Source organism: Papaver somniferum, unplaced genomic scaffold (assembly GCF_003573695.1).
Source record: "Papaver somniferum cultivar HN1 unplaced genomic scaffold, ASM357369v1 unplaced-scaffold_6, whole genome shotgun sequence".
Lineage (NCBI taxonomy): Eukaryota > Viridiplantae > Streptophyta > Magnoliopsida > Ranunculales > Papaveraceae > Papaver > Papaver somniferum.
The window spans coordinates 1,008,468-1,152,646 of NW_020648748.1; the positions used below are offsets into that span (position 1 = coordinate 1,008,468).

A 144,179-nucleotide genomic window follows, 5' to 3' on the forward strand; every position below is an offset into this window, starting at 1 on the left:
CATGCCTAGTTCAACAAGAATGCAGTTGCCTTGTCTAGGTTCGCGACGCCTGACAATGCCTACCTACGTAGCAAGTATCACCCGAACACATAAGAACTACCAACCTCACTATTCCCCAGTGCTGGATTAACTACGTATTAACTTATTAAGATCAATTAGTCTCTAAACTTTTATCGTAACTGGCGTAATTCTATTAAATTTACTTCGTAAAATTTATAACTAGTTCACCTCATTTTAAGCAATTTAATCATCAAAATTTATTTTATTTCTATTTATCATTATTATTGTTTATTTTAATGAAATTGAATTTTAATTCCAAATGAAACTATATTATTATAGCTAAATAGTTTTTAAATTCAAGTATTATTTAAGAATAACTGAATGTTATAATTATTATCCAAATGTTACTATATAATGTTGCATCTATCTGTTTATTGTATTCTGTGGCTTGATACGAGTAAATATCCGCTAACAAATTTCATAGTTGTTAGATATTAATATTTTATTATTATACTACATTTATTTCTTATTTCTTAGACTGATAAAGTTAATCGTAATTAATCATAATGCCAAGTTTAGTTTTTGTATTAATTAATACTAGATTAGATCTGATTTAACTTTATTTCCATAAATTTATATTACTGCTAGGTAAACCTTAAATTATGCTATTAATAAAAATTACATTTTGCTATTACTCTCTTATAATTATTATCCAAATGGTATTCACAATAACTCAAAATTTTATAATAATTGGTATTGTATAGTGTTATTATTTCCCAATATTATCATGAATTGTTGTCTTAATTATATTATCATTTTCATTTTTCTCAAGTTAGTTAATCCAGTTGATACACTAAGCATTAATCTTTTAAATATAACTCTACATTTACGTAAAAATTGATATAATAGATTTTATTTGTTCAGATCAAATATGTATACTAACTCTTGTTAAATGTTGGCATTGATAATTTAATATGTTTTAAATTCAAATATGTATAAAATTTTAATATGTCTTTAGATTTTGGTATTAATAATAAGTATATCTTATTCATACACAAATTTATTCTCTTTTAAGTCTAATTTGGTACTAAGCGTTCAAGTTATAAATATCACTTCATGTGCCAAATTTAGTGATTTAGTGAATCATTTATTGGACTAAAGATAATCTGAGTATAAGATCGTTAATAAGTTTGGTCTTTATTTTATGCATTATATGACCTCATGTCTTTAATCTTATCGAATAAGTCTTGTATTAACTATCTGGTTTAAATACAAAACATATAATCCTAATTTGTTATTTGTTAACTTTTCAAAACTTAACCGTAGATAATCACTTAAATATTTAATCATAATCATTATTTTATCGCTATATATTTGTTAATGAGGTTTTAATTGAATTTATGCTCAATATAATACGAATTTAAATTCTAACATTTTAAGTCCGCCATACTAATTTTCCCTTTCTAAAGATGATTAAACCTATTTATCAAGAAGGTTCCTAACAATATACTAATTTTACTACAAGAAAGATGTTGTATTGCAACATCTCATCCATGTGGCAAGAACCCATGTTTCGTGTGGCAAAATCCTTTTGCCACACCATGTGGAAACAACCTGTGTGACAAGAAGTTATTGCCACACCTTCAATGTACTGCAGCAAAAGGTGGGTATTTTGCCACACCAAACTGTGAGGCAATACCATTAGGCAAAAAGGTATTTTTTATTTTTATTTTTTATAATTTTATTTTATTTGTAAAGTCTTTTTCCACACCAACTGGTGAAGCAATAACGTGAAGCAAAAATATTTTTATTATTTTATATTCTATTTAATTTTCTTTAGATACTCTTTTGCCACAACACTTACTGCCGCTGAAAGGATAATAAATTTTGCAGCAACTGTTGGCAGTAAAATTTTGAAAAATCATGATATAATCCAACCCAACCACCATATGATAATTTTCAAAAATCAAGCATTCCACATACACAGAAAAACATTCAAAACAAAGAATTCATATTTCATTTAAAAAAAAAAATGTGTTACAAGCATAGTGAATCCGGCTTTAACATGGAATTTTTTTTAAACAATATCAGAACTTAATAGTTAATATTAACCCGACCCTGAAGTGGAGAAACTGTATACTTCAATACTTCAAACTAGACTTATTATGTGCTTAATCCACCCCCGCAGTCCATTCCTAAGTTGAGTTCCTCGTAAACAAACACCATCAAGCAAAAAACATCAGGATATGGAAGAGAGTCAACATCCCTAATTATGAAAGCTTGAACTGGAAATGAAGTATCATACTAATACGCAGTTCAAGCATAAACATTGAATACCCAATCCCTTCTTTTTTAAGTTAAATCTCAATTTCCTTTCAAGCTTGTAGATAAAGAAAAAATGGACACCTATTAGTTTTGTTCACAGAATTGTAATAGGATGAAGAAATAAATACTTATGTTTCAAGCGTAGTCCAGCATCACAAGAACTTTAGAGAACAAGAAACATGGTGTAGGATTATCCATTGCCTACTATCATATGGTATTCCTATTTTTGACCAGGTATTGCACGTTTCCACACAGACAAATATGAGATAAATCTCAACCATACACAATCAAATCAAAGACCAAATAATGAATCTTGAATAACTTTGAAGTTGCATAATGAAAAGAGATTGTAAATACCAACCTATGTATGCACATACAAATTCAGGTTTGCGCCGAGGTAGCTTTTCCTTCTAATTTGTTGATTTTCTGTATAAAACAACAAAGTTACCTCTATAAGCTGAATGACGACTCGAAATAATACTAATTACTTTAGGCTTTAGTATCTTATGTTTTATAAACAAGATAATGCAACAAATAGAAAAGAAAATAACCATTAAAACTATGCTCTTGTAAAGATATCATGTTCATGAATCTTACAACTCTTTTTTGTACTTCTAACTTAAACATCAAAACCGTTACAAATCCATGTATTCACTGATATGCGCAATAAGTTAATGTCATTCATTGTGTTTGTTTGGATATTTACATGCACCAATCATCATTAACTACAACAAATTCTGGTTTCCTAAGTTTTTTCAATTGTTGATTAAGTACTGGTTAGGCCTCATCAACCTTTCTCGTTGATCTAGTTTCAACTTTTGCGAAGAACAATATGTATAAATTTATATTCTCGTTTTCTTAAGAAGCCTAAGTTGTACTTTTGTATTAAATTAAATGATTCCACATATATGCTCAAGACTTATATATTGCTTTATTTTTGAATTGTGTTTTTGTATACTACAAACCTCAGCCTTCTGACCATACTATTCAATCTCCTTCTCTAACGAGAGATACTTGAAAAACCTCATATTCATACACAAAACAGAAAATAAAGTATTTGAAGGAGCCAGGGGACTAGAGATAGACACAAAACAGGATGAATACGCATAACTCGATTATCTGCAATTTATATATTCAAATGAGAGAAATGAGTATAATTTTCATAAAGTAATAGAACACAAAAGAAAACCAATTCTCATAAATATTTACAAGGAATCAACAAAACAATAATTTATCAAGAGCTACCTGCTCAACCAATCACTTGTCTCTTGAAGGCATTCAGATATGAAATAAGCAGCTTTCTTGAAGACTAATAGATATCTTCTGCAATTTAAATTATGAAAGTTCAAATGACAAATAGAAGGATGAATAATAAAATTTACCAAAACATGGAGGAACATTAAACAACTTCCAAAAATCGAGTACACTAGAAAATGAAAAAAATCAAAGTGATTGAAAACCAACCTATGGACTATTGTAAGAGATTGAGTTACCTAATTTCCCCTGTTACGACTCAAGTTTACATCCAATTCTTCAATCATGTTTGATTGGCCTTGAGGAAAAAATCAAAGGCAAATCCCTATCTCATATCCCATACCTAATTTATCACAAAAATAAAAAATAGGGGAAAATCTAAAATAATGTTAAAAACATAAACGCCAAAACCCTAATTTCTTAACAAGGTTAACAATGTTCTTAAGCTCAAAATGAATCATGTACAGATAAAACCAAAACAAAAATTACCTTGATTACAACCACTAACATCAGGGGTATAAGTTGTTGAGAAAATCAAATCAGAAATACCATAAACCGAGAGAAAAAGATCTGAGTCTGTTTGTTAGGGGTTTCAAGACAGAAAATTCTAGGGTTTTGAAAACGACGATTTTCTTTCAAGAAGATTATAGGATTAGGAGTTCGTTTTCTAAGGTTTCGATAAAGATGGAGTTGCAGGATCTGATTGATGGAGAAAAAATGAAATGGTTGGGTGCTGGTCATGAAGAAAAAAAAACTAAGTTCTGGTTCACGTTGCAGATTTTGAAAAAAAGAGGAGGTAATGGGGTCTTGGTTGTCGAGTGTTAAGGATATAGTGGACTTGGGTTTTTCCGCTAGGGAGGCACGTCATCCACGTAAACTAACATCTTTTCGTTTCTTTTCTAATTTAATTACCAAAAATCAAAATAAATAATTAAGAGTAATTTAATAAATATATATTTTCACGCTTATAAAATCTTTATTATTGTATTTTTAATACTTTTTGCCACATTTATGTGGAAATACCTATATTTATTGCATCACCACTAATTCATGTGAGGCAAGAACTGAACTTTTGCTTCAACTTTTCACGGATGTGGAAAAAGGTCTTATTTAATACCACACCAGTTTTGCAATGAGGCTAAAAGCCACCTATTTCCGCATCATATATAGACGTGTGGCAAAGAAGTGAGGCAACATACTCATTTTTTTGTAGTGTTTATTTTCTTTTAATGCTAATATTACACTAAGCATCTGAATACTATTTCCTATATATTTGTTTCATTTTAAAAGATTTACTGGATCGTTTGTGAGCCTAAAGATAATTTTGGTACAAGATTTCTAACAAGTTGTTTATTTTATACATTATGTCCTCGTTTTATTAAATCTAACGCCTAGTAAATAATTAACTATCTTGTTTAAACGCAAAACATTTATGTCTAATGTGTAATTAGTTTAATTTACAAACTTTAATATTTAATCATAATTATTATTACATAGTTATTATTTTTATCGATGTATATCTTTATCGAAATTTAGTTAGGTTAAGTTCGATATGATACTAATTGAGAAATGCTAACACTACTTTACTAAAATTATTATTACTTTTATTATCATCTATAATTATTATTATTATAATATTATTATTATTATTATCATTGATGGTTGAACAATTATTCTAACTACTCTTACAAAAATTATTGAATCCCAAAAATATTATTAAATTGTTGACTCTACGTATAATTCAAGGTGTTCAAAAAGTTTCTATGTGACTTTCAAGATTTATCAATAATACTAATCTTACTATTTTTCTAGTATTGAATTGTGTACGTTTTCATACTTTTTGAACCAATTACTCTCTAATCTTTACTAGCTATAGTTATTGGTATGCCATACAGTTTTTACTTCATTACATATACAAACAACCAAACAAAGAAAACAATCAATCAAATAAATCTTTTAATTATTGATAGTTTTTAGTGATTAAGATTTATCTCACAACCCAACCCAGTTCTAGCCTAATCTAGTTCACTAACTGGCAATGGCTATTTATATCTTTTCCCATGTAAGATCTAATAGCTGCTCTGCTACCAACAATGTAGCGCCCCCTAAGCTAGCAGCTAACTAGTCCAAGAGATTAACTAAATAAAGAGGCACTAAGAATCTAAAATATGTACTTAAGCATTCAATTAAGAAATGCGATACAAAACTTAACCGAAAATTAACCTGCTTTGAAACATACATATACAAGTAGTCCTCTCAAATGATACATATACAATAGTCATTTGGTTTACAGATACAATATGTAATACAATAAACATAATAGAAGTTAACCAACTAACGAAAACAACCCTTGAAGCTTTCGCTACGCAACTCTGATCTGTCTGAAACTGAAAGTGGGAATGGGTGAGCACATCATCCCTAAAAGGGGTGCCCAGCAGGAATAACATTTAACTTTCAAGTAATCATGGCAAGATTTCTAAAACAGTAATGTTTTCCCAAACATTAAAAAGTGACCAAGTCACTGAGAATAAACAAAAACGTATATAGACAAACTCCTTCGTCAAACAATGTATAATATTTAGTGTCAACCAGTTACACACCTAATAGCTATTGATGTCACCCCTGTTGACCCATAATAGGCAATAAAAGCTGTAGATATAAAAGTGAAGGAGCGTATCTTATATACCACACGTGGAAATTCTCATTTCCCATAAAAATTCATATTCACAACAAAACATTACAAGTCCTTTCCAAACCATGGAAAGATTAACATAATCAAAACAATTATCATAATGCAATTTAAATAAAGCATGGAATGCACAACTAGACAATGCATGAATTTGATAAACATAAATCTTGTAAAAGAAAACATCAATGGTTACAAGAGAGTCAAATGTATTCCCACCTCTTTTGATGACAAGCCACGCCTACCTCGAGATCAACGATCCACTGGTTCATCCTTTGTATCGATCGTCGTTAATATAGACTAACTGTTAATCACACAGGAAGTCTAAGAATCTATCCAAAAGGCTCACACAAGGCTCATAACATAATGTCATATAACTCTCTTGTTATAAGCTAAGTGAATTATCTAATGGTTCTAAGCCCATTTATGGTTCTACACCTTTTTATTATCTATTTTTAGTACATCTAAGGTTTACTAATTCAATTAGGTTGGTTCTATAGTCCAATATCCAAGTCTTATGAATATCTACAACATTGTAGAAGGAACCGAAAGCTAATTCGGACCATAAGTGGTCCAATTCAACAAATTAGGATAACTAGCTCTAGGCCCAAGTCCACTAAACAAGCCCATTACACAAGGTCTGGTCTAACTGATCAACTAACGGTCAACGTTTGGTCAGAGGAGTCAACTAACAGTCAACATCTAAGTTCAGGTCAAAGTCCGGTCAAGTTCATGGTCAACTGGTCAACTAAGTTAAACTGATTCAACTCAGTCAGATAGTCTGAGTCAGGCAAGTCAGCTAGACTGACTGGGACGACTAACAGGTCTAAACTGTATTGTAGCTTCAGTACACATCAAAACTCTAACCTCAGTTCAACTTAATCATTTCAATAGCAATTCAACTTGACCTCAAATACAAAACATCAATGAATCTCATTTACAAAAAACAACTAAATTACCTGCAAATGCAGCTTTCAGCTTTCCACAGCAACCACTAACTATAATTCTAAAACTAACATCTCAGTTACACCTTCTCTACCTGTAACTCTCAAACATACAAACAACACCATTAAGGATGCAGGTCTACTCCAACTACAAACCAACTTATGACATTACATCAACCTGCAACTTCAGTTTCATTCTCTGTACAACACCATCACAAGTATCTCTGTCTTAGCAACCAATACCAGATTACTTCATCAGCTGCCCTGTCAAACAATTTCATAACCTCCATTGCAATTGAAACTATAATTCAATCCTTTTCCCAGACTCGACCCGACTTCAACCTCAATTTCTTTGATTTAAGACACACAATATCTTTATCATATCCACTACATCAAACCCATTTCATATCCCTTGAACTTCAAAAACACTGCCATTTTAGCTTCAACTGCAACACTCTTAAATTGAACAACATCAATAATTCTGAAATACCCGTCCACCAAAATATCCTAAACATTCATCTAAACCAAATCTCAGTCTCAACCCACTGCGACTCTAATTCACTTCTCATTTCAACACCAACTCCACCAGCCCATGATAAAACTGTCATCTTCTCCCTACAATTCACACAACCTAAACTACAATCCCATTGCAAATACGCATAACCATTTCAATCCTTCTTAGTTGTACCTTCAAACTCTTACATTATTAGCACCATCCTTATGAACTGCAACACTGCATCACATCAGTAGCAATTCATCTCATACACCTCCAGTTTGCTTCCAAAATCCATACCCTCATCAACTTCAGTTGAATACAAAATTACACAAACTATGAAACCAAAACAATTCAACACAAACTGCTACAATTAAGAAAAAACGGAGACATACCCAAGTATTATCATCTTCTGAGTTTGCTATCACATCAATTACTGCTACTGAATCTCTAGAGTAATCTTCTCTAACCCTATGATCAGTCATCACCCCGAGCTTCATCGATTAAGACTTAACTTCACTTGTAGATCCACTCCAACCATTCGATTACTCAAAACCCATGTTTAATCGTCCTCATAGTTCATCAATTCCATCTTCCAACTGTTCTCTGAATTTTGAACGAAACCATAATTCTTCAATTCATTTCCAAAACATCTTCAAAACTTTAATTAAGAACAAGCCCACCTTTAATTCAATCCCCTAAACCATTAACTTCATCTTCTAATTCTTCCTTGAACTTCTTATGAAAACCCAAGCTCACTGATTTCACAAATCAGTTTCTTTTCCAAACTTGATTAGCCTCAACACCGAAATACATCTCTGAGTCTTTGATTAAATCATGTCTCTCAGCTCATAGCTTCAATCATCATCACTGAATTCATCTCAGATTCAAATTCCGAAACCCTAATTCAAATCACAGAAGAAAACCGTAACTCTGATTCATATTTTCTTCTTCATCAACGGCAACCTCGACTCCTCCACCATCTTTACAACTCATTACCTGATCTTCATCAATCAATTATCACTCGAACATCGCAAAAATCTCAAAGAATCGCCAGAAACGAAGAACGGAAGGAGAGAAAGGAAAGAAGAAGAAGAATGAGGAGAAAGAAAAGAGATAGAATGGTTTTCTTCGATCTGGTTAGATAAGACCAAGGAGAATATTACTGGGACACTAGGAAACACGCTAAGGCAGCCATACAATACCCATAGAAAAAGATGCTTTTACCCTTCATGTTGATCCAATGATATCTTCTTCATCTGGTACCCGATTGACACATTCGAGTAGTCCATTCCGCGTAACTTTTCGAGATCTATCTAACGATACTAGTTTCGTAACTACATCGCTGTTAGATTAATTCATATTAATTAACGTTCGTGTTAAACTGATCGAGTAATTATCGACCAAGACATCTCTTGACTAGTCTAATAGCGTTGACGAACTTGAGGATCTTTACACATATGAAAGACTGATTTTGATTTGTTACGTTATCAGACATACAAATTTTCTTAAAAGAGGAGTTCTAAGTGATGCGTTTATATCTATTAAAATTTCCAGCTCGGTAGATTCTTTTCATGTACAACATAACTTGATGACTTGAAGATGCATATCAATGGGCCATGGACCAGGAACAAATTCAGATCAGTGGAGGATGCTATCATTATTCTTTAATCATTGGTTTGGTCATGTTCCACTGTCTTTCTATCTTTTTGTAAAGAGACCCTTGAACTTACTAAATCTGATCTTGCTTCAACTCAAACAAAATCATTTTCCATGGACCATTCACACCATGCGGGGATCAAACATCTAAGCCACTAAGTTGTTGCAAACTCCAAGCATTGCACCCGCGAAAACACAAGCACACCTTCATTTTATGTTTTCCCCAGTAATCAAATTCTTTCATTTAGTCATCCACATTGGGAGTAAAGAGGAAGGTCTCTACGCCCGGTGCATAGCACGGGCAGAAATCTAGTCTAAAGACTTAAAGACTAGACAAATTAAAAAATAAAATAATAGTCTATATGTTTGTTTAATAGTTGGATTTCTTGGGATTTTCTTTTAAAGGGCAATGAGCTACGTTTTGATGCTCAAAATACTTACAAGGTGGTGAGCTGCATTCTCATATGGCCTGATCATTCCATCTGCTAGATATTTAGCTACATATGGTGTCACTTAATTCAAAAGGAACCAAATTGCAAAGGTAATCGAATGTAAACCAAACCAAGGGCTGATATTTTGGATTTTATCAGTGCTGCTTTGTCATTGTTGGTTAATACGAAACAGTGGGACCTGAATTCGAGGTTGTTAAAAGCTTTGACTGAACTGTTCATCGGAGATTAAGGTATGAAGTATTTCTTTTGATTTTGCTACGTCTCTCATGGGAACAATGTTATGAAAGAAGCGTCCCCGGTTTGAGTTTGTAGAAATTGACGTTTAGTCCAAAAGTTTGTGGGCTTTGGACGCTCTAATCCTGTCCCTTTGAGCCCAGTACTCTCTAGTCCAAAATTCACCCGCCACCGACAGTCTAGTCCAGATTTGAACGAGCTAATCCGAACTCTCACCGATTCATAATTTTCTGAATTTTTCCACTACCAAAATTACCCTTAGAGTTATAAACGCTTCGAAGTGATTACAGATCTCAGATTTCAGGAGAGATTCAGAGAGAGAACGAGAGCGATAGAGATCGAGATAGATTTTGGAAGAGATTTGTTGGATTAAACGTTTTGAATAAGGTTTCTTCTCAGCTGCAAACCTTAAGTCTCTCGACGAGTCTCTCCGCTGGGATTCATTTTTCAATTTCATTGATGAGCTCGAAAATGCTTATGATATTTCCAATACCGAAATTCCTTCCTCTCAGGTACGAGTAAACTTTATTTTCCTTAAATTTTAGTATTTCTTAACTAAAGTGTAATCACTGATTGAAGTTCAACTTTTATTTCTGTGTTTAGGTAAATAAATCCAAGAGAAATCATGTATGGTTCTTTTATACAATTTCTCTTTTATCGAGGGTTTTGTTTTATGTTGCAGTGATGTTATGCAACGATGTTTGCATGCATAGCGTTTTCATGTCCTAATTTACAATCGATGGAGATTTGTACAACGGATAAGGCGATTAGTCGAATTACTGGGTAAATATCAACTGTATATAATCAATTTTCCTTTTCATTTAGAAACATGTTTAGGTATATTGAATTTTTGTATGCTTAAAAAAATGAATTTTTGTTGAGAATTGGTTGGTTTTGTTTGTTGATCGTCTACAATTCATGCATATATACATATTTGATGAGGACCGGAAGCAGCTGCAAGTGGGAGTTCAATTTTATACAGATTTGAGGTTTTGTTGAAATCTGGAATTGGGGTTTTCATCTCAAGGGATTATTAATGTATTGATTTGGGCATTTGTCACAAAATCTGTAATTGGGAGTTCAATTTTATTGATGATGCTGCTGGTGAAAGTAAAATTGTTGATGATTATAGAGCATTAAATATGCAAATTGGTGATTGATTCTTCATTTTTTGGAAGCTTCAGAGTTTAGGTAATCTTCTAATTCACTTTTAATTACCTTCTTCAAGCTCTTGATGTTTATGTCATTTGTGCTTGATGTCTTTTATTAGCTACCTATATTCTTTCCTAATTCACTTTTAATTAAATAAGCAATGATGTCGTTAGAATATTTTATAGTTCTTATATGTAAATAGGGCACAGAGAAGCAAGTATGTTTACAAGAAACGTAATGGTCTTTTGAATAGATTTAGCACACATTGCACAATACCATATGTAGGAGTCAGTAGGACTTTTCAGATAGAAACTCTGCTATCCTAAGTAGTGCATAAGTCTAGGATTAGATACACAGCACGCCGGCCGTGTCGATAAATGATTTTCCCATACACTATATAGACCACACAGGTGTAGACGAAGGATAAATACTAGGTATCAGTAATGCTGGACCGGAGGCGGAGTGCATAATTATCAGTATCTGGTAGAAATAGGAAAACACTGCCACATTTATATTTTAATGTGTGGAAATTGGAAAGATTAGCAGCTGGTGATGCAATTTATTTATGGGCATGTATGAAGTTGTCAATTATTCATCGTCTGATTCTCAAACTGATTGTTAAATTGTCAGATATGAAGTTGACTTTGAAATTTTTTAGTAAGAGAATGATAAATGGTGAAAAAAATGAAAGCAATTAGTTGATGATGATCTGGTAGCGAAGAATATACTTTAATTAATGTTCATTTTCATATGCTGGTGGTTTTATTGGTCATAAATACCGCTAGTGGAGTTGGAGGTATATATACATTTTGCGTTATTTTGTTCTTTATTATTTTTCATAACTTTGTTACATATGAAATTATGTGTAATCTATGATGAAATGCTTCCAAGGTTAGTCCCCATGTTTAGGTCCTTGAGAACCATGGTTTTGAGAGTAACGCGCAATGCTTAGATTGAATTAATATTTTGAGTTCAAAATGCAGTTGAGACTAGTTGTACTGGATATTAGTAAAAATGTACTGAAAACGTTAATTGAAAATACAGTTGAGACTAGTCCTACTCCTGGACACGTTTATGTCTTGCTGTACAGAGGGGTTGGTTGCTTAATTTATGACTCATTTTTTTTTTTAGGATCGTGTTTTTTTCTTTTGGGATAAATACTAGAAATTTGAAATGAAACTTAAAGGTCAGTGGATTTTGTCTATCCATATTTGGTTTTGTAAAGTATCCATATCCTAATAGTTGATAATAAGGTTTACTAACTTTAGAACATGCTTTGCTAAGCTATCTACAAATATTTTTGAATTCTAGACACTTATTTGTAAAACATGGTAAAGTAATCTCTTGCTATGTGAAATTGGATAAGAAGTAGGTTATAATTTTTGAATATATGTTGGTTTTTCTTTTGTTCGCTTTTTTTCAGGCCCTCATTGCTTCTCAGGTACGAAAGATGTAATTGTGAGACAAAGGAAGTTAGTGCGTGGTTGTACTGTAAGCCAGGTCCTTTCAGTGTTTAGCTTGGTCATTATAAAGAAGGTAAAGAAGGGTGAGAAAGACTTGACTATCTTTGTATGAATCAATGCTCGGTTTTATTATTTGTTTGTAGATGAGTACATATTTGTACACTAAAATTGCTTTGTGATTAATATGTGGTTGTTTTTAGTAGATATGCTACGGGAATCCAGAATGGTTATAGAAAGAGGTCAATCATCTTCTCCAACTACTACTTCAGAATGACTTTTATATCAAGAATTGATTTCACGGAGGATGTGAATGAAAAGTAAGATATCCCAGTAAATTATTTCATTTGATTTCTTTGTTAATGGTATTTTATAATTTTGATAGGTTGGATTTTCACCTGTTGATTTTCAATGTGCACAAAGTTGTACACCTGTTATAAGTGTGCACATAAGTCTACACCTATTTATTGTTGATATGTACATAATTGTATCGTGCAAATCCATATGGTGCATCCATGCTTGCACCAAAAGTTGCACTTGTACCCACATTTGATCCCATTGTGCAGTCTCCTTGGTTCCTTTTCAGACATGTTGATGGCCGCATACTAGATTGCAAGTTCCAAGACCTTGTTTTTAGCCGATTCATATGTACAAGAAGCTTTTGCGCCTATGTTCCTCCTACCATGAACGGTTCCTAGGTTGAAGTCCTTATCCGGTAAATGCATGAACGCATATCCTCATTTAGTATTTTTTGAAATAATTTACTGTATATGACATGTGACAGAAATTATATTTATACATATGTACATATTGGTACATCTATAATATAAGTGTACATTGTTGTACACATGTTACAAAAATTACATTTCTACATAATAATCCCACTCTAGGACTCTTAATCAAATTTTAGTGAACCATCACTTTTTATTTCTTGGATGTATATGAGTCACTGACTGTTGGTTACGACAGAAATTACATGTGTACATATTAGTACACCTATAATATAAGTGTATATAGTTGTACACATGTGACAGAAATTACATGTGTACATATTAGTACACCTATAATACAAGTGTACATTGTTGTACAAATGTGACAGAAATTACTTGTGTATATAATAGCCCACATTAGGACTCTTAATCAAATTTTAGTGAACAATCATTTTTCTTTTCTGGGTATGGACTTTTGGTCTTTGTGATTTTGTATAAATGAGTTATTCTCTAAAATGAGTAGTGGATAAATTCTCATCTTACAGATGGATGCAGTTATTGGAATGTCAAAGCGGTCTTACATGGAGGTGGTAATGAACGGTTTAAACTCCAACGACTCAGTTGATGTTGGTCCAATCTCTGCATTAGTGTTTCAATTTCAGGTATGTAAGAGTGTTTGTATATTCAGTTTCTTTTGTTTGGTTAGGATCTACTGACATTGGAAATAAGAGATGTGAGAGTAGTTGATATTGATCTTTCTGGCAATCTTCCTATTGGGGTGGTACTTTCTCATCCCGAAGATCTTCAAGTAGTTAGTAAACTGAAAAATTAAAGTTTTTTTAGTTTTTCTTGGTTTATATTATTTTTCTTGGATTTTGTTAGGTTTTTGTGGATGCGCACGTACTTGTACTCAAGTGTGTTATGCCATGGATGAAAGTTGATCTAGCCTGTTTTGTGTGAGGATGGACGTTAAACTTGTTAGATTTTGTAGATGTGTACATTAATTAGACTCTGATGCATCATGTCATGGACATATGACATGTTTTGTAGTTTTCAACGTTGGATTTGTGCCATTTCTGTAGGTGTGTACATACTTGTACATTGATGTATTATGTCATACTTGTATACATGTATATGTGAACATGTTGTTTAATGTGTACATAGTTATAATGATACTTAATGTTACATAATTGTACACTCGTTGATTCTTAATGTTCACATGATTAAAACAATGTCTTGATTCTTCGTAAGCTTTCTATAGGAGCATGATATTCAATAACTTGTGTTTAATTACAACTTTTTCATTTCATCTTCGTGTATGCTTGAGCTTACCTGATAACAAAATGTTGCGGAACCTTTGGCATACTTATAGCTTTATATGTTCTCAGTTCTTGTTAGTTGTCGTTCTTGCGTCGAAAAGTATTAACTCTTTATCCAACATGTGTAGATAGTTTTACATATGTTTATTGTTAATGTGTGCATAGTTGTTTTGAAGCTGACCATAGTTTTTGAATTATGAAGCCCTTGACCCGACTTTTATGATTAAGGTTGAAAATTGGACTTCAATCTCACACATTGGGGGTGACATATGGAATGACATAACCTGAATCTTGTTTTATATATGTTTCTTTTCGATGGAACTTACAAAGAACATCTTGACGACATGTATGTAACTGTTGTTTTTCGTTTACTATCTGTTCTTTTGTTTAATATTCGTATTTATCTGCAGACGCCCTGGTGCTCATAAAATCTACAATATTTTCAACAATCAACCTCCTACAGCTTTGAAAATTGAAATTTTATAAGCAGCTCGCGATGGAGAACGTATAATTACTGGAGCAGATGGTTACCAATCACATCTTATCGCCCCTGAACAAGGATATCACTGTCTCATATTCGTTAATTATCATTAGAGTTCATGCAGAGGTATCAGTTGATGCAGTAGGCATTACTTTAACTTACTGCCTACATTCCTGTCAAATATAGTTGTACACACTAGTGTAAATTAACATTTTTAAAAAATGAAAATTATTAGTCATTTGGGTACTCTCTTTGTAGATCTCGGAAAGAGATTTCCGAATATATAAAGTTTGTAAATTTTGGATGAGCCGTTTAAAAGATAAATTGGTTTTTAATTATTTTTATATTATTTAAACTTGCTGACATCATCATGATTCATGTTTGACGAAGCTATAAATATTTGGACTAAATTGTAAATCAGAAAGGTTATTTGTGTATTTTCCATATTTTAAATAACTTTTGGACTAATTTGTACCTAGTTGACTCGGTATGGACTAAACTATATTATTTGACGTGTTTTTGGACTAAACCGTATTTTTCCCTTTGAGTTTATGGTAAAGCTACAACTTAAATGCAAAGAAACTGAGTAAAAAATCTTTAATACCATAACTTTCAAACAAAAGGAACCTTGCATATACTGCTTTGTAAAGTTAAATCCACTGCTTTGCGTGTTTTTTTTCCACATGCTGGACCTGAAATAAATGAACAAAAGTGGTCATTTTTCGTAGATGTAAAATGTACAAAATCAACATAATTGATAATATCTAAAGACTCGAAGGCCGAGATAATTATAAAGTTCCCACGTTGAACGGTGAGTAAACCTTCGTTTTTTATTGGCCGAAATAAGTTATTTTTTGAATTCTGTAAAACGAGCTTTTTGGTGAGGACATTTGACAATGTATGATTGATTTAAAAATTACAAACTCAAAAAAAAAACTTACCTTACCGTGTTTGAAATTTTATGGAAGTCCAAATTTAATTTGAAAGTGAGTAACTACCTTATTGGGACTCTTTTTCTAACTTATACCTAAAGGAAAAATAAATAAAATTCGCACATATTTCCTATCTTTTTTCCATCTATTAATGCATCGAGACGAGACAGGTGACATCAAATAAAAAACACATCTCCAAGGGGTAGGGCGAAGCCCTGCTCACACCAAATTGTAAAAGAAAAAAATGTCCGATGCGTAGACCAAGAAAATGTAGCATTACTTTAAAGCACAGACCCTTTAAGGTAATGTATTTGCGCGCCACACTGAAACAAAAATATATGCCACGGGGCGGGGAAAATCCCCACGCACACCAGATAAAAAATGTATTGCCACGGGGCCACACCAAAACAAAAATACATCACCACGGGATGGTGGGCAGGGAAGCCCGGTGCACAACAAAACCAAAATACATTGTCACGGGGCGGCGAAGTCCCGTACACACCAGGTTAAAAGAAAAAATATGTCGGATGCGTATCACCGACAAAAATCTAGTAGAGTTTTAAACGTAAAACAAAATTGACCATTATTTGGGAGTTTGAGGGAGAGATAATACTATTAATCTAAATTTAAATGGAGGAAAAATCAGTAACTTTTGCATCGAGTACAAGTGATCTAGAAAAATGACATATCAAATGAGAATGTTTTCTTATTTTTTCTTCTAGAAAAAAGAAAAGAAAAGAGAATGTTGCTTGGTGCTTGCTTTTTTGAGCCTTCAAACACATTCCAAAATATTGTCAAATGTTTTTTGTAATTACTTCCGACCCAATCTGGTACATAATGACCCTTAAGTGTGACCGTGTTTCTCCATCCAGATACGAAAGCTTAAATCTTTATAAGCCAAGCAGAGCAATTGCTATGTTGCCTATTACGACTCAAACTTAATACTTAAAAATTGATGTAGAAAGCGTCATAAGAACGCAGTTCGCATACTAATTAGGTCATTCGTCTATTATGAACTGTTTTTATTCATAATTATGTAAAAATCAAAACGATAAAAAAAGCGTCACTATGTGTATCGTAATAACATCCATGAAACATGGGGTAATACCGCAACACTAATAAGTTTTTGGTAAAACCTTAGGTAATCAGAAGAACAAATTTTCTCATTTTGAAATGATAGAATGCAAACCACCCGACATTTATTGTAATGTATATATTTACAATATTACAGGATGATATATTAGTCACTTTTCCTAATTAGTCGTATTCAAATTGATTATTTTTGCACAAATTTGGTTACAAAGACCAAAATTAACAATTCCTGGATGAAAAAGATATGTAAAATTTGATACTGTTTAAATGGACGAGAATGTAAAAAATAGCTAGGATGTAAACAGTTTTATCTTATCAAATTTGAAATACTTTTTCTTATTTTCAATTTACATCAGGATGCATCCAGTTTCGTCCTCGCTCTTTTTTAAGTTTAAGCTAGAATGAATCCAGTTTCATTGTTACTATTTTTTTGATGTCCACTTCACCCATACTAATTTTTACTCATCCATTAAAACCATGTTTTAAAAATATTTAGGCAAATGACCCATTTTCCGTTTTTTATTTGTGAAAAGCCAATTAAAATGTCCATGGCTTACCTCTCATCACGAATCCAGAACTATCCCACCAAAACCACCTTGATACAGTTAAAATGTTCACCTTTAGGGTTTTCCTTTTATTGTTTCATTATTTCCGTATCAACAAAAAACGACTCAAATTAGTGATTAGACAAATTAATTATGCTAATCTTAGTCAGAACATAATCCGTGGGCGCAAAAAGCGACCATATTAGTCGGATCCACGGTGTAAAGATGATAAAATATCCCCAATCAAGCAATTATTATCACTCCACGTGTTACCACCCAACTGGCTACCGCACAAACCGTGTTTCCCCGGAATGGTCAACCTTTTATATATAGCCAAAGAAATTAGCTTTCCCGACACAATCGAAAACCCCCAATTTTCTCCCCCCAAATTTCTCATCTCCATCTCCATCTCCAAATCTCAAAAATTAGGTTTACCAGAATCAAGTTTCCCATCTTGCCGTTCTCGTAAATTTCAGGAGCAGATCTGATATTTTTGTTGTGAATCGGTGTTTGTAATGGGCTGACTTGAGCGGCAGAAAAGCGGTGGTGGTATTGCTGAATCTCTCAATTCCGATCTATTAGATCGGGTGTTGAAAAAACAAAATCATCTTATTCAAATCTGATTGAAATCATTATGTCTTGCTGCGGCGGAGGGGGATTGATGGAATTTGGAAGAATCGGTAGTGAAACTAGAATGACAAAGATGAATAAACCTTCTTTAGATAAACCGCCTTCAAATAATTCATGTTCTCATCTTCTTAAACATAATCGTCGTGGTAATCTTAGTTAACATTCGGCCTCTTTTAATCTCAGCTCTCAAAATAGTATTTCGTTTTCGTTTATTATTCGTTCGCTCTTTTGTCTTTCGGATTCTCTGTGTTTGAATTGCGTTTGTCGAGGAATTCAAGCTTGAGATCTAGCTAAAAGGAGGAGGAATTACACGGTTTTCTTCTCTCTTTGGTTTTCTATTGGATTTATTTTTCTTAGTTGTTTCGTTTATTCGCCTGGGTGGATCTTTGCTTCTGGTTATTGAGGATTATTAAGTTATATTTGAGGTAATATTTCTATTCATTTGTATTTATATTGAATTAGTATGTGGATATTGTGATGTTTTTCTGATTTAGGTTAATTTGTTGAATCTGTTTATACTCTCCAATTTCATGATTTTGATATGAATTAATGAATTGAGCTATCAGCATAGATAAAATTCCAATTATTGATGTGAATTAAGGTGTCAGAATAGACAAAATTCACTTGTGTTCAGATGTCCCTCCTAAGTAGAATCCTTAAATTACTACCTCTGTTTCAAAATAATAGGAAGGTTTGTGTGTGAATTTATTGTTCCATTCATTGTTCTGCATTCAAATTGTTTTTGGTTGGTAGAAAATATTATAAAGGTTTGTTTGAGTGAGTATGAGGTATTGAGGAAAATAAACCTTGGTTGGTTTCTAGGGAAGATATGGAGAGGATGTTGGCACCATCTCAATCAGGGGAGACCTAGTGAACATTTAAATTTTGAGCTACTTAGTAAGAAATGAAAATTTGGGTTCACTTAGATGTCTGGTGGTAAACAGAGTCAAGGAAATATAGTCTGACTCTACTTTGATGAGTAGCTGGCTTTATATATGAAATATTGATAGGGTTCTGCCAAGTCTTTTTGAGATGCCATTTTCCATTTGTGGTAATTGTTTCAGCTCCCATCTTCTAACTGATTGTTTGCTGCAGCTACATAATGTGCATGAGATTGGGTATTTTAGATGACTGAAATATGTGCGATTGGGAAACTGTTATTTTGAATCTTCTTGAGCTAGCTGCTTTAGGTGTCTTTTCACAGAATAGGGTTTCCTTCGACATCAGCTGCTTTTTGATGTTGAGTATTAATATCGTTCTGCTACATAATAGTCATAGTTGGGTGTTTTAGATGGCCAAACTGGAAATATAAACATTGCTATTATTCGTCTCGTAAAACTGATTGCGAACCTGAGTTCACTTGAACTAGCTGCTTTAGGTGTCATTTCTGAACATTGTCATGTTGCGTAAATTTGGGATGTGTTTTTTCTAATGACTTATTTAGTTATTTGCAGATTTGTGTAGTGGAAGCTTTGTTTTTATCAACTATGGGAGATTCTTCTCCTAGTGAGGACTCGGATTCAGAATATGTAAATAGCCTTCATGACTTGGACCAATTACATGAAGATTACAGTACGCAATGCACTTTTACTGAAAATAGTACTTTTGAAGACTACATGTTAGGAGATCTAATACCTGGACTCTCTAATGAACTGCATTTGCAAGACACTGGTGAAGTAATATCAGATACTGATACAAGCTCGGATGATATCAGTGAAGTATGTGCCTTGACCAGGTCGGCAACATTTCCAGGCTCCACAAAAGAGATGCCCGATGACGGATCTCGTGAAGCTAGTGAAAATCCACCTTACAATCGCTCAATGTCTTTGCCTGTGAGTTTCCTAATTCTGATTACAGAACTTCTAAAAGTTGATCTGAAAGGTTTTTGCATCTAGAAAAATTGGTTTAACCAATAAGACCTTCTTACTGTTAGTTGTGCCATTGATGTTTGTGGACACCCCAATGGACAGCTTATGTCTGTTTCTCACATGCCTGTGTGAACTGTACTCTTGGTTCATATTCGTTATATCTAACGTGAAAACCTAGTCAGAATCTTAAAATTTTATCTACATCATGTGATAAAGATATTGGGTGGCAGGTTTTACGCAATTAAAACGTTACTTCTGTTAAAGAGTTTATGTTCTGTAACGTTACCTTATGTTGTCTTTTTTTATTTCTCTTTGTAGGTTCCGTTAAAATCAGCCTTGAAAGGTGGTCGCGAGAAATATGGAATGCCTCAGAAGAAACTGACAGTGACTTGGGCTGATGATGTATATGACCCACCTGTTACGCTAGTGTCGCATTCAGTGAAGGGTGGCCACAGCCATCACCGATCTTCTAGATCTAGCAGGAAGAGCAGCAGCAGTAGCAGCAATAGCAGCAAGCACAAACACAAGGGAGGAAAATCTTCGTCACGAAGCAGCAGTAGCAGCGATACCCACAAAAAGCATCACCACCACCGTAAGCATAGCGGCAGCCACTCTGAACCACGTGCAAGGCCAGTTGAATGCAGAGATAGGTTGACTCCTCTCTTGAATGCTATGAATCATAGCGGAGGCCACTCTGAATCACGTGCAAGGCCCGTTGAATGCAGAGATAGGTTGACTCCTCTCTTGAATGCTATGAATCGTCGATCAACTGCTGAACTTGCAGACTTTTCTCTTAGTGCTCGCACTCGTTCTTTGCCGGATAACACCAAGTGTGGGACAAGTTATTTCATGAAGTCTTTGACGGAATTGCATTTACCAGTTGCTGAGGCCACATAAACATTATATATGAGTTATGACATGTATATGTTACTTTGAGTCTCCGTCTCAGTTTTCTTTCTCTCCTGCGGCTTTTATCTGATCATGCACGTCTTTTTCTTATGTTTGGGTCGGTGGCAAACTTACTCATTTTATTACGTACATACTGTAACTGAATACGTGAAAATGGCTACTGATTATGGTTTTTAATAATGGTAATAAACAAGTTTTGAAATGTTGTAATGTGAAATTTGGTTATGGATTGTGTGTCATTCTGAATAGTTTGTGTTTCATGATTTAACCCCCTTGCTGGTGATTCAGGGTAGTGCAGTGTTTATATATGATTCTTGCAAGTCAGAATCCATTGGAAACGACTCTTTAAGCTTTACACCACTGGATGTTTTCAGAAACTGGAGATTTATCACCACCTAAAGATGCCTTCAAGTTATTTTTGGACCAGGGCAACAAGGCGATCCTCTTCGACCCCCTATTGGCCAACACATTTTTATCGTAGTAAAAATTAAGCAACTTCAAGCCCAATTCTAATACCTGGGCTTAAACCTAGAGGCTCAGAATACTAAGAACATTATTGGGTTAGATAGCAGTTAGTTTTTTTGTTTTTTTCTTAAGAGGAAGGTTAAAATTTATCCAAAAAGGGCAAGGAAAAGGAGAAATAGAAAAGAGCGCCTAAGCAAGTCCTAAGGTGAGGTCAACGCGAGCACCAAAACACATAAAACAAAACGAAGGAGATTAAGCAAAGCTGGCTAAATATCAAACGAAACAAATTATTTGTGCTTCCTCCTAGCAGTCGATCGTTGACCTTTCCCCGTATTTTCATTGCTTTTCTTGTTAAGAATACTAGCTTGTCACCGGTGCTATGCACCACTGGTTCTTGTTTATGGACTCTTGGTGTTCTAAATTTAACTTCACCAAATAATTGTAATTCCCGAAAAACCAAACAAATTTACCCATAAGAAAAAACAACCTATGCACAACCAAAGAATAAAAGAAAACCGCTAAATATGTACCCCAAAGGCACCAATAGGCCTCCGAATAATACGGTCTATAAACATGGAATCCTTAGAAATGCGTTGACGCACAACGGTTTTGGTATACCCATCTGGTAGGTCAGTTTTTATTTTCGATGATAGTAATTTAGTTTTGATGGTCTATGCGATATATTTGAAATTCCAATATACATCAGACCAAGTATATCATATCGAAAATGATATATGGCACGCAGATATCGTGCACCCAATGCACCCAACACTAGGCGACATTGACAGAACCCAAATATAAACTAACTAAATCTTCCCTATTAAGTTATTTTTCTTCTGCTATTATGTTATTGTTCTTACGTTTATTATTATCAGTTTCATATATATATACAGATCAACAACGAATCTATCTCGTCGTTTTTCATTTTTAAAATGATTAATCCGATCACTATGAGGTAAACTAATAATTATTAACCGAGAAAAACTTAATCACTTATCTCATTTTTCTTAAATTTAGTTCTCATTTTTAACCATTTAAACTCAAAGAAAAAAGAAAAAAAAAATTAAACTTAAAATAAATCCATCTCTTACATCCGAAAAGAAACGGCAAAGTGTTGATTCTTCATATGATTATGTATGACCGAGCCCAAAAAGAAAAAAACAACCCTGCATTCAATTTTCTTTACAATACCCCAATCAATAAGGAGTCTTCCATTGGATTTGAAAGAACAACTTTTAAAGGGTTTGATCTATTATTAAAAATCAAATCTGATCATATGTTGATGCTTTGGTTTTCATGTCATAATGAAAAGATACCTAAAATTTATTTGATTTTCGTTTTAGGTTTTTGATAATAAGAAAAAAACAATGGGTAAGTGTAGGGGTGATGAGTTGGATGCAAACGTGGATGATCCCTAATGTTGGGTGCACTGGGTGCACGAAATATGGGTACCATAAATCACAGTTGATATCATATATAGTGATTCCTTAATCAGAACACCTGACTAAAGATTAACAAAGAGCATGCGGAGTGGTGTTCCAAAATAGGAATAAACATAAATATTTGTTTTCTTGAAATAGGAATAAACGTTGCATCCCGATGATGGGAGTTTCATTTCATACTCATTTAAGCATGTACGTACCGTAAGTAAAGTTTAACCCACATCCTCAAATCATAACGCAGACAACAGATGTTATCAAGAAAAGAACGTGACCAAAGATTTGGCACAATCAACTCAGAGTTTATTTTTCTTAATCATTGTAAGTAATTTTTCGTAAGTAAAATTTTTCTATGACAGAAAAAATAATCATTGTATATTAAACGACATCAAGCCTTACCGCAAACTTAATCTAGTACCTCTTTTATTGGTTTCTGTTGTCTTCCTTCAATATTGATAGAAATATTGGCAAGTAGTATCTGCGTCTACTAATTAAACAATATTATTAACTTCTCATCTAAACATGATACCTACAAAGACGTACAACAAAAATTCTGGCATGTATAAATAACATAATTACCTTTTAGCATGGCCTCAATTTCTGGTACGTCCAAGTTTACAAATATTTCGTTGTTTACGTAGAGAATAGACAGTATAAATATGCATTTTATAAATGGCAGTTCTATCCCCCGCGACACTGCAGGACGAGTTTATAAGCTAGCGAACTCTTACCCGTTAGATTATTAGCTTATACCATCTCTCACGTACAGCTGTAAATACCAAATTAATTTCCTAAAACTCTTATCATCTTAGAAGAAAAAGAAATCTTTTCTCTGGATCTCTGTTCTCATGGGCTACTTTTCCCATTTTCCTTCTGACAAAAAGAAAGAGAAAATCGTTTCCATATTTTTCTTGGAAACAACTTGAATTAAATCTAGAAAGGTTTAACTTTGAAGGTGAATCTTGATTTGGTTTGATTTTCCTTTAAAACTTTGTTATGTTTTTCTTTTTTCTTTTCTTGATTACTCTATTTTTCGATTGAAGGTGTAGTTGATGACGATGGTGCAAACGGAGGGAGAATGTATTCCTAATGTGGTGATTATGTAATGCATTCCTCTATTGTTGCCTGAAAAGTGAATATTTCGTCAAGTTGGTATCGAAATCAATATTTTTCCATGTACACTATGATTTATCAAAAAGCTTAGTTAAATCCGACAAAATCTTAAGTATGTATTACGGTATCACAGGCTCCCCCTGTGGTATGAAAGGTTTTCGAAATGCACATGTACTTATAATCATATGATCAATCCTCGGACTTGCAAGTAAAGAAGAATATCAACAGAAAACAAACGGGAAAGTATACAATATATCTTGATCATCAAATGATGGAGATCGCTCTTGCTTAAGTATTTAAAACTAAAGTTGATGGAGCTACCGTTTTACATTGATCTTGATTTTTCATAGTTGCTAGAGACAAATAATGGTGTATCTTGGATTTTGTTACTGGTGACAGTAACCTTTTTAATGCAATCTACAACTAATGCCAAGGTTTTTCGGATTCGAGATCTCTCAGTTACATACTGTTATTCTTAGGTCTTTTTTTTCTTCTTTTTTTTCTTCTCAGGTCTGCCTCCAACCTCCTTGGAGGATCAATTAAATAGTTGAATGAGAATAAAATACAGGGTGTCCTTATATCCTTACTCGAGTATCAATTAAATAGTTGAATGGGAAAAAAAGAACCAAGACAAAACACCTTACCAAAAGATTACCTTAAACAAAAAGATTTACCATAAACATCCAGATTTATCCAATAAATTTACCCCAAAATTGATAAACAGATGGAACCAAGTAACATGAAATCCTAAAATACAGGGGTAATATACTCTTCGCCACCATTTTATGCTCCTGGACAAGCAATGCCTACTAAATTGACTTTCCCTAGCAGTATGGATCTCTGAGAAGAAACCAACTGCATTGCTGGCCCTACAAAAAATACGAAATAAAATTTTCGTTAGTATCTAGCCAGTCAACTAACCCGATTCAACAATATGTCGACTTTCATCGAAATGGGGACTTCCACAAGAGTTCAGAATTTCATATGAACAACATTGGTTGTATGATTTTTCTCATGTTTATGTTTAATATACAAACTATAGTAAAAATATGAAATAGCTAAATCAAGAGCAATGAGCATCACCTTGCAAATGGTACCCCGTGCATTAGAACCAAGACATATGAGGTGCAAAGCCAAATTGAATAAACACAAGTAACACCAATGTGACAAAAACAAAAATCCATAGAAATGAAAATGAATCCAAGTTTACCTTGCGGTTGGTGGCTTGAGTAGTAGAAGCAACTTCAATTGACATATTTGATTAGTTAATTACTGTCTTTTTTATTGTTGGTGTTGTTGGTAGTCAAAAGTGAGATTGAAGATCAAAGAAGACGAAAATATTTATGTTGCTTATGTACAGGGACCTGCAATTTAAAAGTGAATATAAGGAATTTATTTGATATTTATATAATAGTTCTCACTTTTAAGTTAAAACTCAATCTCGAGGAAAATAACTCAATCTAATGGTGCAAAACATGCTAGCTTACAAATGGTTTTTAAACTAGTAAGTAGTTAAGTTATACCCGATATTTTCATAACTATGGTGATGAAAATCAAGAACCTAGAGTTGATTATGAAGAACCTTGCAATCCCGTAAAATCAACTACTTCTCATCTTCATTGCGAGGAGGTATCAGCAATATCTATAGAACAGAATCAACAAAAAAATTAAAAAAAATAAGAATACCATAAAAAACTTACACAATATATTCTCGCTACCTCTTCACTGCGGGGAGGTATCAGCAACATCTACAAAAAAGAATCAATACAAAACAAAAATTAACTCAAAAAAAAAATTAGAATACCACAAAAAACTTACGAAATATATAGTCGCTAATCTCAATAAAAAATTAGAGTTTCACAAAAATCTTTTACCCCGACTTTCAAAGGGAAGTATATTCACCAACATCTTCAATAAAAAATCAAAAAAAAAAAAACCCAAAAACATTAAAAAAAAGAAAAGAAAAAAGGATTTCACGATCTTATACCTTACACGAGTTTATTATTTTTGCCTCAAAGGCCTAAAATAACCAATATCAATACTCGTGAGCTCCCACTGCCGCAACCATTAATCGTACTGTCAAGATTCATGCAAAACATTAGAATATATTAGACGATAACAAAACCCTGAATCGAATAAAAATAAAATGACAAAATCAACCAAAGCCTAGCAAAAGAAAAAATCAACATATAAACGACGGGGTTATCTGGTGTAGGATCGAGTGATTTATATAGAGAAGACTAAGCTTAGAAATTCCAAAAAAAAAACAAAAACCAAATTTTGGAAATAAAATTAATTAATATCTCAAAATATTTTTGATAGTAATAACTCTCAAAAGTATTTGTGTCCAAAAAATCTTGCGTATCTTTCACAATCCCATAAAATAAAATATTTTTATTAATTTCAATTTAATTTTGGAAATAAAATTAATTAATATCTCAAAATATGTTTGATAGCCATTACTCTCAAAAAACCGGTTAAGTTAACAAAATCTCATACAAAATAGGCGCAATTAATTAGTAACCATGAAATAAAGATTATATAAGTGTATTAATTATTAATTATTAAATATTAAATAATATTTTTAAATAAGGAAAATAATATTTTCAAGATTTTATTTACATTTTCTTTGTATTTTTAATTAATTATCAACTACTAACCATGAAATAATAATATTTTAATAAGGAAAATAATCTGTAAGGATTTTGTTTACATTTTTTTATGTTTTTTTAATTATAGAAAAAAACAAATTAAGAAAAATAATTTTTGGAAATCATAGTTTCTTGAGTGCTTGTTTATTTTGTATTAGCACAATTTTTTGTTTTGTATTAGCTTTATTCAAATCATAATTTATGTTCCAAATCATTCATACAGATTACTAAAAAAATCTAACTGATGTGCAGGACCACCAACAAAGATTTGTAGAAAAGAGATTCATGACCGGGCCAATCAAGTTTTGCAGATTGGGACTTATGACCGAGCTAATCAGGTTTTTTTTTGAAATTTTATTTTTTATCGATTTAATTGATAGTTTGGGGATGTAATTAGGAAAATAACATTATTTTGTGTATGTAAACGGACAATGGACACTGGACACTTGATGATCATTTGATCCATTTTTCATCACATGATGATCGTTCAATTTATTTTCTCATCATGTGATGATCATTCGATTTATTTTTTTGATTATCGTGATGGAATCGTGATTTGATATATTATTGGCATATTATTGGCATGTTAAGAGAATTTCAAGATTTTTTTATGCGAGGAAAGAAAAAGATTTTTCAAGATTTAAATATTTTATTGTTAGAAAAACATTATTCTATTAGTTAAAATTCAATATTCTATTACTAAAAAAAAGTAAATGGTAGGGTCAAAATGAATCAGAAGCTAGAATCAACCAGAAGAGAGAATTCAAAATTAACGTGGAGCTCCGGTGAATGAGAACGTTCCAAAAAACTCTATTATTATGTAGAGAATTGCCGTTCCATTTGAGCCTGGAAAGCTCTTTCTCAGTCTTCTTGCCAACTTTGTTTTCACAAGCCATGTAGTGAGCATTTTTATGAGACTCTACATCTGATAACTCTTCGCTATCCTCTTTACACTCTTCAATAATAACTGTATCATTACTCAGCAAATTGAAAGAGTTATTGGTACTTACTTTGACAGAATTTTCACTGCTCCTAGCAACATTGGTCTTGTTTTTACCTTCTATTTCAGAATTCTTGGAGTTATCATCTCTAACTACCTTATCTCCAGCCAAATCCTTCTATCTATCTGTTAGAAATCGGCTTTGAGATCCATATGGAAATTCACTGAGCATCAGAAATAGATTGTGCTTTACCTCTTTTTCTACAATCTGCGCCATCGGCTCAGTGATTGAAAACTTACTAGAGACTTTCTCTGGTACGTTTGTTGCCATAACTGAAGCTGAATTATTCACCTTTTCCACTGATGGGTCATCCATGTAAACTTTCTCTGGTAGTAAGCTAAAGTCTGTAGCGGCTAGAGAAAGTTACTTTGTAGTAGGCTAAACCCTTTTTGTTCTTCTCTTGGTCCAAAGTTACTTTATAATAGACTAAAGTCTGTAGCGGCTAGAGAAAGTTCTATTTAAAATAGACTGCAAAGTGGTGGTAGATGCTATTAATAAGGATGTTTATACCATAGATTAGTGACTTATGAACATGGTTAAGGATATTAAGTCAATCTTTAAAGATGGTATCTCATGACAATGTTCTTATGTGCCAAAGGAGAAAAACAACGTACCTGATTCTCTGTCAAAATTAACTAGAGTAGATAAAATAAATCACATTTGGTTTGACACTGCTCCTCCTGTGATTATATCTCTAATACAGGATGATGCAAAACATGTATTTTTTATATGATTTGATTCAATAAAAGTATCTTTTCCTCCAAAAGAAAATAAAAATTAATGCAATTCTTTTCAATAAAAATATAAAAGAAAACAATTGATATGTATTGGCTTATAGTATTAACTCATCACAAAAGGAAAGAAACATGGCTAGTTTGAGGCCTATGGATTTTAACTGAGTCCTATCATTTTCTTCCCCCAACCAAGAGAATGTGATATGGGATGTCTAAAGTGTGATAGAATACCAAATTAACCTTTATACTAACTTTAATATTTTGAATTATCTAAAAAAAAAATACAAAAACGAAATCATTATTACTAACAGTCTAAACCTAAAAAAATATTAATTTTCATGATAATCAAAAACTGAAACATAATCACAAGAAAATTCAGTTCTCCATTTTTTTTGAGTTTCAAATAATATTTCGGCGACAAACAATTCGAGTGATTGAGGTAAATCTCTTTAATTCGTTCATTTTAAGAGGGATTCATCAATGATTTAACTATGAATCTCTGAAATTTCTCATCAAATTTTTCTAAAACTCAGTTAGAATCTGTTGATATAGATTGTTGTTGATGTAAAGCAGAATCGGTAGATATGATACACCTACATAAACATATTTTTGGCTTGATATGTTGAACATCAACAATAATCTGTACATGCTAATGCATATATCAACTATTAGCAACCGATTCATTATTCATGTTTGAATTTTTGCACCAAACCTGAAATTTTTATCCTCGTGTTATCGAGAATGAACATACGAGTTGAACGCAAAAACAATGAAGTCATTCCGACATCGGACGAAGAAGTTATGACAAAAACAGTCGAAAAAAAAGCCCAGATTTACAATCAGTTGACATGGGCATTTATGTAAACGGATTCTAGAAAGTTTTTTTTTTACAGAATAACTCTTGAATTTTACAATTGGTCTATGTTCTAAGTCTTATACGCCTATTCCTAAAATCGATTTACGAATGCATGAACATATACCGATTCTGGGTTGAGATTTTTCAAAAAAATTCAAAACTTTTATATGTTTTGATGATGAATTAAGATTAAATAATCAGCTGAATTAGCTCTAATTAATCAGGATTAAACTACATATTAAAGTTTATGAGATTACCAGGCTAAGAGCCTCAAATAAAAGACATAGGCCTCCAACTAGGAAGGGAAAGAAAGGCTAGAGTTCAACTCCAACTAGGCTTTTATTGTCAAAGTTTTATGTTTCAGTCGCTTGCGAATCTATGATACAGAATGTTCATGTGCTAAGATGCACGGGGATAAAATTCACCGTTTTGGTAATGTTCTCCAGAAATTTCCCTAAGCAATAAATCATTTTCTCCTCATTTCCCCAAAGCAGTGTCACAATTTGATTCCCTTCCGTAATATCGGGTCTATAAAAGATTAATCGTTTGTGTCTTGAAATTTTGACAAAAGAACGTGAAAATGTAAATTAAGCAAAAGATTGATAGTATTATATATTAATTACGTGTTCAAAATGCAAGAAATTGATATGCACTGAGATTTTCTTCAAAAATAAAATAAGGAGTATTAGAACAATGAGTTTAAGCAGTTACAACTGAGAAGATGCACTTAAACTAATCAATTGTCAAGGGCGAGCTACGAAACATAAAGGCAATCATGAGCTTACTTTTTCTGCATGGATGATTAACACTTTTTCAATTTCTTAGCATCTCTTGATCCGGCCTGTTTTTTCTCTTCTTCATATTTAACGTTCATTGTTTCGTCTGTAGCTATTGTTGTACCATCATTTCTGTCGAAACCTTTGGACGTAACATTGGTTTCTCCATATTTTCCAAAGAAGTAATATTAGTCTCTCCCAAATCTTTTAAAGAAACAATGCTCTGCGTGTGAGGAATTGCCTGATCAATATATTCAATATCATCCCAAAGTTTGTTTAAGGTTGAAGTTTTAGGATCATAACAATAGAGTCTCTTCTTTCCCATAGGATTGTTGCACCACATTAATACTTCGTTGCTCCTTGTAATTGCGAATGTATTTATATAAATAAATAGCTGGCCCGGCTGTAATCGTATACAAACCTCCTTAGTCCATATTCGCTAGGGATGGTCATGGGACGGGGATCTTGTATCCCAGTCACTGCCCCGTTCAAAAAAAAATCCACACCCTCCCCATTACCCGCTTGATCTGGAACGGGGTGGGTATGGGAAATACCCGTACGAGGCGGGTTTTTTACGGGTTACCCATAACATTAAGCTCAAATATGATGAGTTAATTTAATAATCAATACCTAAGTTCAACCAATAATAATAATAATAATTTAAAATTTCAAACTCATAAATTCATCGTAAAACAAGCAAAGAAAAACAAATTGGTCTACAAACGAACATCACTCATTTTAGTTCTTAATTATTTCTTATCAAGTATTCAGACTGTTCGGATTCACCATGGTCATCATCCATTGGAGAACTTGGAATTGTCTCGACATGATGTTCAGACTGTTCGGATTCACCTCGTGTGGATATAGTTGTCATTTTGGGATCACTGTGTAATATACACATAAAGTAATATAATAAAGAAAGCTTAAATAATATAATATAATCAATACAATAATAATATAATATAATATAATATAATTTCTTAGTTTAAATATAATATAAATAATTAATGATATCTTATACTTTTACGTTTTCCTTTATAATATAATATAATATAATTTCTTAGTTTAAATATAATATAAATAATTAATGATATCTTATACTTTTATCTTTTCTTTTATAATATAATATAATATAATTTTTTAGTTTAAATATAATATAAATAATTAATGATATTTTATACTTTTACCTTTTTCTTTTATAATATAATATAATATCTTAGTTTAAATATAATATAAATAATTAATAAAAATATAAAATCCTAAAATGGGAACGTACGGGACGGGTATGAGGCGGGGACCTAGAATTCCATCCCCGCTTCACTAATTTCGGGTATTACCCATACCCAACCCAACCCCAACCCCGTTTGTACGGGTAAAATCCTACCCAATAGGGGTGGGTATCCACGGGGATGGATTTGAGTGGGGCAAATGGCCATCCCTAATATTCGCTGCTGGTCCAGTTGTATACTTAACTCCGTGGTCGGACATGATGGACTTTTGCACTCTTTCATGGCGTAACTCGTCTCTATGTTCCTTTTCTTTCCCTTGTATACCCATATGTCAATTGGGGGACTTGTATGAACCAAATACAAATTATTATTCCCTCCAAACAACTTGAGATAAGACCTGTACTTCAAATGTATAGGACTTGGCAATGTGATGTAATGGAACTCCTCACGTTCCAAATCAAAAGCCACAATCTCATGATTTAATTTTTTTTGCAGCCAATAAAGTGATCCATTTGCATAGATGCCTCGTGAAGAACCAAAACTGTGGCGGATATATCCAATGTATCTCCACTCACCGCCGACAGTATATACTTGAACATGTCCCTTATTTTCCCCATTAAAGTAAAATGTTGTAACAACCTTGTAATCATTAGTTGAAGGATAGTAGCCAAACCCACTTGTTAAACGACCATAAGGAATCAGACTTGTGCTTGGTTTTTTTATTTAACCTTAGGAAGTTCAGAATAACTATATCCCGGAAGAAAAACAAATTCTCCTGTTAAGGGGTTCCAGATTAGAAATAAAGGAAAAAAAATATTTTTCAGTTAAGGGGTCGCAGATTAGAAATAAAGGATCCGCACCTGGTAAATCTTCATTGGATTTGTCAAAACAAACCAAACCATTGCAGGAACCAACCATGATTTTTGTCGAGATGCATTTCTTAATAAGTATGTCGTGCTCTATCTTCGCAAGTGTATTGCGAGAGTGGTGATAGTTCATATTTGCGTGATCATAATGATTATACTCATCTTCATAGAAAAATTCTAGTTTATAACCATGACCGTGATAGTTCATCTTTGCGTGAGCAAAGAGGAAACCTGTCTTTTGATCAGTTTTGTAGTGAAGGATTGCTCTCCAAGTTTCGGATACTTCTTTGGCATGTAAAGCTACCTCAATAGGTATTCGAGAAAATATGTTTTCTAAGATATCACCGTGAAGATTCTCCATGTTCGTGTGGTTTCTAGACTTTTGTCGTTGCTATGGAGAGACAAGAAAAAAAACCCTAAAACTTCTTAGAAAATGGATGGACGTAAGAAGATATAGGCATATTTATACGGCCCGTTGTGAGGCCCTTTACAAGTGCGTTGTTATTTGGAGCTTCTCGCAAGAAACTATACTTGAGTAACGCTCTCTTTCTCTCTATCCTTGTTGGCGCACAAAAATATGAGGACAAATTAAAAAAAAAATACTACTAGCGTGATGGTGTCATTTCTTTCTAAAAATCGATTAAAACGCCTGAAAACTTGAAATGGCCTGGGTCTGCGTCAAAGACTGAAATCGTATGTTCGCCTGGCATTTATCGTTATCATAATTGGGATGAATATTATAAATTTTTTTTTTTGACCCCTAGACATCATTTTTTAATAGGAGTGGAAATCCATTCAACCATTACTAAGGCTACACATATATCTGTACAGTCCGGATTTCTCATGAACCCGATACCTGTATTTGGAATTAACCGATACCTAACTTTGAGAACCTGTACCTGGAATTGTACCCGTACCGGTAAAACCGGTCCAGTAAAAGACCAGTACCCGATTTGTACCTGATTCAAACCATCTCTATGTTCGTTCCCTGTAACGTAGCTAAATCATGGGTACCTAAAATGTGAAATTACAAATTTGTGTTTTATTCCAAAGGAATCATCAAGGGAGACAAGGTCCAAAAGGAGAACACTCAAAAGTATCGTTACTGCCTCCTGGGGTTTCTTTGAAATTCCATAGTGAATGTGTTCTTACTCCTGTTCCAATACTGCAAAAAAAAATATTGATAACAAATCCAGATCAAACAAGAACAAGGAAGCTAATTTTTAATTAATCATAAATCTAGAATTGAACCTATGAGTGGTTGCTTCCTGTGTATAGAATGAAGAAACATCAACGATTAAGAAAAGGGCTTGAAGAAAAAGGATCAATGGTGAGATTGGTGATGGAATTATGGAACCATAATCCATTAGACAACCCTCTCATGATAAATAGTAGTATTATGGCTAGTAGTTGGTAGCAATACGAATAAGATTTGAGAGGCCGATTGGAGGAGGAAGGCTGTGATATCTGTTTTCTTTTCTCCGTTAGAAAGAAGAAGAAGTAAGAAAAGAGAAGAAGTAAGTGAGGGTCGAGTGCTGGATATAGTTTTAGGCTTATTATCTGACCTAAAATCAATAGCCAGGATTTAATCATCTGTGATTCTGTATTCTATCAATGATTTACATAAATCGGTTCTTTGGTCCGGGACATGTACATGAATGTACTAGAACCGGTACTTGTATCCCTATACCACCCGTTCTTAACTTCCATTCCCATTCCCTATCCTGCCTTCACCGCTAACGGTTCAGTTCCGGATTTTTTTTTTTTCCGATTCAATTACGGTACACTGGTTCCGGGCCGGTTCCTGTGCAGCCTTAACCATTACCGAGTAATTAATACAGAGTTTTTTTTTGAATGAGGGACCCAAACCAAGTTGGGACATTATCTTCCCATAAAATAGAACGGACAATAGTACTAACATTTTTAACTAGTTCATGTGTTACACTATTTGTTTCTCTTGGAACATGAGAAATAGATCAACAACTACACCATCCAAAAGTTGAGATCTAATCTGGCTAAGGCTCAGAAAGAACACAAGAAACTTTTTGTGACACTTTCCTCTTCCTGAGATAGCGCGAATAGGAGGTTCTTGTATCTTAAGAGATTGATGGAGTTTTACGTAGAGAATACTAAGAAGAGTATCGCACTGGAAGTCCACATCAAAGCTCAATCTCTTGCGGATCGAGTTTGCCTCACCAATTCATTCCCTTTGTTAGATGTGGAACCTCTTGATGTGGCTGATGACGAGAAACTTCCTAAACCTGACAGTGATTATGATTATGAGAATTGTGATGATGAAGAGGTTCTTCCTCAAGAGTTCCGACTCAAGGACAGTGATGCTGGTAATGATCTTCTTCAATATCCAAATCTTGGTGTTGGTGGTGACCGGTCCTACAATGTCCAAGCCCCAATTTGCAAATGGCCACACACTTGTTGATGAGTTTAGCTCCACTCCAGGTGCATGTATCCTTTTCCATGTCGCTGGCATTCTTCACATCGTCTTGATACTTATTTTGCGTTCTCGTGCATGTAGGGCCAGTAATATCCTTGCATCTTTGTTCTGTAAGCTAACGATCTTCCCCCACTATGATTCCCTGCGTCTCCATAGTGTACTGACTTTAAAATTTTCATTCCTTCTTTTCGCGTCAGACATCTAAGTGATGGTCCAAGGAAGGATTTTCGGTAGAGTACGCCGTCTCTTAATTCGTAATTTGTCGCCCGACTTTTTAAATTGTACGCCTCTAATATGCCTCTTGGAACTTCTCCCCTTTCTAGATATAAATGAAGTTGGTGAGAGACATGCCATCACCGGCAATAATTAAAGACGTACAAAAATTGAATGGATTACTATCTTCATTGGGGATGTTCATTTCACGCTCCTCAGATAAATGCAAACACTTTTTCAGCATCTTGAAAAAGGGAGACAAATTCGAACGGACAAATGAATGCGAAAAAGCACTCCAAAGTATCAAGGATTATTTAATGAATTTATCTATTTTACAGAAACCCGATCCAGGAGAAGAGTTGTTAATCTACCTTGCATGGACACAACATGCATTGAGTGTTGTACTACTTCTTCTATAAGGAGGGTAGAAAAGCCAATATATTATATATGCAAAACTTACATCTCCGCAAAAAGAAATTATACAAAAATTGAAAAGCTCATTCTTGCACTGGTCTATGCAACAAAAAAGCTTCGCACTTACTTTCAAGCTCACAAGATAAGAGTGCTAACTAAGATCCCAATCGAATCTGTAATGAAAAGCTCAAACAGAGTAGGAAGAGTGGAAATATGAAACACACATATAGAGAAATATGGGGTCAAATATGAAGTGTTATCATCACCAAAATCACAGGCCATTGCAGACTTCTTGGCAGAACTTCCATTAGATGAAGATGATGATGAAGAAGAGCTGATGGAATTAGATGAAGAGTAAGGAAATCCAAAAGACCTATTAACGGAGCGTAACTTAAAAAGATGGGAAATATTCGTAGACGGATCAGTGAATGGAGAAGGAAAAGGCATATGGATATTGATAATTTCACCACAAGGAGAAAAAATGGTGCACGCATTCAGAATGGAGTTCGCATCAATTAATAATGAGACAGAATATGAGGGAGTGGTACATGCGTTAAGGCTCGCAGTGGAAATGGAGTTAGATGACATCAGGATAACTAGTGACTCACAGTTGGTAATACGCCAATTAAAAGGGTTGTATAATACAAATGAGCCATATTTACAAAAATACAAGCAACTTGTCACAGAACTCTCAGCAAAAATAAAACATGTAGACTGGAGACATATATGCATAATAGATAATAGATTCGCAGACGCATTGGCATTCATCTCACCTATGTTAGTAGATCCAACCGCACGGTATATAAAAATAGGGACGCCCTCTTTTCCATCGATTAAGAAAGAAGAAGACGACGCAGATGTTATGGTAGTGGAAAATGTAGAAGAAGATCAAGCAGACAAGGAGACGGATTGGAGAAAACTACTTGTATTCCTTCCTTTGATACAATGTAGCCCAAGGATTTTCCTGATGCGACTCCGAAGATGCATTTTGCTGGGTTTATCTTCATTTTAAACAGTCGCATCTGTTCAAATATTTCTCTCAAGTTGTTAACATGATCTTCAGCCTTCTTGCTTTTCACCAACATGTCATCAACATAGACCTCCAGTGTTGTATGGACCCACTTTGCGAATATTTTTTCCACCATCCTCTGGTACGTTGCACCTACGTTTGTTTAAGACAAACGACATCCTTGTATAACAGTATAATTCCCTTGGTGAAAAAAATGTCGTATGCTCCTGATCCTATAACGCTAGTGGAATTTGGTTATAGCATGAGTACCCGTCCATTGATGATAATCTTTTGTTTCCCGCCGCTTTCTCCATCACTTGTGGTATATCTGGGAGCGGAAAGCTGTCCTTTGGGCATGCCTTATTTAGATCACTGAAGTCGATGCATATTCGTATCCCATTGTTGTTTTTCAATACCACCACCATGTTTGCTATCCACACCGGGTATTTTGATGGTATGATTATTCCTGCATCTAGCATCTTTTGCAACTCTGCCTTTATCTGTGGATGGTATGTCGTTGCTATCTTTCTTATCCTTTGCATGAAGGGTTTTACGTTCTCCTTGATATCCAACCTATGACATGCAATTGAAGGATCTATACCTGGCATTTGATCCATGCTCCATGACAAGACGTCTTTATATTCCCGTAACAGGTTTATCATCTTTTCTTCTTCTTCTTCTTTATCCATCTTCGTTGAAATTTTCAGCATCTTTGGCTCTTCTTTAGTTCCTACATTGATGTTTTTTTCAGCTCTGATGAGGAAAAGTTCGCATTTGCCTCTCCTAATGGTGATGGTTACTTTATTTTACGCGCTGGTTCTCCTTCCTTTTCTGGGATCTCGCTTGGTGTTCCCTTTCCTTCTTGTTCTCTTATCATGTATATTATGAATTCTTCTTCCTCTTTTAATTCCTTCTCCTTCCTCCATCGATCTTTTCTCTTCTTTGCTCGTCCTTCATAATTATTTACGTCTATTAAACTGCAAATTTTCGCACTCCCTGTATCACATTTGATTTCGCCTATTCCGCTTGGCATTGGGAAGCGTATGCGTTGATGGAGAGTTGATGCTACACCTTTTATGATGTGCACCCATGGTCTTCCTGGAATCATGTTGTATGGTGAATCCACATCCACTACGCACAATGTTACCTGCGTTTCTATTTCTCCTAAAGGTATGCTTATCATTACCGCACCTTTTGGTTTTTTTTATCGCCTTATTAAAACCATGGATGTTGTATGTAGGCGGCATCAAGTATGCGTCACTATATCCCATACTTCTGAACGCGCGGTAAAATAAGATGTCAACTGAGCTTCATGTGTCTATCAAAGTTTTGTCTACCGCCCACTCTTCTGATGCTTTCGCGCTTTCATCTTTTGCATTCCTCCTGGCAGGTATAGTGACAACTAATGGATCTGTTCGCCTTAAACTTTCTTATGGTATTTCATCCGCCGTAAACATTATCTTCTTCCTTTTCCATTCTTTCAAGGGTAATTCTTTATCAACAGTCAGGATTTTCCTTCCTTCATGGCCGCGCTTGTATATTTGCCCTGTAATTCCTGCGTGAAAATATGCAACACTCAAAATCCACTTTGTTATTGAGTTGCACTGTATACGTCTGTTTCCTTCTGCTGCTCCAATAATCCTTACTTCCTTTTTTGGGTCTTTTTCATTTTCCTGTCTTTGTTTTCCTTTGGATATTTTCTTTTCCATTTGTTGATTCTCTGCTTCCTTTGTTCCACGTCCTTATGATTTTCCTATAGTGAAAGCGAGATCCGAAAGTTGCAGCAGAGTTCTGAGGTCATATTTGAAAAACAGTGACAAAGATCTAGTTGGTTGAAAATATCAGAAAATCTTTTCTTAGGTTTATTAAAACGTTTGGAAAACTATAAAAATCAACAAATTCTTTCTTGAAAATTCTTATGGACAGGTTTTATCATCCAAGCTGTTTTCTAGAGCCAAAATTCAGTTGCAGGAAATCCTACAACTATACCTTAATGATAATCTATGAAATAATCTAAGAAACCATGATGAAATACTCTCAAACTTTTATTAAATCGTAGAACAATTACAAGAATATGAGAAAACCCTAACTTGGAAAACAAATAACTTTCTCTCTCCTAAATATCTTATCTCAACTCACCAAAAAGATCTCTCCATATTACAATGGTGGTTGGTTCCTTTTATAGGAGTTTACATAGTGGGGGACAACTATCAAAGCCCCTATTTTCGGATCTGGAGTGCGTCAATGTCGCATAGACTTCACCGTTGCCACACGGTTTCTTCACTGCCGAGTTGATCTTCACACTTTCATCATGAGTAAGTGACGTCATCTGGTTCATCACCTTGAATATGTTGTACGCGTTGGTGTTCGCTTGGTACTAAAGAAGCCATTTCGTGCAATTAACGATTGTGCGGTATTCTGTACCCACAAATATTTTTTTTATTATAGCTTTCATTTTTAGCGTCGAAGCCTTATGTAATTATTTTAGATTGCCATTTTAGAATGAAATTGCTTGATCTCCCTGGATCTTTTTGTAGTTGCAGGAAATCCTACAACCACACCCTTAGAGTAATCTATAGAACAATCTAAGTAATCATCATAAGAATCACAAGAACATTCATTAAGATCTTCAAATTGAATACAAATTAATGAGAAAACCCTAACTTTCTCTCCAAATAATCTTTCTCTCTCCTAAATTTCTTGTCTAAGCTCTTAAAAAGATCTCTCTCGATACAAGGTCGCTTGAACCTTTATATAGGGGTTTACATAGTGGATGACAGCTAATAAAGCCTTTATTTTCGTATCTGGCGTGCGTTAATTTACATTCACTCTTCTCGCACGTACTCTTAACACCGCATAGCTCTTCACACTTTACTCGTGACTAAGATGACGTCATATGATGTGTCACTTCGGATATGCTGTATGCGGTCGCCTTCGCTCAGTCTTGATGATCATTATTTCGCATATCTGATAGGTGTGCGGTATTTTAATACTACATTTTTCCTTTTTTTATGTCATTCTTTTGACGAGGAGATCAATGTGAGAAACTCTTAATTCGTTCTGCCGCACACGTTCACCGTTTCGTATTCTTATATGCCGACATATTTCCGTAATTTAGGCATGTCAACTTACACGTGTCCTCTCAACCATTCGTTATCTGACATGTCTCTTATAACCGCCTCTTCCTATCCGTTCACTTTCAACCATCGCATGAATGGAGTAAGTATCTTGGGAATCGAGAGTAAATCTCTTATTTACTCTTAATTATCTTCTTCTTTCCTCTTTACTCTCTTCTTTTTCTCTTCGATTCTTATTTTCTTCTGCTGTTGCTCTACTGGTTTGATTGAATTTTCGAGTTGATTATCACCTTTTCTTGTTTCATCATTCTCACCACTCCTTCCTTTCTTCGTCTTCGCATTTTATTTCTTACTTCTCTTGTTTTGATCACCCTGATTTTGATTTATTTGATCATGTTTGATTATTTTTTCACTATCCCTCATTCCCATTTTAAAGATGCCCCCAGCTGGTTGGAAGAAAGAAACAAAATTCAAAAGATTGAAAAAAGAATTTGGTGAAAGAGGCTTCTCACTATCCGATCCTCTTGGATCAAAACTTTCATCTACGCTCAGACCTGAATGGTTTTCTCTCGAATAATGGAATGACCAGAAGATTATAATTTCAGTAGGACAGCTTCTCGCTGGTCTTCCTATTCCCCTTTATAATCCTCAGATTCCTCTGTTTTATGAAATTCTATCTGATGCGAGGTTCTCGCGGGGCCTTTATCAACTAAGTGGTGATTGCATTAGAATAACCATGGAATATGCTCGTCGCGCGTTAGGACTAGAATATCTTTACCCAGTAGAAGTACGAAAGCCAGAGCATGCCCATAAGGAAATCAATCCTGCGGATTACACCCTTGAGAATGTTTTCAAGAACTATGATATTGTTATCATGAAGAATAAGTCATCTAAGTGGGGTATTCGCTTGTCAAGAAATGATGGTCTCTCGGAGAATGAAAGAATCATGCAGGATGTTAACTTCCATGACTTTACTAATTGCACCGCTCGTAAGTCAAATGATACTCGATGGTTGGATTATCCCATCCTTTTAGTGGTCCCCTACATTACTGACATAAGTGGAGATGGATCAACTCTTCCCCTTCCTGTGGGATTACCTGCTTATGACCCTTTGGTATTCAGATGGCCTGAAGAAGATGATGTGGTATGTTATCTTCAACTCTCCCTTTTTATTTTCTTTTAATTCTTTTATCTTTCTCTTACCACTTTCTTTGGTACCAGATTTCCAAACAGTCAAAGAAGGCTAAAAATTTGCCTCATGCGTCACCTTCGCATGATAATGAAGTAAGAAATATTGTTTTTTTAATTTTAACAATATTGTTGTCTCTGTTTCCTATCTCTCATTATTCGCATAGGTTGAAGCTGTGGGTGTTAAAGGAAAGGGTAAGGGTAAAATTAGATATAATAAAACCGCTTCTAAATCCTCTTCCGAGAGTCTGTCTAAGAAGCAGAAGGCATTTTATCCTTCTTCTTCAAGTTCTCACTCTAGCGATGATGATATTCTTCTCACTGAAGACTCCTCAATCACGTCTTTCTGGGGAAACTATCTAGTATCTTCTCTGATTCCATGTCAGCAGTTAGTAATGAAGAACTGACTCGCACTTTTGGAACGGTTTCAAAGATATGTGATGCAAAATTTGAATTGTCTCCTTATCTTTGTTTCAAAAATTGATATCCTAGAGGCGAACTTATCCGCTCGTGACTCTAAATACCGTAGACCCAAGAAAAAGCTGATTGTCACTGTTCCAATAATAGCAAGGATGCTATTCGTATTTGTGATGCGACAATTAATAAAGTCTGTGTCGATAATGGCATTCGTCTATCAAACTATAATCTTTCTAAAGTTTCTCCTAATGAAGAAGACTCTGGTATCTCTGATAGCGAAGGAGAATATGAGGAGTATGAGGAAATTGAAGAAGAAGTTGGTGGTTTTGAAGCTGCGGAAGATAATGAAGATGATATGAGTGGAAATTAGTTTTTTTTTTCCTGAAGACATTTTCTTCCTTTTCGCACCTGTAAATTCTTTGCCAGTTCTTTGTACATCGAATGTTTCCTTATATTGAGACCTTTTCTTCAATATGAAATCTTAGGCATTTGATGCTCATTTAATGTAAATGCTCCTTGAATTGCATCTTCATTTGTAAAAGGCAGTAACTTTTGCTTTTGGATTGATTTCTAGCTTTACCACTAATGGGATCTCGTGCGATTCTCCTCCTCCTGGTACTTCCTCTGCGTTAAATGAAATAGGTTGCGCCTGCCAAGCTTTCAATGGAGATATCTTCGCAAGGTTGAGTATCTCTCTTCCATCACTATCTCTTGCATAAACTCGACTTAGGACATTATCATGAAAATCTTCTATGCTTTTTAATGAGTGTATTATCGAATTACAATATAAAGTCTTCGCCTTCGCTCCTACTTCGATCAAATATATATTCCTTCATGTCTCCATACCTTGTGCATGTCCTTCTAGTGGTGGTGGTGGTAGATTCTGTGCTTGCTGCACTAGTAAATGGTTGAGGTTTCCCTGATCAATCATTCTTAGTAAGATTTTCTTCACATTTCTACAATTGTTTGTTGTGTGACCGTGGAAACGGTGATAGGCACAGAATTCTCTACTTCTCCTCCCTGGTGGTGGTTCATTTCCCACATTTGGTGGATCAAGAATGTCTTCCATTAAAATTACAGCTTCCCAGATTTTGTCTATCTCGGTGTTTGGATGCGGCATCTTTAGCTGCTCCCAAACCACTCTGTTACCTCCTTGGCCTTGGTTGTAATGTTTTTTTTTCCCCTCCATAACCTTCTGGTTGGTTATCAAGCCTTTGAATCTTATTATTTCCTCCACGGTTGTTGAACTTCTTTTCTTTGTATTCTCTTTCAAACTGTTCCTGATCTCTACTACCCATGGCTACTAACTTTTTACCTTCATCCATTACTTTCTTTCCTTGAATACCTTGGGATGTACTTGGAACAATATTTTTTGTCCTTGGAAGTAAGCTTGCATTCCCCTCATTTGCGTTGTTATCGCAACTGGGTAAGACTTCATTTCTCTTTGTTTTTCTTCAAGATCTATGTATTCTTCTTGGAACTCGCGTAAATTCGCCATGGTTATTGTATCTTTTGTCCTGAATATCTGTGTATACAATAAATATGTAGGAAAAAGTGCATTGATGAAATCTAGTATAAGGTTTCGGTCATCTACTCGTCCATCCATTTTACTATACATGCTCCTTCAACGCGTTGTTAAACTGTGCAAGTCTCATTGATCCTTTTGCGTAAGCTGAACACCTTTTCAATCCCTGGGCATAACATGTTATTGCTGATGTACTGTCCTAGGAAGATGTTTTGTAAATGATGAAATGATCTAATGGTTCCCACTGGCAGTCCTTCAAACCATTGCAAAGCTTCTCCTGTTAGACTCGCCGGGAAATACTTACATAATACCGCATCGTTTTCCTCCCACTGTAATAAGGATCGACTATATGCCCTTATATGATCTATTGCGCATGTGCTTCCATCAAATATGTTAGTGAATACAGGTAGGTTAAATTTAGGTGGTAGGGTACTGTTGCGAGTTGTATCCGTCTTGCGAATGGCGTTTTCCCCGCTTCTTCTATTGCTTCATCCAACTGTCGCCTACCACCATCTCTTCGTGTCGTCATCATTTCTCTCACCTCAGCCAACTCTCCAAGGATTTCTTCACTCATGGTTTGGTCTATGTCTTTCCGCATGGGTCTTTTAAATATTGCTTTCCTAATTCTGTTTTCATGGTTATTTTGACGCACAACCTCTTGTATCTCTCTTTCTTCAGCCTCCTCTCTTCTTCTCCCGCGTCTTTCTCTTTCATCCCTTGCACGCTCCAGTGCGGAATTATTCCTTTCAGCTTCCTCTTCGTGTTCATACTAATTCTCAACATTTCTCCACCTTGCAATATAATTCTTCCTTGTTCTTCATCCTCTTCACTATCTTGATCATGATGTGTGCGATGGCATTCACCTGTGTCTTCACGTCTATTGCCTCTTTGACCTTCCTGTATGCGATAATGTTTGCGCTGATGTACGTATCGGTCATCTGCTGGTTCATTCTCTATGTGTCGCTCATCGCGTTGATCATGTAAGTTGTCATCTATATGAAAGTTTTCAGTAATGTTGTCTAGAGGTTGTTCTCGCCTGGTATCTCTTCGACTGGATTGGCTACGTCTTGACGAGCTCCTACTTGTACTTAACCTTGAGCTTGCACGTGTGGTGCTTTTTGATCTCCGGTCTTGTAATCTTACATTTTCTTCTCTCAATTCATTATTCTGATGCATCAAATTCGCACGTTCTTCATCTTCTCGCCTTCTTTCTGCAACCAATCTTTGTCGAAGTTCCTCGATTGTCACGTTTTTTTCATTTCCTTCTATTAGTCATGCATCTCCAGTTCTTTGCTCATCTTCTTCTGTTGAATCTGTATGTGCGGTATGAACACTTACTCTATCGTAATCGATAGTGTTATTCTGCTGTGGTTCGCGCTGAGGCTGAGTTTGGACTTGGTTTCCTTGATTGTTTCTTTCTCCCATCCTTGATGATTCAGCAATTTCACTTCTTCTTCTTCCAGCGATTCTTCTGCTCCTCCTGATTGTTGGTGCTTGTTCTGCTATAGATTCTTGTCTCTCCATCTTTACTTTCTTGTAACAATAAAGGAGGAATTGTAAACTCAAACGATGAAGATAATTTTTCTGAGATTTTAACTTTTTATTGAAATTTTTAAATCTAAACTTCTAATGACGAAAGACTATGAACAATTTGAAGCTTGTTTTTCAAGTAGATTCACCAACATGGTATATCATTCTGATCTGTATTCTAGCGCCAAAATGTAGTTGTAGGAAATCCTACAACCACATCCTTAGAGTAATCTATAGAACAATCTAAGTAATCATCATAAGAATCACAAGAACATTCATTAAGATCTTCAAATTGAATACAAAGTAATGAGAAAACCCTAACTTGCTCTCCAAATAATCTTTCTCTCTCCTAAATTTCTTGTCTAAGCTCTCAAAACGATCTCTCTCAACACAAGGTCGCTCGATCCCTTATATAGGGGTTTAAATAGTGGATGACAGCTAATAAAGCCCTTATTTTCGGATCTGCGCGTGCGTTATTAACACATGCTCATATTGACTCTTCTCGCGCGTACTCTTAACACCGCATAGCTCTTCACACTGTACTCGTGACTAAGCTGACATCATATGATTCGTCATTTCGGATATGCTGTATGCGGTCGCCTTCGCTCAGTCTTGATGATCATTATTTCACATATCTGATAGGTGTGCGGTATTTTACTCCTACACTTTTAATAGCTCAGAGTCTCTATCACATTTTAAACTTTGAGTTATTGAGCTTGACCACCTCAATATTTTTCTTGTCTATATATTCTAACAGCATCCACCTTGTAAATAACATCAAGTAGCATTCGAGTCAACATAATGGGATACAAACGCGAAAAAAAAGGACAAATTTCAAAAGATTAACGGTAAATATCAGATTTCAAAAAATGATAAACTAGCTAGTATGCTACACAGTAAATATTACACAGACCAACCGATCAGGGTCCTCAATTAAACATATCGAGCCGATATAGAGTTGTGTGTCGGTCATCAATTCATGATTCAGCCTCTGGTAATTCCCTCATGTCCGTGAAACATTTATCATAGAGAATACAATTCAAAGAAGGGCATCTAGCTGAATGCTGAACAATCCGACTATACATAACTGTATATTCTTTCAGTAGTCCAAAATATGTGATGGTAAACTTACTAGCCGGCATTAGTCAAATCAACTAGCCTAATTTTCGAAGGTTTTCCCTATTTTCTACCACCACTTTTCCTATTTTCCATCTCCCTTACACTTTATAAAGTTTATCTACTTTTCAAATTTGCTTTTTGCTATTTACCATCCATAAAAGTCAAACTAACTATGACCGTAATAATTACCACTTTTATTTGTCTTTTTCTTGCATACCGATCAAAAAATAAATCAACTTAAAAACCCTAGGTTATCTATAAGAATTAATTTGCGGTTAACCAAAAAATCATTATTACGAAAGATTCCGTTAATAAAAATCTAGGAAAAAAATTCCGAATCCTAAATAAATCAAACATCCAAAAAAATTATATCAATATCCCATCTTATGTGACCAAGATTTAGAGGTCAGTTACGTAATCAATAATCAATGATCCATGTTTTTGTTTTTTTAGTTTCGCCTTTGTTTTTTTTTTCTATTGTATTTCTGACTTGTCCAATATTTCATCGGTCACCTTCGATCTTTATGTTCTCCTACTTCTAATTCAATTATTCGTGAGAACTCTCTGTGAATCCTCTCATGGGCCATTAATATATCTAGTGGAGGTGCGGTTCCGGTCTTAAGGTATTCAATTTAATATGCACCAAAACTACCAGACATGAAACTATAAAAGGATCCATGAAATGATCACGCCACTACTCCTATTTTAGTACTGGCCCGAAGTAATTAGAGGCAACATTAATGTAGCTAGGGTCCCCGAGCACAAGTGGTTTTTATAGAGTTGTGACTATGTCGCCTACACGGAAAGGAAAGAAGAAAACGTGAGTTTTGTAGGAATAGAGTATTATATGCGAGTAAGGAATAATTAGATGTGTGCAAAGAGCGTCGCATACACTCAGATGTGATAACGAATTGAATGATGTCGACCTAATCATGAATAAAGTGTGAAGAACTCTGCGAAGTTTATAAGATCTGCGAAAATAACCAATGTACGTGTGCGATAATATCACACAAGGATTCCGAAAATAAAGGATCTCTTAGCTGTCATCCATCATGTAGTATCCTATATAAAGAGTAGTTGGTATATAGAGAGGGGGCTTCTTTATAGGGACTTTGGTCAAGAAATTAGAAGAGAGAAAGATCGTAAAGTGATAAAGAGTAAACCTGGATTTCCAATTACCTTGTAATTCTTTTTGTGATTTTAATAAATAAAAAGATGATTTACTTTGAGGCTGGTGGTTTAAGGTGGTGGTGGACCGTGGAGGTGGGGAAGACGTGTGTGATGGAGGTGGAGAATAATGTTAAAGCTAGTTTTTTTTGGTGGGTTGTTTAGTGATTTTTGATGGGCGTAAATAAAAAATAAAAAATTGGTATTTAGGATTCATGAAAATTTATGTGGGTGGTATATAGGATTATTGGGATGAGAATTTATGGGATGGTAAATAGGAACAGAGGCGACCGGAAAAAGGGAAAACCTTTTCAAAAGTGATCCAAATTTCAAGCGACAATTAAAGAGTCCTACTCTACTTTCTAGAAACTAGGAATAGTACGTTGCTGCTGTTACTTTTTAGGATCTACTCTATGGAATCCATGGGGGCGGCATTTTGGCGTTTTCTAGGATCCGAGAGGAGTCTGCACTTCTTAAACAAGTTACAACGTTTACCTGTAAGCAAGAATACAGAAACATTAACACTAAAAGCAGCTCAAGGTGCAGGCTGTGGCGTCTCTTTAACAGGTATCAATACACAAGAAAATAAGGATCAACTTCAAATGATCGAAGCGATGCTAACTATTACATTTCTTAAAATGAAAATCTAGGATGATACACAACCCAATCGATGGGTCCTAAACCTAATAAGCAAGTCTAGTTGATAAGGCTTCTTGGTACTCACCATGAAGCCATCATTACCTCACTCAATTCATCCTTTGGTTTTCCATCAAGTCAATGAAGCTAGCAATTATCATACGAAAACAAGCAAAAACAACAATGATAATATAATTCAAGAAAGGGTGCTGACTGAACTGCTGAATTACATCCGATGCAATTCATTTTGTCGGAGTTTTGAAGGTTACACTGAATCTTTTGAAAATTTCTCATGCAACCCCTCCAAACTATGTGATACTTCTCTCATAGTCGGCCTTTTCTTTCCAACATATTTCAAGCATTTTTCGGCAAGTTTACCGACAATCAAAACATCATCAGTGTTTCCTTCGTTAAGAACTCGAGCATCTAATATTTCTGATAGACGGTTTTCTTTAAGTGATTTTATGAAATATAATGCTAAACCCTCTTCTCGGATTTTAGAGATTGCCTTTTCTCCAGTTAAAAGCTCCACAAGGACTACTCCGAAGCTATAGACATCACTCTTATCGGTGAACTGGCTTGAATGGAAGTACTCAGGGTCTAAGTAACCGAAGGTTCCCTGCACACGTGTGGTTAAGTGGGTTGAATCTATATGTGCTGATCTAGAAATTCCAAAGTCAGAGACCTTTGCCTTGTATTTCTCATCCAAGAGTATATTGGTGGATTTTATGTCTCTGTGAAAGATTGGCATAGACGCCTGTGAGTGTAAATATGCAAGTGCTCCTGCTATCTCAGATGCTATCCTTACACGATCCTTCCATGAAAGTAACGACTCATTATCACCTTCATGGAGATGGTATGAGAGTGTTCCGTGAGGGACAAACTCGTATACCAACAAGGGAACTTGGGTCTCTAAGCAACAACCTAACAATTTAACAATATGCCTGTGATTGATTTGCGAAAGAATAGCAACCTCGTTAATGAACTGACCAACTTGGGTTTCGTCCACCAATGTAGATTTCTTAATGGCAACTATTTCTCCATTGGATAACATGCCTTTGAAAACAGTACCAAAGCCTCCTTTGCCAATGATTCTGCTTGGGTTGAAGTTATCCGTCGTCTTCTCTAATTCTTCGGCTACAAAGATTTTGGCCGTGCTTTCAACTTTACCATCGTTCGAAGTGATCTTTTGCTTTAATAACAACCCACCGTTTCTCTTGAAGTGGCCTTGCTTCAGTTTAATTTGCTTCCTCTTCTGAATTCTTTTGTATAACCAATAGCCCACGCAAAGAATAAGTATTATAAGTATGCTTGCAGCTGCAGATCATGCCAAAGATGCATTAAACATATATAAAAGATACTAACTCCGTTACAAAAAAAAAATGTATAAACCACGCACACGAAACAAGCCTAGTATAAACTACACACGAAACAAGCCTATCCTTTTAAAATGATGGGATAAAATATAATAGACGAAATGATTAACACAAAAGAGTTATGTTATGTATGCTGCATACCTGTTGATACAATTGCAGCAACTAGAACTTTACTTAATGGTGGACGAGAACAATAAGATATCCCGTCATTTAAATTTGCAAGTAAAACCTCTCCTTCTGGACAACGACATTCAAAGCCCCCCTTTGTATTTATACAAATCCCCGTCACGCACGGGTTTGATGATGCTTCACATTCATCGATATCTGTTTCAAGGTCAAGTTGATCTTCAAGGACAGAATAACCGTAAAATAACACGTAGAGACAACATAAAAAAAATCTATGGTTGTTTTCGGTTCATGACCAAAAATCAAAATGAACAGAAAATTACATGGTTCATTTCATAAATGAACAAGTATCTCATAAAAAAAGACACCTGACTAAAAACATAAAATCTCAAATCTCTGCAGTAATTTCATTTATAAACTTGAAATTATACTTTTGTTGAACTCCTAAAAAACTGGCATGTTCATAAAACTGTGTATACAATAATCTGAGAACTAAAATCATGAAAATGCAAATTTTTATATTGGTGGCCCATTATACCTGATCTATAGATCTCGTTAAAAGCTTTTCAAGTATGTAAAATTTATACCTTGACAATGACCACCGGTAGTACTGTTAAGATAAGGATTTCCTTCATGGCCGCCTTCACACTGACATAGATATCCTGGGGGATCTATGCCTTCTACAGAATCAATACAATCAGTGTTAGGTCCACAGGCATAGGTCTTCAAAATTCTCTGAGCTTCCCCGCATGTCTCGGTACCAACTTTCCAATCAATAGCCACAGGAACACTTTCTGTTCCATTAGCTTTGAAGCTTTTCAGATATGAAGTGGAAAATTTAAATGAACTCTCTTCATGTAGAAAAGCATAAGTACATGGGTTGAAACTCGATTCAGGATGCATTTCATTTAAGTATCCAATTGTCAAAGTAAATTCCTTTAATCCAGTTGGAATAGAGGCATGGCAACAACCACTACCAGCGCAAGACCCATTGTTGGAATTTACCACTGTATTACACATTGACATACATCCTGCAGCAGGAAAAAATCTACTGTTTAGTCCTAAATACGCACAGCTGTTGCAGCCGATAGCTGTGAGCTTGTTTTTCGACGAAGAGAAGGTGAATTTTCCGGAAAAGGAGTCGGTAATCGAGTAATTAAAATTTCGTATCTTGTTTCTAGAGCAATCAGTGGAGATGGAGACATCGGTTATCATGTAGCCCCCGACTAATGATATTTCTGAGACATACAAGCCACCGTTTATTGGCTTTGGATGATCGACCAGGATACTGTTGTTGCATCTTAATTCGAACCATTCTTCTAGGAAACAACCGTCACCGATACCGAAAGGGTAGGGTATGCTAACGTTCCCACACTTATCTACACAACCAGGCTTGGCTATTGGTCGGGAAGCATTCGTCGGTATTTCTGAAGATACTAATTGCAGCCATATTAACAACACGAAACATTGAAACTTTACAGAAACATGAAAAGCCATGCTGCTAATTTGTTGGTTTGGCTACTAGCTTTTGCTCAATCAAATGAAATAATATCACATGTGAAGATAATCTCGAAAATTGTCAAAAGAAGTTGCTGGGTATTGCTCTAATAAGAAATGTGTGGGTGTATAAGCATTAAAGTCGTCCTAATGCTGCTACTAAAAGTGGAATGCGTGTGTGCTATAATGTTTTTTATTATGCTTGGAATTTTCCACTACCTTCTCTGAAATTTCTAAATTTGCTTGTATGCAGTAATTTATAATCTATAGAACAAGTTGATAACATTTTGCAAGATGGTCCCATCGTCACTTCATCAAGAAACAAAATACTTTTAGCGTTTCCTACAATTTACATATATATAACATGTCGGCTGCAAAATGCCCGCGATAATGCTAAAGATAGATTTGTTAATTAAGTGACACCATTGGAAAGCTACTTGTTAATCGATATGTTTATTCATATACCTAAATTTTGACTGTCCACGCCTTGGACAATACTCTTCTTTTCAACTTGCCGACTGTTGTTTTGTATGTTCTGCTAGTAGCATAAAAAACTCCAACGGCCACAAACATATCTTAAACAATACAATAACTAAATATGAATACCTAAACAATGAGGATGGAAGCAAGCATTCAAAGATAAATAATGACTAAGCCCACTAAATATTCGGACTTTATAGGCACAGTATATGTTTAAAATCAGAAAATGGGCTATTCCGTCAAAAAGGTACTTTTTCCTGTTGAGATGGAGGGGTAACATATTGGTTTGGGTCAAAAAGGTACTTTTTCCTGTTGAGATGGAGGGGTAACATATTGGTTTGGGTGAAATGGACGGATGCTATGTCGTTTCAATTTAGACATTTGTACTCACAGTAGTTCTTTAAACATGGAAAACATCGACTTCCAGATCTATTTCTTTGCTAGCTTTCTTCTTCTACCACAAACAACATTTCTTCCTCCCCCGTCTTCATCAACAGAAAACCAACACCACCAGGATCAATATTATCTCCACCACCGTCAGCATCTCGTTCTCCACCATCACAAACACAAAAAACAACATTATCAACACCACCACCATAAAAACCAACAACATATCATCTCCACCACCAGAAACAACAAACTCACTATCAAAAGACACCACCACCACCATCAACAACATCACTGTATTCCTTCATTATCTCGACTACCATAAACTCCAGCGACACCATCGTCGAAAACGCCACCAATATCAATTTTTTTTTTTTTGAATTGAGGTTAAAGAAATTGAAGCTAATTAAAGAAATTGGGTTTTGGTTTCTGTCAATTTCACAAGATGAGTAAGTTTCGTAAACGCAATTTTGATAAAGCCCTAAAAAAAATTTGATGCATTTGAATGAATGTTTCATATATCTTGTGTTATTACTGGATGAAACTGGTTTCCTCTTGTGTTTCCACAGGGTGAGCCTGGTTTCATCATCTGTTGCTACTAGTTAAGTTTGTTGTACATCTTGTGTTATTACAGGATGAAACTGGTTTCATCTTGAGTTTCCACAGGATGAGCCTGGTTTCATCATTTGTTGCTACTAGATGAATGTTTTGTACACCTTACTGTTTTAGATTGGACTGATTTTAGTTTCATCCAATTTTTATACTAAGATGAAATTGGTTTCATCCTGTTTTATATTGGGTTGAATTTTTTAACTAAGATGAAACTTGTTTCATCTTGTTTTAGATTGGGTTGAATTTGATTTCGTCCATGTTTAAAGTAGGATGAAACTAGTTTCATTCTGCCGTAATTTAAGATATTTGTAGTGGGTTTTCTTAAAATTGCTTAAAAACAGTTTTGTTTGCGTTCTGTGTAAGTTTCTTATGATTTTTGTAGTGAGAAGTCTTATTTGAATTTGTCATGGATATGGTGTTTCTCATGTGGTTGCTCTCTATGTATTACACAAAATAACTGTACATTATATCCACAAAAAGGTAAGAAGAGTTTTTTCTCAGGATGTTGCAAATCCTGTAGTGGATCCTGTTGATGGCCCAGGTGATATTGCGGTGACTGCGACTGTGGCTTCTTCAGTAAAAACTGATGTAGCAAGTGTTTTTGTGCTCTTGCGACATGCAAATCAAGCACTAGTTGATGTTCTTGCTTCAAATATGCCTCTTGTTCTTGATTTCAATGTCCTACCTTGAAGTCTTATAGTTGTTTTAGGTGTAAAAAAATATGTTGTAATCCATGTGCATGCCTATGTTATTGAGACATTTCTATGTACAGATAGATATACGATTATTTTACTTAAACTAGTGTATATTATTATTTGGATAACCTATTCAGGATTGTTCAGGATGAACTTGGTTTCATTGATAGGCCCTCATGTGCTAGATAGAAACGTACGGTTGTAATGATTAGGCAGTATTTGTGGTGGTAGTTATTTAGGTTTCGTATATATATGTAATGGATGTTGTTATCAGATGATGGAATGAATGATAATGGAATGAATATCTCTGTGTCTGTAATCTTCTTGTCTGATTCTATGAACTCTTCCGCTCCTATATCTGATTTCGTCTCTCTTCTCTGCTGTTAATTCGTCCAATTTCTCTACTGATATTTGATTGATGAGTTTGGGGCTCATCAATTGGTATCAGATCCGTTCGATTCTTTAGAACGGTTTGTACCATACCCAAATGGATTTCCACAATGATTTTATCAAAGATATCAGGACTGTTGTTTTGAATATTTTGGAGCAACACAAGGAACTGATGATGAAGGGAATCAACAATATAATGGATGTTCGTAACAAAGAAATGATGAAAGATATTATTGCACGTATTTCAGATAATTCATTGAGAGTTTCGACATCAGTCAAAGAAGAAGAAGACTGCATCAACCTAGGAGATTTGTTCGATATATTTGCAGACAAAGATGAAGTTGTTTGTAAACAACATAAAAATTCTTCATCATATTATATTGGCGATTTCTTCCCAATATTCGACGAAGAATTTCAAAATATTGATATCCATGTTGATAGGCCACAAAATGAATCAAGTGAGGAACCCGACATACTATGTTATGCTTCCATTAATGGAACTGAAGTTTACTTCTTCTGGGCATTCAAACACATAAATTATGCAGGAAGAATTCGTGAAAGAATTGTTCTACCTCGTTGGAGTATCATTGCTTGTTCAGTTAGTCAGCCGGCTGATAAGTGCTTAATTTACATGTTTACAATGTCAATTCCATACTTGTTTTAGCTATAATTTTTGCATATTACTTGTTATTGTGATTATTTTCTAGTTTATGTGTCATATCAGGTGAATCATCCTAAGAATAGTGAAAATGGCTGTAAAAGTGCTATAAAGTGAAGCTCTCCATAGATCCAAGTGCTTAGAGCCAAAAGAAAAGGAAGAAGTGCGACGAAAAGAAGCAAAAAAGGTCAAAAACATAAGAAGGACAAGAAGACTAAGTTCACATCCAAATTAAGGATTTCTTATTATCATCTTGAAGAGAATGTCGAAAGAATGAGGTCATTCCGAGTTCGGACGAAGAAGTTACGACCAAAACATTCGAGACGTAAAACTGCAATCTACATCACCACTTTCGGCATTGCTTTATCAATACCGAAAGTAGTCGTATTTCAGGCAGACAAGGTATATTTTTGAGCACAACTTTCGGTATTGCTTTGAGGAACTCGACAACGCCGACTGAGACAAACCTATGGGGTCCCTTATGACGTAGTTTGACTTCCAAATCAAGGAAACACGGTCCCGGATGGATTCTAATACCTAGATATCATGAAAACTATATAAGGGGACTTCCAAAACAATTAACACATATCACATATTATATTATACTTTCGTTCTTCATTAAAAACCTAGGGTTTACCCTTTTAGGGGGAAACCGGGTAATTGTGTAATCATGAGTTGCTACACCTTTGTTGGTTAAGGATGAATTCAATGTTCTAGACGTGAAGTTTTATTATTATACAAGTTTGTCCGGAGTTTTAATCATCATCGTTTGTTTTCACCATATCTATTGTTTATGAGTAATTCTTAGATTGATTTGGGATGCATACTAGATTATTCTATTGCTAGTATTGAGTTATGATATAAGTAATCGTCGATTGACTCTCTACACAAGTAGACATTGCGAGACCTTGTAGAGGGATTCTGTGGAGCAATTGGAAGTGAAGATAACATCAGCAAGTGGACCTTGATCTAAGAGTTTAACTACTGGGATCAACCTAAATTCACAAATATTAAAGAGTTCGATTGGATTACATCTTGAGTGATCTACTACTTGGTGGTTCGTTGAATATAATCTGGTATTCGAGAACTTCTGTATCCAGTGATACAAGGAGTTTTGAGAATATCACTGATCTAGTTTTTATTCTATGGTTGGTGATGAATGGTTCTAACAAAAGATAGATAAGTATTCTAATCCAGTTAACACTTGGTAACGGCGAAGGATTCCTTGATCATCCCTTTTATCTTATTCTCTTTTTATCTTTTATTTATTTCATAAAACAATCCCCCTTTAACTTTGTTTTTCTATCTAAATAACATATCAATTACACAACTCTCTGTGGGAACGATCTCTTACTACCGCTATATTACCAGTTAATTAGTGGAAATATCTTAATTAATTTGTTGTGGTTACGACACGCATCAAATTTTGGCGTCGCTGCCGGGAAGAAGTTGCTAATTGATTTGTTTAACATGTTTTTGTTTTTTAGGTTTTTGCTTTTATTTTCTCTTTTGCTCTTGTGAGTCGTCATGTTTCCTTACGGAAATAACATGTATGGAGCACAAGAACAATTATTATATTATAGTGGTAAGCAATATGGTTTTCAATCTCATTCATATAACCACTACCAACCATACCCTACATAGGTTTATGGATACTCTCATACATATCAACAACCTTATGACGGGTATGAAAGTGAGCAATCAAAGGGATGGGAGGATAGTTATGCTTCTGATCAATTGTGTTCTAGTAATGTGCAGGTGACAGAGAGTTTGGAACTAAAAATTTATGATAATGAATCAGAACCTACCCTTCTTTATCGTGTTTTTCCTTCGCTCTTTCCAAAAGAGGAGATTGTGCAACACGGTGGAAAGCGTGTTAACGTCAGAAAACTATTTGAGCGATACAACCAACTGGAGGAAGTCGGTGCATCACAAAAGATTCTTGATGAAATTAACCAGGCCATAAATATGGAATTCGAACGTCGCTTCGCTATTGACGATTTTGAAGAGGATTCCGATTGCGATGACGAGAGTGTTGAAGAGATTGAGATTGAGAATGAAACCAAATTGATTGAAGTCGTGGAAGACCCAATTGAGATTGCAAATGATTATAATGATGCTGAGATTTCGGTTGAAGAAGAAATTAAAAGTTTGATAGAGGACCACGATATACTTGAAGTAAATAATTCACTTTTTATTAAGAAAGATGAGGATCTCGAACAAGGTTTGTCTAATCCTTTGCATAATTCTATATCTATTGATCTTTTCCATCCAATTGAAGTAGTTCCTAAAAGAGTTGTTAACCCAGCTTTTAGGAAAATACCTCACTTAGGATTGGAGTTGTGCGCTTCGAAAGTTTTAACGGATTATTTTTCTTCTAAGTATCTACCACTTGATGTGTTTGATTCTAATATTGTGCAGGTTCACCAAGCCGAGGAACCTTTTGAAGTTCCCGAATTCTATGTTCTCTATCCACTTCCGAGTGTAGAAAGGACTAAGTGTGGGGGAAATTTCAATAAAGTGATAGCTTCAATAATTATATCTTTTGCTAATGTATTTATGAAGTTTTTACTAGTACTGCAGATTGTTGTATGGATGGACGACCAAATTTTCAGATTGTTGGTGTATGGTCGATAACAAGAAGGTCAGGCTGAGGACGTTAAACTAAGCGTTGCATGGGAGAAACCCATAGGTTTTATATTTCTATCCTTTTGTTTTTATTTTTCTTCTTTTGCATATCATATTAGGATTTCCCACTTTGCTTTTACTTAGGACGAGTCAATTACATTGAGGACAATGTAGACTTTAAGTGTAGGGGAGTGTTTGGATACTTTGCATATAGAGTTTTTAGCCTTTTTGAGTCGATTTTTCAAAATTTTGCATAAAAAACCTCCAACTTGTAGAGATTTTAGAGTCACTAGCATACTTCTAGGTATGTTTACATAGAGAATTCTGACCGACATAACTGAACTTGGAAGTGTTAGGGAACTACGTTCAGATTTCTTGCTTGTTAGAGTGTTAAATAATGGATTTAATCATGCCAGTGATGCAAATTAGGAGCAGGGAGAAATGCATTATTAGAGTTGATGATCAATCATTAGTAGAGACTACCTATTTTCAAATCAACAGAGGCGCCAAACCAAATTTCTTTGTAGCTGACTAAAGAACTTTCTTTTGAGTATGTGTCACCGTACGTTAATTCCGGGTAGAATGGTGAGCTACCCAACCTCCCACCAATAGAAGCACTAGTCTTTGATCTCTTGAGTGCTAATTTTGTCAATCATGAGGGTGACTTCTATAGATGAAAGCTATCTTCTTGTAGTTTGATTTGCAGTTAGCACCATTCTCTCTTTCGCCAACAACAGGTCCATAGAAACACATCATCATCAAAAAGTGGAGCGACATCAAAATCTACAAGGAAAGTTGAAGACGTTTTGAGGTTTACAAGTAACAGTACAAGGAAGATCAAATTTCATATCCGAATAAAGCAACATACAATGAGCAGATTTTTATATACATGTCGAAGACTTATATATAAAGAGCGGAATTCTATATCTAAGTATGAAGAATTATTTACAAGAGCGAAGAAAATAAAAAGATGAGAGTTATTGAAGTTTATGATATGAGACAATACAAGTTGTAAAGAAGAAAGCGGTAAAATACTTCACCCAATGGCTATTTCCATTGTTATTTTTCTTGTCTCACTAAAAAATAATTAAAAAAAATATGAGACAGGAAATATTTGTTAAATTGTTTTTATTTATTTAACAAAGTCGTGGGGAAGGAAGAAAAATCTATAAAGAAGTTTCAAGCAACAAGGAATTTGAGGAAAAGAGTTACATTTGTCAAAGTTTTATGAAGTTAAAGAGTTTATCATCAATAGTTGAAGACCGAAGAACAAGAAGATGAAGAAGACGAGATGAAGACTACGTTTCTATTGGATACTGTGAGAATGGTGTTATCATCATTGAAATCAGATTTGAAAGTGGGAAGTACTCTCATCCTCTATTTTTAATAATAATGGTTGATTTCCTTTCTTAGAGATCATCAGAAAAAAGTCTTTTAATTTCCCACGATCTTGTGGGGTTTCCAGAAATAATTCGGAAGGTTTCCTTCCCACCATTCAACGTGTGTAGGATTCTCTCTTCATTCCTACCTGCGCACATGTGAGACCTATAAGTGCAATTATCACAAAATACTTTTAAGTGAGGCAGAAGTCGAGGCGAAATGCTTATTGATCGCTCTCAAACACGCATTTCTCTTATTATGGTTTGGGTCTTTCTCACTCAATATTTAAGAATGAGAATATGTTCTTTGGTATTTCTAACTTCTTATTACTAGCATGAAAAAACTCTATGTACTCATAGATATTTGGATGCTTGGGAAGCTGGAAAGCTTTGAAGTTGGAGCAGGTTTTGGGGGTATACCTCTCGTAAGCCCTCACGAGACTATAACTCGTCCACTAGGGACACCTAGGGGTTTAAAGGCCTGTTGCACATGCTAAGTGCAACCGTATCCTTGACAACATGGAGTTGTTGTATTTTAAGTAGTTTTTCGAGGACTAGCAAAATCTAAGTGTGAGGGAATTTGATAAGTGCTTAATTTACATGTTTAGAATGTCAATTCCATACTTGTTTTATCTATAATTCTTGCATATTACTTGTTATTATGATTATTTTCTAGTTTATGCGTCATATCAGGTGAATCATCCTAAGAAGAGTGAAAATGGCTGCAAAAGAGCTATAAAGTGAAGTTCTCCAAAGATCCAAGTGTTTAAAGCCAAAAAAAAAAGGAAGAAGTGCGACAAAAAGAAGCAAAGAAGGTCGAAAACATAAGAAGGAAAAGAATACTAAGTTCAACTCATCCAAATTCAGAATTTATTATTACCATCTTGAAGAGAATTCAATTTTGAATATAATGGCGAAAGAATGAGATCATTCCGAGTTCGGACGAAAGAGTTACGGCCAAAACAGTCGAGACGTAAAACTGCAATCTACAGCACCACCTTCGGCATTGCTTTAGCAATACCGAAAGTAGTCGTATTTCAGGCAGACAAGGTGTATTTTTGAGCACATCTTTCGGTATTTCTTTGAGAAAATCGACAATGACTGAGACAAATCTATGGGGTCCCTTATGACGTATTTTGACTTCCAAATCAAGGAAACACGGTCCCGGATGGATTCTAATACCTAGATCTCATGAAAACTATATAAGGGGACTTCCACAACAATTAACATATACCACATCTTATATTATAATTTCGTTCTTCATTAAAAACCTAGGGTTTACCCCTTTAGGGGGAAACCGGGTAATTGTGTAATCATGAGTTGCTAAACCATTGTTGGTTAAGGGTGAATTCAATGTTCTAGACGTGAAGCTTTATTATTATACAAGTTTGTACGGAGTTTTAATCATCATCGTTTGTTTTCACCATATCTATTGTTTATGAGTAATTCTTAGATTGATTTGGGATGCATACTATATTAGTCTATTGATTGTTCTATTGCTAGTATTGAGTTATGAGATAAGTAATCGTCGATTGACTCTCTACACAAGTAGACATCGCGAGACCTTGCAGAGGGATTCTGTGGAGCTATTGCGAGTGAAGATAACATCAGCAGGTGGACCTTGATCTAAGAGTTTAATTATTGGGATCAACCTAAATTCACAAATCTTAAAGCGTTCGATTGGATTACACCTTGAGTGATCTACTACTTGATGGTTTGTTGAATAGAATATGGTAGTTGAGAACTTCTGTATCCAGTGATAGAAGGAGTTTTGAGAATAGCACTGATCTAGATGTTATTCTACGGTTGGTGATGAATGGTTCTAACGAAATATAGATAAGTATTCTAATCCGGTTAACACTTGGTAACGGCGAAGGATTCCTTGATCATCCCTTTTATCTTATTCTCTTTTCATATTTTATTTATTTCATAAACCAATCCCCCATTAACTTTGTTTTGCCATCTATATAACATATCAATTAGAATGCTCTTTGTGGGAACGATATCTTACTACCGCTATACTACCAGTTAATTAGTGGGAAATATCTTAATTAATTTGTTGTGGTTACGACACGCATCACTGGAAAAGATCCAAATTTTATGCATTTTGTTGTTTCCTTGTTTCTTATATGTAAATTTAATGGCAAGTCTCTGTTTATAATCTCGAGGGCAAGGTTGTTCTGAAGGGGGTTGGAATGATAGGCCCTCATGTGCTAGATGGAAACGTACGGTTGTAATGATTAGGCAGTTATTGTGGTGGTAGTTATTTAGGTTTGCTATATATATGTGGTGGATGTTGTTATCAGATGATGGAATGAATGACAATGGAATGAATATGTTTGTGTCTGTAATCTTCTTCTATGATTCTATGAACTCTTCCGCTCCTATATCTGATTTCGTCTCTCTTCTCATCTGTTAATTCGTCTAATTTCTCTAATGATGTTTGATTGATGAGTTTGGGGCTCATCATTCATCCTGAGAAAGCATATGTTTAGTCATATATTGTACAGGAAAAGTATTTTTGTCAGTTTAGGGATATGCGAACTTGTTTAGGGATGTTTTTGTCAATTACAATTATACTTTTCTAATATTTCTGGGAACATTACCCAAATTGGTTGATAGAAAAGTATCTTTTTAATTCTTGTCCATTTAAACAGTTAATGATTCCAAACGAACTGAGTAAATGAACCATGCAAAAACCTCCCACTCACACGGTGGCGGGTCCCACATCTGAAGGAGTTAGCAGGGGGCCACCATCAATGAAGGATTTGTGAGAGACACGATTTTGGCATAGTTTTTTTATGCGGTTCATGCAGCATTTTTGTTAAACAGTATCAAACTGTACAAGTCTTTTTCACTCAGGAATTGTTGATTTTGGTCTTTTTAACCAATTTTGTGTTTAAAAATTTAGTCTCTTTAGTATTATATTTTAGTAGGATCTATTTTTTAATAATTCTATATTAGTGTTAAATTCAGAATCCATGGGGGAGAGCCATAGGAGTGTCCACTTGTTATACAAGCAACAAAATTCTTAATCGTAAAACAAGAACAATAGAAAAATTAACATTAAAAGAGCTGAATTACATCCAATGTAATGCTTCCCTGGGAAGTTGGAATTTTCAAGGTTGCACTGGATCTCTTGAAAGTTTCTCATGCAACCCCCCCACCCCCCCACCCCCACTTAGTGATACTTTTTTCATGGTCGGCCTTTTCTTTCTAACGTATTTCAAGCACTTCTTGGAAAGTTCACCGACAAATAAAACATCATTTGCGTCTCCTTCATTATAAACTCGGGCGTCTAATATTTCAAGCTAACATTTCTTTCACAGATTTCACAAAATATAATGCCAAACTCTTCCTCTCTCCGTTTCGTCTTTGTGATAGTGCATGTTCTCCTGTTAATAGTGTTGGGAATAACAATTAAAATTGATCAAACAAATAAATAATAAAAGAGGCACTTATCTGATTTTTGTGTCTTCTCATTAGCCAACCGTTGATGTCTTGAACATCCTGTTAAACACCATAGAAAGAAGAAACTCGAATGGTAGATTGAGGCGCATGTTCAACATACTGTCCTTAAGACAAGAATTCTCGGCTACACTCTGAAAAGATGATGTTATATCCCTACGGGTACATCTGCCTCTAAGATACAACAATCTTAACAAAGTTTGAATAGCACATTCAAATTTGTCCTAATAGAACTTGGCAGCGGAAAACTCATGGAATCGTTAGCACTTAAAACCTTGTTTCAATCATAAAAAAACGAAGAAGTTCTTAAAACGGACGGATGTATGAGGGGCTTTTCTCCATATAAAACCCTAGCGCAAATCCAAAATATATAAGGTAAATTTATCCCGTAAAAATCTAAGAGATAAATTTGGAAGGTATTTTAAATATTTTGAAAAATCGTTTTATAATAAATTTTAATTCACATAAAACCGGTGGTTTTCCAACAATCCCCCACATGAATGAAAATACGATAAAACACGGAAAACAAGAAATATCACGAATAGGCATAGGTGTCCATTAGGTCTTGAACCTTTGCTTAGCGAGAGGTTACCGGAACTACTTATTAGCCAGTGTCCATAAGGTCTTGAACTGTCTAACATTTGGTGTAACTCGCGATAACAACCACACATGATATCTCCAAGGTTGCTGCCAAGCTCATGCCATTGTGTCCATTTTGGCCCTGGACGTCTTGTTTCTCAGAATGCTCTAGAGAATCATCTCATGTTCTCATGGGGAGCGACCAACTTCCTCATTCAGATATGTGAGTTCCATCAAGAGTGTTCACTGCTACACCCAACTTCAATCTTAAATTGAAATTATAAAACTCATTAAGACTTATTAAAAGTCATTCTTCAATTAAAATTGTTGGGGAATAGCAATTAAAATTGATCAAACAAATAAATAATAAAAGAGGCACTTATCTGTTTTTCGTGTCTTCTCGTTAGCCAACTGTTGATGTCTTGAACATCCTGTTAAACACCATAGAAAGAAGAAACTCTACAAATTAATACTTATTAAAAGTCATCCTTCACATGCAGTCACACTATCACATCTACACCATAGGGAAGGGACAGAGAATATAATTCTCTGATAGTGTTTACCTTTACCCGCCACAAATTAGTTGTCTCATTCGAAACCTTGATCTTGGGATCTCCAGGCAGCAAGGTTGAGTATCCTTCATGGCAAGTTTATTTTATATGAGCTTAAGTCCCATCCCCCTCGATGTATAATTACGAACCATATCTCTAGAAAATCCTTTCGTCAAAGGACCACCAATTTTTCTCTTGACTTCCCTAAGTCTATGAAGTTCTCTTTTGACTTTACATGTCTATTGAGACCTCTTTTTGACTTCACGAATCAACTAAAATTACTTCATTAGAGAGTATAGTTGTCTTACCGAATTAGCCTTCTCCGAGTATGTCTAGACTTTGTCATTGCTCATTTACTTTAGACTCACATAGTCAATTGAGTTTCTTCAATGATGGCCATAGGCTTCGGTCACAGAGAAATATCTTCTAAGAAGCATATCTTAGTAGTCATTCGTCTTCCTATCTTGCTTGAATTAAAGCGCACGAACTTTGATTTCTCAAAAATCAATTTCATCTTGTCTATTTTAAGGACTTCCTTAGATAGACACTCCTTAAGAGGGTACACAACTCACATAAGCTAAGATTTTTCATAGCCTGAAACAACAGCATCTCTTAAGGTCAGTACAATATGTATCACATACACAATTTAAGATGTACCTCAAGTATCGCATATCTCAGATCAGATCATCCCACTCTTTTAAGAGACTAATGTATTTGTATACATCTGATATACTGCACATTTACAACACACATTAAACACATCAAGTTTAACAAAAACCATTGCCTTCAGAATTTCATCTGGTTCCCTTCGATCCTTTAGATCATTTCATCTAACTTTTCCTTTCAGTCAAATCGTAAATATCACATATTTCATAGGTGGTTGTAAAGTATAAAAAATACATGTACTATTCAGTAGTACATTCTTTACAGCTTCCTCAAAATTAAGGTTAGTGCAATATATATCACATATTTGAAATTAAATATGTACGTCATGCATTCCAATCTCTGATCCTTTAGTCAGAGCATCCCTGTGATTTCCCAGGGTAAACGAGGATATGCAATTCAACACATACTAAACACGTTACACAGAAACTATATCCTCAAAATTTCTTTTGGTTACCTACTGATCCTTTAGACCAGTTCAACCGCATAATAGTTTCCTGTCAAATCTTAAGCAACACCGATTTATTAGTAGATATAAAACATTTATGTGTTTGTCACATCACAAAATATCATAATAGAGAGATGTGGTACGATAATTATCTAGGTTTATACATATATGTATAATATGGTTAGATCAGGTACAATTCATATTTTTCAAACCTTGTAATTTTTCCCTCATCTGATTAACCATTAAGGATACTTTCTCAACATCTACTTATATATCATTACCTAAATCAAGTGTTCCTTTTGGGAACACTGGGGTGCACTAGCATACAGATGCATAAGCAACTCAACTGGCCAAAATGCCTTGAATCCATCCAAGTACGACTATGGCCAAAGGTACCCCACATTTTAGTACTTCCAGTAAGTTTAAAATGGCAACTAGGATAGTAAACCAACATGATAAACCTACCCTCTTCTCTTTTAGTTGAAATTCCCATCATATTTTAGAATGTTATTATTCTACATTCTCATTATAAAGGTGTACTACCAATATAGTTTTTCAACGAAAATCACATACAAGACTTGTATTAGGACTGTTAACCCTGAGTATCAATATCTACTCCAAAAAGAGATTTTCCTAATCAAAGATATCTCTCAAGATATGGGTTGGTACCTGAAACGAGTTCCACTGTACCTTTTCATAATTATTGAAGGAGATGAATTGCTGCACAATACTCACTAGTACCGTCACGGATGCTTTTGTTGGTAAAGAACGCACTTCGATTCGCAAAATCTAGTGTTCCAATTACACATCTATCGCCTCATCTTTGCACCTAGACATTCACCCGATTAACTTATACTTGCAACCAAGGTTAGCGATAAAAATTAGTTAATCAAGAATATGGTACAATTTCGATAGTTTACGGAGACTAGTGTACTCAGCAGTATACACTTAAGCACATTCGTCGTCTGATGCTTCTAGTGTTCCGATAAAACAAAACGAGTTCGGAATCATAGGTCTTAACCTTAGACCTCACGTAGTTGTTATGCGCATTCCTGTGTGCCACCTTGCACAGCTCTTCAAGGATTTAACTTGGAAATGACTTATCAATTAAACTTAAATCAACCAGCAAATTTGATAGGGATAATGTCCGGCCTTCATATCTCTTGACTTGATAAGAAATATTGTCTCCCCTCTTAACAACTCTGCTAAACTGAGATTACTAATTCCAAAGTAGACTGTAGCAGAAGAGTTTTACCCAATACTTACTAGTACCGTCGTGCATGCTTTTGTCAATACAAAATACCTTTTCATGAGTATAAAAGTAAAATCCTGACCTGATGAACAACTTTACGCCGCTTAACACCATCACTGGTCATCATGAACGGTATTTTGTACTCCTCATCATTCTCGCCTGGTACCAAATGTTCTACTAAAACGGATAGGACCTTCTGGATCTCATCCATACCCGCATGAGTATGTCTGGTCTAAGAAAACCATGATTAGACGAGCTGCTTTGGAACTTTCCACAACCATCCATTGTTCTTCTTCCGATGAGAAGATCCATTCATGAGCTCGGACCTTAGGCACGATAAAAACTCACAGTGATAAACAAATGGGTCAGCTAATTCTTAGCATCCAGAATTACAGCTTTGTAACTGAAACGAGAACCCCCTTCTTCACCCAATGTAAGAAGGAACCTGCGGCCTAAAGAGATCTTCTTCAGATCACCTTTAGCTCCTAGCTTTAGATGGTTGACTGTAATCCAGTTAACGGTCTCTGATTCATCAGGAGATATCTTAAACCAAGGCTCCCACATCAAGCACTGCACGAGCAAGGAAAATGCGATGAGAAACTGAATAGAATTCTACCCCACAATTGCATTCAACCTCACAGAATTTCGTTTCCAGAAAGAGAAACACCGGGGTACCATTTGACCCTCTGTTGGTCGTCTTTGAAGTAAGACTGCGCTTCATTCGATTAAGGCAGTTGAACGACCGCAGGTTTGTACCTCATTAGAGACATACCAGTGGAAGAAACAAGGATTTCTATTCCTTGCATAAAGCCCAACTTTTCCTGTATTCACTTGTCAACTTTTCCAGATGATAGCTTGCTGCTGTCAGTTTTTTTTTTTCTTCAAAATATCAAGTCCAAAAATTGATGAAAAAAGGTCACTCGAAGCTGTTTAGACGGCTCCAATTCGAGAATCCTTTGTAAAATCTTGAATTTGGACAGCAAACTCTTCATTAGCAAAGAACTGGAGTCAGATTTATACGCCTCTGTGGTTGCATCTATTACAGTCCCTGGACCACCAAAAGGGTATCCCTTGGTACCACTCAGCACAGACTAAACTGTTATGATGACTACATAATCACCAGTTAGCTCTTTATCCCGCGTATCACGGCGGTGTGTTAATACACTTGTCACCAAGTACTTGTACCAGGTCAGATGAAAGATTTCTTCTGTCAAACAACCAACGACTTGATTAATTGACACATACAAGAAACATTATCAATTAAAAAAATAATTAGCATCCACACTCCACATGGTTAGACAAATCAAAAGCATAACTCATTAATCTAACCCAACGACAGGACAAAAGTTGTTGGTTTCAACTTTCAAAAACGTATGAGAAAAATTCTCACGGTTAAGGCATCAAACAGCTACGTGGTTTAATCTTATCATATACTAACACGTTTATGAAAACAGGGATTTGGGAGATGCTCGATCCCTATCAAACTTCCCATCATTGTATATAGGTAAGTGATAAATATCTTTTCTTCTTAGGGTTCAAAAAATCTTAGATTCATAAAACCTCAAGACCAACACTCCACTTTACTGGTCCTAGTTATTAAACCAAATTCGTCAATTTTAATTGTTATTAAGAAAAGAATTTCTTGTCTTAAGATTGTTGGGGAATAACAATTGAAATTGATCAAACAAATAAATAATAAAAGAGGCACTTATCTGGTTTTCGTGTCTTCTCGTTAGCCAAATGTTGATGTCTTGAACATCCTGTTAAACACCATAGAAAGAAGAAACTCGAATGGTAGATTGAGACGCATGTTCAACATACTGTCCTTAAGACAAGAATGCTTGGCTACACTCTGAAAAGATGATGTATAGCCCTGCAGGTACATCTGCCTCCAAGATATAACAATCTTAACAAAGTTTGAATAGCACATTCAAATTTGTCCTACTAGAACTTGGCAGCGGAAAACTCATGGAATCGTTAGCACATAAGATAAATTTATCCCGTAAAAATCTAAGAGATAAATTTGAAAGGTATTTTAAATATTTTGAAAAACCGTTTAATAATAATAAATTTTAATTCACATAAAACCGGTGGTTTTCCAGCAAATAGCTCCACAGGAACTATTCTGAAGCTATAGATATCACTGTTGTCGGTGAACTGGCCTGAATAAAAAAATTCGGGATCTAAATAACCAAAGGTTCCCTGCACAAGTGTGGTCAAGTGGGTTGAATCTACAGGTGCTGATCTAGAAATTCCGAAGTCAGAGACTTTAGCCTTGTATTTCTCATCGAGAAGAATACTAGTGGATTTTATGTCTCTATGAAAGATTGGCATAAAAGGGTCCAAGCATAGATATGAAAGTTCTCCTGCTACCTCAGATGCGATCCTTACATGGAGATTGTATTGGAATCTTGCAACAATAGAAAAAACGTCACATGTATCAAACAATAAATATAAAAAACTGTATCAAACAACTCTACCACAAACAAATTGATGAGGGAATAATCACAGGTTCAACAAGCTGTCCTTAACACATTAGTTCGCGGGTATACTTTGAAGTAATGCTAAACCCCAACATGTGAAGATGTGTCCAGGATAAGACTGCCCGATATAACTTGAGTTAGCACAACGCAAGTTATCAACTCTTGAACTCAGCAACAAGGATGGAAGTAAAACGCCGCAGAAAAAACAAGAAGAAGAAGAAGAAAAGTAGACCTAGAGATAGTCGCTGCTTGTATGTTTTGAAAACAGAATTTCGAGTCATATTTATAGGATGAGATCCATGAGCACATGGTTATATAGTGGAGTACCTCTTTAATTTTCCACAATGTGGGACTAAAGGTTCCATTTCATTCACTCAAAAATGAGTGAGTATCCTTAAACCCTTAGGTCATGAGATCAAACCATACCAAGACCAAAAATTCAGTTATTAAATAACTCATTTTCTCCAACAGATTGTACGAGAGTGTTCCGTTCGGGACAAACTCATATACCAATAGTGGAACTTGGGTCTCTAAAAAACAACCTAACAATCTTACAATGTGCCTGTGATTGATTTGAGAAAGAATAGCAACCTCGTTGATGAACTGATCGACTTGGTTTTTGTCCACCAATGTGGATTTCGTAATGGCTACTATTCCCCCACTTGATAACATGCCTTTAAACACGGTACCATATCTTCCTTTTCCGACGACTTTACTTGGGTTGGAGTTATCTGTTGTCCTCTCTAGTTCTTCGGCTACTAAGATTTTGGCTGCCCTTTCAACTCCACCTTCGTTTGAAGTGATCTTTTGCTTTAATAACAAACCACCATTTCTTGTGTAGTGTTTCTGCTTCAGTTTCATTTGCTTTCTCTACTCAAATAACCAATAGCACACAGCAACCACAAATAATATAACTATGCTTACTCTAATACCCGTTGATCATGTGTTGGGATATATATTTTATAAAATAATTCTTTTGTATATTTATGAGTACAATTCGAGCTCGACCCAGTGATTATGATTTTGGACCTTGAGTGTGAGGTCTCAGTATCAAATCCCTTCCCCTTCTCATTGTGCATATATATATATATATATATATATATATATTATATAGTATGTATTATTATTTCGGGAGCGAGGTCTTGGGAGGCCCGTTGAATTTCGAATGTATTTTTTTTGCTGGTTTTTGAAAAGATTTTCAAAACGTTTATTGCCTCTAATTATGTTATTAATTAGACTTGATTTTGGTAACATTTTTTGTGAACGTTTTCTGACTATTGAAATATTTTTTATCATAGCAATTAAAACCAAAAATATTTTCTCATTAATTCGCAATTTAATTATATTACTATAAAAATTAGTTTTGAGAACAGAGAAATTGCACCATTGTTTTCTGAGAATCAAAAGACCCGTCTTCTGAGCAAGATTAGAAAAAGCGAAAGTGATCGATTTTTCATTATGTGCATGAGATTGTAGAGGTTTTTCAAGACTGTTGTAGACACCAAAATCTACACCGAACATGTGGCGAGCGAAGAGAAGCCGAAGCAAGATGTTACGGTGAAGAGGCGCGTCCAATAACAACTCAAAGAAAACAGAACTCTGAAGATAAGGGCATTATATTAATCATTTTGGACTCATTTTTCCTATAAAATGGTAAAGATTAGGTCAAAGAAGGGGGCTGGTCGATACCCACACAAAAAAAACTCTATTTCCTCTACAACTTACTGAACTTCATATCTTCATCAATGAAGATATGGCTGACCAAAGAGATATGAAGATATCTCTTTCATATCTTCATATCTTCATGAATGAAGATATCCATTACCAAAGAGATACGAAGATATCTCTTTCGTATTTTCATGAAGGCAGTTCCAATTTTACCAAATGTAACCGATGAAATACTTAATAAACTATCCCTTTACCCCATGTGGATGTAGATACTCAGATTGTCGAACCACGTATATGCTTGTGTCGATTTATTTTTCATTTTATTGCACTTAATATTGCTCTTGATTTTAGTTTATATCTTGATTTACATATTTCTTTCATTTGATTGTGCTATCAAAATAATGATATTCACAGCTGTTTTATTCTATGGGCGTCGTGACGAAGAAAGAACTGCTTGCACAAAACTCAAGGCAGAGCTACGAAACGTCTTAAAGAGAGCGACCTGGTCGTGACTCAGCCGTCACTTTATTTTGTGATTAACCTTTGTTTTGCAGGCAGTTCCAATGATAGACGCATTTATGTGTCTAATATAGCTCATTTGTATATATTGTTAGTACTCGATATTGTACTTATTTGGTTATTTTATGTATTTGTAGGTGTTTTTGGAAAATAATCTCTTGCGGCGAATTTGGCTAAAAATGTGGCATCTGGACCTCCGTTGATAACGTACCGGAAGCGCCTCAGAAGTGTACCGGAAGTATCCCAGAAATACCCCGGAGGAACCCCGAAAAAAGTGCGGAAAATGCCTCAGAGGACACTTGCTATACGAACCCTTGATTTTGGATAAGGGGTAACCTAATTACTAAGGGGTGACCTATTTCCAGGCAGCTGCTAAAGGGAGAACAGCACAGGATAAGGGCACCCACCTTCTTCACGTTTTGAATTAAAAAAATGGCGGGAAAATGCATGCAGCGTCTGGCAGATTTGAAGATCGAATTTTGGACGTGATTTTAGGAGATTCAATTGCTGTATTTGGTACGTATGGACTCTGCATGACTAAACAGGCCTGATACAATCAATTGGACCCAACCAATTGGGCTGGAATGGCCGGGAGAAGTAATCAAAGTTCAAACAGGACACGTACTTTCTGTTCAAGTTTCAAAGATTTGTGAGAGATATTTGGGAGAGTTTGACGCTGGAAATTAATGTATTTAGTCTTGTTCACGTCTTAAGAAGAGTTTGGTACCTATTTTATAGCTAACAGACGCGTACAAACACTGAAGAGGTGATTATTCTCTCAACAGCGCCGAGAAGAAAAAGAAAAGAAAAAGTCGGATTCAGTAGAGATTTTTGGGGATTAAAAGACTATATAAGAGTTGGTTCAAGTCATAGAAAAGTTTAGAAACCTTTAGGAGAGAGTTTAGAGTCGATGAGAGCCTAGGAGAAGCAATTATAGAGGAGACAACGCTGCTGCTGCTGCTGCCATTAAAGCTTCTGAAGAACACGAAGAACAGACTCGCAGAGTCAGTCGTTCTTCAGCAGACTTATTTTCATACCACTGTCGTTGTAGTAGATAGTTATCGTTTACAGCAGTCTTAAATTATCATACTCTTTTGTAACAGTGGCGCTGTAACACCACTACAGCGTTGCTAATTCCTATTTCATCATATAATCATCAATAAAAACACCTATTTTAGCCATGAATTTATCTTGTGAGTGTGTTTTTGAGATGAGGAGCTTAACCCATTAGCCAAGGCGACGGAGGAAGCCATTGGTCCTTATTTATGGTATAATTATAACTTTATTATTTATTTGCAATATTATTACATGATTATTTGCATGGAATTTTAATTGAAAAATTGATTTTTATTGAATAATTGTGATTCATTTTGATGGAGCATGCTTAGTTTAAGACTCTTGATGTTTCATGCTTGGTGTTTACATTTATTACTTCAAAAATCTACAAAAGGCATAATATTAGAATCACTCTAAAAGAAAAATTGCATGAATATTAATTATTAGAATTTATCAAATAATGGGTCAATGGTGGAATCCAAGTCTTGGTGTTTTTCTCTAAAGGTTTGAACTATTTTATTTATTTGTGTGTTTAATTTAAATCTAAAAAAAATTATTTTCTTCACAAGTCTGAAAAGACCCCTTTTTACCACTACTACTACAATCACTTTTGATAAACCATCAATTTTTTGGCACCGCCGACGCGGACCTGTGTTTAGTTAGCATTTTTTTTAGATTTTTTTTTTTATTATTATTCTTGTTCTTCTTTACGTTTTTGGTTTTTTTTGTTTCCTTGCAGATTTTTGAAGTTGGAGCGAGAGATAAATTTGCCAAAGCTTGTGGTGATTTACTTAAAGTTTGGGAGCGAAAAGCAAAGCTAAAGGAGCGAAAGAAGAAGAATTTTATTTATTTACTTTTATAAAAAGAGAGACATTTTTTTTGTAATTTTTTTTTATTAGACTTTCTTTTCTTTTGTATTTTTTTTTTCTTATGGACTTTGGACATTAATTTTGGGACATTTTATTTTTATTTTTTAAACCCTACGGAAGGGTATTCTTAAATATAAACTGTTTGCAGGGAAGGACGACGATTACGATATCGTCTCGGCCCCTCGAGTTCGCACACGGCATAGGAGTCGTGGCCCGAGTCGACTTCAGCGGTTCTTCGCCCGTCTGGTACGGGAGGTAAAATTCTAAACACCTGCGAATCTCCTGCAAGCGGGTTACTGGACTCCTTAAGGTGAATATATGCTGAGGACTTGAATATGGACTGTTTTTAAATTCCTAGTAAAGGGCAAGGACTGGACCATATAAGATAAGGGTTCGGATTTCATCACCGCTCCCTTCTTGCCCGCCTTAGGAAAACGAAACCTAAAGCGAACCTAAGCCTAAAATTTGGACTAGAAAGAGACCTATAGGGTATCGAGCTTAACAGGACAATCATTCGAAAAATATTGGTTACTCTTTTAAGCACACCTCGAAGTTCTTGACGGTTTCTGCGAGTTGAATGCGTGACTGCGCCGCATTGGATCGGTGAGGTTTTGGGTATCAAAGCTCCTCTGAGCTTCCCTCGCCTCGATTCAACTTGCTTTAACTCGGATTGATTCCAGAGGGGTTTGCTCAAATTGTAACGAATTCCCTTTCGAAGGATTAGAAGCTGGTCTAGAAACAATCTAAGTGGAGCCATCATGCTTGTTGTTTGCTAGAAATCTTTAGGTTTGCTGTGGTAAAGTCGAGTCAGCCTGCTGTGTGATTGCTAGAACCTTCTTGTTAGGATTTTTATTTCTTTTTGAATTTTTTTTAGTGTATGCCCGATTTTGTTAGGGCTTGGAAAAGAGATACTCTAGGTCGATTGATTAGCGAAAAACCTAGTAGTTCTTCTGATTTAAGCAGGGAGCTCGAAGACTTTTCTTTGGAGAGCCCTGTTTTTGGAAACTTCTGTTTTGAGAATCTGTCTCTTTGTGAGGATAGTACCCCTAGTACTTCTGTTGTGCCAGCGATGGCAACTTTGAAAGATTACATGTTCCCAACTAGGACCAACCGAGCTTCATGCATTAAATTGCTAGCCACTACGGCTAATTTCGAGATAAAACCTAGTATTCTTCAAATGATCCCTATATTCTTAGGAAAAGATGATGAGAACCCTTATTTCCATATTAGGGACTTTGAGGAAATCTGTGGGACAATTAGGATAAAGGACCTTACCGATGAAGTCTTGAAACTTAAGATGTTTCCCTTTTCTTTGAGAGACAAAGCCAAGACCTGGCTGAACAACCTACCATCTGAATCCATTGAAACATGGCAGGAACTTATTGCTGCCTTCTATATGAAATTCTACCCTAAGCATAAAACTGCAGCTGTTAGGCAGAAAATTAGTGCTAGTGTGCAACAAGAGGGAGAGTCTCTTTATAGGTTTTTAGAGCGATTCAATGATCTCCTATCTCAGTGTCCTCACCATGGATTTGATAATATGAAACTTGTACAGATTATTTATGATGGTTTAGACTATTCGACCAAAGCCATGGTTGAGTCTATGTGCGCTGGTGAGTTCACTAGTAAAAATGCTGATGATGTTTTTGCCTTCTTAGGAGCTATCGCTGAAAAATCCCAACAGTGGGAATCTTGTGTTGAACCCCCTAAAAGACTCTTGGTCAATAGAAGTAGCACCAATATGGTAGATACGAGTTTTGCGTCAGATGCTAAGTTTGATGCTTTATCCAGAAGGTTAGAAGCTTTAGAAATGGGTCAGACTAAAAATAGGTCCCTTGTTGAACCTAATAGAGCCTCTCAAGTCTCTAGTTGTGGAATAGAGCCCGATAATTCGTTTTGGGAAGGTCAGGTTAGTGAAGAGCAAGCCCATGCTGTCTATAACAACTCTAGGTTTGAGAACCGTCAGAAGTTTGACCCATACTCAGAAACCTACAACCCTGGTTGGAGAAACCATCCTAATTTCTCTTGGTCTAAGGGCCAGAATCAAGGCCAGTCTAGCAATTCTCAGCCTCCCCCAGGTTTTGGTTTTAAGAACTCTTCAGGTCAAACCCAGTTTCAGAACACTTCCGAGAAAAAGATCTCTACCTTAGAGGAAGCTATCACTATGTTAGTAAGTAACCATGCATGACATGCTATCAAAGAACCACATGAGCTTTCAACAAGAAACTAGGCAGGAATTGAAGAATACTTCCCAGAGTCTTGCCAAGTTAGAACTTCAAGTAGGACAAATAGCTAAGTTTATAAGTGAGAGAGAGGATGGAAGGTTCCCTAGTCATACTGATCCTAACCCTAGAGGAGAGAAATCGTACAATCATGTGAATGCTGTCACAACCCTAAGAAGTGGAAAGAAAGTTGACAACAAGGTCGCCATGCCTGATAGTGAACATGCTGTAGTTCACCCTGCTGAGCCAGAAAATGAGGAGACTGATAGAGTCTCCAAAGAGACCAATGAGGGTCCTGTTGAGCCTCACTTTGTTCCCAGAGCCCCGTTTCCCCAGCTGCTAGTTCCGACTAAGAGGGAGTCCAACTTTAATGATATATTGGAGGTTTTTAAGCAGGTTAATATCAACCTTCCATTATTAGATGCAATTAGGCAGATTCCCTCTTATGCCAAGTTCCTTAAGGACTTGTGTACGCGAAAGCGTAAGCTCAGTGTCCAGAAGAAAGCCTTCATAGCTAGTCATGTGAGTTCTATTATTCAGAATACCACTACTCCTAAGTATAAAGACCCAGGGTCCCCTACCATTTCTTGTACAATAGGTAAGTACCGTGTTGAGAAAGCGTTGCTTGACTTAGGAGCCAGTGTGAACTTACTGCCATACCATGTGTACCTTAAGCTAGGACTTGGTGAGATGAAACCTACCCAGATAACACTCCAGTTAGCTGATAGGTCCGTTAAAATCCCTCGTGGTGTGATCGAGGATGTTCTTATTGAGGTCGACAAGTTTATTTATCCAGTGGATTTCGTGGTCCTAGATACCCAACCTGTCCCCGACCCAGAGAACCAAATACCTGTGATTTTAGGTCGCCCATTCTTAGCTACGTCTAATGCGATCATAAACTGTCGAAATGGTATTATGAATCTATCTTTTGGTAATATGACTATTGAGCTGAATATTTTTAATGTAAACAAGCTACATTCTGAGCTAGATAGCACATGTATTGAAGAGGTGAACATGATAGGAACCTTAGTTCAGGAGTCATTACCAAACATCGTACCGGAAAATACATTGGAGAGTTGTTTATCCCATTTTAGCCTGGATTTCGACGATGATAGTAACATTGAACAAGTAAATGCTCTGTTGGATTCTGTTCCTATGTTAGATATTGATATATGGAAAGATAGGTTCGAACCATTACTAGCTTCTGAGTCTATCTTAATACCTTATTTAAAAGAGCCTCCTGAGTTGGAGTCTAATTATACATTTTTAGGCCCACCCGAGTCTTTCCCTGTGATTATAGCCTCCGATTTGGATAGTGATCAGGAAAGTAGTCCAGAGACCGTGCTTCAAGAAAATAAGGAAGCCTTAGAGTGGACCATAGAAGATATGAAGCAAGCTGAGGATGAACCACCTGATTATGACTTAGAGAAAGCAATTGACCTTTTTCAAGAACTCGATGGTCTAGAAATTAGGAACATTGTGACTAGTCATTGTAGAGGCACCCAAAATTCTAAGTTTGGGGGTAGAGATTGTCAATTATCCCCAATAGAAGTCCCTAACTTGGGACTCAGCCTAGTGCATCTGAGGTATCGCTTGAGTGTATTCAGACTCCACAACCTGATCCGCCTGATAATGTCCAGGAGAAAATCCAAATGTTAGAGACCCGTTTTTCGGATGAATCTGTTTGCCGAGACACTCATATGAAGCCCAAGTGGGCACCTCAGATAAATCCAGTTGTCTTGCGAGAAACTTTAGATCAGGTTGTGCTCTATCTGCTCATTTTTCTGATCTTGAGCATTTGTCTCCTATTTGTGGCAGTTCTATTTGGTCTTATGGACCCACAATTTTCGACTATTGGTATACGACTTTGGAAGGTGAAAATTCTTTTTGAGGTATTTGATGTCTAGCTAATGACTATAAATTTAGCATTTACTGGGAGGCTCCCGCGTTCATGTGATACGGTAATATCCTTATTTCTTTTCCCTCCAGTGGTAATAGTTTCTCCTTGTTCATGCTTTTAATTTCATCTTAGAACATTGAGGACAATGTAAGATTTAAGTTTGGGGGTGGGGAAGAAACATTTTGTTAGTTTTTTGCAATAAATAAACTCCAGAGCCTAGAAATTTATGCCTATTGAGGATTGCACTAACTAATCTAAGTGGATGGAAGCATTTTGATTGTAGGAGTTTGAGGAACCAATCTGATTAGATGGAAACATCTAAAGAGTCTATTCATAAAAGCACAGAGCTCAGGTGTTAGAAATAACATGATAGTTTCACCATATCTCGTTGAGTCCTTTTCACTTCTATTTTTATTTTATTTTGTTTTTAAACTATGTTTCTCTAAGTGATAGGTGGGGCCCACGATTCAAGTTGTTACCAATGCTAGGGTGAATTAGAGTGATTGAGATACCATGAAAAAAAAAAGTTGAAAAAAAAAAAAAGATGAAAAAAAAAAAAAAAAAGATGAAAAAAAAAAAAAAAAAAAAAAAAAAAAAAAAAGACCAGACCATTTGACCAAAAGGAATAAATTCAATAAAGTCGACCACTGGTACCCTTGTATATGCCAGTTGTGTTGACCTAGAGTTAGGTTATCGACCACTGGTACCCTTGTATATGCCAGTGTTGATATTAGTCAGACTAGTATCTCAATCCATTAGGATAGGTTCATTTTGGCGGAGGCCTTCAGACAGATATGGGAAACGTCGTTCACTTAGTAAACATCAAAACCATCTATGTTTTCTATATCCATCTTCTTGATCTATCCATGTGATTAGTTTTGACTCCGAATATGATGTCCATAGTGCAACTATCTGAGTAGAGCTCTGTCACTTTATATGAATTTTAGTATGCTTGAGTGCAAACTCGTGTACAAAATTGGAATTTCGCATCAGGGTACTTCTTCCTGTAGTCAATAAGTATGCCAACCAAGGAGATTCTTTAGTGCCTTCCAAGGTTTGCGTAGATAGCTAAGGTCTGGAGTAAGGTTTTGTGGGTATATCTCTGGTAAGCCCTCCCGAGACTATAACTCGGCCACTAGGGCCACCTAGGGGTTTAAAGGCTTATTGCATACGCTAAATGCAATCGACGATGCCTGCGACAGTGAGTTAGGATTTTATTTTCTATTTGATTTGCTCGGGACTAGCAAATAATAAGTTTGGGGGTATTTGATAGACGCATTTATGTGTCTAATATAGCTCATTTGTATATATTGTTAGTACTCGATATTGTACTTATTTGGTTATTTTATGTATTTGTAGGTGTTTTTGGAAAATAATCTCTTGCGGCGAATTTGGCTAAAAATGTGGCATCTGGACCTCCGTTGATAACGTACCGGAAGCGCCTCAGAAGTGTACCGGAAGTATCCCAGAAATACCCCGGAGGAACCCCGAAAAAAGTGCGGAAAATGCCTCAGAGGACACTTGCTATACGGACCCTTGATTTTGGATAAGGGGTAACCTAATTACTAAGGGGTGACCTATTTCCAGGCAGCTGCTAAAGGGAGAACAGCACAGGATAAGGGCACCCACCTTCTTCACGTTTTGAATTAAAAAAATGGCGGGAAAATGCATGCAGCGTCTGGCAGATTTGAAGATCGAATTTTGGACGTGATTTTAGGAGATTCAATTGCTGTATTTGGTACGTATGGACTCTGCATGACTAAACAGGCCTGATACAATCAATTGGACCCAACCAATTGGGCTGGAATGGCCGGGAGAAGTAATCAAAGTTCAAACAGGACACGTACTTTCTGTTCAAGTTTCAAAGATTTGTGAGAGATATTTGGGAGAGTTTGACGCTGGAAATTAATGTATTTAGTCTTGTTCACGTCTTAAGAAGAGTTTGGTACCTATTTTATAGCTAACAGACGCGTACAAACATTGAAGAGGTGATTATTCTCTCAACAGCGCCGAGAAGAAAAAGAAAAGAAAAAGTCGGATTCAGTAGAGATTTTTGGGGATTAAAAGACTATATAAGAGTTGGTTCAAGTCATAGAAAAGTTTAGAAACCTTTAGGAGAGAGTTTAGAGTCGATGAGAGCCTAGGAGAAGCAATTATAGAGGAGACAACGCTGCTGCTGCTGCTGCCATTAAAGCTTCTGAAGAACAGACTCGCAGAGTCAGTCGTTCTTCAGCAGACTTATTTTCATACCACTGTCGTTGTAGTAGATAGTTATCGTTTACAGCAGTCTTAAATTACCATACTCTTTTGTAACAGTGGCGCTGTAACACCACTACAGCGTTGCAAATTCCTTTTCATCTTATATCATCAATAAAACACCTATTTTAGCCATGAATTTATCTTGTGAGTGTGTTTTTGGATGAGGAGCTAAACCCATTAGCCAAGGCGACGGAGGAAGCCATTGGTCCTTATTTATGGTATAATTCTAACTTTATTATTTATTTGCAATATTATTACATGATTATTTGCATGGAATTTTAATTGAAAAATTGATTTTTATTGAATAATTGTGATTCATTTTGATGGAGCATGCTTAGTTTAAGACTCTTGATGTTTCATGCTTGGTGTTTACATTTATTACTTCAAAAATCTACAAAAGGCATAATATTAGAATCACTCTAAAAGAAAAATTGCATGAATATTAATTATTAGAATTTATCAAATAATGGGTCAATGGTGGAATCCAAGTCTTGGTGTTTTTCTCTAAAGGTTTGAACTATTTTATTTATTTGTGTGTTTAATTTAAATCTAAAAAAAATTGTTTTCTTCACAAGTCTGAAAAGACCCCTTTTTACCACTACTACTACAATCACTTTTGATAAACCATCATCCAATTTTACCAAATGTAACAGATGAAATACTTAATAAACTATCCCTTTACCCCCGGGCACGTAGACACTCAGATTGTCGAACCACGTATATGCTTGTGTCGATTTATTTTTCATTTTACTGCACTTAATATTGCTCTTGATTTTATTCTATATCTTGATTTACATATTGCTTTCATTTGATTGTTTTATCAAAATAATGATATTCACAGCTGTTTTATCTTAGCTAGGGGCGTCGTGACAAAGAAAGAACTGCTTGCACAAAACTCAAGGCAGAGCTACAAAACGTCTTAAAGAGAGCGACCTGGTCGTGACTCAGCCGTCATTTTATTTTATGATTAATCTTTATTTTGTAGGTGTGAAATCAACATTTGTCCCAACATTATCTAAAAGATGGGTCAAACGTAGACCTCTCGCGCATGTGTAAAAATATAAGAGATCGTTGCAAAGAGTTGTGTGTGTATATGTAGCTAATGGTACAACACGTATATTGGAAGTTTTCGTTTTCCATGCATACAAACAAATTTTGATCACTGGCTAGTGAAATATTATCTCGGTTTTTAAAAAAAGAAATACTTTTACTTTTTCATTTTAATCTAAAAATAGGCAAATTGAAATGGAAATATTTCTCTTTTAAAAATGAAGAGAGTAATAAATAGAGATTAGAATGTGCACTTTGTTAAATGACCCAAATAATTTCTGGATCTTAGATAGTTTACCCCTTAACGCTGATATACCGCATATATGTAAGTGGGACGAAGAGAGTATTACTTCCCAAGCAAACACAATAAAGGGATGCTAGCTTTAATACTGAACCATCCGACTGTACTAAATTTAATTCGTTCGACCTTCTACGCACACTGAATATTTTGAAAGTTTCTCATGCAACCCTCCCAAAATTAGTGATACTTCTTTCATGGTTGGCCTCTTCCTTCCAACGTATTTCAAACAGTTTTCGGCAAGTTTACCGACCACAAAAACATCCTCTATTTCTCCTTCGTTAAGAACCCGAGCATATAGTATTTCTGACAGACGGTTTTCTTTCACCGATTTTACGAAATGTAATGCTAAACTCCTCTCTTCTCCGTGTCGGATTTGAGAAAGTGCTTGTTCTCCCGTTAACAGTTCCACAAGAACTATTCCGAAGCTACAGACATCACTCTTGTCGTTGAACTGTCCTGAATGAAAATATTCGGGGTCTAAGTAACCAAAGGTTCCTTGCACAAGTGTGGTTAAATGGGTTGAATCTACCGGCGCTGATCTAGAAATCCCAAAGTCAGAGACTTTAGCCCTGTATTTTTCATCCAAAAGTATATTGGTGGTTTTTATGTCTCTATGATAGATTGGTATTGAAGCGTCTGAGTGTAAATATGCAAGTGCTCCTGCTACCTCAGATGCGATCCTTCCATGAAATCAATGACTCGCTATCGCCTTCCCTTGAATGGAGATGGTAAGAGAGTGTTCCATTAGAGACAAACTCATATACCAGCAATGGAACATGTGTCTCTAAGCAACAACCTAACAATTTAACAATGTGCCTGTGATTGGTTTGCGAAAGAATAGCAACCTCGTTAATGAACTGAGCAACTTGGGTCTCATCCACCAATGTAGATTTCTTAATTGCCACTATCTCACCATTCGATAGCATTCCTTTAAACACAGTACCAAAGCCTCCTTTTCCAATGATTCTATTTGGGTTGAAATTGTCTGTTGTCCTCTCGAGTTCTTGGGCTACAAAGATTTTGGCGGCCCTTTCAACTCTACCCGCATTTGAAGTGATCTTTTGATTTAACAACAAACCTCCATTTCTTGTGAAGTGCTTCTCCTTCAGTTTCATTTGCTTTATCTTCTCAAGTCTAATGTATAACCAATACCCCATCGCAACCATAAATAATATGACTATGCTTACTCCAATACCTGTAGATCATGTGAACAATGGATGGGTTAGACATATACCTCTTATGCATGTACATAAAAGATACAAAGTCATGGCATAGAGTTGTATGTATACCTAATGGTACAACCACATATACCGGAAGTGTTCGTCTTTCACGCGTACAAATAAATTTTTGATCACTGCTTCGTCCTGGATTTGTACCAGCTGGACAAGTACAAGTATAGCTCCCCTGTTCATTGGAGCAATATCCATTTCCGCACGGGCTTGATACGAGACATTCATTAATGTCTATGTAAATATTAAGCAGCGCAATAAAAGAAAAGAATATTAGTGTCCAAATAAAATACTATATATTCCATAGCTTTACAAAATGGAAGATCGGTTGACCAAAAAAAAAAGAAGATAAGTTAGTCATCATCAGTGAAAAAAGTAGGTCATTCGATATCAGAAACTTTAAACGAATCGCCCCCCTAAACCACCTCAAAAAGGTTGAGACACGTGTGACGGGCTCATGTCATAGTAAATGGGCCCGTTGCAAATTCCCTGGAGTGGTTTGTGAAACGATTTGTCTAGAAATGCTGATTCAATATACAGTATAGCGCCTATCAAATAATAGTATCGGGACCGATAAAATTTATCAATTTATCGTGATATTAGATAATTTCATAAATTAATAATTATTAATTTATCAAAGTCTGGGAAAAATTTTATAAAAAAAAATCAATAAATGAAACAATACACCTTATTCATCATGCAAATTATTGTGGGTACGGTTGATGGATACTAATTTAATTATTAGATACTAATCTTTGAAAGCTAATTTCATGGATGACACCGCGTCAGAAAATCGGAGTGAAGCTTTAAATAATGAAGCAATAAAGAATTGCAAAATTTAATCAATGGGAATTTCTTTTAAACTACCATAATTCAGATCTAGTGAAGAAATGATTGAGAATGTCACGGGAAAAGGCAAAAGTGGTGTTGTGGAAGTCGAATATGAAAAGCTATCAAAGCTGCGAAGATACTGAATAGGTTTTTATTGCGTAAGGAAACGATAACATCAAAAACACTTCTAACGTTGAAAAAAATCTAAGATAAAATATAACGTGACATTAATTTTAAGAAAAACAATTGGATCACTCTTTACTAAATTATCATAGATATAAACTAAATTTATATAAAATGGATAGTCATTAATTTATATGTTCGAATGGAGTGACATATAGGAAGCAAAAAATATTTATTATTTTATAAATTTAGCGAATTATTAATTTAATATGTTGGTCCGGATTCAGGACTGGTGAAATTTATTAATTTATCATGATTATTAATTTATCACGGATTAATTTATAGGAGTTCTACAGTAGGAATAAAAAGTCTCAACGGACGGAGCTAAAAAAACAAAAGAAAAAAAAAACGGCCACGCACAAATACTCATGGCCCTCCTAAACTCCGGAAGGGTGGCTCCAATTGAGCCCACCAAATTCTCAAAATATGTGAGAAGCGGTTTTTCTTTTTTCTTTTCTTCCCCGGTCTATCTAGAATAGCTGATATAGGAATAGATTTTGTTCTAATTTGAATGACATCTTCTTTATTTTTAGTCCCCGTCTTAGACTCTTTAACTTTCATTATATAGTATGTGTTTTCATACTTTAGACAAAGAAAACAAATTCCCTCACGACAATATAGCACCTTAAAGAAAATTTAATTCTTTCTAATCTTTGTACTCTTTAGCCAGGCACATTTTCTTTGTTCCTAAAATATATGTGTAATATTTAATTATTTAGTTCAGTGTGTAACTAAAATTAAGTAACGAAATTAAACTTGAGAATTAGTTAATTCATTTAGTACTGGAAATAGTAATAAGAGATTACCAAAAAAAAAACAGTAAATAGACCCCAACTCACTTTAATTTTCTATATAATACAACACTGTTTTTTAAAAGGTTCTCATTCACCGGAGTTCCACGTTGATTCTCGCTTCTGGTTGATTCTGACCCCACCAGTTATTTTCTTTTAAGAAAGTTAATTTAATTTTGGGCATAAAATTTGATAAGAGGATTCTCTTTGCTCACAAAATATTTTACCACCAATCACTTCCGCCGAGGAAAAGAAAAAATTTCCTAAAATGCTTAAATTTTCCTAAAGAAATTTTTTCTAAAAAGCTTAATTTCATTAATGAAATCTTAGTATATAAAATCCAAACATTAAAACTCACAAATAAATTAAAATAGATTCATATCAAGAAATGCATGGTTTATCACGAAATTTGATACAAATGATCATAAAAATAATAATAATCACCAATGTGTAATGTCCAAATTACACCATTTTTTTTTTTGTAAAAATTAATCCTAATAAAAAATCTAATATAATTAAACTAACCCTAATTATGAATTACAATTACAATTTCACTGAACTAAATGAAGCTTTAAATTTTAATCAAATTTAAATCAGAGATTAAAATTCAGATTTCGTAAGCTATGATACTTACCGTGGATTGAAGCTTGATTCTTTTCCAGCAAAATTAATGATCGTTAACCTGTTCAAAAATTCACATACAAAATCATTAATTGGAAATGGTGGACAATTTATTCTATGAATGCAACATAATTCTAAATGTTTTTTTTTGTTTTGTGTTTTTCTTTTTTGAAGATTTTTAAATGGTTTCGATTAGTCTTAAAATTATTTTCTTTCTATATTATTCTTTCTATCTAAAATAAAAGAAAAACCTTCCATGAATATCAAAACTCTAATACTAACTAAAAATACCAATATTAGGAAAATTAATTTAAAGACAATATACGAAATTATCATTTTGGAGTTGTTTTTTCTTTTGGTAAATATAAAATTTAATTTTAGAAACCTGATTGTGCAAACAAAGATAGAGAAGGGAAAAATCTTAACAATATTTCTTAGTAAATATAGACATTAATTCCTAAAATAATACTCTCTCCCTGTATAAAAACGATTGGGCAAAACCAAGCCTCATTCTTTGGCGCCGCTTCTATGTTTTTTTTTTTTTTTGGTTTTGTTTATAGATGCTTATACGTTGATTATTTCTTTCATATGTGGATGTTGGTTTTGTTTTGTAGATGTAATGAAAATGAAAAGTGTAGTCGATCTATTGGCGTTGTTCTCTCCTTTGGAAACTGCTCGAGTGACTTTTACTTTCTTGCTTCTTCGAGTGGAAAATTGTTAGGATTTTATTTTCTGATAGTAAAGTTTTGATGATCTGTAATTTTTTTTATTTGTTTCTGCAGGGTTTAATGGTTTATTGATGAATTTGTGAGATTTGCTTCTCTTACTATACAGGTATTCATTCTTGAAAAGTGTATTATTCAACAGGTTGAGGTATGTAACTCATTTTTTCTCTTCCTCTATGAATTAGTATGATGTTTATCTGTTAGTTTTGGATTTTCAATGCGATCATACTCTGTATTTAAAAGCTGATGGTACAACCACCTGATGCATTAAAGGTACAATTGCAAAAAAAAAAAAAAAATCACCTGATGGTACAACCACAGCAATGGGAAATCTTCGTTTGTTAGGCTTACAAATATATGGTCTTTGAGGCGTTGATTCCAGGTGTTTACCAGGTGAACAAAAACACCTGTAGCTCCCAGGTGTGTTCATGCATTTAACTCCACCCCCAGACCGGTTTGAGTTTCCGCATTCATCAATATCTGCTCAGAAATTGCCCATTAAAATGGAAGATCAATTAGTCATCAATCAAAAGAAAGAGGAAAAGAGTAGGCGTTCAAAATCATATCTTTGAGGTACCAATGTGTCCTACTACTACTACCACAATGACAATCCTTTTGATTTCATACAGAAGCAAGTAGTCTCCTGGCAGAGATGCTCCAATTTTTCTGTGGATATTGAGAGACTAAGTTTATAGACCACATCCCCTGAGGTTGATCTACGACATACATGGTATTACTTTCTTTCCTTTTTAAACTAAAGAATTTATTAATAAAAGAAAAGGAAAACAGAAACTGGAGAGGGACATAAACCTAAAACCTCCGGAATACATATTACCTTGGCAATTACCACCAGTTGTGCTATTCAGATAAGGATTTCCCTTATAGCCCTTTTTACACTTGCAGCGATATCCTGGGACATCAGCATTGCCTGATATACAGACAGTATTAGGTCCACAGGCATAGCTCCTTGATTTTCTTACGGCGTCACATGTTTCATTCCCAATAGCCCAATCCACCACTGCTGGAACGGTTTTTGTTCCATGACTGTTGAAATCTTTGAGATATTTTGAAGAGAACTTAAATGAACTTTCTTCAACTAAAAAAGCATGGCCACAAAATTTTGAACTCAAATTTGTAGTATTGTCTATGATGTCAAATGTTGGAGTCGCATTATATTTTGATAGTCCGGCTGGAACATTTACGTCACAACAACCGATGCCAAGGCAAGACCCATCAGTAATGTCTTTGGTTGTATTACAGATTGACCAACATAGCGCCGCAGAAACTTCATCATTATTACTGCCAAAAAGGAAGTATCCCTCGGTGTGTGCTCCGGTTGCAACCAATACCTATGAGCTTGTTTTTTGTACTAGAAAATGTCAACTTTCCCAAATCTGCCGTCCAGGCATCATCTAGTACTTTTTCATCCGAACAATAAGTGGTCGTATTGACTTCGATTCTCATCTGGCTATCAAGAAGCGATATATGTGAGACATCAAAGCCACGATACACGGGTTTTGGTGAATCGAGACTGTCATTGCATGTTATTTTGAACCATTTATCTGCATAACAGCCATTGTAGATGCCGAATGGGTAAGGTATGCTAACTTTCCCACACTTATCTACGCAATGAGGCTTGGTTATCGGTCGGAAAGCAGGCGCCGGCATTTCTGCAGATACTAATTGCACCCATAACAATAAAAGGAAACGTTGAAACTTCCCAGCAACATGTAAAGCCATGCCATTAGTTCGGTTATTTGATTTTCTCTGAACGAAAAGATACAAGTTGCTGTGTATTTCACGAATAAGAAATGTGTGGATATCGAAGGATGGATGAAGAATGACGAAAGCCAAGAAGAAGAAGAATTGTTCCTCTTCGAATAATTACTGTTTTGCACAACTACTTTCTTCGTTGGGTGGGATTTTCTAGAGCGCGATGATGTCTATTTATACATATAATCATGAATAAAGAAGATTAAATCAACAATCCACGTCTTTTCTTCGGTGAATTAAATAATAATAATGTAGAAAAAAACAGGTAAAAGATAAAGATTTCATGCAGGACCTCATTAACAGCAGTAAAAATGCATGTGTAAATTGCTTGAATAATTAGAAAAGTTCCTGAGGACTGACAATTTTGATCTACTTGGATCCTTTATGCCCAACAGCTATCCTGTGACAGAATTCTACCATAAGTAGCCTTGGTTTCTCGGCTTGGTAAAAAAAACAATTAGAACGACAGCAGCATCTTCCCTACGAATTTCTGTTCAACAGCAGAACGCTGAATCAAGCAAAAAAACAACACTTCAGCTGAGATGAAAGCTGGCGTGAACCCAAAGATTTGGATTGATATATGGACGGCTTGTTGGATTCCCACGCAGATAGTAAAAAAAAAAAAAACAACAGTGAAGATAAAAAAAGTGCTTTAGTAAATATGTATAAAGCGATCCATCCTGCTAACTAATTACCACACCATCCAACTGTCTTGTTTACCCTGAAAACAGTTTCAGAAGGCTCAGGCTCGGGCTGAGGTCATGGTCTTGGTTCTCTTGGTTTCGCAGGATCAACAAAAATAACCCAACCATCCAAGTACTTTGCGTTCATCCCTTGTTGAGCCCTTTCCGCATCTTCTATAGTTGCATATCTGACAAAACCAAACCCCTTTGACCTTCCTGATGCTCTATCTGTTATGACATTTGCTGCATTATCAATTTGCACAAAGTTAAGGACTATTCACTCAGGGAAACACTTTTAATAAGAAATACTACCTCCGTTTTTAGAAAAGAGATATTATCACATTTTAGCCTAAAAATAGGCCAAACTGAAAAAAGTGATAGCACCTCTTTTCCAAAAACGGAGGGAGTATGTTAATTTGGTAACAGGAAACAGAAAGCTGGAATCTGGCTACCTTCAAGAAGCTGACCAAATGGGGAAAATGCTTCTTTTAGCTTTTCGTCTGTGGTCATCCTAGAAAGACCTAGGTAATGAGAACAATAAGGTCACAGCCGGTATACAGTAGAAATATACTAACAGATTCAATAATGAGTGCTATGCAACAACGAGGACTGGGAGAAATCCGCTAAATTTAAGTGCTCAGTCTGCTACATGATAAACATACTTGAACAGCAGGTTGTCATAGACATCTGTTGTCATAGGCATTCAGATAGAGGAACGCTTCATTAAGAATATCATTTCTTAAAACCGTGTCAGCAGCTGCAACAATTGCAATGGAAAATCGAACAATGAAGAGAACAGCCTGCCTGATGATTTCTGAACCAAGAGCTATTCATCAGATTCCCATCGAAATGCAAACTAGCTATTTTGAGAAAGGACAAAGATAATGCAAAAGACCAAGATGTTTCTCTATGAAAGTAACCATGTCTCGTGCAAATTATTGACCTTACACATGACTCTTAGAGAAAAGCATCTTCTTCTTCTAAGCCTTTAGTCCCAAACAAGTTGGGGTAGGCTAGATAGGGAATACAAGGACTTCCGAAGCAGTCACCCCATCTTGGTACTGCTCCCGCCCTTTCCTAAGGAAATGGCTGGTTTTCAACCAAACAAAGGTACGACTTCTCAAGAAGTCACCCATCTTGGTACTTCTCTCGCCCTGTATTGGTCTATCACTGGCTCACCAAGGCTATCTCGACCATATACATTTGCAAAATCAGGAAGCCTGTCAAATCGTTGCTAGGGCTGAGATACTAGTTTACATTCTATCTCTAGAACACAGAACTAAACTCCACCATCACCACAACCGGCCATTACTTAACCTCTAACATATCATGAAAGTCACACAAATCCATAGTATTTTAAGAAGCACAGTTACCGGCCGACGTAAGAGGCCCTCCTATGCTGATTAAAAGTGATTCCTGTCACCCACAAAAAGTGTCCAACAATTTATCTACAATTTCTTCCAATCACTACATTGTCATTTGTTATTAGGTCAAAATCAATGTCGGCAACCACAGTATACCCGCCGTTACTAGTATAAGTAGCTTAAACTATGTTCAATGATTAAATCAGCTCAACGAATTCTAAGGTATGAAAATCTACAGGTACACCTATTGCCAAATGAAAAGGCCCTGAACTCCAAAACCCCTTTACTAAATCAATCAATCTTAATAAAATCTTACATTTGATATACAGATGATTCAAAGATGAAGGAACAATTGTAACAAATTAGATTTTTGAGTTAGAAATTTTACCACTGACGAAAAGTCTAGGGGTTGTCAAGGTTGAATTGTCACGAACTTGTGATAATAATGAAGTCCTCGTTAACCCATTGCTAATAACTCGACGGAAATTTGAAGCGAACGCCATTTCTGAGAATAATCCTTAACCCTTGCAGAGTGAATCAGATGGAACTGGAATTGGGAATTAGGGGTTTTGATGGGGTGGAGAAACAGAGCTTGAAGTGGTGATGCCAGATGCAATAAATGGGTTTAAAGTTTCAGCCCAAAATTCCAAATATCATCTCTGGGGTTAGTAAGCCCAATTTGGATTACGGGATAGTGTACTACAATCTTATACCGTGTTTTCCAATGTCACTGTAGTGCTTTGGTAACCATTGTGTAATTGCCGCGAACTTAAGTTCGAAACTCATCAGTATTATTTATAAGTATCAATTTTTTCTACCGATGATCTCTGACCCGATGTTTTACTTGGCTCGTACATATAACTTGATTCAATAAAAATTATAATCTTATTGTTTAATTAACACATTTTTTGAAAAATTCAGATGCAACAAGTCAGATTTAAAAATCAATTAAGTTAGAAACAAAACACGACATGCTAGTTTGGGGAATATGGGATGTTTGCTTCGGTAAGATATAAGGAAACATGATTATTTTCTCTTTTTGATTTGTAACATTTTTGAATTGGGATTTCTCGAGCATTAATTCTTTTTCTCGTATGCATTTCAAGGCACAGGCTCAAACATCTTATTTCAATATCGGAGTAAATTTCTATGAATTGGACTAAATTTTATAGTTACAGAGACTATATATATCGGATACCATACTCATAAGAGTTTCTCAGTTTTTTAAGATACGTGCTGATCTAACAAACTTAAAAGTTCCTTTTCCACAGCTCCAAAGGGATATAATCTGCTTGATTAAAACTGTACACAAATGCCAAACCCTTGTACATTGTAACTTAACATGTAAAAACATGTGTCTAATGTATATGGTCAAATTTAAACGCAACAGTAACTGAAAACGCAGGGGTACAACAACCACACCCAATATTTCGTTCGGAAATCAGTATGGACTAAACTACAATATAATTTCGAGAGCCCCAACTTAAAAGTGAGACTCAATCGAGAAAGAGATCAAAGAGTTTTATTTCTTTTGTCAATACAATAAGTAAATCAACAGGGTAGAAATCCGCGAACCTGATTGTTATGAGAATTACTTGGACTCATGGTATACCAGCGGTTACTAATATAAATAGCTTAAAATATGTTCATTGATTACATCATTCTTCTCAATCATATCTAAACAAATAAGGAATAATACTTTATACTATGGACAACCAGATTGTTATGTCCATCATTCTTTTGAATCTGCTTCAAAGATGGACGGAGCAGCGGGAGCAACGGATCCAATTCTAACCCCACCAACTCCTCCAGAATTGTTGCCACTGCCATCTCTAGAGGATATGCAACAACCTGCCGAATACACATATGTAAGTGAATTCACCTCATCCTAAAAGTTCTTCAAAAATTATCAATTGTAATAGAATACGAAAAGAGTTGTAACTCATATATCTTGGCTCAAAGATGATAGTACATTCCCTCTACCATCTAGAACATGCGAATTGTCTTGGCTCCACCTCTCACCAAATTGCAGAAGCGATTCACCACTATTACCAGAACTTAAGAGACTATCACCACCAACATGTTGATGATACGTTGGATGATTTATAGGCGCAAACAAATCAATTCATCACCATTGGAAATTCTCGGTTCAAGTTCTTCTACCACGGGAAACTCCCGAAAGAGTTTGGGTTCGCTAAAGCTAGCAGAGGTATAAGATATGTGGGAGATGGCGGCCAACTATTTTCTTTGTAGTTGCGTGTTCTGATCTTACTTTGTTCTATCATGTTGAGTACTATCTACTCTAAGATTTTCTCGAGAGTTAATCTTCGATAGGTAAGATAAAAAAGTAGTCACAAACATCTTCGTTTGATCTTTTCTGATTCCACAATATCTTCTTTCTCTTCCATACGATTAATATTATTATGAGGTGATTGATATTACTAGGATGTTCTTCGGGAATATAAGTATGGTGTATCAATTGGTTCATGTTCACCTTGATTTATCAAAAGAGGGAACAAAAAATCGTAGGTATTTCTGTGGGAGACAGATTTATCTATTCAGTAGACTTTTCTGTATGAGACAAATTTGTTTATCAAGTCTTCGACTTTGGGTCGTAGAAACCCTTAGTTATGGGTGAGATCATCTAAGGGAATCAAGGGCGCAGAATCCGGCGTGGTTCAAGAAGCGTAAGGAACGCGACTGTACCTTAATGATTGTGAGATTGGTTAGTGCTCAACTACATTCCAATGCGAAGTTAATTGGTAGTAGGCTAGAGTCTGTAGCGGCTTAGTAAAATGTGGTGTTCAAATCTTGACTAGGTCCCGGGAGTTTTCTGCATTTGCGGTTTCCTAGCTCGTTAACAAAATTTCTGGTGTCTATGTTATTTCTTTTCCGCATTATATTTTAAATAATTGAAATATTACAGGTTGTGCGTAGTTCAATCAATTAGATAATCCAACCTTTGGTTGTTGATATAAATTGGTTAACACTTGAACATTGGTCTTTGGTATCGTTCAAATTAATCCGACTCGCGGATTTCTGTCTGTTCGATTGCAGATTGATTTGATAAATAGAGATATAACTCTTGGATGTATTTTCCTTGATTGAGTCTGACTGTCTAGTTGATTCTCTTGGAAATATATTGGAGATAGTCCATACAGATTTCCTCAACGAATTATTCGGTGCGGTTGTTAGACCCCTGGTTTTTCAATTGGTATCAGAGCAGGAAAACACGTTTAAGACCTCATAAGTCTGTGTTTGTAGCAATCTAATTTCTGTGGATAGAGTGTGTCACTTTTACGCACATAAAAATGTCTTCCAAAGTTTTTGATTATGTCAAATGTCTTTGACTTACCTCAAAGGATAACTCCTTGGATGATTTTTCTGAATCCCGGGGGAGGAAAGTTTTGCTATCAGATTATGATAACATTCGCTCTGTTGAGACAATTGACACTATGTCAGAAGCTGAAATGGAAGTCACCAGAACACTAGAAAAATATGCTGAGATTACTGACTTTCAAGACTCTAAGATAAAGTCTCTTGAAGAAAAACTTTCTCATCTCATTGATGAACTCGAGAAGTCTCTTGGTCAAGAACGAGAACTCTACAGCATTGTTGAGTCCTTATCTAACAATATCAAAAACCTTGTTCAAGAAACTACCCTGCAGTGTGAAAAAATTAGTGTTCTTGATATATTGTTAAAGAAGATTGATTCAATTAGAGAAAAATGTTTGATTGAGACTCAATCATCATACTTGAACAACATTCGTGTTGAAAAAGAGAAACTGGTTGTATCTCTTCTCCTAGCCTAGGAACAGTGTAATTCTTTGAAAAAGGAAAACTCTATCTTAATGAGAAAATCTTCTTCTATGTCATTTTCTAATTCTCATAAGGGATTACAGTACACGGGGAAAATTACTCCAAAGGAAGGGTCTGCTAAGAAAATTTTACATAACTTGCAATCTTCCAACAGGGCTATGAATTTAAGAGAGGTTTCTTCCGATGTATCTCTTACACGAACCTGTTCTTTCTGTGGGAAAAGAAATCATTATGATTCACATTGTTTTGCTAGGAAGAAACAGATTTCTGATCTTCAAAATCTACTTATTTTTGTTGTTGACAAAGTAAACTGTCTGACGACATCTACAATGGATTTCATTCCTGCAGAAAACCAGAACTATCATGCACAAGGTTTCCAAAGTCACTTTTCGAGAAATATTTACAGGAATCGTGTTCCCCCTAATGGTGCTAATATTTACACTACTAATGTACACATTACAAGTGCAAATGAGAATAAGTCTGGTAGACCTAAGTTTAGAAGAAGGAATTTTCTCAATTCTGATCCTCTGGAACCTGTCTCAAGAGGTCCTAGATTTAGCCCTCAGAAAAAACCTTCTGATGGAGACTCAAAAAGGTTTATGAGTTATTTCTCTGGAATAAGAAATAACCGAAGGAAGGTAAGGGATACAAGACTCAAACATCTATATGGTATTTACAACTCATTTGTCAATGATCATGGTGGGATTACATCTCACTTAACTACCTTGCTATAGGTACGTCCGTGTATCTAACTTGAGAGTTGCAAGGATGACTTTTGCGAGATGATCAAGTCTATTGTAGGCTACCATCTGTCTTGTTTTTGAGTTAGTTGTTTTCTTCTTTTGTGAAGGTTGAGTCGTTTCTTGACTTCTAGCAACTATTATATCCTCTCCTTGTGCTCTAATTAAATCTCTTAATTATTGAGCTATAAAGGTAAGAGATATATGAAACATAGAGTATTTTCTTATTTTTGGATCTTTTTTGATCCATTAACCTTTCTTAATTGGTCCACGAGCGTCCGTGTCTTTTTGGATGTTTTAGGGTTTCCATAACAAGGACATCCTTATCTTGTTCACAAACACACACACACACACATATATATATATATATATATTTTGCTTTTCCTTCCCTAATAAAATTAAAAATAAAAATGGAGAACTCCTCAAGACCTCAGGAAGTGGTGAATCTTGAGATGGAAGACGATATTATAGGATGCGATTCAATTCAAGGTATTGTCTTGAAAAATATGATTGAAAGGAAAGAGTACAACTCCTGGATTGGATAATCTGTCAAGGATTTAATTCTTTTTCAGAATGACTCTAGGGTCGAATTTGCAAATCTTCAACTGCAAATGAATCAGCTCACTGATGGTCAGACCAAAATCCTTGGAAATCAAAATATCCTGATCAGGAATCAAAAGAAACTCATCGTGGACTGTGTCAAAGCGACGAAGCTTGGCCGCACTTTTGATCGAAAAGTTAATGTTCTAACCCATGAACATGGAGTTTCTACAGTCAAGAAAGTCAAGGATATCAGTGATACAATTGGACTTTGATGTTGAGTAATAATACTATAACAATATATAACAATAATTGATAACAATTGTTTTCTTATTGTTATGGCTACGGATATTCAACAACTATGATGCTGAGTTGAACACGTTCAGAATCACTGAAGTACTTGGAAGTGACGAAGATTTCGAGTAATGTTGAAGAATCAAGGAAATCAAGCATTAAGATGATAAGCTACAAACTTTATTTATTTTGTAATCCATATGTATTGATAGTTTTGTCATTAAAATTAACAAAGGGGTAGATTGCTAGAGCACTGCTCGGTCGAACTCGCAAGCGTTGTTATCTCAAGCTTGTTGTCAAGTTTAGTTGACAAAACTATTAGTCTTGATTTCTAGTCTACTTATAGCTATGTCTCGGACTAGGATAGAATGTGTAGTTGTGCATTAGGATTCACAGGGTTCATCGAATGAAGACGAAGAACTACTAAGGGGAGCTTGTGGAACTTCATCAACAAAAGGTATGTGGAGACTTGAACTCATGTATCACTCAGAAATCTATTTCTATTATATCTCCTATTGAGACAAAAGTCGTATAACTATATAGAATTTATATTATACACATTCGATATGTCGAGATAAGTTTATAAATCCCAAACAGACTTAAAATTTTCAGTTTTCACTAGTGTAGTCTTCAATTGAGTTGAAGCAACTCTTAAGCTGTAAAGGACTTCATCTAAGGGAATAAATTGCGCGGAGTCCTGCAGGGATTCAAGAGGTGTAAGGAACGCGACTGTAACTGAATTGTTGTGAGGGTTTAATTCAGTCTTAACTACATTCCAGTCCGAAGTTAATTGGTAGTAGGCTAGTGTGTATAGCGGCTTAATACAATTTGGTGTTCAATCTGGACTAGGTCACGATTTTTTGCTGCATTTTCGGTTTCCTCTTTAACAAAAGTTCTGGTGTCTGTGTTATTTATTTTTCCGCATTAATATATTCTTTATCTTTATAATTGAAATATCATAGGATGTACGTAAATCAATCAAAGTAGATACGTCCATCCTTTTTTATTGGATACGACTTGATTGGTTCTTGGATATTTGATCTTTGAAATCGTCCAAGTAATCTGACACATAAATCAGGTTCACAGACTTTGTCTCTATAAACGTTCTGACTGTGAGAGAAAGAGACTTAACTCTAAATATTATTCTTTTATTGAGATTCCTTAAGTTAAACTCTCTATTTAAGTTCGTCCATACAAAATTCCTAAGAAAAAGATGGTGGTGTATGTCGGTACCCTTGCGTTTTCACAAATCATTATACATGGTTCGGTTACAGTTCATCCTAACCAGAGTCAAATATTATGTTAATCTCAAGTCAAAGATTCATGAAATGGTGGATATTGATTGCTTGTTTCCAAAGTATATTATATTGTGTTAATCTCAAGTCAAAGATTCATGAAATGGTGGATATTGATTGCTTGATTCCAAAGTTAACTTAGCTTAAATCTAAAACAACCTTTGATATTGAAAGTCTATATGAGAAATACCTCAAGCAACTGGGATTTTTGAATCCCCGAGTTCTAGTTGTAAACTAGAGTCATCATCTCCTTTAAAACTTTTTAGGTTTTGCGACTAAAAAGACCCCACTTAGGGATTCTTTAAGCCAGGTTCGACTATCTGTATCTTGATAGTTCGTTTGTCCTAAATTTTCTACTGATAATTTAGTCTCACTCCGATCAGGCAAGATATAAAGAAATCACATATTTCTTTGTCTTAGACTTTGTGATTCCACAAGTATATTCTTCTATAAGGATTTTTTGTTGAAATCGGAGTAGGTTTTACTTGTGAGGTGAATAATAATCTGGGTTGCTCTTTGGGAGTCGTAAGTACCGAATTTTGAGGTTTGCTAGACCTAGTCTCCTGGAACTGATTTCCTATCTTGTCTTGATCTTACGATCAAAACGAAAATCACATATGGGATTATCCGTGAGAGACAGATTGGTTTAAAGTCTTCAATTGAGTTGAAGCATATCTTAGGCTGTAAAGGACGTCACCTAAGAGAATCTATTGCGCAGAGTATTGAGAGATTCAAGAGGCGTAAGGAGCGCGAATGTAACTGAATTACTATGACAATGGATTCGGTCTCAAATACGTTCCAGTCTGAAGTATTAATAGTAGACTAGAATCTACAGCGGCTTAATACAGTTTGGTGTTCAAATCTGGACTAGGTCCCGAGGTTTTTATGCACTTGTGGTTTCCTCGTTAACAAAATTTCTGGTGTCTGTGTTATTTCTTTTTCCATATTATATTTTTTATCTTTATAATTAAAATATCATAGGTTATACGTAAATCAATCAAAGTAGATATGTCCATCGTAATTGTTTATCTTTATAATTGTTGTGTACGACTTGATTGATCTTTGAATCGTCCAAGTACTCTCACGGTATAATCAGGTTCATGAACTTACTTCCGCTTATATATTTACTGTGAGTGAAAGAAATATATACTCTTCATATAATTCCTGATTGAGATTCATTAAGTTGCAACTCTCGGTATTGTAATTGAGTTTAGTCCATACATGTTGTCTAATGAAAAGTTGGTGGTGTATTTTGGTACCCCCGCATTTTCAGTAACATTTCATCTCTGAAGTAAACTCGACTAGGTGGTATTGGACAGCCGTAATAGAAAAGACGTTCGATCGCGGAAAATCTTCAGACCCAAGATTAAACTCGATATCTAAACTTAATTAATATTTTCTCCCATCCGATTATCGGAGGAAAGTGGGATTGGAGAAGGATGAGCGCCTCCAGCACAATCGAGAAAAAATTTAGTTTATAAAACTTACTTAATAATCCCCCGCCACATCATTAGGACTCTCTTATTAAGTTTCTCACCATTCAGCACCTTCAAAATTTACATCTTGTTTATTTTATGTAGGAAATACTGGCGAAACAATACTTTTTTGGAACGCCAAGACATAAATTCAAGTTTTATGAATGTTACTTACTTATGAAGGACAGTATTCCCGGCTACAATTCGAGAGATTTATCCCATGATCCTACAACTGCATTAAGGTGATAGATTTTGTGGGTATATCTCTCCATAAACCTTATGGAAATACAACTCATTCAGGCTCATCTGGTGAAGGCTTGTTACACATTCTAAGTGCAACGATGATTCCTACGAAAGTGATTTAGGTTTAAGATTCAGAATATGGGCATATTATCTTGTGTCGTATTTTGAAATAAAAAAAAATACTTTAAACCTTGTTTTAATTCACTGAAATAGATATTCCTTATTAAAAATTTCATATCTAGCGATCACAATATGAGTTATCAATATCTCTTTTGCATAAAACACCATCAACGAGAGCGAGAATTATGTCGTGTAAGTGTAAGTGTAGTGTATGATATAAAAAGGTCAAACAAATTTTCATAGACGACACCAAATAATTAGGCTCTAAATGGGGGCGGCATATGTTAAGGCGCTGGTTAGACAGTTGTTCACATATTCCAAGTGAATATTCAGTTTAGCATCCTACTGTTTTGCGCTAAACTAAATTTTTATTTGACGCCACGCTGTTAAATCCAGATTACACTCAAAAAATCTCTCACGCAATCTTGATTATGGGCTTTTAGCAATAGTTTTTGGCTTGAATGATGAACCTTGAATGATGGCAAGAAAAATCCTAATAAGGCATATTTGCTATCAATTCAACTTTTGTTGATTTTTTTTTTCTCTCTTATTAACCATCTCTCATTCTTTTTTTTCTTTTGATTTGGCATAGCTAGATCATCCCCTGAATAGACCTAGCTAGATCCAGCCCCATTGCTAATCCAACCACCACCCCAAAAATAAGATCCAATCTCAGCTTAATCTATAATTTAAGCTATTAATTAACTATATCCTGCTTATTAAACTTTTGATTGCATAGGTTTTAGGATTAGGCCTTAAATCTTATTAATGTAAGCTATCTAAATGTCAACTTTCAGTTCAGCAAGACACCTACCAAGTTGTTGACATTAACTTAAGCTGTCTAAATGTCAAATCATTGTAAGTAATGTGTCAATAAAATTTGGCTCGTATTCCTTGGTCAGTGACTGGAGTCCGAAAAAACAAACATAAGCTATCATATCGGCCGTTTATGTCTACACCTATAAATTCTATCCAATTGTTTTTGTTTTCCTTCCCCAGATCTACCTAGCAATTGCTCTACAATACAATTCTCGTGAATCTACCTTTTAGTAACACTGCGGCAGCACTGCCTTCCATAAAACACAACAAAAACATAGACTAACATGCATTCTGACAATCCATATCCAGAACGCCAGAATATCAGTTGTGAGTAGTAAATGAAGTTTGTTCCCCTCATGAAAGGAAGGAGCATAGGAAAGTACTCAAAGATGTACAAAGGGGGGTACTGTACTAGGACTACTATTGCAAACCTGACACTAAGACTTAATTATGGCCTTTAGTCAGCGGACAAACCGCTGAGTAGTTGCAGCAGCCATTTAAGGAGGGGCCAAGCTGCGAAACCACATGTTGACCCTATAACCTAAAGGTACTCCCACAGTAGTACGGGCAGTACCTCATTCTTCCGTTCACACAACCGACCTTTTTATACTATCTTCAATTATATGGCCACACAAAACTGGCATTAATAGATTTGACTTAATTAAATTTTCTTAACCACGACAGAAAGTCGCATGACCGGAAAATATGGCCATTTTTTCAAGACGATTGGGGCACGTACCGCTGCTTGGCGGATACAAGGGACAGAGATCTGCATTGAGACAGTGGAGTAGCCAAATAACCATGGAAGGGGGGGAATGGAAATTCCAAAATAGAGTTGATATATCATCATAAGAAACCATCGACTATAAGTTTACATATTTTTTCTGCATGATTAGAATCGGAAAATAATTACACGATTACCCCAAAAAAAGCTATCAAAAAGGGTCCAAACGAATTAACTTGTGTTCCATTAATTATTAACGACTTTTTTCCTGTAATGCATTAGCAATAGCATAATTAACATATCACGTTCTGTTTGTCTGTCTCCTCCTCATTTCAAGTTGTCATCCCCACGTTACTACTACTCCAATACTACTTCATCTACATGGGGATGAACTCATCACACTTTTCCATGCACTACGTATATAAATACCCTCTCATTTCCTCACTTCCATCCTATCCATTACCCCATCTCTCTCTATCTCTTCTAACTTATCACTCTCTCTTTATCTCTATCTCTAGCTCCTCATCTCCTTCTCTACAGTCAAAACCATGTCTGGAAGAGTAGGTCGACACCAGAGAAGAGCATCACAGAGTGTGTTGATGTTCAATCCTGACAGTCTAAGTAACTTCGACCCAAACAATCTTTTTGACATCAATGAAATAAGCAATTTTGAAGACAATCCAAAGGAACAAGGAGAGATTAATCAGTTACCACCACAGAATGTTCGTCGTCACAGGAGAGCATTATCCACATCCGCATCGTCTTCATACTTGCAGTATCAACAAGCTATTCTTAAAGAAACTACCATTACTCAAGAAAAGAAATAATTCCATAAATCATATATAGAACTGCAACTACTGTTTTTTATTCAATCATCTTATTTTCTGTCTGTGTATCTTCTTCATCAATTGTATGTTTCAATTTTTATGAGTTAATGAAAATAATTTCTATCAACTTTTTTAGTCGTCTTTAGACGTGTAAATTATGCCATAATCCTCAAACTCCGCCTGTTTATCGACTCGAAAAATTGGATCTCAAGACGGAATTGTCGATCGATAAATGTATCAATACAAATTCATAGATAGATAGATAGTTCTTTACTGATTGCATATTCCCGATACACGTTCTAGACGAGCATCTTCCCCGTTATTTGTTTCCATCAACGAGTAGAACTATATCTTTAGTGATTTGGATCTCAAAATCAAATTGTTTAATCTATTTGTTAAATTGATATTCTTTCCGATTTTTCTCTTTTCTGCTGCATCATTATCTGTTATACTATTTAGTAACGTCAATGAGTATGTTCGCTTTTTGAATTAAATCTGACTCCAACCGAAAAACAAACGGTCTGACATCTGATTCAGCCTCAATCAGGGACGACGTCAAAATCAGGAACGCATTTTTACCCAGTTTATCTCTTTTCAAATGCATCATTGACTGTTATTCTATTTAGTTATAGTTCTGAAGTTTTGCATTACAATTACAAACTAAGATTAGCAATGCTCAAAATGAAAATCATAACTGCAAAATACCTGATACGAGTAGGGACTACAACAAGTACACACCAATAATGTACTTGGTTTAAAGATTGTTGGAAGTGTCGGATCAACTGGCAAACAAAGAGCCAACATGCATCATGGGGTGCATTATCAACTTCCGCTATCTATCTTACTTTTAGTAGTTTTTGTTGTATTTTATTGGCTGTTTTCTTGAATTATTATTGCTCTTTAGTATTAGGTGTCATATTCTCCATGTGTGCACGTGAAGATTTTTAGAATCTTAGATTTCAGTTAGTATTCCATTAAGCATGTTCTTAAAGCTCTAATTGATATCAACGAATTACAAATTGAGGGATCTGATTACAAAGTACCGAATGTGATCTATTATGTGAAAATTCCTGCAATGATGTACATCAATTTAGATCTAAAATCACAGGTAACCATACATGTGAAAAATATTAGGTAATAATATGTACTCCTGGCACAGTTAATCTGGAACTCTTAATCTGTGTGATTGACTAAAATTTGTCTTGCAATTCAAAATTTGCTTAACAGTAAAAGATAGTTTTGAAATCTTGCTAATTAAATCTATCGGGCGATGAAAAATCGGAGTTGTGCAAAAATATGTCTAGTGACTTACAAAATATTTGGATACCAGAACTAAAAGCGGAAAATGGGTCATTTGTCCAAATATTTTTAAAATGTGGTTCAAATGGACGAGTAAAAATTATTATGGGCGAAATGGACACCAAAAAAATAGCAAGGTTGAAACTGGATTCATCATGACTTAAACTTAAAAAACAGCAAGGATGAAACTGGATGCATCCTGATGTAAATTAAAAATAAGAAAAAGTATTTAAAAATGGGTAGGATGAAACTGTTTACATTCTGGCTATTTTTACATTTTTGTCCATATAAACAGTATCAAAATCTAAATGTCCTTTTCATCCGGGAATTGTTGATTTTGGTCTTTTTAACCAAATTTGTGAACTAAAAGCTATATTTCAGCTTCAGATTCACAAATAAAAACAATTTGCACTGCAAAGTTATAAAAAAAATCACTTTAACTCATTCTAAGTATGTGTCCCTAAACTAATTTCTTAATTTTTTATTTTTACAAGTCAAAAAGTAACTTCTTAAGTAATATCCAAACAGCCTATATTAATGTTTACATCACAATACAAAATCTATCATGGTAATAACAAAATTGTGTTGTGACGTGAAGAATCACACCATAACTCAAAATTTGCCAGCTGACCAAATTTTTTACTAATTATCCATTTTTTTTCCTAATGACTTAAAATTAGGGTTGTTATCACTTATCGAAACAGATAGTGGCTCAGCTGCTTCCGTTATGTTAAGAATTATCGGATATCCGATAATTTCCGACAGAGATCCGACATTCAATTTCGCTTCCATTACATTGAAGTTATCGGATAATTTTTCGATAATTTCTGGTATCTGACAGAAAACAGAAATACCAGTTTTCAAATCCAAAATCATCTAAAAACAACCAAGTTATCAGTTCAAAATCCATGCACAATAAGTAAAAACATACAGATGTTCTAAATTACATGTTCTTGCAAAAGAAAAAACAAAGAAACTCCATGTTCTTGAAAGAAAAACAAAGAAACTCCATGTACTGCAGTCTGCAGGGTAACTGCTAACTGCAAATGCGTTCCTCCTTAGTCCTTGCTTCCTTAATCCTTACTCCTTAGTCCTTATGCATCTGTATTTTCAAAGAAAATCAAAAGTGTTAGTTTAGTTATGGAAGTAATATAAAAGGAAATGTAAGAAAAAGATCAAAGGAAAGTCACCAACCTACCAGTAATACAACTATCACTGTCATTGAGATCTAGCAGCCAATCACTCAAGCAAAGCAATGCATTAACACATTCTGGAGCTAATGAACTCATGTCAGTTGTAAGAACCCTACCACCAGTACTGTACATTGATTTTGATGCTACGCTTGTCACTGGAATAGCCAATACATCTCTTGCAATCTTTGCAAGAGTTGGGAACTTAGGAGAATGATTACCAACTTAATATTTCAAACCTCAATTCTTCAGTGGTTGTGCCTCTAAGAAAAACTGGTCCATCTAAGTATTTCTATGACTTCTGAACCTCAAACACACTGTTTTCATAAACTCATCATAACCAAAACCACTTTTTATTGTTGTAGTTGTAGAAATCTCAAATCCAGTTGAACTCATTCGACTAACTGAATTATCAAAATAATATGGAGCCGCAGTGTTGGTTTCATAAGAAGAGAAAGGTGCATTTAGTGATATCTGGAATTTGTTATAGTGAGTTTGATAGTTGGGAACACCATGTACTCTCTTAAGAACAAACTCTATACATCTAGCCTTATACCTAGGATCTAAAACAACTCCAATGCCCATCAAAAGGTTACTTTCTTTCCAATAACTACAAAACTTTGACCTCATAATCAATCCCATGCTTCTGATATCTCATGTTTATTATTTTCCCATTCCTTAATGAATTAATTAACCATCTTGCACTCCATTGTAATACAAATTTGGTTGAAATGACATCAAATAATCCCCAACATTCACAAATATATATATTCCTTGTTGACACTCCTGAGAATTTGATAGTATAGTGAAGTCAGTATCCAATTTAGCTAGCCTAACAAATGCTTGTCTCAAAACAATTGCATCCTTAAGCATCTTAAAGGGGGAGTTTCACCTGGTATCCACATCTAAACTAACAGATCTTCCAGCAAGCTTAACTTAGGCCATAGCATTTGCAAACCTCTCTTTTCTAGCCTGACTTGACCTGACATATTCCACACACTCTATAATGCATCTATAAATGGAGCATCTACTTTCAAATGCAATACATGATTGCTACACCTCATTTGGAACAAATCCCCCTCAAGAACTAGAAAATCCTTTGAAAATGCGGGGGTACAATAACCACACCCAACAATTCGTTTGGCAATCTGAGAGGAATTACTCCAATACACTTTCTAGAGAATCAGCTAGACAGTCAGACTCAATCTAGATTTAAGTATATCAAAGAGTTTAATATCTCTAACTCTTAATTCAATCCGCAATCAAAAAATAGAAATCTGCGAGCCTGATTGAATATAATAGGAATTACTTGAACGGTACCAAAGACCAATGTTCAAGTGTCAATCAATGTAAATCAACAACCAAAGATTGGATATTCTAATTGATTGATCTTAACGCACAACCTGTGATATTTCAATTATATAACAAAATATAATGCGGAAAAGAAATAACACAGACACCAGAGTTTTGTTAACGAGGAGACCGCAAATGCAGAAAAATCTCGGGACCTAGTCCAGATTAAACACCACACTGTATTAAGACGCTACAGGCACTAGCCTAATACCAATTACCTTCGGACTGGACTGTAGTTGAACCCTAGTCAATTTCACACTGATTCAAGGTACAATTGCGCTCCTTACGTGGCACTAGCCTACTACCAATTACCTTCGGACTGGACTGTAGTTGAACCCTAGTCTATTTCACACTGATTCAAGGTACAATTGCGCTCCTTACGTCTCTGATCCCAGCAGGATACTACACACTTGATTCCCTCAGCTGATCTCACCCGCAACTAAGAGTTGTTATAACCAAAAGTCGAAGACTTGATAGACAAATTTCTCTCACACAGAAAAGTCTATATGATTGAATAAATCTGTCTCCCATAGAAATATCCAACAGTTTTTCTTCCGTCTTTTGATAAATCAAGGTGAACAGGAACAAATTGATAAACCGTACTTATTTTCCCGAAGAACAACCTAGTATTATCAATCACCTCACAATAAACTTAATCGACTAGCGAAACAAGTTATTGTGGAATCACAAACGATGAGACGAAGTTTTTTTGTGCTTACTTTTCTATCTTACCTATCGGAGATATAAAATCTCGAGCAAATTATTTCAATTGCCCTGAACACGAAAGAAACAGCAAGATCAGATCACGCAGCTACAAAGATAATAGCTGGGCCTGGCTTCACAATCCCAATGAAGTCTTCAATTCCTTAACCTACGGGGTTTCGAGAAGAAACCTAAGGTTAAAGGAGAATCGACTCTAGTTATGCAACTAGTAACACACAGGAGTTGTGGAAATTAGGTTTCCCAGTTGCTAAAGTTCTCCTTTATATAGTTTTCAAATCAAGGTTTGCAATCCAAGTTACCTTGGTAACAAAGAATTTAATATTCATCGTTAGATGAAAAACCTGATTCAACCAAGCTAATATCTTTCAACCTTTAGATCGAACTTAGCTTGCTACATACAAATGAAATGTACCCTCATTTAGGTTTATGTAGCCGTACCTAAACGTGTACACCATGTTGGTTCACAAATACTTAACCGAGGTTAGCCATATGATTACTCTCATATCAACCTTATTCATCTTAACCATAACAAGTTCAAATGACTCAAATGAAACTAGTTAAAGAGTTGTTCAATTGTTTAGAAAACACAATTGAAATCAAATCGGTTTGGTTCACTTGAATCAATCATGAACATTATAGCTACGGTTTGCAAAGATTGCATTCCTTATGATTTAAATGTTTAAGTTCATGGACTTGACCGATTTGACAAAGTAACCAGCTTAAGCATGCGTACGGGTATGCGTACTTAAGCAGCCGGTTTTGAGTTTGGAAAGTTTCCAAACACAGCAGAAATTTTCGGTTCAAAACCTTCCGCCAGTATGTGTACGGGTACGCATACTTAAGGTGACTGGTTTGTGAGTTTTGCCAAAACCAAACTCAGCAGAAATTTTCGGTTCAAAAACTTCTGCCAGTATGCGTAAGGGTACGCATACTTAAGGTGACTGGTTTGTGAGTTTTGCCAAAACCAAACTCAACAGAAATTCTCGGTTTGAGAACTTCCGCCAGTATGTGTATGGGTTCGCATACTAACCTGTCTCCTTCACCAAATTCGTATACACACATATGCATACTCTTGCCTTTCGGTTTATGGACTTATACACTAATGTGCGAGCACACTATATATGCTTATATCCAAAGATGTTACATCATCAAATCTTTATTTCAATCATTGAAATATTCTTCTATAATGTTAATAGCCGTTTTCACACACTATCAACATCAAAACAATTTTCAAGATATTGAAATAATCATTATTGAAACTATTAGAGCATTGCTCGGTTGAACCCACCAAGCGTTGGTATGTCAAGTTTGGTTGTCATATTTTAGTGAATCAAAAATCATGCTAAGAGTCGCTTGATTATGTACTAGAGATAAACTTCGTATAGGTTACCTTGAAAGTATTAGGATATGAGATATTACAAGTATTGCGAAGTCTTGAAGATGTGAAGAAGAAAGGATCTACAACGACAACAATCATCCTTCCACTTGAGGTTAGTGATATTTGACTTGAACTGTTTCATTCCCTAACGTATCTTTCAAGTCTTGCATATTGAAAACATAATTGCGAAGCATATTTGAACTCTAGATAGACATAGTAATAAGGAATACAATACTAGGTTTATTTCTTAACCATTAAAATTTGTATATAAGACATCGCCATAATCATTTGAATGCTATTGTGATTATTTATGGGTATAAGGTGAGGATTTCATCCTAGGGAACAATGTTTACATGTGTTCTAAGGAAGTAAGTTTATAAACTTGTTTGTGGACCGAAAAGGAAATTATCGAGAGTTATTGGTTTTGTTATTCATTGTATATCTTATGAACAACCAATATATGTGATAGAGTATAACCGCTCACAACTTGTTGTGTTCTTGGTAGAAATATTCACAAAGTCTTGACTTTTGTATTGGTATAACTTTTATTAGTAAATCCAATCTTAAGTAATCACCTGGTATGATCGGATTGTATTTGCCTTGGGGAAAGGGAACCGATCCTTGTTGGGGAAAGGGAACCGTTCCTTGTTGGGAGTAGGGAAACGATCCTAGTGATGGAAAGGGAACCGAACCTAAGGAGTGCAGTGCAATAGGGAACCGATCCTTGTATGGGGTGCAGTAAGGTTTATAGCAGAAAGGGGAACTGATCCTATGGACATGTGCAACACATATGAGTTTAATACCATATATATGTGGGGAACCAATCCTAGTTCCTAGTCAATCGAATATTTAGGAAGCTAGTGTGACTATGCATAGTACTCACATGGAAGTAGAACCGAAACTTGTTTTGGTAGAACCGTAAACCCATGATTGTGATTGAATGTTGGTTTGATTGATCACATAGTTCTTGAAAGTCAGATGAACCAATTCAAAACTTGTTTGGAAGTGTGGCAAATCGGTTTCAAGATTGTAAGTGTGAAAGAGAACTTACAAAGTAAAGATGTCGACAAACTTTGAACACGTGCTGAGATTGTTTATTTCTTTTATTTCTATAATTGTTCAAATATATTCCTTAAAGGCTAAGGGAAGAGAATCCTAGGATAGAAACATAAGTAAGTTAAAAATCTTTTAATTAAGGTTATTAATTTAACTTTGTAGGGAAATTATGGAATTAGTAATGTGCATTTACTAATTAGATTTTCCGAGAGATTTCGATTCTTTTTTTGGACAGAACATTTCCAGGAATTATGAAAACCGAATCTGTGCATTTATGAATATCTTGACAATATTTTCGGTTTTGGAAATTCCTTGGTGTCCAAACTTCCTTGTCTATAAATACACGAAGTTTGCCTTTCTAGCAAACTAATCCTTAGTAACAACAGACTTCCTATTTTGTCTTTGTTACTGGTGTAGCCGCCTAACGGAGAGGAGAGTAATCTAATTAGGTGAAATCTCTTACGGCCGCTCGTTTTAAAGTCCTCTTTGGGATTGAGAAGCTCTAGCACGACTCGTTGGTGGGAAACTAGATAATTAGGGTTTATCTTTGTTTTCGATTGATTTGATTGACTAACTGTGGTTGAAATATGATTGCACCAAGTTTGTTTATTCTTGAGAATCTTCTCTTCTGATATAAGATTCACTCAAACTAGTTCAGAGTTTCGACGGGGATCTTTAGACTGTTATTAGTTCTAAAGACGATCTCGTGATAATCCATTGTTAACAGACTCCGTTCTGTGCGTGATTGATCACAAGAGATTCAAGTGATTGTGTGCAGGTGTTTATTGATGATTTAAAAAGATTTGAATACACAGAAGATATTGAAGATCTGACTTGGGTTTTATAATCTTTGGTGTGCACAATACTTGTTTGGGAAAAGAGGATCCAATTAATAATCGGTTTATCCTTGTGGTAGATTGGATTGATTAATTGAGTAGATCGGCATCAACATGATTCTTCGGATTAAAGGTGTTGTTGGCTTAATCTTAACCGATTACCTTTGGGTAATTGAACTTAATATAGATCTAGACCCGACGAAGGAGTTTATGTTGAGATAAACGGAAGAGATTTCTTCTTTCTTTACTGTTTGGAATACGAACCAAAAGGATTATTTCAAGTACGTGACTTATTCACAAGTCGGAGGCGCGGGAATACAGACGGAACTAGGTATACTATACAGTTAGGTACTTGGTCTCAACTATACGAAGTTAGGTGTAATTTTTTGTTGCGGCTTAATCCTGAGAGTATTCAATTCTGGACTAGGTCCCGGGATTTTTCTGCATTTGCGGTTTCCTCGTTAACAAAATCTTGTTGTGTCATTTACTTTTATTTTCCGCATTATAATTGTTTTATTATAATTAGAGTAAATTACACAAACGTTAATTCATATTTACTTGATAAGCAATCCTATTGTGTTTGGTTAAGTCTGAACCTTTATATCAAGTAAACATACTTCGTTGTTGTATTGTGATGAGTGCCAAATATTGTATATATTTATCCCTTTTTGTTGGCATTTAACTCATATTTTGTGCAGTAATTCTACATTTTATCCCATATTCTGTATTTTCATTGTTTTCAAGAATAAATATTTTTCTTACTTAATTTTGCATTTTTAGGTAATAAATAAAGTCTGGATGACTTGCGGAGCGGAAAAGAGCTGAAGAGTGGTGAAAAGCCGGAAGAAATTACGCAAGGAAGCCGCAAAGAATGGAGCGCACGTCCAAAAAGCTGGAAATGGGCTCAAGAAGGAAGAATTGTTCTTAAAGAAGATATGGGCTTGGCATACCCAAGGCCCAAAACCCTTACCCAAACCCATTTTCTATAACCAAAACCGCCTCCATTCTCAGCCGTCAGATTGGATCCAACTCATCATCCTACGGTCGCTCATTCATAGATCATCAAAATCTGAAGTCTCTGCCAAACACCACAGCGCCTAAATTCCAAGCCTTCAGATTAGATTGTAGTTGAATCCAACGATCGCTTCTAGGCCTGTGCATCAAATCCCGATGATTCCGATCAACACTACAACACCTAACCTAATCTTGCACCGTTAACTTCGTTGTATTTTACATCCAACGGTCGCTACATGCTCTGTTCCATCTCACCGTTGGATCTACCTACCAGCTTCGGTTCCAATGGCTCAGCTTCGCCAACATCTAACCTCGATGATCCCGCTACACACCATAGGTACCCAATACCTATACCCAAAAACCAAACAAACCCTAACCTATTTTCTATCGGGCTCCTTCTTCTTCCTCCCCTCTTCTTCACTGCAAACCCCATGACCACCACCTGCTCCGCCACCCACTCCATCTGCCACCACCACCAGCTCAATACGAGCTCTCAAATCACTCAACAACCCTAACCCACATCATTACTTCCCCTTTCACCAACTCTATGTCCTCCTAATCACTCAATTTCACGCCTCTCCCATGTCAGGAACCCTAGAGGTGAAATTGACAAATTAGGTGAAATAGAGTTGCAATTGGAGGCGTGGATAACATCAGGAGAACAATTAGAGGCGTGGGTCGAAGTCAGAAGCAATCATCAGTGATTAGGTAAAACTAATTCCAATTTTTCACCAAACCCTAATTACACTGTTTTGGGGCTTTTGGGGACTTCTCTTGTAAACTATAAATTGGAACTGTGGGTTTGTGTGTGAGGTTTTGTTCTTGGACTAGCCAAGTAACCACCCAATTTGGGTTAGGTTCACTTCTAATTTCTAATTTCAAATTCCAAATCAATTTTCTATTTCAGTTACAATTAAGTTTGTTTTAATGTCAATTTCAATTCCAACAGTTCAATTTAGGTTTTAATTTTGTGTTTAGCAAGTTTAATTTTGATTTAATTTTCAACTGTTAGTGCAATTAGGTTTATGTTAGTTTAATTTTAATGTTTGGTAATTTCTAGTTCCATGCTTAGGTTAGTTATAATTTCAGTTTCATTGTTTTAATTTTTGCCTCAATTTTTGTTTCCTGTTTAGCAATGATTCCTGTTTTGTTAATTTTTGTTCCCTGTTTTGATACATTGTGCATATTTAGTTTAATTTCTAGTTTCATGTTTAATGTAATGTTAATTGGATATACTGTCATGTTTTGTGTGTGATGTTTAGTTTCCCAACTGTTGTTTCAATTCACTGTCAAGAAGTGATGGAATGTTAGGCTAGAAGCCTTAGAGCATTGGATTGATTGAGCAGTGGGGAGAAACTAGTGCTCACTAGTGACTGTGAGCAAGCTGGTTGTCTTCCCACTCTAGATGAATGCCTAAAGCCATTGCCTTGGCTTTGCTTTTTCTTTTTTTTTTTACTTCATTGTTCTTGCTCACCTTCACCATCTCCACTGCCCTTGGCTCATAGCCTTGGTTTACTTCAATACCATTGCTTCACATCATCTTCACTGTCACCATTCATTGTAAATGCCACCTTAGTTTCATAATTGTCTTTGGCCTTTGTAAATACTCCAGCTGCATTGCTTCCCTACCACTGCTGCTGCTGGTGCTACCTCAACCAGCTTTGCTTCTGCAGCTGTCTGCTTCTACTGTCCTGCTGCCCAAGGCCCAGCCACAGTTTAGGTTAAGGCTCAAAGCCCAGTTCAGTCTTGGATTACTCTAGAAGCCCAATTCAGTCAACTGTGGGCTTAATCCAAAAGCCTAAACTCAAAAGCCCAAGACCAAATCAATTGAGTCCATTCCATTGCACTTCAAAGGCCAAGCCTAGAGCACTTCAAGATCAACTGAGCCCAAGCTCAGTTCACTTCATTATCAAACAAGCCTATAATCCAAAGGTACCCTAAGACCAAAGCCCAAAAGGCTTCATAGTTAACCAACAACAAATTAGAGTCCAAAATAGCTAGAGAACTCCAAACACACCCAGTCTCTGTGGATCGACCCGTACTTGCACGAGCTACAACCGACGACCGTGCACTTGCGGTATTACTGTAGGCCCGTTTTTATTACGCTTTAATTTATACGCCTTCCCGGGTCCACCAAGTTTTTGGCGCCGTTGCCGGGGACTTGGCTGCTGTTGTGTTGAAGTTTTTTTTTCTTGTATCTTAGTTTGCTGTTTTTGCATAACTTACTGTGCATCTTACTGTTTTGCATTGCATCTTAGGTTAACTGCATCTTAGTGTAACTTGCATAACCATTGCATTTTCATCTTCCCTGTTTCAGTGTAACATTTTTTTGCATTATTGCATCATAACTTGCATATTCATCTCTTGTCTTTGCATACTCACTTGCAATTACATCTTGCTGTTCTTACTATTTTGTTGATGTGCCTCACTTTCTTCTGTGAGCTGCAGGTACAACTGAAGTCCTGCTCTGTGCCTTGTGGTGCCTCTGAACTTGTGGTGCTGCTGCTGTGGAGCTGGGGCTGCACTATTGTTGCTAGAACTTGTGCTGTTGTGGTGCTCCTGCTGGTGCCAGACCAAGTCTGCTGCAATCTCTGCTGAAGCTGCTGCAGCTGGTGTAAGATAAAGCCCAACTGGGCTTGTGAAGTGAACTGATTTGAACCAAGCCCAACTGGGCTGTAAGCTGCAGAAGGTGAAGAAGTTGGACCAAAGCCCAACTGGGCCATAGAAAAGCCAAAGCTTAGGACGATCCATAGCCCAACTGGGCTTTTGCAACCAAACCAAACAGCTGGGCTGTGCTTTATAGGTAAGCCTAAACCCATTAAGAGAACCCAACCTGTGGGCTTCCATTTTTAATTTGTGGGCTTGTAATAATTTTTGTTGTTCTTTATTTTTTTTAATTTGGGCTTGTAATAATTATTTTTATTTTTATTTTCTTTTTCTTTTATTTACTTTTGTTTTTCTTTTATGGGCTTGTAATTATTTATTGTTGTTTTTATTTTCTTTTGTGGGGTGTGATAATTTATGCTAGGCTAAGTTTTTTTTTTTTTTTAAAAAAAAAAAAAAAAAAAAAAAAAAAAAAATTGCTCCTTATTTCAAAAAAAAACCAAAAATTTTCTCCCTCTTTAAAAACCAAAATTTTCCATAAAAAACCAAATGTTTTTCATTCCCATCAAAACCAAAATTTTCCCAAAAATCCAAACCCATTAAAAACCAAATTTTTGAAAACCCATTAAAACCAAATAGTGGGCTTTGTGTCTTTTCAATATGGGCCAACCTCGTGCTCTCCATGAATACATGTATCCGTCAATAAAAATTCCATTATCATGTATTGTATTACCTCAAACCAATAACCCTTTTAAAATAAATGCAAGCATGATACAAATACTTCCTATATTTCGAGGGTTCGATTCTGAGAACCCCTATACTCATGTAAGAGAGTTTGAACAAATTTGTCGGACTATGCAACCTGATCATATGTCCGAAGACTCTCTGAAATTGCGTTTGTTTACATTTTCTTTAAAGGAAAGGGCCAAAACATGGTTTTACGGTTTGAGACCACAATCAATCAACACTTGGGACCAACTCACAGATCTATTTTTCAAAAAATTCTTTCCACATCATAGGACCATCGTTATTCGTCAAAGTATCAATTGTTTTGTCCAATTGGATGAGGAAACTGTTTTTCACTATTTTGAACGTTTTAATGATTTGTTGAGCGAATGTCCGCACCATGGATTTGAGAAGTGGAGACTTGTCGTCATCCTCTATGAGGGACTAGACTTTAAATCTCGAACCATGGTTGAGTCTATGTGTAATGGTGAGTTTATTGATAAATCTGTGGATGATGCATGGAATTTTTTAGCCGAGATTGCAGAGAAAACCCATCAATGGGAATCCGTTAGGGAAACAGGAACAACACCACATGATATGAGTCACCCCCATGAATTAGAGTTTTATTCTTGTAATAGCTCCGACCTTAGGATTGAAAATTATCCTAGATTGCAAAATCCCTATCAAGATGATGATGATGATTATGATGTTATGTTAGAAGAACATGTCTATACTGAAAATGTTATGGAACCTTTGGGTTCAAATACATTAGGCTTCTCTGCCCCGACCTTAATGCATGATATTTCTTCTAGTATTCCATGTGATGTTTCCCCTGATGTGCCGATACACGAGAATCAATCTGTTGATGATGTTGAGGATTCTGATTGTGATCTTGCCAATTTGATTGATGATTGTGAGCATGATGTGACATGTGTAGATGAGTTAGGAGATTTTGATTTGATTGATAATGATATGCCTATTCTTCTACCTAAGTCACAATCTGATGGCCTTCCACCCAACCTAGATTTGGTTTGTACCCATATTGTCAAACCGATTTTTCTGAAAATTCCTAATCTAGGATTGGAATTGTGTGCCTCCCAAGTCCTCTTGGACTATTTTGTTTCAAAATATAACACTTTTAAAGAGCCACAATTGGAATGCATTTCTTTGCCCATCCCGAACAAAGTCCATTTTCAGTTAGACCTTGTGTATCCTGCACCCCTAAAATTGTTAGATTTTGTGCTTAAAAGTGAACCTGTTGAAAAATTTTGGTTTAGGGGTGATTCATTCGGTTTTTCACTCTCACTCCCATTTAAGTCCAATTTTAGTGTTTTGAAACTTTCTATGTCTCTACACTTTTTCTTTTGGGTTGATCCTCAACTCTTTAGACTTTTGGTGTATGGTGAATTTTTTGTATATAATCCAGTAGATAAAATTTCTTAAAAACCCTTTTGTTCCTTTTGTATATATTTTGCTAATCCAATATGATCTCGGCTGAAATATGTTGGATTTTTGCCTTGAATAACGGAGTTTTAATTCTGCTTTCGCCGAAATCGGGTATTCTCTCTCCTTTTACTCTACTTAGCATGTCCCTTTCCATATGTTGTATTTTAATTCTTTCCATATTTTGAAACATTGAGGACAATGTTTAGTTTAGGTTTGGGGGTATAGAGTAGATACCATGACAATTTGCCATAATTGAAAACGAACTCCTTCTTTTTTTTGAAAAAAATTGAAAAATGAAAAAAAAATTAAAAAATGAAAAATCATAAAAATGGAGCTCATTTACCTTGCAAAAATGTAATTATTAGGAGTCTTAGTCTAGATATTTAGGCACCCTGATTCTAGCACAATTCACATAGTGATAAGAAATTTGCACGCGCACGATCTACCAATACATGTATGGCCTCGATCTTCAAGGTGTTTGATAGGAAATTACGATTGCCAATCACTTTAGAATACTGAACGAAACTTGACTAGCTTGTTCTTTGGTTGGTTGGGATAGAAGGTGGAGGTTACATTAAGAAAGACAACCATCGAATTTAACTGGGTGCATCAAAAAGGGCTACCTCTTGCAAAGTGTCATGTAATCTTTTGTTTACTTTTGTATATGTATCAAAAGTGTTTCCTTGTTCCAAAAAAAAAAAAAAAAAATCAAGTACTTATCAATTCCATCATCTCTTGTTCCAAAAATAAAAGAGAGTAGTCAATGTAAATAAGAGTCATGTAAATAGTCATTTTGTTGTTTCATTGTAATAAGCAAGGAGGGTGTATGCCATTGATGTACAACGCGAGTAATTGTGAAATACCTCCAACTCATTCACAATTCTCGTAAAGTCCGGACAGCTAGCTAGATTTCGTCCTCAGTTCTTAGCCTGAGAAACTATCTCTTGGTGATTAGTAGTCATAACTTCAGATCTTTCTTTACACATGTGTAGATACACTTTACACTCTTATCACATGTCTTTTTTTGTTATCAGTGCTAGGATTGTGCCTTCGATAGCTAGATTGACATCTCCATTTTTCTGTGAGCTTAAACTGTTTTGCACATGTCACATTTGATGGAATCTGAGCTTATATTTTGACCTAGAACTTTGTAGGTACGTTCTAAGCAAACCTTCACGAGACTTCAACTCGTCCACTAGGGACACTTAGTGGTTTAAAAGGCTTAGTGCATACGCTAAATGCATTCGAGAGACCAGCGACAGTGGTATAGGTAGGATTTCCTTAGTTTTGTTTTACTTGAGGAAAAGTAAAATTCAGGTTTGGGGGTATTTGATGAGTGCCAAATATTGTATATATTTATCCCTTTTTGTTGCCATTTAACTCATCTTTTGTGCAGTAATTCTACATTTTATCCCATATTTTGTATTTTCATTGTTTTCAAGAATAAATATTTTTCTTACTTAATTTTGCATTTTTAGGTAATAAATAAAGTCTGGATGACTTGCGGAGCGGAAAAGAGCTGAAGAGTGGTGAAAAGCCGGAAGAAATTACGCAAGGAAGCCGCAAAGAATGGAGCGCACGTCCAAAAAGCTGGAAATGGGCTCAAGAAGGAAGAATTGTTCTTAAAGAAGATATGGGCTTGGCATACCCAAGGCCCAAAACCCTTGCCCAAACCCATTTTCTATAACCAAAACCGCCTCCATTCTCAGCCGTCAGATTGGATCCAACTCATCATCCTACGGTCGCTCATTCATAGATCATCAAAATCTGAAGTCTCTGCCAAACACCACAGCGCCTAAATTCCAAGCCTTCAGATTAGATTGTAGTTGAATCCAACGATCGCTTCTAGGCCTGTGCATCAAATCCCGATGATTCCGATCAACACTACAACACCTAACCTAATCTTGCACCGTTAACTTCGTTGTATTTTACATCCAACGGTCGCTACATGCTCTGTTCCATCTCACCGTTGGATCTACCTACCAGCTTCGGTTCCAATGGCTCAGCTTCGCCAACATCTATCCTCGATGATCCCGCTACACACCATAGGTACCCAATACCTATACCCAAAAACCAAACAAACCCTAACCTATTTTCTATCGGGCTCCTTCTTCTTCCTCCCCTCTTCTTCACTGCAAACCCCATGACCACCACCTGCTCCGCCACCCACTCCATCTGCCACCACCACCAGCTCAATACGAGCTCTCAAATCACTCAACAACCCTAACCCACATCATTACTTCCCCTTTCACCAACTCTATGTCCTCCTAATCACTCAATTTCACGCCTCTCCCATGTCAGGAACCCTAGAGGTGAAATTGACAAATTAGGTGAAATAGAGTTGCAATTGGAGGCGTGGATAACATCAGGAGAACAATTAGAGGCGTGGGTCGAAGTCAGAAGCAATCATCAGTGATTAGGTAAAACTAATTCCAATTTTTCACCAAACCCTAATTACACTGTTTTGGGGCTTTTGGGGACTTCTCTTGTAAACTATAAATTGGAACTGTGGGTTTGTGTGTGAGGTTTTGTTCTTGGACTAGCCAAGTAACCACCCAATTTGGGTAGGTTCACTTCTAATTTCTAATTTCAAATTCCAAATCAATTTTCTATTTCAGTTACAATTAAGTTTGTTTTAATGTCAATTTCAATTCCAACAGTTCAATTTAGGTTTTAATTTTGTGTTTAGCAAGTTTAATTTTGATTTAATTTTCAACTGTTAGTGCAATTAGGTTTATGTTAGTTTAATTTTAATGTTTGGTAATTTCTAGTTCCATGCTTAGGTTAGTTATAATTTCAGTTTCATTGTTTTAATTTTTGCCTCAATTTTTGTTTCCTGTTTAGCAATGATTCCTGTTTTGTTAATTTTTGTTCCCTGTTTTGATACATTGTGCATATTTAGTTTAATTTCTAGTTTCATGTTTAATGTAATGTTAATTGGATATACTGTCATGTTTTGTGTGTGATGTTTAGTGTGTGATGTTTAGTTTCCCAACTGTTGTTTCAATTCACTGTCAAGAAGTGATGGAATGTTAGGCTAGAAGCCTTAGAGCATTGGATTGATTGAGCAGTGGGGAGAAACTAGTGCTCACTAGTGACTGTGAGCAAGCTGGTTGTCTTCCCACTCTAGATGAATGCCTAAAGCCATTGCCTTGGCTTTGCTTTTTCTTTTTTTTTTTACTTCATTGTTCTTGCTCACCTTCACCATCTCCACTGCCCTTGGCTCATAGCCTTGGTTTACTTCAATACCATTGCTTCACATCATCTTCACTGTCACCATTCATTGTAAATGCCACCTTAGTTTCATAATTGTCTTTGGCCTTTGTAAATACTCCAGCTGCATTGCTTCCCTACCACTGCTGCTGCTGCTGCTACCTCAACCAGCTTTGCTTCTGCAGCTGTCTGCTTCTACTGTCCTGCTGCCCAAGGCCCAGCCACAGTTTAGGTTAAGGCTCAAAGCCCAGTTCAGTCTTGGATTACTCTAGAAGCCCAATTCAGTCAACTGTGGGCTTAATCCAAAAGCCTAAACTCAAAAGCCCAAGACCAAATCAATTGAGTCCATTCCATTGCACTTCAAAGGCCAAGCCTAGTGCACTTCAAGACCAACTGAGCCCAAGCTCAGTTCACTTCATTATCAAACAAGCCTATAATCCAAAGGTACCCTAAGCCCAAAGCCCAAAAGGCTTCATAGCTAACCAACAACAAATTAGAGTCCAAAATAGCTAGAGAACTCCAAACACACCCAGTCTCTGTGGATCGACCCGTACTTGCACGAGCTACAACCGACGACTGTGCACTTGCGGTATTACTGTAGGCCCGTTTTTATTACGCTTTAATTTATACGCCTTCCTGGGTCCACCATATTGTCTCTATATCGTATCCATAGACGATCACTCGAAGTGTGAACCGATTAGTTGTATTGTCTCGACTCTGTCCATAGACAATCACTTTCGAAGAAAGGACTTATAGGTAGGAAAAATTTTAGCTTGAGGTATATTTGGGTACCCTCGCCTTTTCAATTGGTATCAGAGCAGGAAAACACGAAAAGATCTAACAATTTGTGTTTGATGCGATCCAACCTATAAGATATGGTTCAAAGTAAAGTTAAGCGAGAGCGAAAACTAAAGAAAGACTCATTTAACGAATCGCAAGAAGGTTTTGATTTTAAGAAATGCTTAAAAGGAACTTCTTCATCAAGTTCTACTTGCTCGCTTGAGAATAAGTTTGAATGTCGTCTAGACGAGACTAAGTTAAGCCATGTATTAGAAATCAATGATTCAGACTCTGAAAATTTTCTTTTTGATAACGAGAATTTTTTAAGTTCCATACTTGAGATTTCTGATGGAAGATCAAGTGTAAAAGCATCTGGACTAAAGAAATTGAGCAAACAATTTCTTTTCAGTTCTAATGAACTTCTTTCAGCACTTGAAAGAGAACGAGATTTAACTTTAAGGTTTGAAAATCTCAATGAAAAGCATAACTTGCTGGAAGAAGAATGCTCACAACAGTTTCTTATTTACAAATAGGTATTTGAGGAAAATCAGAATGTTTCAAAAGCAATGAAAATTGAATTTGAAAGGATGCATCAAGATCACAAGAAGTTTAGGGAAGATACTTCTCAACAAATACAGGGTCTTGAAGAAAAACTTGCTGAATCCGATGCAAGGATTAACTCTCAACAAAATAGTTTTGAAGAAAAAGAATGTGAATATCTCTCCCGAGAAAAACGCCTCGAGGCTTATCTAGCAAGTTCTCTTGATAAAATCAAGATGTTGGAAGAAGAAAATTTAGACCTTAAAAAGTTCAATTTCAGCTCAAATAATTTAACGTCAATGTTGGAAGAAAGTAGAAATCATCCTGATACACGAGGATTGGGCTATAAGGGAATAGATGCTTCAAATATCAGCAAAGAGGTAAAATTTGTTAAAGCTACAAATTCTTCTCAATCAGAAGCTTGCACTGATGACGACGATGCTCTTATTTCTTGTAAAGAAGAAATGCCTGTCAAGCCTAAGAATAATGTTTGACTAGCATCAATCAAAGAGATTACTTATGCTAATGTCAAGAAAGCAACAACGTTGAACAAGGATCAGAAAAAGAAGAAGAAAACTCGTCGTGCTCCAATGCAAGAGGATCCACAAAGAGGTAACATTAAAACTCATACTTCGTATATTTATACTAAGCATTGCTTTTATTGTGGTCATAAAGGACACTCGCAATGGGGATGCAAATTTCGTAAGATGCAAGATACACTTTCTAGTGTATCAAACGAATTGGCTAAGTTTTCTCCTCAAAAGAACTCAGATCGGTATTGTCCTAAGTTTAGGCAAAAGAATTGTTATAATGATATTTCAAATTTTTCATATCACTCGACAAGGTCATTTCATAAAAGACCAAATTATAAAAAGAGAGATGAATTTTTAAATGCAAAAAAAAAAGATCTAATGTTCCAAATTGGAGAAATGGTGATTCGCAAAATGTTCAAAAGGACAATTATCCTAATGGTATGAAGGAGGAAGCTGCTCCTGCAAAACCCAACTCTAAATGGGTCCCTAAGTCCTCCATATCCAAGAAGGGACCAAAAGTTAGTCACAAGAATGACTCTCAGCTGTTAATTGTTGGTGACAATAATTACAAGAGTCTTCTTGAAAGACTAAAGAAAGACATTATGTCTGAAATCTCTTGTACTAGTAAATAAGTCAAATAAGAAAAAAAAAAGAGACGGAACAAGAGAAAACAAACCAAGCAAGAGGTCAAGAATGATTATTCGGTGTTAGTCACTTGTGACGAACAAGACAAGTATCAACTTAACACAACCTAGTTGTGTTAGAATGTGCATGCTCACCTTAGTGCTCAATCTTTTTAAAGGTGAGGAAGTACATGAAAAACTGAGCACATGATCTCTCGATTATTATATAACTAATTAAGATCTTTAGGGAGATTTATCTTCTATACTCATACCTTATCTATCTATATTTGAGCTTTTCATAGAAACGGTAATTTTGAGTTGATGATGTTGATATCTACTGATCATATATGTGTAGATCTTTTTTTTTTGGTCAAAACGAGCCAAAAATCACTGAATTCGGACATCGTATGCAAAAGTTATGTCGAAAACAGTTGAGTGTTGTGATCTGTCACAAGTACCCTCATGGGAACCGATCCTTGTACCCTCATGGGAACCGATCCTAGTACCATGTCATGGAAGGGAACCAATCCTAGTGAGAGGTCCCCTTACGAAGAAGTGTAAAACTATTTTTCCCATAACTTCTTCGTCCGAACTCGGAATGACCTCATTCTTTTTGCGTTGTTTTGATAATTCAATTTCCTACCAGATTGAAGTAATTGAAATACATGATTTTATGTTGAATATATATGGTGTATTGCAAAGTGATTTATGGGATGTTTGTTTTCGGTTTTACTACCTTAATATTTGATCTCATATATTGTGAACCCTCATGGTTTGGGTGACTTTTTTATTTAACGGGATTAAGTTCTAGCCCTAGTAGGTAGGCTTTATCAAAGGATTATGAGGGGTTCTAATGGAAACAGTATGTGAAAAAGTCACAATATGTTGAATCGGTTTTGGTTTAGTATAAAAGCATATGTGTTTCAACGGTTTTCAACTTTTGCTTGCAATAGTTAAAACCGATTTTCAACCTTTCTATGGTAAAGGTTGAGGTATGTTGTTATTATTTTGCTTACGCATAAGGATGACAACGTGGGGATATATCGATATCAATTCTCCCTGGACGAAGATGCTATCATATTGGAGAAGTTGATGCGAAATTTGAGGTAACAATCTTGTTAGTTAATTATTTTCCTGTTTAAGAAAAGCATGAGTTTATATTATATATATTTGTTGCTTTTGCTTAACGAAATTTAGGTTCAATTGATATTTATTCCATGATGTGTGTGTAGATGTGTGTATACACGAAAGATCCTTTTTTGGCCCTCTCTTTAGCCCAATGTCTCTTATCCCTAGGAGGTTTTCAATTGGTTCTTGTTAAGAAAAACTATTGTTATCTTGCTTTATTGTGTGTTATCAATCGTTTAGGCTTACAAAACTTCGGTACAATTGATGTGCGTGTGTGATTCAATTGGTTCCGGTTAAGAAAACTATTGTTAGCTTGTTTTGGCATAGTATCAATGGTTTAGGATTACAAAAATTACGGTGCAACTGCGGTACTTTTAATGCCTATGTTGATTCAATTGCTTCCGATTGAGGTGAATAATTTTGCAAGTTGGTTTATATTGGTTTTTATGAATTATTTATGGCTTAACGAAATAATATGTGTACGGGATGAGTTGTTTAGTCCAATTCGATTCCGGATAAGAAACTAAGTTAATTCTGATATTAATTTTTCTTATCGAAGTGAGGTTTCGGTTATTCAAGTCTAATCGAATGCCTAAACAAAGAAATGCTAGTTAACTAACCTAGTATTTGGTTTGTTTAAAATTGAAAGGTTTAAGTATATGGATATTTAGAACCTGATGATAAAAATAGAGTTTATTTTTATTTTGGTTTTATCGAATTAAGCGGTTGTTCTTGAACAATCGGTTTAGCAAAAGGACTAATGTGATTAGTTGTTTTTGGTTTGCTAAACTAAATGGGAAAAATTGTTTCAGGCAATTGTTTCCTTGGTAACATATCAAAATAAGACTACTTGTACTTTCGGTTTTGATATTGGTTATCAGAACGTGATGTGTGGAACCCTCGTGCCTAACTCTATAGGTTTGCAAGTCTATTATGAGATTTGTAAGATTTTTTTCGTGTTGTCCTTTATTTTTTCGTTTCTTTCTCATTTTTGTGACAAAAGGGGGAAAATATGGAGTAAACAAGTGATAATGGCATTGATTTTATAATAATTGGTAACGCTAAGAAAAAGAACATTGGTGCTTGAATGTTATATCTAATGAAAGAGTGAAAGCACATACTAAGGGGGAGTAACATGTCATATTGATTGGTATAACAAAGACGTGCGGATTTAATATCTACATATCTTCCTTAGGGGGAGTAATAGCTTTGTTATTATAATGTCAACAACGGCATTTTCAAGGATTGAATGTAAGCAGTTTTATTGTGCTGTTGAATCGGGAATCAAGGGGAGTGTAATGAATTCTTGTAATTTGTTTATCCATATGATGTAAAAGCTCTGTCACTAAAATTGACAAATGGGGAGATTGTTAGAGCATTGCTCGGTTGAACCCACCAAGCGTTTGTATGTCAAGTTTGGTTGTCATATTTTAGTGAATCAAAACTCATGTTAAGAGTCGCTTGATTATGTACTAGAGTTAAACTTCGTGTAGGTTAGCTTGAAAGTATTAGGATATGAGACATTACAAGTATTGCGAAGTCTTGAAGATGTGAAGAAGCAAGGAGATACAACGACAACAATCATCCTTCCACTTGAGGTTAATGATATTTGACTTGAACTGTTTCATTCCCTAACATATCTTTCAAGTCGTGCATATTGAAAACTTAACTACGAAGCACATTTGAACTCTAGATAGACATAGTAATAAGGAATACAATACTAGGTTTATTGTTTAACCATTAAACTTTGTAGATAAGACATCGCCATAATCAATTGAATGCTATTGTGATTATGTATGGGTATAAGGTGAGGATTTCATCCTAGGGAACAATGTTTACATGTGTTCTAAGGAAGTAAGTTTATAAACTTGTGTTGTGGACTGAAAAGGAAATTGCAGGGAGTTATTGGTTTTGTTATTCATTGCATATATTATGAACAACCAATATATGTGAAAGAGTATAACCGCTCACAACTTGTTGTGTTCTTGGTAGAATTATTCACAAAGTCTTGACTTTTGTATTGGTATAAATTTTATTAGTAAAACTAATCTTAAGTAATCACCTAGTATGAGCGGATTGTATGTGCCTTGGGGAAAGGGAACCGTTCCTTGTTGGGAGTAGGGAACCGATCCTAGTGAGGGAAAGGGAATCGAACCTAAGGAGTGCAGTGCAATAGGGAACTGATCCTTGTATGGGGTGCAGCAAGGTTTATAGCAGAAAGGGGAACTGATCCTATGGACATGTGCAACACATATGAGTTTAATACCATATATATGTGGGGAACCGAGCCTAGTACCTAGTCAATCGAATCTTTGGGAAGCTAGTGTGACTATGCGTAGTAATCACATGGAAGTAGAATCGAAACTTGTTTTGGTAGAACCGTAAACCCATGATTGTGATTGAATGTTGGTTTGATCAATCACATAGTTCTTGAAAGTCAGATGAACCAATTCTAAACTTTTTTGTAAGTGTGGAAAATCGGTTGCAAGGTTGTAAGTGTGAAAGAGAACTACAAAAGTAAAGATGTCGACAAACTTTGAACACGTGCTGAGATTGTTTATTTTTATAATTGTTCAAAGATATTCCTTAAAAGCTAAGGGAAGAGAATCCCAAGATAGAAACATAAATAAGTTAAAAACCTTCTAATTAAGGTTATTAATTTAACTTTGTAGGGAAATTATAGAATTAGTAATGTGTATTTACTAATTAGGTTTTCCGAGAGATTTCGATTGTATTTTTGGACAGAACATTTCCAGGAATTATGAAAACCGAATCTGTGCATTTATGAATATCTGGAGAATATTTTCGGTTTTGGAAATTCCTTGGTGTCCAAACTTCCTTGTCTATAAATACACGAAGTTTGCCTTTCTAGCAAACTAATCCTTCGTAACAACAGACTTCCTCTTTTGTCTTTGTTACTGGTGTAGCCGCCTACCGGAGAGGAGAGTAATCTAATTAGGTGAATTCTCTTACGGCCGCTCGTTTTAAAGTCTTCTCTGGGATTGAGAAGCTCTAGCACGACCCGTTGGTGGGAAACTAGATAATTGCGGTTTATCTTTATTTTCGATTGATTTGATTGACTAACGGTGGTTGAAATCTGATTGCACCTAGTTTGTTTATTCTTGAGAATCTTCTCTTATGATATAAGATTCACTCAAACTAGTTCAGAGTTTCGAAGGGGATATTTAGACTGTTGTTAGTTCTAAATACGATCTTGCGATAATCCATTGTTAATAGACTCCATTCTGTGCGTGATTGATCACAAGAGATTCAAGTGATTGTGTGCAGGTGTTTATTGAAGATTTAAAAAGATTTGAATACACAGAAGATATTGAAGATCTGACTTGAGTTTTATAATCTTTGGTGTGCACAATACTTGTTTGGGAAAAGAGGATCCAATTAATAATCGGTTTATCCTTGTGGTAGATTGGATTGATTAATTTAGTAGATCGGCATCAACACGATTCTTCGTATTAAAGGTGTTGTTGGATTAATCTAACCGATTACCTTTGGGTAATTGAACATAAGATAGATCTAGAACCGACAAAGGAGTTTTTGTTGAGATAAACGGAAGAGCCTTTGTCTGACTCATATCACTTGGTTGAATAGAGTTGATACCAAACAGATTTATTCTTCCTTTACTGTTTGGAATACGAACCAAAGGGAGTGTTTCAAGTACGTGACTTATTCACAAGTCGGAGGCGTGGGAATACAGACGGAACTAGCTATACTATACAGTTAGGTACTTGCTATCAACTATAGGAAGTTAGGTGTAATTTTATGTAACGGCTTAATCCTGAGAGTATTCAATTCTGGACTAGGTCCCGGGGTTTTTCTGCATTTTCGGTTTCCTCGTTAACAAAATCTTGTTGTGTCATTTACTTTTATTTTTCGCATTATAATTGTTTTATTATAATTAAAGTAAATTACAAAAACGTTAATTCCTATTTACTTGATAAGCAATCCTATTGTGTTTGGTTAAGTCTGAACCTTTATATCAAGTAAACATACTTCGTTGTTGTATTGTCTCGATCTCGTATCCATAGACGATCACTCGAAGTGTGAACCGATTAGTTGTATTGTCTCGACTCATTCCATAGACAATCACTTTCGGAGAAAGGACTTATAGGTAGGAAAAGTTTTAGCTTGAGGTATATTTGGGTACCCTCGCCTTTTCAATTGGTATCAGAGCAGGAAAACACGAAAAGATCTAACAATTTGTGTTTGATGCGATCCAACATATAAGATATGGGTCAAAGTAAAGTTAAGCGAGAGCGAAAACTAAAGAAAGACTCATTTAACGTATCGCAAGAAGGTTTTGATTTTAAGAAATGCTTAAAAGGAGCTTCTTCATCAAGTTCTACTTGCTCGTTTGAGAATAAGTCTGAATGTCCTCTAGACGAGACTAAGTTAAGCCCTATATTCGAAATCAATGATTCCAACGCTGAAAATTATCTTTTTGATAAAGATAATTTTTTAAGTTCTATACTTGAGATTTCTGATGGAAGATCAAGTGTAAAAACATCTGGACTAAAGAAATTGAGCAAACAATTTCTTTTCAGTTCTAATGAATTTCTTTCAGCACTTGAAAGAGAACGAGATTTAACTTTAAGGTTTGAAAATCTCAATGAAAAGCATAACTTGCTGGAAGAAGAATGCTCACAACAATTTCTTATTTACAAAAAGGTATTTGAGGAAAATCAGAATGTTTCTAAAGCAATGAAAATTGAATTTGAAAGGATGCATCAAGATTACAAGAAGTTTAGGGAAGATACTTCTCAACAAATTCAGGGTCTTGAAGAAAAACTTGTTGAATCCGATGCAAGGATTAACTCTCAACAAAAGAGTTTTGAAGAAAAAGAATATGAATATATCTCTCGAGAAAAACTCCTTGAGGCTTATCTAGCAAGTTCTCTTGATAAAATCAAGATGTTGGAAGAAGAAAATTTGGACCTTAAAAAGTTCAATGTCAGCTCAAAAAATTTATCCTCAATGTTAGAAGAAAGTAGAAATCATCGTGATACACGAGGATTGGGCTATAAGGGAATAGATGCTTCAAATATCAGCAAAGAGGTAAAATTTGTTAAAGCTACAAATTTCTCAATCAGAAGCTTCCACTGATGACAACGATGCTCTTATTTCTTGTAGAGAAGAAAAGTCTGTCAAGCCTAAGAATAATGTTTGACTAGCATCAATAAAAGAGAGTACTTCTGCTAATGTCAAGAAAGCAACAACGTTGAACAAGGATCAGAAAAAGAAGAAGAAAACTCGCCGTGCTCCAATGCAAGAGGATCCACAAAGAGGTAACATTAAAACTCATACTTCGTATATTTATACTAAGCATTGCTTTTATTGTGGTCATAAAGGACACTCGCAATGGGGATGCAAATTTCGTAAGATGCAAGATACACTTTCTAGTGTATCAAACGAATTGGCTAAGTTTTCTCCTCAAAAGAACTCAGATCGGTATTGTCCTAAGTTTAGGCAAAAGAATTATTATAATGATTTTTTGAAATTTTTCATATCACTCGACAAGGTCATTTCATAAAAGGCCAAATTATAAAAAGAGAGATGAATTTTTAAATGCAAAAAAAAAGATCTAATGTTCCAAATTGGAGAAATGGTGATTCGCAAAATGTTCAAAAGGACAATTATCCTAATGGTATGAAGGCGGAAGCTGCTCCTGCAAAACCCAACTCTAAATGGGTCCCTAAGTCCTCCATATCCAAGAAGGGACCAAAAGTTAGTCACAAGAATGACTCTCAGCTGTTAATTGTTGGTGACAATAATTACAAGAGTCTTCTTGAAAGACTAAAGAAAGACATTATGTCTGAAATCTCTTGTACTAGTAAATAAGTCAAATAAGAAAAAAAAGAGACGGAACAAGAGAAAACAAACCAAGCAAGAGGTCAAGAATGATTATTCGGTGTTAGTCACTTGTGACGAACAAGACAAGTATCAACTTAACACAACCTAGTTGTGTTAGAATGTGCATGCTCACCTTAGTGCTCAATCTTTTTAAAGGTGAGGAAGCACATGAAAAACTGAGCACATGATCTCTCGATTATTATATAACTAATTAAGATCTTTAGGGAGATTTATCTTCTATACTCATACCTTATCTATCTATATTTGAGATTTTCATAGAAACGGTAATTTTGAGTTTATGATGTTGATATCTACTGATCATATATGTGTAGCTCTTTCTTTTTTGGTCAAAACGAGCCAAAAATCACTGAATTCGGACATCGTATGCAAAAGTTATGTCGAAAACAGTTGAGTGTTGTGATCTGTCACAAGTACCCTCATGGGAACCGATCCTAGTACCATGTCATGGAAGGGAACCAATCCTAGTGAGAGGTCCCTTACGAAGAAGTGTAAAACTATTTTCCCCATAACTTCTTCGTCCGAACTCGGAATGACCTCATTCTTTTTGCGTTGTTTTGATAATTCAATTTCCTACAAGATTGAGGTAATTTAAATACATGATTTTATGTTGAATATATATGGTGTATTGCAAAGTGATTTATGGGATGTTTGTTTTCGGTTTTACTACCTTAATATTTGATCTCATATATTGTGAACCCTCATGGTTTGGGTGACTTTTTTATTTAGCGGGATTAAGTTCTAGCCCTAGTAGGTAGTATTTATCAAAGGATTATGAGGGGTTATAATGGAAACAGTATGTGAAAAAGTCACAATATGTTGAATCGGTTTTGGTTTAGTATAAAAGCATATGTGTTTCAACGGTTTTCAACTTTTGCTTGCAATAGTTAAAACCGGTTTTCAACCTTTCTCTGGTAAAGGTTAAGGTATGTTGTTATTATTTTGTTTACGCATAAGGATGACAACGTGGGGATATATTGATATCAATTCTCCCTGGACGAAGATGCTATCATATTGGAGAAGTTGATGCGAAATTTGAGGTAACAATCTTGTTAGTTAATTTTTTTCCTGTTTAAGAAAAGCATGAGTTTATATTATATATATTTGTTGCTTTTGCTTAACGAAATTTAGGTTCAATTGATATTTATTCCATGATGTGTGTGTGGATGTGTGTTTCAATTGGTTCCTGTTAAGAAAAACTATTGTTATCTTGTTTTATTGTGTGGTATCAATCGTTTAGGCTTACAAAACTTCGGTACAATTGATTTGCGTGTGTGATTCAATTGGTTCCGGTTATGAAAACTATTGTTAGCTTGCTTTGGCATAGTATCAATGGTTTAGGCTTACAAAAATTACGGTGCAACTGCGGTACTTTTAATGCCTATGTTGATTCAATTGCTTCCGGTTGAGGTGAATAATTTTGCAAGTTGGTTTATATCGGTTTTTATGAATTATTTATGGCTTAACGAAATAATATTTGTACGGGATGAGTTGTTTAGTTCAATTCGATTCCGGATAAGAAACTAAGTTAATTCTGATATTAATTTGTCTTATCGAAGTGAGGTTTCGGTTATTCAAGTCTAATCGAATGCCTAAACAAAAAAATTCTAGTTAACTAACCTAGTATTTGGTTTGTTTAAAATTGAAAGGTTTAAGTATATGGATAATTAGAACCTGATGAGAAAAATAGAGTTTATTTTTATTTTGGTCTTATCGAATTAAGCGGTTGTTCTTGAACAATCGGTTTAGCAAAAGGACTAATGTGATTAGTTGTTTTTGGTTTGCTAAACTAAATGGGAAAAATTGTTTCGGGCAATTTTTTCCTTGGTAACATATCAAAATAAGACTACTTGTACTTTCGGTTTTGATATTGGTTATCAGAACGTGATGTGTGGAACCCTCGTGCCTAACTCTACAAGTTTGCAAGTCTATTATGAGATTTGTAAGATTTATTTCGTGTTGTCCTTTATTTTTTTGTTTCTTTGTCATTTTTGTGACAAAAAGGGGGAAAAATATATGGATTAAACAAGTGATACTGGCATTGATTTTATATTAATTGGTATCGCTAAGAAAAAGAACATTGGTGCTTGAATGTTATATCTAACGAAAGAGTGAAAGTACAGACTAAGGGTGAGTAACATGTCATATTGATTGGTATAACATAGACGTGCGGATTTAATATCTACCTATCTTCCTTAGGGGGAGTAATAGCTTTGTTATTATAATGTCAACAGCCACATTTTCAAGGATTGAATGTAAGCAGTTTTACTGTGCTGTTGAATCGGGAATCAAGGGGAGTGTAATGAATTCTTGTAATTTGTTTATCCATATGATGTAAAAGTTCTGTCACTAAAATTGACAAATGGGGAGATTGTTAGAGCATTGCTCGGTCGAACCCACCAAGCGTTTGTATGTCAAGTTTGGTTGTCATATTTTAGTGAATCAAAACTCATGTTAAGAGTCGCTTGATTATATACGAGAGTTAAACTTCGTATAGGTTAGCTTGAAAGTATTAGGATATGAGACATTACAAGTATTGAGAAGTCTTGAAGATGTGAAGAAGCAAGGAGATACAACGACAACAATCATCCTTCCACTTGAGGTTAGTGATATTTGACTTGAACTGTTTCATTCCCTAACGTATCTTTCAAGTCGTGCATATTGAAAACATAACTGCGAAGCATATTTTAACTCTAGATAGACATAGTATTAATGAATACAATACGAGGTTTATTGCTTAACCATTAAACTTTGTAGATAAGACATCGCCATAATCATTCGAATGTTATTGTGACTATGTATGAATATAAGGTGAGAATTTCATCCTAGGGAACAATCTTTACATGTGTTCTAAGGAAGTAAGTTCATAAACTTGTTTGTGGACCGAAAAGGAAATTGCCTGGAGTTATTGATTTTTTTATGCATTGCATATCTTATGAACAACCAATAGGTGTGATAGAGTATAGCCGCTCACAACTTGTTGTGTTCTTGGTAGAACTATTCACAAATTCCTGACTTTTGTATTGGTATAACTTTTATTAGTAAAACCAATCTTAAGTAATTACCTGGTATGATCGGATTGTACGTGTCTTGGGGAAAGGGAACCGATCCTTGTTGGGAAAAGGGAACCGATCCTTGTTGGGGGTAGGAAACCGATCCTAAGGGGTGCAGTGCAATATGGAACCGATCCTTGTATGTGGTGCAACAAGGTTTATAGCAGAAAGGAGAACCGATCCTATGGACATGTGCAACACATACGAGTTTAATACCATATATATGTGGGGAACCGATCCTAGTACCTAGTCAACCGAATCTTTGGGAACCTAGTGTGACTATGCGTAGTACTCACATGGAGGTAGAACCGAAACTTGTTATGGTAGAACCGTAAACCCATGATTGTGATTGAATATTGGTTTGATCAATCACATAGTTCTTGAAAGTCAGATGAACCAATTCTAAACTTGTGTGGAAGTGTGGAAAATCGGTTTCAAGGTTGTAAGTGTGAAAGAGATTTTACAAAATAAAGATGTCGACAAACTTTGAACACGTGCTGAGAATGTTTATTTCTATAATTGTTCAAAGATATTCTTTAAAGGCTAAGGGAAGAGAATCCCATGATCGAAACATAAGTAAGTTAAAAAAAATTTAATTAAGGTTATTAATTTAACTTTGTAGGGAAATTATGGAATTGTAATGTGCATTTACTAATTAGATTTTCCGAGAGATTTCCATTGTATTTTTGGACAGAACATTTCCAGGAATTATGAAAAACGAATCTGTGCATTTATGAAAATCTTGAGAATACTTTCGGTTTTGGAAATTCCTTGGTGTCCAAACTTCCTTGTCTATAAATACACGAAGTTTGCCTTTCTAGCAAACTAATCCTTTGTCACTGGTGTAGCCGCCTACCGGAGAGGAGAGTAATCTAATTAGGTGAAGTCTCTTACGGCCGCTCGTTTTAAAGTCTTCTTTGGGATTGAGAAGCTCTAGCACGACTCGTTGGTGGGAAACTAGATAACTGCAGTTTATCTTTGTTTTCGATTGATTTTATTGACTAACAGTGGTTGAAATCTGATTGCACCTAGTTTTTTTATTCAGGAGAATCTTCTCTTCTGATATAAGATTCACTCAAACTAGTTCAGAGTTTCGACAGGGATCTTTAGACTGTTGTTAGTTCTAAAGACGATCTTGTGATAATCCATTGTTAACATATTCCGTTCTGTGCGTGATTGATCACAAGAGATTCAAGTGATTGTGTGCAGGTGTTTATTGAATAATTAAAGACAAAGAAGATATTGAAGATCTGACTTGGGTTTTATAATCTTTGGTGTGCACAATACTTGTTTGGGAAAAGAGGATACAATTAATAATCGGTTTATCCTTGTGGTAGATTGGATTGATTAATTGGGTAGATCGGCATCAACACGATTCTTCGGATTAAAGGTGTTGTTGGCTTAATCTTAACCGATTACCTTTGGGTGATTGAACATAAGATATATCTAGTCCCGACGAAGGAGTTTATGTTGAGATGAACGGAAGAGCCTTTTCTGACTCATATCACTTGGTTGAATAGAGTTGATACCAAACAGATTTCTTGTTCCTTTATTGTTTGGAATACGAACCAAAGGGATTGTTCCAAGTACGTGACTTATTCACAAGTCGGAGACGTGGGAATATAAACGGAACTAGGTATACTATAGATATAGGTACTTGGTCTCAACTATACGAAGTTAGGTGTAATTTTGTGTAGCGGCTTAATCCTAAGAGTATTCAATTCTGGACTAGGTCCTGAGGTTTTTCTGCATTTGCGGTTTCCTCGTTAACAAAATCTTGCTGTGTTATTTACTTTTATTTTCTGCATTATAACTGTTTTATTATAATTAAAGTAAATTACACAAAAGTTAATTCCTATTTACTTGATAAGCAATCCTATTGTTTTTCTGCATTTGCGGTTTCCTCGTTAACAAAATCTTGCTTTGTCATTTACTTTTATTTTCTGCATTATGACTGTTTTATTATAATTAAAGTAAATTACACAAACGTTAATTCCTATTTACTTGATAAGAAATCCTATTGTGTTTGGTTAAGTCCGAACTTTTATATCAAGTAAACATACTTCGTTCTTATATTGTCTCGATCTCGTATCCATACACGATCACACGAAGTGTGAACCGATTAGTTGTATTGTCTCGACTCAGTCCATAGACAATCACTTTCGAAGAAAGGATTATAGGTAGGAAAAGTTTTATCTTGAGGTATATTTGGGTACCCTCGCCTTTTCAGAAACCTTCCAAGTCTTACACCAAATGATTGTATCAGACAAACCATGTAAGATGTTACACGGAAATTTTCTCATGATATAAGATGAACTTGGTCGAAGCGAAAGCTTACTAACACATATTTCGAGAAATCTCAAATGTGTATAGAGAAAACTATATCGTAACACGACTTATGTCTCAATATAGGAGATAGTAAAAATAGACTTTCCAAGTGATAGATAAGTTCAAGTCTCCACATACCTTTTGTCGAAGAAGTTCCACAAGCTCCCCTTAGAAAATTCTTCATCTTCAAGAGATGAACCTCGAGAGATTTAAGCTCAACTACACTATCTATGTCCTAGTCCGAGACATCTACAAATAGGATAGAAATCAAGACTTATAGTTTTGATCACTAACATTGAAAAACATGCTTGAGATAGAAATGCATGCGAGTTTGACCGAGCAATGAAATCTCCCTCTTTGTCAATTTTAGTGACAAAACTATCAATACATATGGATTACAAAAAAGATAAAAAAAATAAGTTTCTTATCCACATGCTTGATCTCCTTGGCATCTTCAACGTGACTCGAAATCTTCGTCATTTCCAAGTACTCCATGATCCTAAAGGTTGTAAGTTCAGCATCACGGTTGTTGAAGATCCATAGCTATAACAATGAGAAAAAAAATATTCTCGATCATTTTTATACAGTGTCATAGTATTATTACACATCATCAAAGTTCAATTGTATCATAACTTTGATAATAACACTATGGTGATATGCATCACTCCCCCTTAGTCAATACATATATCAACATGAAAACTAATCCCCCTTACTTAATGATCCGTAAACCATATGTATTTGTAATATGAACTACACATTAACTCTCCCTTTTTTTGTCAAAAAAATTGGAAAAGGTACGAAAATTAGAGGGATCCTAATAAAATTTTCACGTAGATACATCATGACCAAAAGGTGTATTAACATACCAACAGATTTAGATGCAATCATAAAGCCGAAGCTAAATCATCAAGGAGTTAATGAAGATACAAGATAACCCCTAAAAATTCCACAGCCACACTCACCACAAAGATTTGGAAATTAAGCACAAGTTCAAAATGAACTCTCCCCCATAAAATGTCATCCCCGAAGGAACAACAAAGGCGACTTTACTTTCAAAAGAAAAGAAGGATTTCTTTTGGACAAACAAATCACATGAAAACATGAATCTGTATCCACAAAATTCAAATGAAATAACCATAAGGGAACCCATAGTTAGTTCAATCGGAATACATGACGAAATTAATCACAAAAAAATGATCAATTTAATTGGTCATGCTCGACATAAGCAAGCTTACGGAGCAACAACTAAATAACCAAAAGATAATGATTAGTTTAGTTGATCATGTTCGACATAGGGAACCTCACGGAGCAACAACTAAGTTAATCATAAGAAAATAATCAACTCAATCGATTGTGCTCGACATAAGAAACCTTATGGAACAACACAATATATGCACAAAGATTGTGGATCGGAGATCGACCAAATAATGCGGAATGGACAAGGATTCATTCTATTTTGCATCACTATTTGCACAATGACATACAATAGAGTTAATCCTTGTAAACAAAAGTTTTATCCTTTCTTTTTTATCAAAACATGACATAAAAGGCTTTAACTTTTGTAATGTCAAAAGTTCATTCCATCTTCCATCAATACATTCATATCGACATAATAGAGATAACTTTTGAACAATTATGGGAAAGTCACAGGTTCACGGACGTAAACAACATATCCCATAACAATTTGTAATATATAAAATCATAAAGATTAAAATTGCAAAAATCATCTTCCAAAAAATACTTTAGAGTTTAAATAAATAAATATAAAAACAATGAAGATGAAAATCGTTGGACATAGATATGTGTACTCACAATAATGGCTATTCCAAACCCTATGTATTCTTCTAAAAACACAAAAAGAAGATTTACTAGACATTGAGACCTCTGAAGAATTCTTTCGAACTCCTTGTCGTCAACATCTATAGGTACATAGGGTTCAAGGAGAAATGAGTCAATTCCAGCGAACCTTCTAGGCCGATGATGTCGAACCAATGCCTTCTGAATTTCGAGAGTTCTCATAACAAAAGACTTTATTTTCTTAATCTCCTTCCTTGCTTCTTTCAACTCTTCAAGAACATCAGAAAACTTCTGAGAATTTGAAGGAACAGGTCTTGGATTCCTCACATTCCTTCTTTTTCTTTTCAAAGTCGGAGGCAATGGATATTTTTCTTTTTCCTTTATGATTGATGGCTTAATAATCATATTAACATCTTTTCCATTAGAACTCATGATGCTTGGAATATCCATACGTGTATGGGTTTGTGAGAGGAAATCACATTATAAACTCAACAGGCAGTCTTAAGATGAAAAGAGTTTCATAGAAGGAAAAAGGAATGTAGGGTTATGGAACCTTTTAACACCGGTTTACGCACGCACGATTCACGACCTTAAAGAGAGTGGAATAGTCGAGAATAACCCTCTTTTGATAAACATGGAGGTTCCATCCAATATCAATTAGATATGAAAGAATTCCAAACCATAAAGCAAATCTAAGAAAAGAAAAACAGAAAGATTTTTTCTTTTCTTTTTAAGCCTAAGGTGTGCAAGTTCTTGTCTCCTTTAATCAGGCATATGAGACAAGATGCACAAAAACAACACAATTAAGTTGTGTTGTGGCGAACAACAATTTGTCCACCATGACCCTTTTGAAAGGAATTCGTAAATCAAAGTGTTTAGACCATACTCTTTTATCTAGTGGTCTTGACCTATCTTTGGAAACCAACTTCTTTGAATAGGATAAAATCTTACATACCTCAACGGTTTTTTGAACAAGTTTGAGCTTGTTTGCTAGGCGACTTTCTCTTCTTTGAAGTCTCTTGACATGTCTCATCTTGTGTTTATACTTGAAACACTTTGAAAGTTCATGACCCTTAAGTGAACAATAAGAACATGTCAATGTATACGCTGGTTCGAACTCCCGAGATATGCAAGCTGCTAGGCAGAGAGTGGATCCTGAAAAATCATACATAGAGTTTCCAACAGAAAGGTTAATTTCTTCTTCCAGATTGGTTGAGTTTCTTTCTGGAAGAATATCAAGATTGATGTATGTATTGCTACAGTTATCAAAATTGATATCTTCATAAAGAAGTGCAACACTTGATTTTTCATCTTCATTGGAATCATAGTGATCAGACATTTCATCAAGAGTTGCAGCAAGACCTTTGTTTCCAGTGTATTTTCTACGATTTGGGCACTCATTTTAAAAATGACCAAAACCTTTACACTTAAAGCACAGTGGCATATCCTCGTCATCAGCCTCGTCAGCATCCCTTTTTTTAGGAGGAACGCGATTGTGAGGTTTAACTGCCGACCTAGGTTTGTCTCTTGAAAACCGTTTACTTCTCTTCAATAGAAGATCCCTAAACTGTCTTGTGATCATAGAGACTGATTTGTCAAGATCTTCATCTGATGAATCAGCCTCAGAAGATCAGCCTCAGAGACATATACACTTTTACTTTTGTCAAGTAATTTAGTGTTCTTTTGTGCTTTAAAGGCAACATCCTTTCCGAGGATGTGTGCTCATGATCAAAGATCTTTAGCTTTCCAACCAAGGTGTTTCTGGAAAGAGCATGAAGGTTATTTTCTTCAACCATAGTATGCTTCTTAGAATCATATCTAGATGGCAGCGATCTGAGAATTTTCATCACAATGTCCTTTTCAAGAATAGTCTTACCCAATGCAAAAGATGCATTAACAATTTCAGACACTTTGTGATTAAACTCATCAAATGAATCTTCACCTGCCTTACGAAGGTTTTCCCAATCGGAGTTAAGGTTTTGAAGACTAGCTTCCTTTTCACTGGTATTACCTTCGAACACGGTTTCTAAGATATCCCAAGCATCTTTAAACATAGTGCACGTAGTCAGATAGTGCTGAAGATCTTGGGTAATGGCATGTATGGTGGCATTCAAACCGTCGGATTTTTTCTTTGCAGCAAGTATCTCGGCAGCATTGTATTCACCAATGTTCTTTGGAACATTCACATTCCCTACTTCCACAACGGGAGCATCATAGCCATTAACTACATAAACCCATGATTGAAAATTACGCGCTTGAAAAAAGAACGCATAAAAATTTTCCACCATAATTAATTAGAGCCATCAGAGACTGGTGGTATGTTTATAGAGATAACACCTTTGTCCATATCAGATCGCTACAAACACAGACTTATGAGGTCTTTAATGTGTTTGCCTGCTTTGATACCAATTGAAAATGCGGGGGTACAACAACCACACCCAACAATTCGTTTGGAAATATGAGAGGACTTACTCCAATACACTTTATGGAGAATCAACTAGACAGTCAGACTCAATCTAGATTAAAGTATATCAAAGAGTTTAATATCTCTAACTCTTAATTTAATCCGCAATCAGCAAATAGAAATCTGCGAGCCTGGTTGAATATAGAAGGAATTACTTGAACGGTACCAAATACCAATGTTCAAGTGTCAATCAATGTAAATCAACAACCAAAGTTTGGATGTTCTAATTGATTGATCTTGACGCACAACCTGTGATATTTCAATTATATAACAAAATATAATGCGGAAAAGAAATAACACAGACACCAGAATTTTGTTAACGAAGAAACACAAATGCATAAAAACCCTTGGACCTAGTCCAGATTGAACACCACACTGTATTAAGCCGCTACAGACACTAGCCTACTACCAATTAACTTCGGAATGGATTGTAGTTGAACCCTAATCAATTTCACATTGATTCAAGGTACAGTTGCACTCCTTACATCTCTGATCCCAGCAGGATACTACGCACTTGGTTCTCCCGACTGATCTCACCGGAAACTAAGAGTTTCTACGACCCAAAGTCGAAGACTTGATAGACAAATCTGTCTCACACAGAAAAGTCTATATGATTGAATAAATCTGTCTCCCACAGAAATATCCAAGAGATTTTGTTCCGTCTTTTGATAAATCAAGGTGAACATGAACCAATTGATAAACCATACTTATATTCCCGAAGAACAGCCTAGTATTATCAATCACCTCACAATAAACTTAATCAACTAGCGAAACAAGTTATTGTGGAATCACAAACGATGAGACGAAGTTTGTTTGTGCTTACTTTTCTATCTTTCCTATCGGAGATATAAAATCTCGAACCAATTATTTTAATTGCACTCAACACGATGGAAACAGCAAGATCATATTACGCAACTACAAAGATAATAGTTGGGTCTGGCTTCACAATCCCGATGAAGTCTTCAAGTCGTTAACCTACGGGGTGTCGAGAAAAAACCTAAGGTTAAAGGAGAATCGACTCTAGTTATGCAACTAGTAACACACAAGAGGTGTGGGGATTAAGTTTCCCATTTGCTAGACTTCTCCTTTATATAGTTTTCAAATCAGGGGTTTGCAATCCAAGTTACCTTAGTAACAAAGCATTTAATATTCAACGTTAGATGAAAAACATGATCAACCAAGCTCATATCTTTCAACCATTAGATCAAACTTAGCTTGCTACACACAAATGAAATGTACTCTCATTTAGGTTTATGTAGCCGTACCAAAACGTGTACACCATGTTGGTTCAAAAATAGTTAACTGAGGTTAGCCATATGATTATTCCCGTATCAACCTTATTCATCTTAGCCATAACAAGTTCAAATGACTCAAATTAAACTAGTTAAAGAGTTGTTCAATTGTTTAGAAAACACAATTGAAATCAAATCGGTTTGATTCACTTGAATCAATCATGAACATTATAGCCACGGTTTGCAAAGATTGCATTCATTATGATTTAAATGTTTAAGTTCGTGGACTTGGCCGATTTGACAAAGTAACCAGCTTAAGTATGCGTACGGGTATGCGTACTTATGCAACCGGTTTTGAGTTTGTAAAGTTTCCAAACACAGCAGAAATTTTCGGTTCAAAAACTTCCGCCAGTATGCATACGGGTACGCATACTTAAGGTGACTGGTTTGTGAGTTTTGCCAAAACCAAACTCAAAAGAATTCTCGGTTTGAGAACTTCCGCCAGTATGCGTATACACATATATGCATACTCTTGGCTTCCGGTTTATGGACTTATACACTAATGTGCGAACACACTATATATGCTTATATCCAAAGATGTTACATCATCAACTCTTTACTTCAATCATTGAAACATTCTTCTATAATGTTAATAGCCGTTTTCACACACTATCAACATCAAAGCAATTTTCAAGATATTGAAATAATAATTATTGAAACCTTCCAAGTTTTACACCAAATGATTGTATCACACAAACCAAGTAAGATGTTACTCGGCAATTTTCTCATGATATAAGATGAACTTGGTCGAAGCGAAAGCTTACCAACACATATTTCGAGAAATATGTAAGCGAGATATACTCATCTTGAAATCTCAAATGTGTATAGATAAAACTATATCGTAACACGACTCATGTCTCAATATAGGAGATAGTAGAAATAGACTTTCCAAGTGATAGATAAGTTCAAGTCTCCACATACCTTTTGTCGAAGAAGTTCCACAAGATCCCCTTAGTAATTCTTCGTCTTCAAGAGATGAACCTCAAGAGATTTAAGCTCAACTACACTATCTATGTCCTAGTCCGAGACATCTACAAATAGGCTAGAAATCAAGACTTATAGTTTTGATCACTGACATTGACAAACATGCTTGAGATAGCAACGCATGCGATTTTGACGGAGCAATGCTCTAACATCCTTGCTATCAAGCCAAGTCTTCAGATTTTCCATCAGAACACCATTGGATCTAGCACTGTCAGCAACTACAACAAAAAATCCTATTATCTATGCTCTACTCTAGAACTACTGATTTTACAAAATCTGCTAGAACTTCTCCAGTACGTGGTGATGACACTAACCCATGTTACTTAAAACTTAATCCCAATTACGCATCGTGACATACAATTGTCACTGTGGCCCAAAATGTATCGCATAATCCTAAACTTTCCAAGTGATCCAAAGTTATCCTCGTAACACATGATCCATACACTTCCTAAACTAAAGGTTGCACTGGGGAAAAAATATGCATTGTAATCTAAAATATATACGTTAAGTCAAAATTTATTCAGTAACCCAAAATCTACCACTGCCTCGTAAAATTACCCCATATCCCTAGTTACTAACAATTAGTATAACACAAAACTATCTTGCCCAAACATGGTTACCTGGGAGTATCTCAACGACTTTAAAGTTGTCTATGATCTAAAGTTCCATTGTGTCGCTCTGGGTGTACGTCTTGACTAAAATTCGTGGTATCACTTTTCTGCCATTGTTACCCAAAATCTCTCGTGTCATAAAATTGGATCAGGTCTGGGCAAAACTATCCAATTCTGTAGATTTTATTTGACCCAATCCGTTATTCGTCTGGTAGACACCCAATTCGCTTATTGTTTGGCCTAGATATCGGTGGATTTTTCAATTGTAGATTTTAAATCTAGTTCGTGGATCGAACTTCAGAGTCTTTGGTGTCATAATAATGAGTTTCCTTTTAGCTGAACTTAAGGTCACTCGACATGACCAATGAAACTTTTACGGATAAACTTTCTCTAAATTACTACCAATAATCATGCTGACTTAATTTTAAGCATAATTATGAATATAATTTATATCTTACTTAAATGGAAAATGTACAATTTATTAAGTTTATTGAATTTAAAAAAAGAAAATCGAACAAGCAAATTCATGTCCGTCCATCTGCATCCAATTCAATCATCCATCTCCACGTATGTCAAAATTCGCCAAATGATGGACTGGATGTGGATGCAATCTCAAATCCGTCGATCGGATGGGCCGGACAAAAATTACACCAAATCCACCGAATTCCATCCGTTACTCACCCAAATAAGGAGCTTATTGGGCCCATCAAACATTTTGGTGTACATAGGCCTCCCAAGTCTTAACCCGCCAGTGATGCAAGTTGAGTAACACCACGGCTAGTGTTGCACTGATGCAAGTTGAGTAGTGAGTAACACCATTAAGTGTCAGCTCAACTTGAGCAAAATGGTTGAGTACTATTGAATGGGCCTAGTGGTGATTTTTCTTCGTCCATTTCTTAGAAACCTGTTTTGAGGCATCTTGAATTCTTTTGAGGCATACTTATTTATTATCCCATCTAGGATGGTTTTATAAGAGGTGTCTCAAGGTAGTGCAATTACATGTATATCCTTAAACAATCTAATTACTAAAAACCTAAAATCAAAAATCAAAATAACCTTTAAACTTAAACATCTTGGACTCCAATTCAATCAAACAATCAATCGGTCAAAGGAAACACGAATCGAAGTGAGCGATGTTGGAGTGCGAAATCCAAATCTCAATTGCTCTTATACGTATTTTAGAACGTATTTGTAACAAACCCATCTTGTTTTTGATTAATTTTATTATGTAAGGATAGTTATGCCATTATCAAAAAGGATGGATAAGGGGTGACGTTATTTTTTATTTAGTGACTCTATTTTGGCATTATTTAGTATGCCTCAAATAAATCCCGTATGCCTCAAAACAGGTTTCATTTCTTACAATCTTGCACCTTTTTATACAAGAAGTCCTAGTGACCCAAACTCCATGAGAGAATAGACTCTTTGTTGTATCACATTTATAGGTATTCAAGCTTGGAATCACCAAACCACAAAGCAATGAATCACATTCATTTTTGTATTTATACATAGTTACCTACTACAAACCAAGCATATTTTTGACATAAAACATTGTTTGTGCTATTTTTGACACAACACCTAGTTTGAACTTAACGCCGTTACAAACGTAAAGGAAGGAACTTGCTTTTGACTTGAAGATGAAAGTGTACGATAAGTTACTTAAAAAATAAAAAAGAAAAGAAAAACAAATTCCAAAAAAGTAGCGTGGATTTGAAGCACAGCCTAAAGACATCACAATCACACAAATTTATTGACCCTTTTCCTACTACACTTTTTCAAGCTCATATTCACTAGTTTTATTCTGTATGGCCCATCAAAGAGGAACCACTAGTACCTGACCAAATTGGATGTGCTTTAAAGTTTAAAGAAATAATCTCATCATGATCGTTAGTTAACTAATGTATATCTCCCTTGATTTATGATGTTTTTCCTTTTGAATGCAAAGTCAATCGCATAGCTGGTTATAGTCAATGTATTCACCATCAATCCATCTACGCCAGAGAAGTTCAATAAAGATTGGTTGTGATTGAGTTTTTGAGGCAATTGTCTTCCTTCCGGTCCTACTGAAAATTGGTGGTTCAAACAAACAGATATATCTGATTAACTGTGGGGCCCGTCTTTATCTCCAGATCTTTATGATTTGGGGCGTCCAGCATTCAATCCAACGGTCACAAATAAATGTACATCATCTGATCATGAGATTTTTTTTTTCTTTTTGAAGCATAAGATGATGTACAGTAGACTGAGAATGTCTTGAGATAACGTGATGGATAAATACATTGATTCACCCGTGAGGTTATTCTTTCGAGATCTTACTGAGTCATGTGATAATCAATAACCTTTTGATTTATATGTGCAGTTGCAACGCTATGTGGCTCTCAATGGCACCAGCTGATAGACATTTGACATGACGAATTTTCAGTTTAATGGTTTCACTCCTTTTCGCTAAAAAGCCTAAAAATTATTACTTGTGGAGGAATTTGGAATCGGTTTCTATCGAGATGTTTGTGTGACCAATGTAGTCAATATCGGCCGTATCGGGCGATATATCGGGGATATTTCAGATATCGGCCCAGAACGATACGATAAGAAGAATATCGGGGATACGATATTCGCCTGATAATATCGGCCGTATCGGTCGTTTCGGTCAAATATCGGCCGTATCGGTCGATACGAAATTTTCCTACATTTCCCGATATGAGACGGTATTGGTCGTTTTTTATAAAGTTTAAGGGTAATTTTGGCGAAGAAAGTCTTCCAGGTGGTAGTAGAGGTGCATGTAGCTCTCGAAGCAAGTTACTAAAGTTACTCTTTTGTTTTTTTGATAAAATTGATGTTATCTATTATATCTTATCCGAAAATGTGTGGAGAAAATGTTTAATATAAAATTATAGTCTCTAAATCTAGAACCGATATTATACCGATATTTCAACGATAATATCCCCGATATAAAATCGTACCAGTGTATCGCTCCCGACCGAGATGAACCGATATCCGATATTAACTACATTGTGTGTGACACCTTTTTTAGCAAGATTACTAACTCAGGATAAAAAAATCTATTACGTGTGGGTCAGTACTTCTTGGCAAGTTGGTACCCCTGTAAGTAGCCTTGGTTTCTGAGTCCCCGTATTTTGTAATATACTAAACAATAGGGGTTCACGTAGGTGTCTAAGCTAAAAATCTAACCCTATATTTGAAATCATGTATCCGAGCTAAAATTCTAACCCTATTTTGAAATCAAAAACTCTCGATGAATCGAACAAAAAAACTACAAAATAAACCGACAGATACAAAGTAGTTGGTCCCGTGCTAAACTCCCAAGGGAGACAGGACCTACTGGAGACCACAAATTCCAAAAGTATGTGAGGGGTGTTGTTTTTTCCGCGGTTCGTCTAGAATCGCTGATTTGAAATAAGCAAATTGAGATTCCTATGTATGGTTAAGTATATGGCGACAATAAAAAGAAATTCCACGGTGAATTACATAGCTAAAAGATCTCGAATAACAAGTCTCCGACGTACGTTATCCGATCTTTAGCTAAATAAATTTGTAAATTTATTATACTATATTTTACAATTAATGATATTAACCTTTCAATTAAAATAAAAATAGAAAAATGAAGTTTCCCTTCTAGAGTTTTGAAATCCCATAAAAACTCTTGAGTATCAAAAAGATGAAAAAAGAAATCGTATTTGGGCTATGCATTTTCACAATTTTTATTTATTGTCTGTTCAATTAGTTTTTATTTATTTTCGGGTAAGATTTTAAAAATGACTCGGAGTCTAGTTTTTTTCAGGATAGGTGTAAAATTACTTTGTTCATATTTTTAATTCGATGTCTCAGACTCTCAGCTAAGTTACATTGTTTGTTTTTCCCTGACTCAGCTGACTATAATAAACATGATTTATCTGAATCTGACTTATTATATATGAACCTGATTTTTTTACATATCTACTCCGAGAGCTTCGAGTTGAGCTGAATCAGAATTTGAGTCAGACATAAAAAAAAAATGCCAGATTCAGATTCAGATAGGGAGTCAGACCCAAACAAAATAAGATTTCTAGGTAAGGCATACGTTAAGGTCAGAGGACCAAATCTATTGATCTCTTAAAAAGATTGGAGTTGGCTTGGCTCCTTAGAAAAGAAAAGGAAAAAAAGAAAAATGATAAAGAACATGAACCGATTCATAGGAATAGGAACATACGCATAGATAACGTGTGACATTGTAATTGGACGGTTCCAACCTCAAAAGAGACCCGCATATAAATCAAACCCGGACTCTGTCAGTAATACTCATTTTCCCCAATTCCCATTCCGGAAATTTTTATTCTCTAGATTTTCTCTCTCTCTAAAATTATCTCCATCTCTTTTTGCCCTAAATTTCCTCCATCCTCGATCATCTCCTCAAGAAATGGTGAGTCTTTTTTCTTATCTTCCCCTCTATTTTTAGCCTGATTTCGTTTGGATATTTTTCCTGGATTTTTCGGATTTTTTTTTTATAATTTTAATTTTATTTGCTCAAGTCTTTTTTAGTCAATTATTAATCTATCTAAAACAATCTTAGACACGATCTAGTTGATTTTTTCTGGATTTTTTCTTGATTAAATTAGGTTTTTCTAGGGTTTGATTAATCTAATACCAATTTGATTTTGCTTGGATATTTGTTGTGTTATTATTATGAGAAATTGGATATGTTTTAGGTCACCGATTATCTTCCTCAGTGATTACAGATCTAGATGTTTGTTATTTCGTAGTATACTGTAGAAATTACTGTTATTACTTTCAATTTAGGGTTTTTTCTTCTGTTATTTTCGTCATCGATAGGATGAATTAGGTTTTGGTTCTGTATCTTAACATGCAATAGTTGTATGATGTGTATTTGGATTGGTATTGATTTTGGTATTTTAGTATATGCGTGTTGTTTGTTTTTGAATTGTGGATTGAATTTTATGTATTAGGCTAATGCAGCGTCGGGGATTGCGGTGCACGATGATTGCAAACAAAGGTTTTTGGAATTGAAAGCCAAAAGGACTTTCCGTTTTGTTGTGTACAAAATTGAAGAGAAGGATAAGCAAAAGCAAATCATTGTGGAGAAACTTGGTGAGCCAGCTGAAAGCTATGAAGATTTCACTTCCAACCTTCCTGCCGATGAGTGCCGATATGCTATCTATGATTTTGATTTCGTGACTGCAGAAAATTGCCAAAAGAGCAAGATTTTCTTCATCCATTGGTAACTTTCACAAGTGTATTTGTTGTTGTCTGATAGGAATTCGGATCAGGGTTAGAACTGTGAGTAACCTTTGTCTTGTGTATTGTGTTTTGAAGGTCTCCTGATACCGCAAGGGTGAGGACCAAGATGATTTACGCGAGTTCAAAGGAGAGGTTTAAGAGAGAGCTTGACGGAATTCAGGTAGAGTTGCAAGCAACTGATCCTACTGAGATGGATCTTGATGTCATTAGAAGCCGAGCTGTTTAATTATATGATGATTTCTGAACCCTGGGCATTGGAGTTTTGCCCTCCAATGCAGTTGCTTTTACTTAAAATGAAATGTCTATATTCTGTGGGACGGTTGATTTGGCTTAGATATGATGTGTTGGCTTGTTTACCATAGAATCGTATCTCAATATAGGACCGACTATTTCTATGTTGTTTGTTATCTGTGACAAGTACCTTATCTCTTGTAGTCTGATCTACAAGCTAATATGTAACAGTTTGTGCGGGTAAATGACACCCTTGGTTTGCTCTTCCTCTTTCTTTCTAAATTTCAAGATGTTTGACATCTTTTATATCTCTATCTGTTTCGGTTATTACAATGTAGGCAATCTCATACACATTTCTGAATGATATCTAGGTGACTTGTTACTATATTCAATTTTGCTATTCTCATTGGTTGTTCATCTCAATTTTGGCTACCCAAGCGTGGAATTAGTTACAGGTTATCTTTCTTGTATTTTTTCTTAGTCGCAGTACAAGTGCAAATATGGCTTGACTTTCTGCATTTGGCGTCTTTATACTATTTGTATATTTAGAGAAGCTTTTCTTTTGAACAAGGTCTTTATTATCTTGAAAAAGTTTGGAAGTTTGGAACTGACCAAGTGCAATTAGTCGTACTACTGCACATTAGTGTCAAGTGTCAGCTTGTAGCTAGTTTTATTCCCATTGAAATCTTCAGAAGCATCTGTGTCAGTAGTGATTGTTTCTATCTTTGTTCATTTGATGGCTGTCTTCAAATGCTCATTTTTTCTTTTTTGAGGTTAGTAAACTTGTGGTCCAGTTCAAGACAGAAGGGATGTTGTTTCTAGGCAATTTAGTACAACACACTTGTGGTCCACTTCAACAACATGTAAGCTTGATTCATACTCTTCTCTTGATCACCCTTTGGGGCCGTCGTTTGGTTATTGTCTGAAAGTTGGTTGAAATATTGCTTTTATACCTGCAAGGATTTTTCTGTAGGACTTGAATGGTATGATAGAGATGCTTTTGAAAATGTGTTGAGGTGCCCTGGCAAATGTGGAGTTAGCTGTTGTTTCCCTGTCTGTCATTGTTGGCATATTAGAAATTAACTGCAATAGGTTGAGCATTTAGGTCTTTGAATTGAAGATTTGGGTATGCTTGAATGTTACAGAATGTGTAATGATTAGGGCTGTTCATGGTCGGTTTTGGTTCGGTTTATAGCCAAACCAAAACCGAAACCAATACTATTGGTTTCTAAAAATCTAAACCAAACCAATCCATTAACCATTGGTTCGGTTTCCAAATGGTTCCAGTTGGTTTCGGTTTTTTCCAGTGGTTTTTGGTTAACCAATAATTATGTCAAATCAAAAAAAAATACACAAATTTACAGATAAAAAAATCGTAGTTGCCGATAGTATTGGTTTACACAAATATACAGACAAAAAAAAAATAATCAAGAATAGTTAAAGCTTACTCTAATTCTAGAGATCAAAAGAAGATATATAATATATCTTAATTTAGTTATTGACAAATAAAAAAGAAGGAAGACGGGAAGAAAAAAGTCGAGTAGCAGCAGCTGTAGTTGGGGGTGGAGAAGGGAGGCGGCTGAGAGAAAGAGGGAGAGTATCATAATGAAATATTAGATTTAGGGTTTCTATTTATCCTCTAAATCAATGGGTAGAATCTAATACTTTTAAACCGACGGTAGAAACTAAGTTTAAAAATTAATCGGTTCCCCAATGGTTTTTGGTTCGGTTTTCAGGTCAAACCAAACCAAACCAATAATGTCGGTTTTTCAACTTTTTTTACCAAACCAATCCAAATCTAAATGGTTTGGTTCGGTTTCTTTCTTATTGGTCTGGTTCGGTCGGTTTCCAACGGTTAACCGACACCATGTTCAGCCCTAGTAATGATAGATTGTATGCCTTGTTTCACTTGTTTGGTCTAATTGTTATTCTTGGCGAAAGTTGAATGATTTTTCTGAAGCTAGTTACTGGTTCAGGGACATAATGCTAAGATTTTAAGTACATTAGTGAGACAGCGACTAGTATTGAAGCATGCTTCAAATAATTTGTATGGAAGTATGTTGTGCATTTTAATACGGGGGAATAGAAATATTTGACTCCAGTAAGGTTAAGCTTTTAGGTCTGAAAATGTGTATGTTCTTTTTAGTTTTTACTGATATGAAAATGTGTATTTCTTATTGATATAGTACGCTGTCTAGGTCATT

General features: G+C 35.4%; 5 protein-coding genes and 1 pseudogene across 7 annotated transcripts; 2 read left to right on the forward strand and 4 right to left on the reverse strand.

The window, feature by feature from the left end:
- The first annotated feature begins 18,107 nt into the window (after positions 1 to 18,107).
- On the forward strand, positions 18,108 to 21,370 carry LOC113343516. 2 transcript variants are annotated; one of them, XM_026587670.1, is made up of 3 exons: positions 18,108 to 18,793; positions 19,813 to 20,200; positions 20,555 to 21,370. In XM_026587670.1, exons 2-3 carry the CDS (start codon positions 19,856 to 19,858, stop codon positions 21,131 to 21,133), a joined length of 924 nt encoding a protein of 307 aa, XP_026443455.1. In that variant the 5' UTR covers positions 18,108 to 18,793; positions 19,813 to 19,855; the 3' UTR covers positions 21,134 to 21,370. The 2 variants fall into 2 exon arrangements, with proteins under 2 accessions (XP_026443455.1, XP_026443454.1); XM_026587669.1 differs by having other exon boundaries at positions 19,823 to 20,200.
- A 25,590-nt stretch (positions 21,371 to 46,960) lies between these two features.
- LOC113343464 (wall-associated receptor kinase 3-like) lies at positions 46,961 to 50,162 on the reverse strand. Its single transcript, XM_026587636.1, has 3 exons — positions 49,112 to 50,162; positions 48,540 to 48,722; positions 46,961 to 48,339 (listed from the first exon to the last, which is right to left on the reverse strand). The coding sequence occupies exons 1-3, from the start codon at positions 50,019 to 50,021 to the stop codon at positions 47,288 to 47,290; spliced, it is 2,145 nt and encodes a 714-aa protein (XP_026443421.1). The 5' UTR covers positions 50,022 to 50,162; the 3' UTR covers positions 46,961 to 47,287.
- A 14,418-nt stretch (positions 50,163 to 64,580) lies between these two features.
- Positions 64,581 to 67,555, reverse strand: LOC113343490 (wall-associated receptor kinase-like 22). The gene is made up of 3 exons (XM_026587653.1): positions 67,173 to 67,555; positions 66,300 to 66,621; positions 64,581 to 64,781 (listed from the first exon to the last, which is right to left on the reverse strand). Exons 1-3 carry the CDS (start codon positions 67,553 to 67,555, stop codon positions 64,581 to 64,583), a joined length of 906 nt encoding a protein of 301 aa, XP_026443438.1.
- An 11,095-nt stretch (positions 67,556 to 78,650) lies between these two features.
- On the reverse strand, positions 78,651 to 84,658 carry LOC113343491 (annotated as a pseudogene).
- A 329-nt stretch (positions 84,659 to 84,987) lies between these two features.
- Positions 84,988 to 87,394, reverse strand: LOC113343555 (organelle RRM domain-containing protein 2, mitochondrial-like). 2 transcript variants are annotated; one of them, XM_026587709.1, is made up of 3 exons: positions 87,127 to 87,387; positions 85,827 to 85,895; positions 84,988 to 85,617 (listed from the first exon to the last, which is right to left on the reverse strand). In XM_026587709.1, exons 1-3 carry the CDS (start codon positions 87,239 to 87,241, stop codon positions 85,451 to 85,453), a joined length of 351 nt encoding a protein of 116 aa, XP_026443494.1. In that variant the 5' UTR covers positions 87,242 to 87,387; the 3' UTR covers positions 84,988 to 85,450. The 2 variants fall into 2 exon arrangements, with proteins under 2 accessions (XP_026443494.1, XP_026443495.1); XM_026587710.1 differs by lacking the exon at positions 85,827 to 85,895 and having other exon boundaries at positions 87,127 to 87,394.
- Positions 87,395 to 140,751: 53,357 nt separating this feature from the next.
- LOC113343534 (actin-depolymerizing factor 4-like) lies at positions 140,752 to 142,287 on the forward strand. The gene is made up of 3 exons (XM_026587689.1): positions 140,752 to 140,908; positions 141,453 to 141,724; positions 141,820 to 142,287. Exons 1-3 carry the CDS (start codon positions 140,906 to 140,908, stop codon positions 141,968 to 141,970), a joined length of 426 nt encoding a protein of 141 aa, XP_026443474.1. The 5' UTR covers positions 140,752 to 140,905; the 3' UTR covers positions 141,971 to 142,287.
- Positions 142,288 to 144,179: the final 1,892 nt, after the last annotated feature.

Excerpts from the sequence above, each read along its gene's own strand:
- LOC113343516 (XM_026587670.1), top strand. The coding sequence starts at position 19,856 with ATGGGAGATTCTTCTCCTAGTGAGGACTCGGATTCAGAATATGTAAAT. Across the intron at positions 20,201-20,554 it reads ATCGCTCAATGTCTTTGCCT|GTTCCGTTAAAATCAGCCTT; the intron begins GTGAGTTTCCTA and ends TTCTCTTTGTAG.
- LOC113343464 (XM_026587636.1), bottom strand. The coding sequence starts at position 50,021 with ATGGCTTTTCATGTTTCTGTAAAGTTTCAATGTTTCGTGTTGTTAATA. Across the intron at positions 48,723-49,111 it reads TACCGGTGGTCATTGTCAAG|ATATCGATGAATGTGAAGCA; the intron begins GTATAAATTTTA and ends ACCTTGAAACAG. Across the intron at positions 48,340-48,539 it reads TGCTGCAATTGTATCAACAG|CTGCAAGCATACTTATAATA; the intron begins GTATGCAGCATA and ends CATGATCTGCAG.
- LOC113343490 (XM_026587653.1), bottom strand. The coding sequence starts at position 67,555 with ATGAAACTGAAGCAGAAACACTACACAAGAAATGGTGGTTTGTTATTA. Across the intron at positions 66,622-67,172 it reads GTCCCGAACGGAACACTCTC|ATTCCAATACAATCTCCATG; the intron begins GTACAATCTGTT and ends TATTGTTGCAAG. Across the intron at positions 64,782-66,299 it reads TATTTGCTGGAAAACCACCG|TGCTTGATGTGGGAGCCTTG; the intron begins GTTTTATGTGAA and ends TTGCTCGTGCAG.
- LOC113343555 (XM_026587709.1), bottom strand. The coding sequence starts at position 87,241 with ATGGCGTTCGCTTCAAATTTCCGTCGAGTTATTAGCAATGGGTTAACG. Across the intron at positions 85,896-87,126 it reads CCCTAGACTTTTCGTCAGTG|GTCTTTCTAGGATGACCACA; the intron begins GTAAAATTTCTA and ends CTCATTACCTAG. Across the intron at positions 85,618-85,826 it reads ATTTGGTCAGCTTCTTGAAG|CAAATGTCATAACAGATAGA; the intron begins GTAGCCAGATTC and ends TTGATAATGCAG.
- LOC113343534 (XM_026587689.1), top strand. Across the intron at positions 141,725-141,819 it reads AAGATTTTCTTCATCCATTG|GTCTCCTGATACCGCAAGGG; the intron begins GTAACTTTCACA and ends TGTGTTTTGAAG.